The 144179-nt window shown below is 42.2% G+C and overlaps 1 protein-coding gene, 1 long non-coding RNA gene and 2 pseudogenes across 8 annotated transcripts; 1 reads left to right on the top strand and 3 right to left on the bottom strand.

Moving 5' to 3' along the window:
* Positions 1 to 25193: 25193 nt before the first annotated feature.
* On the bottom strand, positions 25194 to 28481 carry LOC125389322 (polycomb group RING finger protein 6 pseudogene; annotated as a pseudogene). The gene is made up of 3 exons (XR_015000320.2): positions 26629 to 28481; positions 25740 to 25825; positions 25194 to 25523 (listed from the first exon to the last, which is right to left on the bottom strand). The product of XR_015000320.2 is annotated as a polycomb group RING finger protein 6 pseudogene (transcript).
* Positions 28482 to 64908: 36427 nt separating this feature from the next.
* On the bottom strand, positions 64909 to 118031 carry LOC125389286 (uncharacterized). 6 transcript variants are annotated; one of them, XR_015737069.1, is made up of 12 exons: positions 117854 to 118031; positions 110915 to 111005; positions 104057 to 104158; positions 103158 to 103240; positions 101918 to 102085; positions 101052 to 101271; positions 95001 to 95081; positions 87319 to 87860; positions 86829 to 86888; positions 69246 to 69307; positions 66626 to 66844; positions 64909 to 66170 (listed from the first exon to the last, which is right to left on the bottom strand). It is a non-coding gene; the product is annotated as an uncharacterized LOC125389286 (long non-coding RNA). The 6 variants fall into 6 exon arrangements; XR_015737064.1 differs by having other exon boundaries at positions 66626 to 69307; XR_015737065.1 differs by having other exon boundaries at positions 66626 to 69307; positions 101190 to 101271.
* Positions 118032 to 124332: 6301 nt separating this feature from the next.
* Positions 124333 to 125436, top strand: Zcchc13 (zinc finger CCHC-type containing 13). Its single transcript, XM_048417998.3, has one exon. The coding sequence runs from the start codon at positions 124418 to 124420 to the stop codon at positions 124928 to 124930; it is 513 nt and encodes a 170-aa protein (XP_048273955.1). The 5' UTR covers positions 124333 to 124417; the 3' UTR covers positions 124931 to 125436.
* A 15623-nt stretch (positions 125437 to 141059) lies between these two features.
* LOC125389472 (ferritin light chain 1-like) lies at positions 141060 to 141584 on the bottom strand (annotated as a pseudogene).
* Positions 141585 to 144179: the final 2595 nt, after the last annotated feature.

Genomic DNA, 144179 nt, shown 5'->3' with positions numbered 1-144179 from the left:
TTCTTTCTTTTTTTTTTCTTTTTCTTTTTTTTTTTTTTTGACATATGAAGTTCGAGCATGGTCAGTCTTTTGCATGAAAGCTAACTGTCCCTTGTAACTTCAGTTCCAGGGGATCCAACCCATTCTTCTGACCTCCTTGGATACCAGGCACGTGGTACACAAACATATGTGTAAGAAAAATCATTCATACACATGCAATAAATCATTTAATTTTTTGGTTTCTTAAAAAGATTTATTTATTTTTATTTCATGTGCATTGGTGTTTTGCCTGCATGTATGTTTGTGTGAGGGTTTCAGATCCCCTGGAACTGGAGTTACAGAAAGTTGTGAGCTTCCATGTGGGTGCTGAGAATTGAACCCGGATCCTCAGAAGAACAGCCAATGCTTTTAACCACTGACTCATCTCTCCAGAACAAATAAATTTAAATTTTTTCAAGACAGGGTTTTTCTGTAGCTTTGGAACCTGTCCTGGAACCAGCTCTTGTAGACCAGGCTGGCCTCGAACTCACAGAGATTCGCCTGCCTTTGCCTTCCAAGTGCTAGGATTAAAGGCGTGAGCCATCACTGCCCAAATTTAAATTTTTTAATAAATAAAAACAACAAAAATTTTTAAAGTATTTTCATTTGCATAGGACATTACAGAGCCAGAATAATGAGTCCTTGTTAGTTATTAATCTTTATTAATTATGGAAACAGGGCAACTATTTCCACTGCATAGATGAAGGAGGGTTTGAACAGAGCTTTAATAAGTTAGAACATCAACTCCGAGTCACTTTAAATGGTTCTGCAGGCAAAGAAAACCACATTTGAGTCATGGGAATGCTGAATTCCTCGGGACACGGACGGCTTAAGCTGAAATTACACTTTTGAAGAATGAACACTATAGGGTCTGAGAATCAAATTTGGAATGTTATTTTCATTTGTGTAAAACACTTTCTTGTCAGTGGATCTTTCTGCAGAGCAGCAGGTTCAGGAATTTAGCTCAGTAGCTGGCAGTCAGTTAATCTTGAGTGAAGACTGTGGCCTCAAAGAGGCACATACGTGGTCCAACAGGAGAGCACCAGGGTACCACTGATGAATCTTATCCTCTCTGAGATGTTAACAACATAACAGGTTCTATGGAGACTTGAAGACAAGAAATCAGGCAGGTTATGCTCCAGTATTTGGTTCTGCATGTGGATCCCCAAAATGACCTTCTTTGTAAGGCTCAGGAGAAAAAGAAAACAAAAAACCTGCTGTTCCACTTTTCTGGCCACGCCGAGGGCTCTGAGTCTATGTTCATACCATTTATTTATTTATTTATTTTTAAAGACAGGGACTTGCTGTGTAGATTAAACTGGCCTGGAATTCCCAATCTTCCTGCCTCAGCCATTGTTGGTCAAACTTGCAGCTATTAATTGACTCTCAGCACTTGAACCAGCACTGAAAAACAAATATTTCACTTTAATAATTTCAGCATTCATTCCATATTTAAGACTGTTACTAACACATGCTGGTCTGTTTAAACTGTGTCTTTTGCCCTTATTATGCAGCTCTCCTTTCCTTTCTAGCGTTGTCATATAATACGCTGATCAAGAGCAACATAGGGGATGAAGGGGCTTGTTCGGCTCGCACTCCCTTAGCCTAAGTTCACCATTGAGGGAAGTCAGGGCAGGAACTCAAGCAGGGAATTGAAGGAACTACAGAGGAATGAATGTTGTTTGCTGGTCCATGCTTAGTAGCCTTCTTATACAGGCAAATGAGACTTTTCTCTCTCTCTCTCTCTCTCTCTCTCTCTCTCTCTCTCTCTCTCTCTTTCTCTCTTTCTCTTTGAGTCAGGGTTTCTCTGTGTGACAGCCCTGGCTGTCTTACAACTAGCACTTGTAGACTAGTCTGGCCTTGAACTCACAGAAACTCGCCTGCCTCTGCCTCACAAGTGCTGGGATTAAAGGTGTGCGTGGACACCACCACTGCCTGCTTAGAATGAGTTTTCAAGCTCTGAACATTCTGGACTGTAAACCAGAAAACATTTTTTTTGGCACAGCTAGTTAGTTTCCATAAAACTTCTGCTAGGAGTTTTGTATTACTTAGTATCTGTAGGTCTGTTTGGAGAGCATCACATTTCATTAATGCCCCCTTTTTTCTTTTAGTTTTCAGCATATAAACGATGCTGAATATACCTTGTTACACATTCATCATTTCAGTATTGTAGCAATGTAATAGTGATGTTTTCCCTATTGTTGGACAAATTAGACTTTACAAATTTTCAGTTTATTGTGGTTTGTTTTGAGCATATTAGTACACTGATTTTTTTTTTTTTGAGACAGGATCTTATGTAACTCAGGCTAGCCCCAAACTCACTATGTAGTTGAGTCTGTCCTTGAACCCCTGTTCATCTTGTCTTCATTTCTCAAATGCTGGGATTACAGGTGTTCGTCACTACACAGTTTTCACATTGATTTTCATTACTGGCTTTGTATAGTACCAGCTTGATGAAACACTCTACTGCCTATTTGTCATCCTTTTTGTACATCTTTGGGGTTTTCTTTTTCCTTTTTTTAGCCCCCTCTCTCCAGTATTAGGGTTGGAACTCAGGATGGGTCATGCTAGGCAACACTCTACCACTGAACTACATCTTCAGCCCTTGAAATTTTTATTTTCTTTTGAGGTAGGGAGTCTTCCTGCCTCAGCATCTAGAGTAGGTGGGATTGCAGAGATGTGCCACTGCACCTAAGTTGCCTAAGATACTCTAGAGAGTTGTGTCTGTGGCTTCAGTTTCCATCAGTCTTCTGTTTGTTTTCTCTCAGCCCTCCTTTTTATTTTCAAACCATATTGCATCGACCAGAACCACCACAGTAAAGAACTTCTGTGTTTTATTACAATCTTTTGCCTTTCTTCCTTTCTTTTTTAGCTCGTCTTTCCTTCCTTCATTCTTTTCTCTTTGTCTCTTTCTTTCCTTCCTTTCTTCCTCTTCTTTCTTTCTTTCTCTCTCTCTCTCTCTCTTTCTCTCTTTCTTTTTTCAAGACAGGGCTTCTCTGTATAGCACAGACTGTCCTGGGACCAGACTTTGAACTCAAAGATCTGCCTGCCTCTGCCTCCTGAGTGCTGGGAGTAAAGGTGTGTGCGTTACTACCTGACATTTTATTACAACCTTAAGAGAACTATTTCAGACTTTAAGTATTGCTGATTTATTTTTGCATACTCTATGTTGTGGCAGCATTTTCTTCTATTCCTATTTAGCTAAGAGGATGTGTGGAGGTGGGTGGGTGTGTGAGTGGGTGGGTGTAACTCCAAGATCTGGCACCCCTCACACAGACATACATGCAGGCAAAACACAAATGCACATAAAAGAAAGAAAATTACAAACCACTATGCATATAAGGCCAAATTAGAGTCTTTTATTAGCCAGCATTGGAGAATAGGCTCTTGCCCCAAAGAACTCTCAGCACTGAAGTTCAAAGGTAGCACCTTTGTAAAGGAACAAACCATAATGATGTCATTGTTGGATGTGAGTCAGGGGAACCTGTAACATTTGTTTTGATTATACAGTCAGCAGATATTTTGATTATTTATCTAGACCATGGTCAGAGTCATGGAAAGTTCTGAATATGCTGCCAAGGTGGGCATGGCTTTTCAAGGGGTTAGGGACTGAAAAGGTGTCTGAGCAAAGCGGAGTTAGAGGACAATCGGGACAAGATGGCGTTGCCGCAGTCACTCCAGCAGTACTTGGGATTATGCCTCTGTCCAAAGCAGTCTGCAAGCACTCTACCACTGACCTGTGTTCCCAGCCCAGTTTTCTTTCCGCAAATCAATTTTTTAAGATAAAGTCTCACTTTGTAGTCTAGGTTACCCTTGAAGTCCTAATCCTGACTCAGCTTCACAAGTGCTAGGATTGCAGGTATGTTCCACCATGCCTAGCTCATATGGATTGATTTTTATAAAAGTTTAATCTACCTGTGGTCTGACAATAAACTCCATTGGCCTGTTTTATGTTTTATGTATACATACATACATACATACGTTTTTGAGACAAAGTTTCTTTGTCCTGGGACTCACTTTGCAAAGCAGACTGGCTTCAAACTCAGAGATCCGCCTGCCTCTGCCTTCCGAGTGCCTTGATTACAGGTGCAGTGCCACCACCACCCACCTTGGTAATGTTATTTTCGTCCAAGCCCCATGATCCGAGTGTCTCTGCCTCCCATCACTGGATTAATAAACTCTGTTGTACTGCCTTAAGAAACAAAACAAGACATAGTTGCTGCGGATCTGAATTCAAATGTTCATGCATACACAGAAAGCATTTTACCCTGGGAACTATCTCTCAAGCACTCATTCCTTTTACACAGTATTTCATTTCATTTCATATTTTAGTACAGGTTTTGTACCAAGAGATACTGATCTGTATTTTTATTTTTTCTTTACTCACTTGCATTCTCATTGGTTTTGAAATCAGGGCATCTGGATCAATAGTTGAGAGGTGGCTTTTGCTTTTCATTTTTTTAGGTAAGCTGATGTTTTTGTTTGTTTGTTTGTTTGGTTGGTTGGTTTTGGTTTTTCATGACAGGGTTTCTCTGTAGCTTTAGAGTCTGTCCTGGAACTAGCTCTTGTAGACCAGGCTGGCCTCAAACTCACAGAGATTTGCCTGCCTATGCCTCCTGAGTGCTGGGATTAAAGGCGTGCGCCACCACCACCCGACTTGTTTTTGTTTTTAATGTTTGTTTGTTTCTGTTTTAAAGACAGAGTTTTATTTTGTAGCTCAAGGTATCCTTGAAGTCACTCTTAGGAGGGAACAAAATTGAACTTAAGCTTAATTTTTTGCTCTTGTTATCATATTTAACCATTAGTTTGTATTAATTACAAGTTAATCTATTGTTTTTATCCCAGGCACTCATGTATGTGTGCGCATGTGTGCAAGCATTGTAATTTGGAGTTCAGAGGTTACTTCAGGTGTCTTCCTCTATTACTCTCCACCTTGTTTTTTTTATTTTTTTATTTTTATTTTTATTTATTTTTTTCCAAATTTATTTGCACCTTGTTTGTTTTTTAACTTGTAAATTTATTTTTTTTATGTGTATGGATGTCTTGCCTGCCTGTATGTCTGCATACTACTGTGTGCTTGGTGCCCCGGTGGAGGCCAGAAGAGGGAACTGTCCCCTGGAACTGGAGTTACAGACAATCATAAACAGGAACTGGGAATGAACCTGGGTCCTCCAGAAGATCAGCCAGTGCTCTTTATTGCTGAGCCATCCCTCCAGCCCCCACTTTATGGTTTTGAGACAGGGTGTGGAGGTTTGAATGAGATGTCCCTCATGGTCTCGGGCATTTGAATACTTGGTCCCTAGTTGGTGGGTGGCATTGTTTGGAAAGGCTCAAGGGGTTCAATCTCGTTGGAGGAAGCATGCCACTGGAGGCAGGTTTTGAGCGTTTAAAGACTTGCACCATTCTGACTTCACCTTCTCCGCATCATGCTTTCTCCCAGCTGTTCTCCAGCTGCCAAGCCACTGCCTCCACTCCAGCCTCCTGGGACAGCCTTCTGGAACTGTAAGCTCAAAGAATCTCTTTCTTTTCTAAGTGGCCTTGGTCATGTTTTATCACAACACTAGAAAAGTAACTAATCCACAGGGTTTCTCCTGAAACCTGGAGCGGGTCGCTTCAGGTAGACTAGCCGACTAACAAGACAATGGAATTCCACGTATTTCTATCCACTAGTGCTACTGTGTGCCACCATTCCCGGCTTTTACAGATGCGCTTGGGGTCTGAACTCAGGTCTTCATGGTTGTAGAGCCAACACTTTACTCATGGAACTATCTCCAATGGCTCTTTGGTGAAATTGTCCCATAGTGTGACTCAAATTTATGTCCTTTTTCAACGGAATATTTGAAACCTATGAAGGAGCCCAAGAATAGCCACTCCCAAATATGATGCTCTGTTATGCTCATTATATCAGATGAGAGCCGAAGATACTAGAAAAGTATAACTCTGTCTACTTGCAAAGCTCAGAACTACTGAAGAATGTAATAATTAACTCTATATTCTTTCTTGAATTCTCTTTTTTTACTTTGAGATAGGGCTTCTCTGTGTAGACCAGGCTGGCCCTGAACTCAGAAGGCATGCACCACTACTCCTGGCTCTTCTTTACGTGTTCATTAAACTGATTTTGTCACAGGGAGAAAGACTGGAAACTATATACACCGAGATAACCCTTTGCCACACACCATTGCCTTGTTCTCAAGCTTCATTCAGTAGCCCAAAGAAAACCACCCACAAGCAGTTGTCTGTCTATAGCGATGGTTCTCAACCTTCCCAATGCTGCAGCCCTTCAGTGCAACCCTCATGCTGTGGTGACTCCCAAGCATAAAACTATTTTCATTAATACTTCATAATTGTAATCTTACTACTGTTGTGAAATGTGTCGCAAATATTTTTTGAAGATAGAGGTTTAACTGGGTCGCAACCCACAGGTTGAGAACCACTGATCTATAGGCTCAGTAGAAAGTCCTAGCCCCATTCCATGTTTCTCTAATTTCAGTGAAGTCCCATAAAAATCCCTTTACTACCCTCCCCTAAACTGTACACATACCACCCTTTCTTGCACCCCAATGGAAACTGGGGCATATGTAAGCTTCTGAATTATGCTTGATTACTTCCAAGCATATAACAAGTTTGCAAGCCTTTTCTCTTATTTGATTTGATCTGTCACTTCCTTCTACGGAGCTTTTTATAGAGACTGAGTGGTGAATCAAACTAGTTTTCTCTGCGAAACTAAACCATGGTTCTTTATTCTTTAGTTTATTGTTTTCAGCTAGTTAGAATTCCTGTTTGCTGCTCATCACCAATTCTGTTGTGATTGGGAGCATCCCTAGGCTGTTGCTTTCTCTCCCCCCTCTCACTGTCTTTCAAATCAGTTTTCTTGAGGGTGCCTTTCTGGGCTGTGTCTCCCTGCATGCTGAGCTCGGCATCTGCCCCACTGCTCTGTAGCTGAAGGCAGACCACATGGCTTGTTTTTCTCAGAGTGATACCCCAGCTTTACAGTGTGTTTGACAAGGAGCTATAACCTCTGATTTCCTAAATAATTATGTCACCCTCAGGTGGCTTTTGTGCTATGTCTCAGAGGTCTTCAAGATGTTCCATATAACTAACTGTCTTTATTCCTGTAGTATTCCTTGATTTTTAGTATTTTATGACATTCTGTAGTCTTGTGACTGGCAGAAAATATACCTCATCTGCTTGATTTATTATGTCTTAGACTTAGAAATTAGGTCCTTGCGTCTTATGGTGGTGCCCTATTTCATACCCTTATTCTCTGTCCCCTCCCTTAAATTTGGACCAAGTATTTATTTTCACCTTTTCCTTGGGATCCATTTTGTCCATTCACCAGGGTCAGATAGCTTTCACACTGGGCCAGAGGCTACAGTGTTTGTTGTCCTTCTCTTACTGAATAAGAATTTCTTTCATTTTGTTGAAGAGAGGAAGATCTGGGTAGTTTTTTGCAACTCTCCCCAAACTGTTTTTTGTTGAAAAATTGATTTAGAAGGTAACGTGTGAGTATTGAGTGTCCTTTAACTCGGGAGTTGTCACTGGTTCTGGACTAAGTAGTGAGCTAGAAAACGTGTAGATAGTAATTCTGGTGTCTATTTAATTGTCTCAGTATATAGGTATCTGTGTTATCAAAGTAGACACAAATACAGAAGCATCTCTAATTCTAGTCTGAAATGGAGGTAGTAGTTGGTTTTTTTAAAACTTTTCTCTGACAATAGGAAAACTGGTCCTGACATTTCTAATCACTCTTGTGTTTTACTCGGTGTGTAAAATGATTTCATGGCTGCAGGGGCTCAACCCAGATTTAGCAAACAGCATTAGGATTGTTCCTTCAAAGCCATTTCTGAACAATGTACAAGTTTTCCTTTATTTTTCCTTATTGATGTTGTATAATTTTTCTCTTGTGCTTTTAAATCTAGGATTCACTTCACAGAACATTTTTATAATGAGTAGGTATTGGGTTGATTTTTTTTTTTTAATGTGGTCAATTGTTTCAGCATCTTTTGCTAAAAAATCAGTCAGGGTAAGGGCCCAGGTCCCATGCCAGTTCCTAGCACCCGCAACTGCCTATAACTCTAAGTCCAAGAGGTCTAGGGGTTCCAACACACTCTTTTGGCATCTGCAGGCACTGGGCACTCATATGGCACATATACATATATACAGGCAAAACACTCATGCACATAAAATAAATATTTAAAGAGTCTAGTATCAGGTAGGGGTTGATTCCTTGACAGGGGTCACTCTCCAAAATAGAAGAGGCCTGAATTACTTGACTACAGAAAAGGGGACTTGGACTCTTTGGGGGAAAGCAGTAGAGTGTTTTTCTATAAGTCATTCTGGCTGGGTCAGATTACAGCAACAGAGTTGGCTGTATTTCAAAAACTGGAAGCGGTTATCAGAATTCTGACACTCATCCTGAGTGACTGTCTCATACCAGCTGTCACCACTTTTTTTTTTTTTTCTTTTCAAGACAGGGTTTCTCTATGTAACAGTCCTGGCTGTCCTGGAACTCACTCCGTACACCAGGCTGGTCTTGAACTCACAGAGATTCACCTGCCTCTGTCTCCTGAGTGCTGGAATTAAAGGCGTGCACCACCCAGCTGTACCACCACCAGCCAGCCAGCTGTCACCACTTTGACAACCATTTTGATTTTTACATTCATAGGTCCTTCTCTAGTCCACCATCCACATTTATCCAAACCACCATGCTAATACTATCCCCGATGTGTGAATTCAGACACCCGCCTCTGATTCAAAGACTGTCGCTTGATAATGATGTCTTACTTCAGCAGCAAGTGACCAGAATAATCTCAGTGCCACCTAGCCTCCGCCACCACCTCCTTTTCTGTAAAATTGTCCCTCTGTTCCTTTTACATAGACAAAAAGGCTGAAAATGTTATGTCATGTAAATGAGGAGTGTGGCCGGGTCGTGGTGGCGCACACATTTTATCCCAGCACTCGGGAGGCAGAGGCAAGCGGGTCTTTGTGAGTTTGAGGCCAGCTTGGTCTATAGGCTTCAAAGCTGAGAAACCCATCTCTAAAAACAAAACAAAACAAAAGTGAGGAGTATGTCCTCAGAAACGGGCCTTCCAGGTAACAAAGCTCCAAACGGAGAGAGCAGCAGGCAAGGGCATACTCGGCTTCCGTGGGCTTCCGCGGTGTCCAGGGCCTAGAAACTGCTGGGAAATGGCACACTGCGTAAGTCATGTACTCACTAGGCTCACTGTCCTGTGGAATTTTCCAGATGCTTTTTTTCTTTTTCTCTAGATAGGTTTCCTCTGTAACTTTGGAACCTGTCTTGGAATTTGCTCCTTAGACCAGGCTGGCCTGGAACTCACAGAGATCCACCTGTTTCTGCCTCCCGAGTGCTGGGATTAAAGGCGTGTGCCACCACCTCCAGATGCTTTTTTTTTTTATCTTAAGATGTGTTTGAGATGTACCTGGTCCAGCCCAAACCACAAAATTTATAGTGCCTTCTAACCCAGTTTGGTAATATCAACCAACTTGGGGCTTTAATTTTTATTTTATGTGTGTTGGCGTTTTGCCATGGATGTCAGGTCGCCTGGATTCTAAAGTTACAGACAGTTGTGAACTGCTGTGTGGGTGCTGGAAATTGAACTCGGGTCCTGTGGAAGAGCAGCCAATGCTTTTAACCCCTGAGTCATCTCTTCAGCCCAACTTGGGGCGTTTTTGTGGCACACTTCTCCCTCCCTACAGGATCTTAAAAGAATACCCTTTGCTTTCCCTGGGTGGCCTAAAGCACTACCTCAGACCATACTGTGCCACTGGCTTGAATAAACCTTTTGTCTGAAAGTCCCTCTGCCTCTGTACCTCCTTTGACCCACAGTGATGCATAGCTGAGCATTTGTTGACATGAAACAATATAGTCTGCCGCATCACTTGCCTCTTCCTCTCATGACAAAATGTCTCTGTAGCATGCTCTGTTTGAACTTCAATTCAGCTAGTGCTTTCATGCACACTTGTACTGTGTTATCAACTAAGCGAGTGTAATAGTTTCAATTCTTTGTGACACGAAGTGTTTGCAGTATCTTCGCCAGGCAGAAAAGAAACCTGGTCTTTTTCTTATAAGAAAGCAAAGCAAACTCCCCATCCATTAGTTTTGTTAATAAGATTGCAGGAATTCCTTAATATCTTTTTTTTTTTTTAGGATTTATTTTTCCTGAAGGGGGGGCACATGCATGCACATGCATGCGTGCATGTATGCGCATTAGCATATGCTCACAGAAGCTGGAAAAATATGTCAGCTGCCCCGAAATTGGAGTTACAGGCAGTTGTGAGCTGCCATGTGGGCTCTGGGAACCTAACCTGGTAGAGCAGCTGGTCCTGTCACCTGCTGAGCCATGTCACCAAGCCCAACAATTCAGTAACATCTTTACACTCCTTTCCTAATTCTACTTTTGATATTTTTACTACATCTGAGGTTTCTTCCTCTACTAAAATCTTGACCCATCCCCAAGATCACCATTAGGGTTGCAATCAACTTTTTTCCAAACTCCTGTTAATTTTGATATTTTTTTCTTATGTGAAGGTGGATGGAACACACAGCGCAAGTGCTCTAAAGCCCCAGTGTTGCTATTTCAATCAGCACCCCTATGGATCACGAAGTGTAATACATACTGCTATTGTTTGTAATTCAGTGGCAGAGTGCTTTACTAGCATGACTGAGGTCTTAGGTTCAGTCCCCAGTAGTGGCAAAAGAAGAAAAAAGAGAAGTTTGATCATAATCAAACTTGATAGTCAAAATTACTCCTTCACTGAAACATGGACTGAGAGATGGATACTGTGCTGTTAGGTGGCCTGAAAATATTAGTGTCCTTGCGCATCATCCTCATAGCTTTTAGGTGGGCAGACATATTATTGCGAAGCCAGATTTCTGCGGCAGACATCTTCACCCAATGAGTCATCTCCTTGGCTCCTGGATACCTTTTAACCTTGTCTTTCTGAACGCCTGTGTTTTTATGACTGGTCTTCATGATAATATTGTTTTGTCTAAAATATGCTTTATCTGCCAAAAGGGCCAGAATGGAAGAACAATTGAGGGTTAAATGATTATTAATAATTTTATTCAGACTATACAATGAGAAATAAAAGTTGCGGTAATTTTTTGTTTGCTTTGTTTTAAGAGACAGGGTTTCTTGGTTTAGCCCTGGCTGTCCTGGAACTCAGTCTGTAGACCAGACTGTCCTGGAATTCAGAGATCCACCAGCCTCTGCCTCTTGAGTGCTGGAATTTAAGGTTTTCATCACCATGTCTAGGTGCAGTCATTTTTTTAATACCAAAGTCCTTAAAGATACATTTAAATATGTAACTTTAAATAAGAACATTTATGATAAAATATACCACAAACAATTCAGAAGAAATCTAACTTGCTTTGCACATAAACAACGAAGCCCTAGTAATTATGGTTTTAAAGAGTTAAGAGGAAAAATAGGTAAATAGGCAAAAGATATGAAGAAAAAGGATCCCAAAGGGAAGGCAAGATACAGTAGTAGTCCTGCATCTTCTCATCTCATGAACTGGGATAAAATTCAGCAAACCATGGTGGACTTGCTAGGAAAAGGCACTTTTGTGGTGCTGGCGGACAGTGAATCATCACTTTCTTCTTGGCTAGATGTGTTGTCTTCCTGCAGGCAGCCCTTCCCCCCTCAAACTTCCCTTTGTGCTTGTTTGGCCACATTTTTTTGCCCTGGCTTCCCTGTAGCAGCTTTGATTTCTTTGTTTTTGGTGCCAGAGAAATTTCTTCACTACACTTTGATGCTTCTTACATATTATTAATGCGCTCTTGTTTGTACAGTATTTCTACTCTGAGTTGGTTTGCTTAAGCTCACCATAATGACTAATACTCTCCAGTTTATTGTTTCTTATAGCATACAACTTGTTTCCAAGAAGTAAGGAAATAAACAAAATTTATCACATGTAAAATAAAATCATTCATGAAGTCTTTTGGGAATTAAAATTATTTTTCAGATTAGCAAACAAAGCAATGGGTTTTATTGCAGCATCTGCATCCATCATTACAGTGACATCCCCGCTGCTATTCCTTTTCACATGGCCTTTGTTTGCAATCTGTAATAGATGAAAGCAGTGTTTCCATGACTGTGCTCATTACACAAGTCTATGCATGTGAAAACATGCAGTTTTAATGGGGCTTGGGTATTGTTCTTCATTTATGGGAGCTGTAATTTCCCGAGGAAATCTGTGTGATGTGTGCAAGTTGGCTATATTGTCTCTGTCTCATACTCATAATTTTCTAGCACGCCATGGAAAAAGTGGAATCATCAAGGTAAAAGAAAACAGTCTGAACATAAGAGCGTGAATATAGGAGAGTAACAGTTTGCAGATAATAGGGAGGAAAAAAAAATAGAAAACTTGTCCTGTTCTGGCAGAACAACAACTAAAAGATTAGTGAGGGCTGAGGATTTAGCGCAGCGGTAGTGCTTGCTAGCTAGACTGTGGATTGTGTCCTCAGCTCCAGGTTGGGGAATGTGGGGGAGACAAAATAGCAACAAGATTAGTAAAAGAAACTGACTACAAGATGAGACCCACTGCCTGGGGGGTGATTCCTAAATTCCACTTTTTGGATAAAAGAAAGACCTTATAAATGAAACAAGCACTGAAGTAAATGGCAAAAATTGTTCCAGCATTCTATGTGTTTTATGCGAGGAAAACAACCTTAGGTTCTCATTATTAACTAAATAATTTGCCAGGTAGAAAAATGAGGACACAGAATAAAAAAAAAATTAGAATGTATCGGTACACAGAAGTTAAGTACACATTCTGATTAAAAAGAGAATAAAATAGTATATTGAACAAGTTTTTACATGAATATTTCAAAACAAAAATGTTAAGATAACTACAGTGATTTATGAAGGTGCACATAGCAAAAATATTCAAATTGCTTGAATTATATCAAAAAGTTAATATCAGAAGAAGGAATGTGCTAATAAGTAGAAACGTTTCTATCAAAATTAAGTTTTTAGAGTCTTAAAATAGAGTAGCCGGGCAGTGGTGGTGGTGCACGCCTTTAACCCCAGCACTCAGGAGTCAGAGACAGACGGATCTCTGTGAGTTCGAGGCCAGCCTGGTCTACTACTAGTTCCAGGACAGCCAGGGCTGTTACACAGAGAAACCCTGTCTTGAAAAATCAAACAAACAAGCAAAAAAAAAAAATTAGAGTATTCCAACTTTAAGTTGTTTTTGGGATACTTTAAAAAAACCCACAAACAAAAACTAAAGTAAATAATAATAATAAAAAAACCCAATACCAAAAAGGAGACAAGCATGGTGGTAGGAAGAAAGAGAGAAGGAAGGTCGAAATGTTGACATCAATTTTCAGATTACTTCAACAAAAGAAAAGAAATGGCGAGGCATAATGGTGCCTTCCCACAATCCCAGCACTTGGGAGCTAGAGACAGAAGTACTGCAATCAAGGCCAGTCTGGTGGATATAGTGAGCTCCAGACCAGAGCTACATAGTGTTACCTTTTCTGAGGGTGTGGAAACAAACATCTATTTACCCCAGACAGGGCAGCAACTGCCCATCCTGGGGTGTGGGGGGGAAGAATTCCATTTATTGCGTTTACTAAGCTAATTTACAGGAGCGTTGATGAGGGGTTATTTACAGGAATGTAAATAACAGCCTCTCCATTACCAAAAGGTCTCACCCTTGCATAGATGATAGCCTACTGAAAGCTGCATGGATGGAGTTCCCCATTCAGTCCAACCTCCACTTCCTATTTCCTCTAGCATCCAGAGACCACAGGCAGCTGGCCCAATTGCAGACAATTTAGGGTGTGATGCTGGCTGGAGCAGAGGTTGAATGACTCTCCCCCTCCTTCACTGAAGGAATGTCTCCTCCCATTGATAATCATAGCTGACCTGATTCAGGAAGGCAATGGCCATGTCATGGTGGAGGACAGCGTGGTCCATCCACAACAGGCATCCAAACCAAAATGGCACAAAAGGAGAAACCTTCAAGCTAACATCCTTATTTTGAACACAACATGTACATACAACCCTCAGTGAAACACTAGTAACCATATCCAACAACATTAACAAGACTATTCAGCACAGTCAAGTAAGAGTGATCTCACGGATGCAGTGATGCTTCAACATAAAGTAATTTGTTACCATAATGAAAGACAAAATTTTCCAGTAGAGCAAGGATAAGCTTCCTTAACAAACCAGTATAGGATGTGCAGTGTAATTAAGGCAACATATAACAATCCTACAACTGAGCTGACACTAATAAATACTGAATGGAAGGAACTTTCTCAGATCTGGAACTAGACAAGCATTCCAACTTTCAGCACGTTTATTCAGCAGAAGTATTAACCAGATCAGTTAGGCAAGAAAAATTAATACCTGGCACCCAACTGGAAGACAGGATGTGTTGTTACTACTGCTTGCATGTAATGTTTGACATAGCATTACATGGCAAACCCCAAAGACTCCACCTAGAAACTACAATATTACAGCTCGATGTTTGGTTGAAAGCTTCAAATTCAGTAAAACTGCATGATACAGAATCTGCATTAAATGTCATTTGCTGTCTGTAGTGGGTTCCCCCGACCATGTTGGCTGTAGCCTGGCCTGCAGGTGCTGCAGGTGGATCCTGTCCTGGTCTTGCTCAACACTTTCACTATTCTCATCCTGCTGGTGGCTGACTACAGTCAGACATCTTGAGCGTCACCTTCAAATGTCCTTGATTTGGTAGAGATGCTTCAAAGAGGATGGCTCCTAGTCTGATGGCTGCCAGAGCCTTGGAGACGTTTTCTACAGATTCATCCTAACCTGGCCATCTGTTTCATTCTCTCTTTCTCTGTCCTCTGTGGCCCCCAAATGATTGTTTTCTTGAGAGAGTGACTGGAGGCCTCCTGGCCCCGGTTGCTGCTGTGTTCCGATCACTTCCCTGATAATCTACACTGTGAAGGACACACAGACCTTCAGCTTTTTCCCTATTTCAGTAAGAGATCATTAATGCCATTGATGGACAGGGCGGCATGGTGGGGCTCTTTGGAAAGATAAGGCCCACATGGCCGCGTGAGGGTCCCTTATTATCATTTTAGAGGAAAGAAGTCCCACACCATGTGACTGATGGATGTACTTGCTGTCTCATCCTGACTGGCAGTGGGGAAGAAGGGAGCCTATTAGCCTGGGGCCTATAAACTGAAGCAGCTATGAGGGTGGAGAGAGCAAGAATCTAGAAAAACAAGTTATTGGAAGAATGTTACAAAATAGCATGGCCCTGACTAACATTCCTGAGTTTGGTTTCTCTCAGACAGCTGCTAGAATACCATAGATGGTTCGTTTTCAAAGGTGCATCAAGCTTTAAGTCCAGCAGCAAAGGAGCAGAAAACACTAGTCCCTGCCAGCACCTTCTAATGCCTGATCGTCTGGCTATTCTCTACCCCCAAACTCTGCTAAACTACACCCGCCACCACCACCTAGAAGTGGAGAGAATTAAATTACTCAGAGCTAAGCTTGCCTGCAAGGTTATGCATCTGATAAGCTTTCAAATAAACAAAATGTAAAATGTAGAGATGAACCCACCCACGCACACCTTTTGGTTGGGGGAAAAATAAACAAATGCAAGGCAGGGAAAAATAATACCTAGATGAAATGTTAAGAGTGTGTCCTTCTGAGGGAAGGTCACGTGTTGAGGTGTAGAAATTTCATGCACTCAGTCAGCCCATCTGCCGGTCCAGACTGACGCAAAGTCATAAAGTAAAACACTTTGTTTTCACTTCTCTGAGTTTCCAACACTCTTTCCCCCCTTTTTTTTATTAGTTCAATTTCCTACAATGTATTTTGATCATATTCACCCCCTACTCTTCATTCCTTTTAGATTTATTCCCCCAATCCTACCCACCCAACTTTGTTCCTATAAAATCATTCGGTAATCTTTTCTTTTTCCCCTCAAGACAGGATTTTTCTGTGTAGCCTTGACTGTCCTGGAACTCACTCTGTAGAGCAAGCTGGCCTAGAACTCTGCTTCTGCCTTCTGAGTGCTGGGATTAAAGGCATGTGCCACCACTGCCAAGCCCAGTACTCTTATTATAATGTGAATACCATTATTTCTCACAACAGGTGAAGGGGTGGGCACAGCTGTCATTCTGGTAACTCTTTTCTCTGGACAAGAGTGGCATCCTTATCAATGGGACCTTGTGTGTGTGGTTGGGGGAGTGGGTGTTTTAAGACAGGGATGCACTGTGTTGCCCTGGTTGTCCTGGAACTCACTCTGTAGACCAGGCTGGCCTCAAACTCAGACATCTGCCTGCCTCTTCCTCCTGAGTGCTGGCATTAAAACTGTGCACCACTACTGCCTGGCCGGTCTCAGAAATTTTGAAGGAGAAAGATTCTGTGCAAGAGAGGTCCTTCCTCAGTTGTCTCCAAGCCTGCTAACATTTGTCTAGCTAAACAGTATTCTCCCCTCAAGAGTTGAGACCCTAAAATTATTTAGAATATGGACATCAAGTCAATCTAGCTGCTTCCAGCTGACATTGGGATTATAAAGGGGTTTAGGGTCTCTAGTCCTGCTGACTTCCAGGCAATGGAGGATGATCGAGGAACTCAGGTAGATGAAATTGAATTGCTGTAGGACCATATGAGTATGGATCAACTGTAAATGAGAGGAAATAAAATTTGAACAGAAGTTGAGCACATAAGGTCCAGAACTGAGTACATTGACTATTAAGACTGTAACAGATTTAACCCATTTCACTATGAAGACCCAGAGATACGATTATGAAGCAAGCAAAGGATGGTGCTGGTGAGCGCTTATATCTCTAACCGAGTCTATGGCGTTGGGTGAGCAGCCATGATCATCCTGATTGGATGTCATCTTTTCTGCTGCTGTCCCCTAACTACAAGGATAACCTCCAGGATAATGCCTGTACCTCTGCCTGCTATGGGAGGGAGACTGTTGAGAGAAATTCTGTTGCCAGATAGAAACGGAGGAAGCTCTTCTCTAAAATGCACAAAACCTATGATTTGGCAGTGTTTGAATGATCAAACATGGTGAGGTATAGGCTGGAGAGATGACTCAGTGGTTAAGAGAACTTGTGTTCTTTGTTCTGGTGGAAGCTTCACCCACCAAGCCTCCTCCCCCATCTCTGACCCCTCCCCCAGAGAGGATCAAGACCACTGGCACAGGATATTTAAACTGTGCCCCCAGAAAGCAGAGGTGTGGTTTTCCAGTCTCTCTTTCCTGTCTCTTCTCTGGGGTGCTGGAAAATCACCCAGGAGAGTTGTATCCATTAAACCTGGGTCTTTTCTAAATTTGGCTTGATGGGGTCTGGTTTGGATTGCTGCATGGGCGGAGAGGCTTATGGGGTGCAGAAACTTTTCATTCTTCTAGAGGACTCAAGTGCAGTTCAGAGCACCATGTCAGGTGACATATAACTCCAACTCCAGGGCATCCAACACCTTCCTCTACCTTCAGTGGCACCCACACACATGAATCATGTATTCACACACATACATATACGAATGAAGGAATGAAGTTAAAGTACAGAAATAAATTTTTAAAATGCTTCTTAAATAGTGTTATAATTTCATTTTCTCTGTTTTGTGTAATCAAAAAGATTTTGTTTGCTAGTTGTAATGTGCTATTATTTCCTTATATAAAATCTACATTTAGATTGCATTTGTAAAAGAATATGAACATGAGTCTTAATAATGTACCAAAAATATATTGCTGTTTGTTGAAGTTTTGAGTTATTTAAAGGAAGACTGGTTTCCTAACTATGTATCAATTCTGAAAATTTCTAGTTACTATTCTGAGCAATTGCTATTTTGCAAAGTTCATGTTGACTTGTTATGACTTGTAGGACTTGTATTCTAACATGGTCAAAGCATGTTACAGTAGAAGGCTTTAGTCACTAGTGAGATGCTAAAGTAAATTTTCCTTTCATCCTTCTATAGTGGTGAGGGTGTGGGAACATGATCTTTTTAACAAATCTGTGTATTTTGCATCTCTATGGATCAGGTAAGAATTCTGACTAATGATTGTGATGAGGCCATTCAGTGAGGTGTTAGGTTGGTCCTCATTGCAAATTCATCCATTGTGATCAGACTTCTTAAGCTCCTTAAACTCAGGAAGTAAACAGCTCAATTGTCCTTTTCACTGGGGGCTGGGAGCAGCTGAAACTACAGAATCCCTGCTGACATCAATCCATTTAGAGAACTCTGAAAATACAGGCATATTTAATTTTTTTTTTGATTTAACTTGTACTTTCCAAATAGCTTTTTTTTTTCTTAGTTGAACATCTGTCAGCCCTGTGCCCCAGGCAAGCCTTACCTGTTGGCACTATTTCTGTGGCATTTATGTTCACTTCTTTTCCTTGTACCGTGTTCTTAAATTCTCATGGTATTTAAAACTTTCTCCTAGCTGGTGCAAGGTCAGTTATTTTTAAAATTATATAACGATAGTTTTCCAGTACCGTGAACTCTGTATGACTAGGAACTTAATAAATGAACTAAATGTGGCTGCTTGCAGTGTTGATCAGCTCTTCCCACATCTGTCCATTTCTCAGGCTTTCTATTCCCTGATACACAGCAGTATTAAATTAGGGTAATCTGTAGTCTTCCAGTAGCTTTTGTGTTCAAGTGAAAGGAAGAGACACACACACATCTTTAAACTAAAAGCAAGAAGTGATTAGGATTAGTGGGAAAGGCATGTCAAAATCTGAGATAGGGTCTTTATGAATTCTAGGCCAGCCTGGTCTACAGAGTGAGTTCCAGGACAGCTAGGGCTACACTACGGAAACCCTGTCTCAAAAGAAAAAAAAAAAGATCTGAGATAGGGATGGAGGGATGGAGGGATGGAGGGATGGCTCAGTGCCTCTACAGCAGTCAGACTGCTCCTGGGCACTCCTTTTCTCACTTCTACCAAAGTCTCCTTCTCTTCCTCACTTTTTAGCTCTTCCCATGGCTTTTAAGTTCTTAGATCCCAAGAAGGGCCCTTTGGCACACACCTAACTTGTACTTTCCTTTCGGTGCTACAGCTATAAGAAACGGCAAAACTGGTGCACATCTTTAATCCCAGTACTCAGGAGACAGAGACAGGCACATCTCTGTGAGTTCGAGGCCAGCCTGGTCTACAGAGCAAGTTCCAGTACAGCCAGGGCTGTTACACAGAGAAACTTTGTCTCGAAAAACAAGACAAGACAAAACAAAAGAAAAAAATAAAAAGAAAGAAAGAAATGACAAACCAGCATCTCTATCTCCTTCTTTCTTTTATCAAACATACCTGCCAAATCAGAGGCTAACCAGGAGAATTTGTCTGCCTTTCCTGTAATTCCTCCTTTACACTAACAGGCTCCAGGCCCTGCCTCATTTGCTATGTAGAAGCATTTCTTCTACATAGCAGCAGCTAGACAACCTCCAGAGGTGTTTGCGACTTTTCTGTACTATTTCTAGGCTCAAAGTCTAAAATTTACTCTAAATCTTTCACTGTTCTCAGGGCATCTCCACAGTCACACATTAGATTCCACTCATCAGACAAGCATGCCACCCCAAACCACAGAGATGACAACTGCTTTCCTGGGCTTCCTCTCACACCCCAACTCCCGATGTCTCTCTCTGTCTTAGGTACTTATTTCACCACTCCTAGCAGGAGCCATGCAACCACTCCCATGGCAAAAAGGCACATTAGCAAGCACCCCATGAGTTGGGAGGTGGAGTAGGGTTTGGGGGTGAGGATTCTGCTGCATGAAATTCACTCCTCAGACGAGCTCCCCACCCCAGCTTGCTCAGCTTCCTTTGCATGTCTTGCTATCTATAAACAGGACCATGCAATAGCTCCTCCCCAACGTATCCTTGGTTCTGTCAAGTCCCTGTTGGGTCACCAAGTTTGTTGTGACAAACATTTCCTGGGGGTATGCACCAAAGTCCGACCTGGTGATCCAGTTATGAGCTTTGAATTGGGGTTTCTAACAGGAGTATGGGTGAGTGGTTAGTTAAGGGATTTACTCAAAAGTAGTGAATCCTTCAGGAAAGCTGCCTCTCTGGAGCTCTGCAAAACTTGCAAGAGCTCATCTAGCCGCCTCCTGGCAGCTAGTCAGTCTCCTCCAGCAGTTGTTTACTGCTTCTGTAAAGCTGGGGAGCAGACTTTCCGAGTCTTGCAAGTTTCTATTTGCAAATAACCCCTGTGAAGCTCTCTCCCTCCTGGAAGCAATGTTTCCGTTTTCAGGAAACTGCTACAAACCTTCAGGAGCAAGTGGCAGTATGATCTGATCGGGATCATGAGAGTGGGGCAGTTGATGGGAGCTAGTGGCTAATGTCCTTCAACTAGACAGTTCAGAGATAGATGCCATAAGGCCACTCAGAACACCCTTAAGGGTTCCTAATTTATTTGTAGCAGGGTCAAGTTAAGCACGTGTTCTTGTGTAGCTAGAATGCTGGCGTTGTAATGGCTGTCACCACAAAGGCCGCCGAGCAGAGGCAGAAATTGAATCTTCAAGATGCGCTTTACTCAAAGAGCCAGCAGTCCGAGAAGGTAGATCTTGAAGCAAAACAATCAAAACAAAAGAACCGTGGTCTCTCTGGGGCACACACTGACGAAGGAGGCAGGTAAAGGGCAAGAAAGGAGTCAGTCATTCTGCAGCTTAGTCTTGCCCCTCTGCTCAGGTGGCCAGGCACATTTCTGAGACTTGTCTTGATACCATCCCTGGCATTCTTTTCTCTCATTCTGTGGATTTCTGGGCTCAGACACATGAACAAACGCCAAATCTAGTTCGTTTTTGCTGATAACGTATGACAGGGCAAGACAGTGCAGTGCTTTCTCCACCTGGGGTTCTTGCTGAGGCCATTTCAGTTTTAACGTGAATTTCTCTCCTTGATGGAGAATCCTGTGGAAAATCAGCCAACTCTATTCTAAGATGCCCCAGCTAATTAGTCTTAGCTTCTGTTCAGCTACCTGCGGCTGCCGAGTGAGATACCAGGGTGCAGATTCTGTTTTTAGAAGCCTTTTGCTCTAAATGCTCAGGGCTACACTTTTGTCCTGAATACCTGAGTGTAGCCTAACTGGCTGGAAGAAAGAATTTCAGCTGGAAGCTGGGTGGTGGCGGCGCACGCCTTTAATTCCAGCAGAGGAATCCAGGCTGGCGGATCTCTGTGAGTTCGAGGTCAGCCTGGTCTACAAGAGCTAGTTCTAGGACAGGCTCCAAAGCTACAGAGAAACCCTGTCTCCAAAAAAAAAAATAATAATTTCAGCTGGCTATGAACTGGCTGAGTGGTCATCTCTGGGGTCATCCCTGTAAAAGTCAAGCTGTATTCCTCCAGGGGCATCTGTCCTAGGAGAGGGGAGTTAAGTAAACAAAGGGTTAACACCACTATATAAGTTAGTCCATTAACATACACATGCAAATTCCTTCCTATAATCTAAAGTACAATGTGCCCATACAATGCAGAATGTAAAGTGTCCCAATCCATCCCTCCTGTCCCCTATCATTTATGTTGACTTTGCTTCCTTTAACACTTCTCTATACTTCATTCTGTGCTCAAAATAAGTCCCAAACAAACTATCTCAAAGCATTTTTTTCTACTTTATGGTACTGTGTAATGGAAGCGATCCTTACTAATTAAAAAAATTAAAAGCAAGAATAAAACCCTCTCAAATGGCACATACCTGTAATTCCAGAAACTCAAGGCTAGCTTCAGCCACATAATGAGTTTGAGGCCAGTCCAGGCTATATGACACCCTCTCAGGAAAAAAACTAAAGTATAGGTTTTACCCGAAATGATGCATATCAGAGAGTTACTGACAGCCACACTAACTAAGCCAACTAAGAATATGAGTCCTGAGGCTGAAGAGATGGCTCAGAGTTTAAGAGCACTGACTGCTGTTTCAGAGGATCCGGGTTCAATTCCTAGCACCCACGTGGTGACTCACAACTGTCTGTGATTACAGTTACAGGGGACCCAACATCCTTACACAGGCATACACACAGGCAAAACACCAAGGCACATACAAGAAGAAAAGAAAGAGTGTGAGCCCTTTACTAATGGCCCCATCAAGAGTAGGCTAACACTTCCAAAATGTCTCTTGGTGCCAAAACTCAGGGGTACAGTGTTTCTAAAGAGAAAAAAAAAACCATAAAAATTACATCAGCGTTCAAGGAGGGTGGGGATTGGAGTAACCTTGCAGCATCTGTCTTTTTGCAGAACTTAGCAGCATTTTCCAGGCACAATGCAATTATTTTTGATTTAGGTTTTCTCTAGTTATTTTAGCTTTATGTTTTAGCTCACATAAGCATTAATTACTTTGGTTAACACATTTGGGCAATGGTCAGGGTCACAGAAAGTTCCAGAGTGTTGCCAGGGCAGCTGTGGCTATGGGGGTGTGTGGCAGGAGGATGCTATCTAAGCAGACACGAAATGGAGTCAGGACTAGACGTCATCACTTTAGTCACTTCATCATTCAGGCCTGGTAAAAACCTACAAATGACTGTCACTGAGAAAGCAGTTCAGGCTAGGCAATGGTGATGCACTCCTTTAATCTCAGCACTTGGGAGGCAGAGGCAGGTGGATCTGTGAGTTCAAGGGCCAGGGTGGTCCTCTTACAGAGCCAGTTACAGGACACGCAAGGTTATATGGAGAAACCCTGTCTCAGGGGGAAAAAAAAAAAAACAGAAAAAAACTGGCTTAGTGGTGGTCTTTAATATTAGCCCTAGGGAGGCAGATCTTTCTCCCTCATTTGTCCTGACCACCTTCAGTTAGCAAATTGTAATGAATCCAACATCCTTGGGGCAGGAGAGCAGCAGCAGCTCCTCCTTAAGGAGCCAGTCTGTTTTCCACATTGGCCCAACTATCCCTGACCTTGCTTCACCCAGTACCCACATTAAAAAACAAAACAACAACAGCAACAACAACAACAAAAAACCACCTGTATACTCCCAACAAGGGAGAAGTTGGAAGTTGGAGTTAAGCAGGTAGGCAGCCAAACAACCCAAGCGTGAGCCTTCAGAAAATGAGAGACCCTATCTCAAAAAACAAGGGAGAACATTAGCCTATAGTCAAGGCCTGGCACTGACTTGTTATTACGTTGTGATGCATCAGTTGCTGCTTCAGTTGGTGGAGCTTTGAGTTGTAGGACACTGGAGGTATGTGAGCCCCACCTTTGGCCAGATCTGAATTAAACTGTAGGTCGTTTGATTTGGCTCTTCAAATTTGAAACCAGTAAGTATCCAAACCAACTTTGAATCCAAGTATGTACCTTTATGAAAATTTACTTCTCTTTTATGGATGCATGAGCATAATCTATCCGGTACTAGATATTAAAACGCTGTATACTTATAATGGTTTCAGCTTCCCGTTTGTCTCCTCTAGTGTTTGCTTACAGAACGGTAAGTAATCTGGAGGAGCGCTGTGCTCCCCACATGTGGTGTTTACTTAGTAATTAAAGTTCAGAATTTATCTTTTTAAAAGATTTTTTTGAAATGGACATCTGTGTTTTGCCTACATGTGTGTCTGTGTGAGGAACTGGAGTTACAGACAGCTGTGGGCTGCTATGTGGGTGCTGGGAATTGAACCTGGGTCCTTTGGAAAAGGAGCTATTGCTTCAGCCCCCAGAATTCCGTTTTTCCCTTGGGCATGAGGCCACAATAGCAGCAAGGTTTTTTTTTTGTTTTGCTTTTTTTTTTTTTTTTTTTTTTGGCTATTATTTCCTTTAGGTTCATAGGTGATGTAAGCTGCTTGTGTGTTCCCCATCCCCCACTCCTGACTTTTACCCTCAGAGTTTCAGGTTTTCCTTGATCTTCCTGGTTTCTAAGAGGAAATGCAGGAGAGGAAGTTACCTGGTTCCTGCAGGCCGGAGTCTTCCTGTGACCCTTCCTCCCAAAGGACAGAATAAAAAACACGATTGCCTTCCCCCATCCTTTTAAGGCAGAATCTCTAGAGTAGCTTTGGTATCTAGGTGGCTTTAAAGAATATTTCCTCTATCTTGGGATGCTCACCCGACAACTTCCTAGAGTTTCCAGGGACTTCTCAAGTGGGTAGTGGTCTCCATTTGTGGGTCCCATAGTATCCAATGCTGGGCAGCCACTGCCTTCTCCAGGGGGACCCAGTGGATCTCCTCTGGTTTAGATCAAGTGTCCCCAAAGCAAGGAGGGCAGGATCCCTGTGCAAGGTCCTGAGCACCGTGCAGTGCACAGAGGCACTGGCCAGGCCTTTTCCATTCTGTACCCTCAGGCTCTCGGGGCAGGGGTGAGGACGAGATGGCCCCGCCGCCTTTAACAGGGAGCATTATGTCTTTTGTCATTTTCCCCTAGAAGCTGGCGGTGGATAGGTCAGGACGTGAGGAGACACGGGGCAAGGGAAGGCAGTGCCGCTCTGGCTGGTGAGGATTCTTATCTCTCTAGTCAATGGGACACTCTTATTTTGCCAGGCTGAAAATTCCAGCCTCATTTACTGCCTCACTAAGTTAGTAGGTGGACAGAATGTGAGCCCCTCTTTTGCAATCTGCTAGTCTTTGCGCCTGCCCAGTATCTACCTGATAGCTGTTTCCTGGAGCTTAACCCTTTCCCCTCTGCCTCACTGGAACAAGCCACTGGAGCTCAGACGGAACCTTGCGAGTAGACTCAATTTAGTTCTACTAGTAGTTCTTTTTCAAAATGACCAGTAGTACCATGTGGACACCTTCAATGGGATATGAACACTGGAAATTCTTGCGTTCTGGGAAGAATTCAGACCTTTTCATACCTATCCAGTTTAGCTGGGGAGTGGGTAAGATTTGACCAAGACAACACGACAAGCAGCAACAGTGGATAGCAACAGAGACACATCAGCAAGTCCCAGAGCCTTCCCACATGGTCTTAGTCAGGTAGGAGGGCCAGATAGCAAGCCAAATAAATCTGAACATGTCTTGTGATGCCTCTCAAGGCAGGGCATACACCTCCATGATAAGCTAAGTATTTATTTTCCTCTAACTTGAACTTGAGGTGTCTCCCTGGAGCCCTGTCTTGATAGAGCTCCAGAATCCATGGCTAGGAAAGATACCCTTATGACTCTTGACTGGCTCGGTTCCACTTTAGTTTTACCGGATAGCCACTACCTACAAAAGCCTTTACCCAGAAACTTTCTCTGCGGTGCGCCAGTCCAACATAACACAAGAGGGGCAGCACAAAACCAACACAGAGACACATGACACATGCATGAAGTAACAGAATCAGTTTATATGACTTTAAATTTAAGAGAAAAGACAACAACCTGAAGCCTGTATAATACACACTCACCTGCTCAACCAGTGGGCAGGGAAAAAGACAAGACAACCGAAACAAAACCCAAAAAGCAAAAACAACTAGGCAGGCATCGGTGCCAAAGCTCCATGGAGTCATGCTGTAAGCAAAAGGTCCTTCTTGCGGCCTGTCTGCACAGTGGATGCCAGCTATGGAGGTCTTCTAGTGAGCCAGGCACTTGTGAGCTGTCCCATTGAGAGGTAGACATCAGGGTGCTGTACCAATCTGAGTGCATCGCACTGAAAACCTGGAAGGAGACGGTAGTAGAAAATGTCGCCATCATTACTAATCCAATTTGTATTAAAATGCAAACTACAACATGCAACTATAATAATCCACTACAATTCACTAGCAGGTACCTCCATATCAACTGCAAATGCAAGACTATGGTGCTAGCTGTCTACTATTAGAACAAATAACTGATATAATCAGCCTAAAAAGAGAAAATGTTCATTTGGCTCACAGTTTCCATAGTTCCAGTCCATTGGTTCCTTGTTCCTGTTGATTTGGGACTGTGGTGAGGTAGCACAACATGAAGGGAGCATTCAACTCGTGGCCAAAAGAAGAGAACAGGGTGTCACAATGGACTTTCAAGCTTACACTCCTAATGCTCCCGTCCCCACTCCCAGCCTTCTCAAAGTTTTCAGCATCTCCCAATAGTGATGCCTGAAGGAGACTTTGAACTCCTGATCCTCCACTCTCCTTTCCCAAATTCGGAGATTACAGGCGTGTACCACCATACCCAGTGAGTTCACAAGTTCTTTACAATTACCACTCTTTGTCCAATGTTTAAAGTTTCCAATACGGACTTTAAAATTTTCCTTCTGTGAGACAGAGCCTGTAAGGTATCTTTTAGAAAGCATCAGGATATGAATTTGGGGGGGGGTATAAAAAAGACTGTTTAAAATTGAATTCTCTACATTAAAGTGAGCTTACAAACAACCTTATTTTTTAATTCCAGTGACAAAATAACAGGAAAACGGACAGCAAACATTAAATCAGTAAAACTGACTTGCTGAAGAAACAATAAGTAAGTACTCTATAAACATCTGAAGTTAAATTGAATTTTTCTATTTCACAAGTGGTACCATTACCATCACAAGGTATCAGCAATCATTCTACAGGGATCTTTGCCTGATGTCACACTACACCAGTAGCACAGATAGCAACAATGGTGTGTATGCAACATATATATTTAGTTTAATGTATATTTAATAACTTATATATGTATAAGTCAAGAAGAACACCTCTTATTTTAAGGCATGTTAAGAAGTCTTACTATACTGAAGGTTTTGGTTTCAGTTATACACCCTACTGGAGGCAGTTTCTTCCCCTAATATAGTAACTCCTACCTTTTAGAACTGAGTAACATCTCTTCAGGAGTGCTGTCAGTTACAAGAACAAGTAGCTTCAAAATATTACGGCAATATACAAAAGCAGCAAAAACAAATATAGTCTTTGTGAGTTTGCTCTGCAACTTAAGGAAGACAGGCCTTGAACCTCTTGTGTGCTGTTTTCCAAAAAGACGACCACTGGAAGTCAGCACAAACAGCAGAATTTCAACCAACTTGAAAGAGAGCAGGCTCAACCAAAGAGGAAACGGTCAACAACTTATCTCAACGTCACAGTTCTTGGAATCCCAAGGAATATAAAAAGTCATTGTTTTCTATCCCATAGTTCCAAGCTGTGCCTTAAATGTAGGATTCCGGATGCAGGAAACAGGCGTGTCAGAAACAGTACAAATTCTAGGGATTCCATGTTTCCTGGCACTCTTCAGTAAGATGCAGTTCTGCAGAGGCCTTCTTACTTTCTGTCCCTTCATACCGTCCCTCCTAGCAAGTCACGTTGGGAGGAGAAAGCACAATACCGTAATAAAGGACTAGCAGACCATCCTGCATCCCAGCATCCCCGACTGTACACTGGACTTCTTGCAGAGTTTGAAAGTCCTTCAGCAACTGCCCACCGCACATGATATCTACCCGATACACTGCAGCAAGGTCCATTTTTCTTTTGAGAAATTTTTTGATATGTCCAACGGTTGCTTTTCCTGAGACTCGCACAAATTTCATCTGGAGTGGTTTAAAATGTTCAATGTCTGCATTAGTACCCATAGACTCCAGGACTAAAGACGTATCAAGTTCATATGAATGAACACAGGATTCTACAACTCCCTTAGTGTTCCCTGCGCTTGAAGGGCCTGGCTGCGGACAATTTTCGTTGTAGAATTCATGCCTTTGCTTTTCTTCTTTTTCCTCTAGACCTGCCACTAATTTGTACACTATGCTTTGTAATTGTGGATCCAACCTCAGGTTATTATGAGGTTTGGCCTCATGCACTACAGTGTTACACTTTGGACATGTGTTGCTATGTTCAAAATGTTTTATGATGCAGCTTTTACAGAAGCTATGGAGACATTCTGTGATGGTTGCTGCATCTATTAAGTAGCCTTTGCAAATGTAACAGGAGATGTAGGGAGTCAGCTGCGAGAGAGGAATGAGGTGCTCCTCCTGGTTGGCTCCCTCCCACTCCAGGTTAGGAAGCCTGGATCCTGAGCGGCATTGAAGCCTTGTCTTGCTCCCTGTCAAACGGCCCTGCGTGGCAACTGAGTGCGCCCTGGCAGTTACAGGAGTTGAGGCCTGGAGTGGGGGTGGCAAGGCCTCTGTTCCCTCCACTCTGGCAGCATCCAGGCTGCCCTCTGGGTCCACTCGGTCACCTTCCATGGCTGATTGGGCAGAGCACAAACCTGTAGATTAGAGACAAACCAGGACGTGAAACCACACAGGAAGGTGAGACTGAGATGAGGCGAGGCGACCGAGATGCAAGGCTAGACCGTGGGTCCAGATGAGACCTCGAGGAGATGACCGACCGTGAGACTCAGAGACTCGGGAGGCTGAGCACGAAGCCAAGGAGAACAGAGCAGATTAAGGATGACAACATGTCCCGTGCTAAGGCCAAAAGGGCAGAGAGGAAGCAAGCAGAGCAGAGAAGCAAACGTTTGCTAACCCGCAAGCCACTAGGCAAAGGAAGGAGAAGAAGCCAAGCATGGAGTAGGCGAGGCAATGTGGGGAGCCAATGGAGAAATGTTGTCTAAGCCAATCACAAGTTGCGATGCTCAGGACGAGCGCCAGCCTTTCCAAAGGCTTCTTGCTTCACAGAGGGGAGGTGTATGTACGCGTGTACTTGGCCGGGGGATTGGGAGGGGCACTGGGAGGAGTGAAGGGAGTAGAAGCTGCGGCCTGGATGAATTGTATGAGAGAAAAATAAATTAAAAAAATAATTTTAAAAAAGTGCACTAAAATAGTATTCCTGCCTAAGATTCTGTTTGCCTTAATTTATGCGCTCAACACTGAGCTGGATCTCAAGTGATGTTGCATTAGGAATAATAATGATTTCCCGGGCTGGAGAGGTGGTTCAGTGGTTAAGAGCACTGGCTGCTGACCTGAGTTCAATTCCCAGCACCCGCAGGACAGTTTACAGCTGTAACTCTAATTCCAGAACTTTCCCACAGACATGGATGCAGGCAAAACACCAATGTTTATAAATCAATCAATCAATCAATCAATCTTGCCAGGTGGTGGTTGCGCTTGCCTTTAATCCCAGCATCCCAGCACTGGGAGACAGAGGCAGGTGGATCTCTGAGTTCAAGGTTAGTCTGGTCACAAGGCAAGTTCCAGGACAACCAGAGCTATTGCACAGAAAGATCCTGTCTTGAATCCCTCCCCCCCAAAAATAAATAGATGAATAAATAGATAAATAAAATAATAAATAGCTCTTTTAAGACACACACAATCAAAAAACATAATGATTTCTAACTGAGCACCAAATATATGCTCCTCTGGGGAATCACATTTATCCAAGATTATTTTTGATAGGGAATGTGATATTCCTGTTTTGAAACCTGTAAATTTATTTATTTTGAAGAATGATATATTGACACAGTATGAAAAGCTAATTGCTGTTTGAGGACTGCCTACATAAGTCTTTTCTTTTTCATTTTTGAGACACTGTTTTGCTCTGCAGCCCAGGCTGGCCTTGAACTTAAGGTTCACCTGCCTCACCCTCCAGTGCTCTAGGATTGACAGGTATGTGCCACCACACACGACCTTATTTCTTTAATCAGAGCTCTTTTCACTGATTTGTAGGCATTTTTTAAGATTTATTTATTATGTATACAACATTCTGCCTCCATGTATGCCCACAGGCCAAAAGATGGTACCAGATCTCATTACAGATGGTTGTGAGCCACCATGTGGTTGCTGGGAATTGAACTCAGGATCTCTGAAAGAACAGCCAGCACTTCTAACCACTGAGCCATCTCTCCAGCCCCGATTTGTAGGCATTTACTTTTGTTATTAATAATCATTAATATGTCTATCAAATACTTTGTCTCAATGTGTAGGTTTCATTTTTCGTTTTCTTAATTGTGTTCCTGTTTGGTTTTGAGACAGAGTCTGGAAATGTAGCCCTGAATGACCTAGAACTACTAGACAGTCTTCTATATCCAGGGTGGTGGGATTAAAGACATGCACCACTAAGCACAGCTGTTTTGTGTCCTTTGATGTACAGAAATTTGGTTTTGTTTTTAGGGACAGGGCTTAATGTAGTCAAAGATCAAATTAAAGATGACCTTAAATTGTTGGTCTCTGGCTTCTGTGAACTTTTAGTTTTGCTCTCTGACTTGATATTGTATCTAAGAAATCATCCCCAACTATAATGTTGAGAAGTTCCTCTAGTATTTACTTGTTAGCATTTATGGTTGTAACTGATCTATTTTAGTTTTTCATACATTTTTAGTTCCTTGTATTTGACACTGTGTGTATGATGTCTGTATGTGCTTCCCTGTTTGTGTGCACTAGAGATTGATATCAGATGTCTTCCTCAATCACATTGCACCTTATTTTTTGAGACAAGGTCCATAACTGAACCTGAAGCTTGCAGTTCCAGTGGCGCTGGTTGGCCATTGACTCTGGGATCCACTTATCTCTGCCTCCCCAGCAATGTTATTCCAGATGTGTGCCATCGTGTTCTCATGTGGATTCTAGAGATCTGGATCCAAGTACTTGTGCTTCTACAGCAAGCGCTTTACCTACCAAGCACTTTACCTACCAAGCCATTTCCCTGGCCCTTGAGTTTTTTGTTTTTTGTTTATTTTGTGTTGTTTGTTTTTTGTGAGACAGGGTTTCCCTGTAGCTTTGGATCCTGTCCTGGAACTAGCTCTTGTAGACCAGGCCGACCTTGAATTTACAGAGATTCACCTGCCTGTGCTTCCCAAGAGCTGGGATTAAAGGTGTGTGCCACCACCATATGGCTGAGTTCATTTTTTATATCATGGAAGATAAGGACCCTACCTCATTCTTTTGTATGTGCACAGGCTGCTTAGCCGAAAACCTTTGTTTTTGAAAGTATTCTTTTCCCATTAAGTTGTCTTGGCACTCTAGTTAAAAATTACTTGACCACACACATGAGGGTTAATTTCTGGGATGTTTATTTTAGTTATACTAACTACTTTCAGTGGGGAGATTATTTTTTTCTGTCCATTCAGTACTTTTTTCCCAATATAATATTTTTATTGATTATTTAGAAATTTCACATCTTGCATCCCAATCATCCTCACTTCTCAGTCTTCCCAGATCTGCCCCCGACCCTTGTGACCTTCTCCCCAAAAAAGAAGAGAAAAACAAAACTAAAGAAAGCAAAAACACAGCCGGGCGGTGGTTGTGCACGCCTTTAATCCCAGCACTCGGGAGGCAGAGGTAGGCAGATCTCTGTGAGTTTGAGACCAACCTGGTCTACAAAGTGAGTTCCAGGACAGGCTCCAAAGCTACAGCAAAACCCTGTCTCAAAAAATCAAAAATAAAAAAAAAAAAAGAAAAGAAAGCAAGCAAGAACACAAGTCCAGTTTGAGTTTGTATATACTGTATATATACTGCCTATACAGTGTATACACTGGAGCAAGGTTAAACTCCCTGTGTTCAGCCCCTTAAAGATAACTGAGTTCTTCCCCGCTCACACCCCTGTCAGAAACCCTCGTTGTGAACTACACTTCAGCATCCTTATTATACTTTTAAAGAATTCTCTTCCATGGTTTCCTCTCTAGGCTCTTACTTTTTGAGGGTGGAGGTGGGGAGGGAGTAGGGGTTGTCACAGAAGCTTTCCACAAGGTTTCCGGTGAGCAGCATGGATCACAGACATTTTCATGGCTTCTCGTAGTCAACACGTGCCAGAGACTTCAGCACGATCTGGTGGCAATTATCTCCGTTGTGCCTCTACTTTCGCACACCACTCCATTCCTCCATCTTTCTTACCTCTCCATTCATCGTAGTGGCATTGGAAACTGCAGTGTGTCACACAGTATAGATATTTTGCCCAAACAGCATTACGTCAAGTATTCATGAGAATCAGTGTTTGATCTGCTTCAAGGTTTCTGATATCTGAAGCCCTGGACCAAATACTGGACCGTTGCTGAGACTTGTCTGGACAGCCTGCTGTTGCCCAGAGTCAGGGTGATGTTACAGGGAGGCAGGCCGTCCAGGTGAAGGTTCCCTGCGAGCTCTTGGCTGCTGCACACTTCCCAGCCCTCAATGCCTGCCGCGACAGGCTTGCCACGCTCGAGTCTGTGCTTGGAACAGCTCCATTACCCTGAGCAGCATGGAATGCAGGCACAGCAGCTAAGTGCTAGGGTCTGGCTGGTGGGCTAGGGCAAGCCCTATTCAGTAATGACATGTTTCCAAGGGAGCTCCAGGCTGCTGCACACCACTCTGTCCTATGTGCCAGCAGCTGGGCATGCATGTTGTGCTTGTAGGCTTTGGGCTGCACAGTTGCCCCACGCTTTCTGTCTCCTAGCAGGGTAAGCAGTGCATGCTTCCTGGTGGGTCTAGGGCCTGCCCTAATCAGTATTGAGTTGTTTCTGCAAGCATGACTTTTGTGCTTGCAGTCTGCCAACTGAGACACCTTGGCGATGGGTGTAGATTTGTCATTCTCTGCTGTTCACGGCTCTCTCTTTCGCCATTTTTCTTTCCAGCTTTGTGAGTCTACTTTTTAAACACATCTTCCCATAAGACTTACTTTTTTTCCCCTTTTTAGGTTGTTCTGAAGCTTTTGTGTACTCAGTCGCGTCACTCTTCAGAGCTTCCATGGATCTCTCAGACTCACGGAGCGCTCCGAGTCAGCCACCTCTGTCTCTCTTTTTTCCTTCAGTGGGAGATTTCTTAAATTCCCAATGTATCAAGTTTAATGTATAATTGCTGATCATTGTAAGTTTAATTTTTCCCTCTTTGTCTTATAACACCTAGACCACATACAGAATAGGTACTGTGCATTGACTATAGCTGATGGGATGTTTTTCTTCTCATTCCTCAGAAACCAGAGCTTCATAGCTTCATCAAGTTCTCCCTCAAACCACACTACAAAATATTCTCTCTCAGCCGGGCAGTGGTGGCTCACACATTTAATCCCAGCACTTGAGAGGCAGAGCCAGGCAGATCTGTGAGTTTCAGGTCAGCCTGGTTTACAGAGCAAGTTACAGGACAGCTAAGACTACAAAGAGAAACACTGTCTTGGAAAACCAAAAACCCAAAAACAAAACCAAAAAACCCTCTCTCCTTTCTTTCTCTCTGAGCGTGCATGTGTGTGTGTTTTCGCAAAGCAGGTGGAGATGGACCTCTGGCATTGAACTACATCCCCAGTCCTCATTTCTTTACTAACTCTGTCTTCTAATTTCTTGATATATACTTATGCACAGTTTTCTGCCAAAAATTTCTGACTTTCCTTGTGAAAAGATCCTGCAGACATTTCTAAAGAGCCAACCTCAAAACCTCCATGTGGAACTTCCTTAAGGTTCAAGAATTGTCACCATCTGACCAGCATTCCTTGTTATTCACTTCTGTCTCCAACTCGTCCCTTGTGACCTCTTGCTGTCAAATCTGATGGGATTTGCTGAGGGCGACCCTTCATGCACCCAGAGTGTACAGCTTGACCTCAGGTAATAGCGATCCAAACTTGTAGACATTTTCCACATTGTCTTGTAGATGCACAGCGTCCAGGTCCACACATGTGAGTCAACCTCTGGGCATCAGGACAACTGTCTGGCCATCCTTCCGAGCTTTTTTCAGAGTCTGCAGGAAGTTGCTGAGGAGTGGGGTCCAACTCTGTCACAGCTTCAGGCTCAACAAACCTGGCATTCACCGGGTAGTCAAAGTTCCCGTCGCCCACAAGGGATGAACTTTGCCAGGTGCCTCTGCTGTGGTGCACAGAGGACAGGACTTCCCTTCTGTGCCATTTCCTAGGTGTGAGCTGTCTGGGGACAGCCCAGTCTAGGGAGGAGCATCTCTCAGTGTTCGACCTGTGTGCATTTCTGGGTCTCCTCAGAAGCAAGAGCCCTGCTGGTCTATAATGGAGTTTGCTTTGAGACAGGCTCCCACTCACCCTGTAGCTTAGGCTGAATTTGAACTGGAGATTCTCCTGCATCAGGACCCCCAGTACCAGGATTACAGGCATCCCACTAAGCTGAGCTCTAGCTCTGGGTATAGGGAACTGTGCTTTTTAGGAAGGTCTCAAGTGCCCTTTGTACTTTTTATCCATGGGCTTTGGAAAGCCCCAGATGTGCACCTTGGTATATTTGGGGCTGCCTGTGATGAGCTGGTGAAAGCTTTGATGTGCACTTCCTTGTGGAGGCGGCCCCTTTAAGGGAGGAGGGGAAGTTGCTGTGCTGAGTGCTGCAGTCAGCATGGTTGCCAAGCGGGCAGCTGCAGCTCCTGCTTTGACTCTGTTGGCGGCTGCTGTGTCTCCTAGGAGCCGATCGGGCCTGGCTTGCCGGCCTGAAATGTGCTCCTTCCAGCGCGCAGGCGGCAATGGTAGAAGTTTCAGTGCACAGGCCGATGGCCCGCCCCTCCCCCACCCCTACCCGACCTCTTTTTTTTTTTTTTTTTTTTTTTTTTTTTGCCTGGGCAGGGCTTTGGCAAAAGTCTTCATTATGCCCGGTACACCCACATACCACATACCCCACCCCCACCCCTGGCAGGGATTTAGCGAGAGGCTTCATTATCACTGCTACTGGGACTGAAGTTTTAAGCCCTGTCTAGATTTTTTTTTTTCGGGTACTGCCAGCACACCTAACTTTTTAAAAGCCCATCTTGCGGTTTCCCAAATCGCATCCACGTAGCATTGTACTCAAAATTATGGATTAGTGCAGCGTTATGAAGTCAGGAATCCCATGCTATGATATCTGGCCGGGTGGAAATGCTGCATTTCCGTCCGCGTGGTGGGGGAGGGACTGTAAACCAAGAAACCCAGAAGAGGAAGCTGGACAGTCAGGAGATGAAGGACTGGGCCTACCTAGGGAGCTGGAGGCCAGCCTGGGTTGCATTAGACAGTGTTGTCAGCAACAAGGAACTGCCACAAAGAAAATGCCGAGTTTTCTTGCCCTGCCTGGCTTATGCAAGGAGTTTTGGAAATGGCGTTTTAAAAGCAAAAGGGATGCTGTGTTGGCACACATTCCCCTTCATCTTTCTCTCAGAGGAGAAACTGAGACAGGCTTCTTCCTTTCTCAGTTGGCCGCCCTCCTGAAGCAGTGTTATTCCTATGCTGGGGGGTAGACCCTGAAATCTGAGACAGGCAGCTTTTGTATCCAGAGCCTCAGGCTGAGCCAGCTGCAAGAGTTTGGGTGACTGCCACACTCCTTTGACATCTGCCTTTGTAATTCCTGGCCTTCTGCAGCGAATGTGTGATCTAACTTCCTTCCCCACTGCAACTTTTTCCTATCTGGAGTTCAGTGGCTCCTTTTCTAATGTCACATACATAAAACACCTGTGATATCTGCACTTAAATATGAGTGCCACAGAGGCAATTACACAGTGTAAGCCTTCTGTGGGGGCTGTCGTTGGTACCCGGAGAGGAGATGACCTGTCCTTTTCAAGCAGAATGTTGTTTATCATGTGCGACAATTCGCTATATCACCACAACCATTTAGTGGGTATTTACATGCTTGTGTTCGTATTATGTGTGAACAAAACTTTCTGAAATGAAACTGCCTCTCGCTGTAAACAAAAAGCTAATTTTAGCCTTCTAGAACCGCCATTTCTTGCCCTGCTCTGTATCTGAACTAACATCTTGTGATAATAAATAAAAACCTTGAGAAACTATTAACTTAACAGGACATTAGCTTCTGCCAATCCAGGAGCTGAGAATGCCACCAGATGATATCTTGGGCCTATAAACAGCTTCCCCATCTCATTCTACCTGCCTCCCTGGTGTACTTACTCATCAATGTATTTTAAACTTGCCTTGATGCATGACCTTCTTTGTTCTGTATAACTATAAACCATCAAGAAACTAGTGTCACATTAGAAAATGGGATTTGGGTAACCTAAATCTGTTTTCCTGGGCCATGGTTACTCAAAATAGCCCCAGAATAAACTATCTCCTATTCCTTTTAAGATGAGAGCATCAGTGGATTAAATAATCCTGTTTCGTTCTATTTTAGTTAAGGTTATTATTATTATGACGAAACACCATGACCAAAACTACTTGGGGATGAAAGGGTTTATTTTGACTTACAATTGCACATCACTGTTCATCACTGAGTGAAGCCAAGGCAATAACTCAGACTAGGTGGGAACCTGGAGGCAGGAGCTGATGAAGAGGCCGTAATGGAATGCTGCTTACTGGCTTGTTCTATCTGGGTTGCTCAACCTGCTTTTTTTAATAGAACCGTAGACTACTAGTCCAAGACTACCCACCTCCATCAATCACTAATTAAGAAAATGTCCTGTATACAGAGTTTATCTACAGCCCAATCTTATGGAAGTATTTTCTCCTTTGAGACACCACCTCTCTGATGACTCTAGCTTGTGTCAAGTTGACATAAAACTAGCCAGCACAAATTCTGAGCCTCTAATGCAGGTGAATATCATCTCGTTTTGCAGGTGAGGAAAGAAAGGCATAGAGAACAACTTCCCCAGATCTTACAGCTAGCGACTGGACCACATAACCATCTTTTTCAAAGATTATTTTTTTTCTTGTATCAAATAGTTTTTTATTAATTTATTTATTTGTTTATAAAAGTTTCCACTTCCTCCCCTTCTCCCCATACCCTCCCATTTCCCCCACTCCCTCTCCTCCTCCCCCCCCATTATTTTTAAGCTTTTCCTTCCTCCACACATCAAACACTGGACCACACTTTCCCCAGGTATATAGACTAGATCTCGGAATGATGTAGACCAGGTTCCTGACCAGCTCTAGGTCCCTGCTAGAAGTAATTTATAAACAGAGTGTCTCATATACTTCTGGGATGGAAAGTAGACCGGGGGAAAATGTCCCATAATAAGGGCAACATACGTACCAGGGCACAGAATATATCACATCCCAACATATACAGCCAGGCATGGTAGCTTCTGTCTATAAATCCAGTCCTGGGGAAGATTAGGCCGGAGGACTACCATGAGTTTTGGGCCACCCTAGCCCACATACACTCAGAAATGCAAAACAGTGCTGGGGATATGGTTCTATGGTCTAGCACTTGCCTATATGTGCAAGGCCCTGCTATGAGGAGCTTTGTAAACATGTACAGACAATCAAACCCAAAACACTAAATGTAAAATCTACAATCTTCATTCTACTGGTTATTAAACCAAGGGTTTCACACATCATAGGCAAGCACTCTACCAATGAATTATTTCTCTTTTTGTTTGTTGTTTTTAAGAGACCCTGACAGTCCTGGAACTTTCTGTGTAAACCAGGCTCAGCTTGAACTCACAGAGATCCTCCTGCCTCTGTGTCTGAGTGCTGGGATTAAAGGTGTGTGTCAGCACGCCCAGCCTGAGTTACATCTTTAATTTTTTTTTTTTTTTTTTTGGACACAGGGTTTCTTTATGTAACAACAGTCCTGGATGTCCTAGAACTCACTTTGTAGACAGGCTGGCCTCTAACTCTCTAACTCAGAGATTCGCCTTCCTCTGCCTCCCGAATGCTGGGATTAAAGGCTTGCACCACCACTGCCTGACTTTAACTTAATTTTTTTTTTTTTTTAGTTTAAATGTTCAAAGCATCTTCCTACTGTTTCCCAGACTTCCTTCATTTGGGTCTGTAGCCCAGGGAGGCCTTGCAGTAGCCATCTATCCTCTTGCCTCAGGAATAGCTGGGGTTACAGGCTGGGCCACTAGTCCTACCTAAGACCCAAACTCTTAAAACTCTTAGGGAAGAACTTAATATGGGTCCTCGACAAGGATTAGGATTCAAGCATTGGAAGGGTGGGAGTTATCTTGCTTTTGCACAGTCAACAAAATCAAAATCAGATTCCAAATTGACAGAACATACTGCAAGAATATATGTGCTAAAGAGTTAATGTCTCGAATAGCTAAGGAAGTTGGACAACTAAATCCCAAACAGAACAAAACAAGCAACTTAATTAAAAAATTAGTAAAGGGACTGAGAATCTACTACTCAAGAAATAAGAGGTGTGTGGGAAGGGTCTCTGATCAATAGAGAATGGCAGACTAAATCCACACTTAGATGTCAGCATTCAAGAATCGGGTGTGGCGTCTCAAGAAAATGATCACACAATCCAGAGGATTTCAGCAAAGCCAAACATTTTCTTCCTACTGAAGGGTTCACAGTTCTACCAAGTCCAACAGGAAAGCACACCCAGTGTGGCTCCATCCTGGTCCTTTTTACTGGGGGGATGGGGAGTTCGGGGAATGTGAGTGATCACATTCTCATATTATTAGCTAATACAGAGACTCACCATTTCGAGGGAGAAATGCCTCGAGCACATTTTGTTTATTTGTTTTCTCAGGGTCTCACTGGGTAGCTTTGGCTGTCTTTGAACTCACTCTGCAGACCAGGTTGGCCTTGAACTCACAGAGATCTACCTGCTTCTGCCTCCTGAGTGCTGGGATTAAAGGTGTGCACCACCATATCTGGCTTTTGAGCATACATTTTTATTTCAAGAAATGTTGACCCTGAAGAAGGTGGTGGTTAGACCATGACCTTGTATTTGTAGCAAACAACAGACCCAGGAGGAGGTAGAGGGGCAGGGAGTGAAAGAATTCAGGGTCAATGAAATCTGAATTTTAATGGATCCATAGTCTAGAGACAATCCATTTGGCCTCATCATCTGTGGCTTTGGCTTTCTCAACCTGGGTGTAGTGGATCCATCGTGCAATGCCAGCTACCTTCATGGCTACACAGGAGTGGAGAGAATCACCATGTATGGTCATTTTAAAGCTGATTTCAGGGCCCCTTTAGTTATCCACTTGACCCAGACAGTATTACTGCGCTTGAACGAGGGAAACTGGTCAGGAACGCAGAGGTTGGTTGGGTCTGTCAGACAGTCTGACGCGAAACTTTATGGAGGACTGGAGGGCCTGTGGTGGCTAGTTTTATCTTAAATGAAACTGTTCCCATCTGTGGTGAGCACTGTATCGTCATCTTTCAGGGGTTTTCATCTGAAACAGTCAAGGATGAACACCTGCTGGTTGTTATTAGGCAAGAGTATTAATGGCAGTGTTGCACACCAGGCTAGGGAAGCCTATTACCTCCGAGCCCACACCTCAGAGTTTCATCTACACCCGAAGCTCGGGCAGCACCCTGAGACCTCAGTCAAGCAAGAAACTCACACCAGTCACAGCTCATACACCTCAGGTCTGACCAACACCGGCCTCAGGGCTCGTCCGGCTCCCGAACACCATCCCTTGTCCACCATGTGGGCATATGACTGTGGCCTAAAGAATCACAGAAGCTCCCCACTAATCACAAGACATAAAGGTTTGATATAATTTCTTAGGCCTGTTGACTGTTGATCTCCTGCTGTCCCCCTCTGAGGGGTGCTTACATGCAGGGTAGAGTGACCTGCCATCTGTGGGAGTGCCGCATTGACCTCAGCAGAGAGAAGTGAACTGCATGGAGGCATGGGAGACGAGGACCCGAAGGCCTGTGCTGGTCCGGCTTGAGGTGTGTGACCTGTGACTGGTGTGAGCTTCCTGCTTGATTGACTGAGGTCTCAGGGTGCTGCCCGAACCTCTGGTGAAGGTGAAACTCTGAGGTGTGGGCTCAGAGGAAAAAGGCTTCCCTAGCCTGGTGTGCAGCAGCAGTGGGTCTCTCAAACCAGACTCGAGAGTGGTCCAGGAATAGGGCCTCATATTAGATCACATTGGATCATATTAGATCACACAGAACCAGGGATCTGGTGCTCCTCAGAGAAGGGCCTCAGCTTCATGGAGGACTGTGAGTATCAGATTCTGATCCAGAATTTACCTGTTGGCTTTTTTCACGAACCTAGCAGTAGCCGCCACAGCTCTTAGACAGGTGGGCCATCCTGTGCCTACAGGGTCCAATCATTTGGACAGGTATGTCACAGGGTATTTCAATAGCTCCAAAGTTTCAGTTAAAACCCTTTTAGTACAATGCCCTTTTGTTTCATGAACAAACAGATGAAAAGGCTCTGAGACATCTGGAAGTGCTAGGGCTCTAGCCGAAGTTGGAACTGTTTTTAAAACCTCAAACACCTTCTGCTTAGTCTCAGTCCAGATTGGGGGCTTAGTGGCCCCCTCCCCAGCCTTTGCTTTTTCTGCAAACTCTGGTGTGCAGAGGCAGCAACACCCAGCAGCACCTAGGAACTCTGGAACCTGTGTCTTTCAAGTCTTTGATGTAAGGATCTGAAGGACGGCAGCGGCAGCAATCCTACTCTGAGACAGGCTCCTTTTGTCTCCCCTCAGCTGGTAGTCAAGATAGGTAGCCTCTGATGTACAAAGTTGGGCTTTCTTAGTCAATGACGCTCTGTTCTGTAGCCCGAGGTCTGTAACTCTTGCAGCAGTTCCTTGGTAGCCATTTTATAATCTATTTTTCCCAAAAAAAAAACCTCTGACAGAAGGGCAAAAAGTCTGGATTTAGTGTCTTTAAATCCTGGGGCAACCTGGTCCAGGAATGCTGCCTACCATAACCTCCTCTGGGTCTGCCCATTTAAAATCAAAGATGGGTTGACTCATCTATGCCAACAAGAGGATAAAGAATGCATCTTTCAGGTCCAAGACAGTGCACACCTGTTTCTCTGGAGGAATCAGACTCATGAGAGTGCATAGGTTTGGTACTATTGGGTGGATAGTATTGATCTCCTTACTTACTTCCCTCAGATCTTGGACAGGTCTATAATCCGAGGTCTCAGGATTCTTCACAGGCAGGAGAGGTGGACTCCAGGGTACCTGGCAGGGCACCAGGATGCCTGTCTCCCTAATTCAGGCAATATGAACTGCTATTTCCCCTTTTGCTTCCAGGATCATTGGATATTATTTAATCTGCACAGGGATAGCTGAACTGGTTAGTTGAACTTGGTGTTGGGACAGTCCTGGGGGTTGGTTTCTGCTCAGACCCACAGGAATCTTTGTTGTCAATCTGAGAGATAGTCCAACTGTATCTTTTGATTGGAGGCAAGATTTTCTGCTAGGAGACATTCTTCTGACAGAGGGCAAGGCATCAGATTTTGCTGGGTATCTAGAAGTCTGTGTCTCACCATCAGAGAAGGTGATGTGGCTTTCACTTTATGCAGAAGGTTCATTCCAATCAATTCTCTGTTGTTAAACACCCTTCACCCTTTGAGCTATCTCCAGCAACTGGGACCTGTTAGACCTTTAAATTGTTGAATTTTGTTGTTGTGGTGGTGGTGGGTTTTTTTTTGTTTTGTTTTGTTTTTTTTTTATGAGACAGGGCTTCTTTATGTAGACCCGGCAGTCTCGAAACTTGTTAAATGTGTAGCCCAGGCTGGCTTTGAACTCACAAGAGAGATCTGCCTGACCTCTGTCTCCTGAGTGCTAGGATTAAGGTCATGTGTCTTCACTACCTGGCTATAACTTGTTTTCTAATATCTGGGACTGGGTGACAAAAGCAATATTTTTAGCAACTGTCTTTAATCATTCTAAAAAGGGCCTAGTGAAAATTGCGTAAGTCTCCTTAGTGTTGGGCAGACGGGAAAATCCATTTTATCCAGGCTATATTGTCTGGCAGCAATTGTCCTGCCTGTCTTGGGAGCGGTTTTTTCAGAGAATGGTGGGTTTTGAGTTTTCCAGTTATACAGATCACTTATTGAAAAGCAGACACAAATTATGAAAGTATAAAGAGTGGAACCCCGCCTCCCACCCCACCCCACATGGCCCTGGGGAACTTTCCCCATCCTCTGGGGATATTTAGAGCAGGTGGGGGGGGGGGAGCAGAAGGAGTGAGAGGCTTGGGGAACTATTTCTCCCTCCCAGTATGCATCCCACTTAGATGGAAAAAGGACCCCTCCCAGCCTCCACACAGGGACTGGGACTGACTGAGAGGGAGTTCAGCAACCAAACAAGGGAGCACAAGGGAATAGACAGGTGGGGGTTTGGGTGTTTCTTTGGGCAATCTGATAGAGACAAAAAGATTCAGGTCCCCAGAAAGAGGACATAGGTCTTAAGTGGGGTGGGGGTGGGTGGTTCTACTACCAGAGAAAGTCACTAGTCAATATAGGGAAACAGAACTGACGGAAACACATAGACAGACTCACAAAGAGACACACAGTAAAGACAACCAGCGCAGCCACCCCCAGTCATACATCTGAACAGACCAGGAGAATCCAGTCATGGTTCACACAGATCCTAGACACTGGATCAGGGGCTGTAGCTGCTCTTTCCTTTGTGTCCTAAACAGACTTCCCTCAGGAGGTGACAAATCAGGTGACTCTTATTGAGGAAATTTAGACAGGGGTGTCAGAGGGGCCCGGACCACTGCAAGCACCAAGATCTTATCTCCCAGTGTCCTGGAACATTTCTTGCATCCTTTAGGAGAGAGTCTGTGCCCACTGTGGTCTATAGCCTGTGCCAAGACCTGGGGATTGGTCAAATTGGTGAGGGTCTCAAAAGGATCTCAGTGGGACCTCCAGATGTTGCTGGGTGGAGACCCAAAGACCACTCAGCGTGACCAAAGTCCGAATTGAAATTCTGTATCAAGCCAGCCAGCAATTGTCTAGAGAGAAACACTTTTATCACAGAGCAGCACCAGAATGCATTTTATGGGGTGCTTTTAAAGAAAAAGAACACAAGAAAACTATGTCCTGATTGGTAGTTGCAGGGAGAAGTAAAGAAACCAAGAAACTGAACAGAAGCCTAAGAACATGCAGTTAGTTGAGTCTTTTCAACCCTGAGTTCCTAGAATAGGATTGGGTGCTTTCCCATAAGACTTGTGATGGTAGGGGTAGAAGAAAAGCAGGATGTGTGTGTGTCAGTTACAGATCAAACCAAAGGCCAGGCGGTGGTAGCACATGCCTTTGATCCCAGAATTCGGGAGGCAGAAGCAGGCGAATCTCTATGAGTTCAGGACCAGCCTGGTCTACAAGAGCTAGTTCCAGGACAGGTTCCAAAGCTACAGAGAAACCCTGTTTCGAAAAACCAAACCAAAACAAAACAGATCAAACCAAAGATGGCTCCAACTGAGACAAAATGGAGGAACCTTTGCCTCTTCATAATTTTAGTTAACCTTCCTGAAGAGTCTTTGTATAGTGCTATTGGAAGCTTTCTTTTTAAGAATGAAGTACAACATTGACTACCCGTCACCACAGATTCCCCTTTGTGTGCCAGCATCATATTGAGGGTTAGTCTATTTTCCAATGCCATTTTCCGGGTGACCTTTAGGTGATCTGCTATACCCTTAATAGAGTACTTTGTGTAATTCAAAACTGTTGTTGAGTTTAGAATAAACCCTTTATCCATCCTACATTTTTATTATTGTTAGATTGCCAGCATAAGATTGATCCAAATACTATTGCTACTTGGCTTCTAGTATTAAACTCATTGGGGCTCCTCTTGCATTCCAGTGGAATTTTTAAAAACATGAGAGTCGGGACTGGAGAAATGGCTCAGCCGTTAAGAGCACTGACTGCTCTTTCAGAGGATCCGGGTTCAATTCCCAGCACCCACATGGCAGCTCACAACTGTCTGAAAATCCAGTTCCAGGGGATCTGACAACTTCACACCAATGTACATAAAATAAAGATAAATTAAAAAAAAATAAAGTGTGTTTAGTGTCTAGATCCCTTTGGAAAAAAAAAAACATGAGAGTCAATGACATACCATTATAGACTAAAAAAAAAACCAAACCACTGAAGTTGAAGTTGCCCTTGGTAGGTTGACGATATGTTGTAGTGAAAAGGATAGCCAATCGGACCAGGTTCTGGTTCAACTGGTTGGTAAGACTTTGAGTTATGATCTACTAAACCTCTACTCTGGCAATGCGCAGGTTAGTGTAGTGTCCTCAAAGGCATGGAGGTTCCTACATCCAGACACATTTCCCAAGAATTCCAGCTCATCTCTCCACCATAGGCGACAGGAGCTATAACTGTTTCCTATCAAGGAAGGTCAAAGAGTTGAGGGGATGGTCTTTGGCTCAGTTCCCCTGTGGTTGGAAACATAAGGGACTAGGATTTAGAAGACATGCTTCCCCAGGCCATCTCATCCTGGAAAATGAAGACCATGCATTCCATCCCTAAGGTGTCTGATGTCCATCTGACAAGAACGAGACCATTTGAGCTTCTGACCTCCCTGCCACATCACATAAGAGTAACAATAATACCTATTTAACTCCAGCCAATCCTTATTGTCTTTCTTAAATCTTTTCTTTCTTTCTTTCTTTTTTTCTTTCTTTTTTTTTTTTTTTTGAGACACGGTTCTCCGTGTATCCCTGGCTGCTGCCCTGGTACTCGTTCTATATACTAGGCTGGCCTCGAACTCAGAGATCCACTTTTCTCTGCCTCCTGAATTCTGGGATTAAAGGAGTGTACCATCACCATCTACCTTAAATCTTTTTTACTACCTGAACTTTTTTGAGTCATCTTTAGGAATCTCTGGCTTAGAACTGGGACTAGTTTGGGTAACTAACCTTACAGGGAAATGTCCCCATTGTCTCTATTTCCCCAATAAGACTCATACACGTAGGCCGTACATCCCAGTGATGAATGATGATGAATGAGACTTTGCTTTTGTTTTTTTCTTTAAAAAAAAAAAAAGGTTACACAGAAGGTTCTTGCAGTTTCCTGGATTGCCCTTCACTATTCAGATTCTGTCTTGGCATTTTCTAGGAGATGTGCCAAGATGCTTGGGATCCAACAGTGGGACCCTCCCTTTACAGTATAGTGTCCTAGAATATATCATCACAATCATGATGTGGCAGATACCCATTGTAGGAAAATTCAGGACACATACATTTGTTCACCCAAGAAAGTGCTCTAAGTTTCCACAGGGTAAGAAAGCTTCCTCTCTACTTAGACTTTAACTGTTTGTTTATTTTATTTTTTATGTCTGAGATCTAGGGGGAAAAATTCCACTCCAGCACAAGAGTCAATGAACTTGAAGTGACAGAATAATTCCTGAACACAAGAAAAAGTAGAAAAGAAAACACATCCCTATGTTACCCTGTAATTACAGTTGGAGATGATGGAGACTTACTTCCCTTGGCTAGGGTAGAGAGGACTGTGCAACCCCCAAAGGTAGCCAGAAAGGTCATTTCTTTTCCCAATAAGGTTCTTGCTATGTATGGTCAACTGTTTTTGTTGTTATTTTATGTGCAATACAGCTTATGCATATGGGTGCTTTGTGTGCATATATGTCTGCACTGCACTGAGGTCAGAAGAGGTTGTCGGATCCTCTGGAACTGGAATCAGAGACAGTTGTGAGTTGCCACGCGGGTGCTGGAAATTAAGCCTGGTTAGCTATTAGTTCTAAGTGTAGTTTAGTATCCTTTGTCTTTCCCAAGAAACCACTTCAGTTCCTATTATCAGGCCTATGTCTATTATTAGTAGTATTTCTATGATTATCCTAGTTTCCTCATTAGAGAGACATCAACTTAGCCAGGTATAGAGTTGGGGCCCCAAAACGGATCCGATTGATCTGCCATCCCATACCACTGAGCCCTCCATCAAAGGCATCAGTTCCTTTTAGTGCAAGGATTATCTTCCTATTACTGGAACATGTGTACCAGAGGCCTGTCTGGAAGATTTGTTCTTATTGGTCTCAGGTCTTTTATCTCTCCTCTTGCTGGAAGCGGAAGCCCATTTTCCTATCCCTATTTTGTGTTTGTGTTGTCTCAATCAGAGGCTCAACCTCCTTTCTTCCTTTTTCTATCCTGAAAACTCTCTTGGCTACTGGTGGGTCACAGCAAATTCCTGACTAGATAGCTCCGGGACAGAGTCCATGTAGACCACATTACGCCAGATGAGGGTGTGCTCCAGATCAGCACCTCTGTAGGTCCACATGGAGGTTTCTTGTACTCTGTCCAAACTGCTTTCTCCATCTCTGGCCAAGTCCTACCTGAGAAATTTAGCTTGAGAGTTCACAGGCACTTTAATCTTGAGCACATTTCTGAATAGTCATGAAACCTTTAAGATGTCCTGACCACCAAAGCAGCTCTAAGATTTTAATTAATTAATTAATTAATTTTTTGCTTCATGGATCATGGGGGACTGTTACAGGGAGCATTTCCAAATCTTAGTCCTTCCTGGAGTTACTCAACAACACCCACCTTCAACACCACACTGGGGGTTTAGTCACGAAGCTCATTTTTTGCGGCTTTATTTTTGATTTGGAATTTCTGTTGATTTTGGAGCCAGAGAGTGTCTCCACATCCAGAGCCCCTACAAGGCTGGGGTGTGCGCCTCCTAGGATGGGAATCTGTCCCCAAGATCCTTGGTCTCAGAGACAGCTGTACATTTGGCACCAAGTTGTAAGAAATGGGCCTATGGTCTCAAGAAAATGACTGGCCACATTATCCAAGTTAGACAAAAAGGTTTTCCTTCTGCAGAAGGGGGCATAGCTGTGCCAAATCAGTTAGGCAAGCACACCCAGTGGGGGCCCTACTAGGATTTTATTTCTAAGAGAAAGGAGGTCCCGTGCCTCACATTCTTATACAGTTTGCAGATTCTAGGGAGAAATGAAACCTGAGAACATATTTTGATTTCAAGAAGTGCTGACTCTGAGTGAATTTGAGTTTCTGCCAAGCAGCTTCTTTATTAAACACACACACACACACACACACACACACACAACAGCACAGGAGTTTTGTCTTATTTAACTCTTTCGTAGAAAATCCAGTACATTTCTTTTAATTTCCCACAGCCTCACACCTGCACAAAAAGAAAAATAACATACATTTAAAAGGCCAAGAAGACAAGAGGATCCTGGTACACTGAATGGAAATGCAACTCGGTCTATAACAGTATAGAAAGTACTGGAAAAAATTACAGAAGAACTCACAAATGAAACCAGAACCCTGAGGAGAGACCAGCAGTTCATGGTCAGAATAACTTTCCTTATAATATGGAATCACACAGATGAATGGATAAAGAAGACATGTATTAGCGGGCATGGTGGCTTACACCTGTAATTCCAGCACTCGGAAGTTAAGGCACATCAGGCACATGCCTTTTGTCCCAGCACTCTGGGCAGAGACTTGTGGATGTAAGCTTGAGGCCAGTCTGGTCTGCAGAGTGAGAGTGAGTTCTAGGACAGTTGGAGCTGCTGCTACACAGTAAAACCCTGTCATTAAAAAAAAAAAAAAAGAGTCAGAAAAATCACTATGAGTTCAAGGCCAGCCTGGCTATGCAGGGAATTTGTGGTCAGCCTGAGCTATACTGTGAGAACCTGTCTCAAAAATCAATATTGGCTCAGGGTTATAGCTCAGTTGGTAGAGTACCTAGCACGGAGGAAGCCCTAGGTTCAATGTCCATACCTTATAAAGCCAGATATAATTAAGTACCATCAATATGGCTAAAACTGTGTTCATAGACATGCTAAACATAAATATAAATTTATTTACAAACACAAGATTGAGGGTGAGGCCAATTTATATATATATATATATACATATATATATGTATATATATATATGGTCTTTTGTGTATGTATCAAAGGTAAACCTGAATTAAGTAAATCAAAATAAGCTTGAAAAAAAACCTTAAAGTTTGCTAGTATAAAATAATATTTAAGCCAGGCACTGGTGTCACATGCTTTAATCCCAGCACTTGGGAGGAAGAGGCAGGCAGATATATGTGAGTTCGAGGTCAGCCTGGTCTACAGAGTGAGTTCCAGGACAGCCAGGGTTACACGGTAAAACATTGTCTTGAAATTCAAAAACGAAAACCAACCAAAGGAACAACAACAAAAAGAATTACCATATGATCCAACACTTACATGCTTATTTTTACTTCTAGTTACATAATAAAATAATTAAAACTATATGTTCAGTTCACATGAGTGCCTGGGGTCTTGGTTGCAACCTGTGGCCTCTTTGGTGTCCAAGGGTCATGCCACTGCCAGAGCCATGCTGGTATGAGTGATCTGTGCTGCCACCTGGGACCATGGTGTCGTCTGGGCCCTGACTGCTGCTTAGGGACGTGTCTGGGTCCACGAACCTACAGGGTATGAGTCGAGTCTGTGGCTCCTGTTGCAACCAAGGGCCGTGTTGTTGCTTAGGGTCTGATCAGCACCTGGGACCATGTTGATGCCCAAGGGCCATGCTGCAGCAGGGGTCATACAGATCTGAGTGGCACATACTCATACTGTGTCATGGTGACATACGGGCTAGGGCTGCAACTGGGGGTGGTGTCTGGGTCTGTGGCCCTACTGCAGCCAGGGTCTGTGTTGATGTCCGTGGTTCCTGTTGCTATCGAGGGCCATTCAGATTTTTGGTTTCTGGGCTGCCACCTGGGGCCATGTTGGTGTCCGAGAGCCATGCTGCCACTGGGGCCATGCCAATCTGGGTGGCTTGTGCTTCCACGTGCAGTCAGGATGCCATCTGGGCCGAGCTTCTGCCCGGGGGGTCATGTCAGGGTCCATGGTTCTGCAGTAGCTGAGGTCTGTGTTGATGTCTGTGACCTGTGTCACCTCAGGGGACCATAGGAACTATTCATGATGAAATAGGAGGGCGATCCTGAGCAGGCCTCGACCCTCACTGGAGAGCTGGCCCCTGCACTAGAGAGAGATGGTCCCAGCCCTCACCACAGGCTAGGAAGATCCTGAGGGCATGGGCACTGGAGATCTGGCTCCACCCTTTACCCGAGACTAGCTGTCCCAGTGGCCCAGACTGACAAGTTCAGTCTCCACTCAGGCCCACAGCCGGGCCTTGGGTTGGTCCACCCTAGCATTTGCCTACCCCTTCTAGGATGTGCGGGAGCTGATGAAGGGACTGGTCCTGTCGAATGATACCAGCAGGATCTCCATGACTTGGGACAGCTGGGGATAACTGAGAGGAGTCTCGGTGAGAATCCACTGAAGATAGTGTACCAGAAACCAAAGGCCTTGAACCAGACCAGTGACTCATTGCAATGAACATTTGCGAGTAAAGCTGATTGGACAAAAGGGTGTACTAAGTGATACATCGAGGGTCCCCATGCCACCAGGACGAATGAAGAGGTGTTGGAGAGGTGGGAAAGACGGAGAAGTGAAGAGGTTTTTGTTTGGTTGGCTTTGATTTTTTTAAGAATTTTATTTTGGTGGGGGTGCTTCAGGGGTGAGAGCTGGGGTAAGTGGAATTAGGATATAACCTGTGAAATTTCAAAAAAAAAACAATAAAGAAATTATATTAAGCCAAGCAGTGGTGGCACACACCTTTAATCCCAGTATTTGGGAGGCAGAGGCTAGCGGGTCTCAGTGAATTTGAAGCCAGCCTGGTCTACAAAGTGAGTTCCAGGACAGCCAGGCCCATTACACAGAGAAACCCTGTCAAGAAATGATGTCAAATTAATACATGTGTATGTATTAATTTATTTGTGCACAAGTAATGATTATGGTCTCAGTGTGGAACTCATAAATATTCTCTCTACACAGCTTCTGACCACACTGACTGATAGGAATTACTTGCCAGAACAGCCAACTCCAGGAGTGGACTTTTCAGATTCCCAGACTCCTTTCTATTCTAAACAACTCGAGGACCTGTGCCACACCGACACAATAGCGGAAAAAGGACTGCCTGGCTCAGACTGCAGAAAGGGAATGTCCCAAAAGGACACACACGGAGGTGGCTGTGTGCCAACAGGGACAAAATCAGCTAAAGAGCCACCTCATCTGCTCTGCCAACAGCACCAGCATCACGGAGAAACTTCAACCTCTAGATTGACCTCTGTCGTCCAAGATTCTCAGTAATAAGGGTACTTTTATCTGAATCTTGATCCACAGGAAGAAAAGCCCCCAGGACACCTCAGGAAGAATGACCTTCAGAGTTTGCTCTACCTCTTGTGAGGTTCACCACAGGTTTCGCTCCAGAAGTAGCTCATTTCTTTTTAAAGAAATGTGTATCCATTTAGCACCTGACGGGTATTTATATGAATTCCACAAACAACCTCTAGTGGCTGCAAACATAAAGAGAAACACAATTTTAAAAACAAAAGACAAAAACAAAAAATCTAAACAAACTAAAGAATAAAACAACTACAAAAACCAAAACAAAACCTGATGCTTATGGTGGCTGTATGTCCAAAGGACAAAAAGAGAAAGTCTGAACTTTAATTACTAAGTAAACACCACATCTGGGGGGCATAGCGCTCCTCCAGATTACTTACCATTCTGTAAGCAAACACTAGAGGAGACAAACGGGAAGCTGAAATCAAATTACCGACATGTATTATTTTAAAGCTAACATATGATAAACTGTGCTCATGGATCCATCATATCGATGCAGGTTTCTGAGATCAATGAGATCTTTTTACAGCCCACTGGTACGTGATATGAGTACCTGAGATGGCGGACACTCACATTCGTCAAAAGTTGTCCTGCCAGTGGCTCCGAGCTCACTGTTGAACCAACACAATTACTAACACGGACTTTTGTGAGAGTGTGTAATGTGGCAAGTAGGATTTAGTTATTTATTTTTATTTGTTTGGGTTCTTTTTTATTTGTTTGTTTGTTTGTTTGTTTGGATTCAGGGTTCTCTGTGTAGCCATGTCTGTCCTGGAACTCGCTTTGTAGATCAGACCAACCTTGAATTCTCAGAGATTGCCTGCCTCTGCCTCCTTAGTGCTGGGATTAAAGGTGAGTGCCACCGCAGTTGGTGCAAGTAGGATTTACTAAGGATTCTAGAAAAGTGATAAATTGAGAGAAAGTGATTGGAACTTTCTAGAATTGTGAGGGATTTCCGAAGGGGGAAAAAGTCACTGAAATCCTTTGTCCAGCCATTTTACAGGCCAGTGACAGAAACTGGACAGACTGAGGGAATCTCTATTAAGATTGATTAACTCTCTGGACTGTCATGAGCTGAGTCAACAGAGAAGCCACATCCCCCAGGTTCAATCAGAGAGATGATTGGTTGACATTGTCTGTCCTGCTCACCCGGTTAAGGGTGTAGAAGGCCCCCAGCCCTCTCGAACTCTGGCTTAGTTGTTAGTTTCTTGGCCAGCATGACTACCTTGTGACTTTGCAGGTGTCTTGTTAATTATACTAAGCTCTCTGACTGTGCTAATTGTTCTTGACTGCCTGTTATTTTTTTTTTTTTTTTACTGGCTGGTTTTGCTACCTTTGACCTTGCAGGTGTCCCGAGTGCTGTTAATATTAAACTTTCTTTGTTCTCACAGTTGCCAAAAAGCAGCTGCAATGTTCTTGGTTATCTTTTTGCCTACAGTGTGGTTTGGGGTCACTTTCTTGAAATGGTAGTGGTGGGTCATCCTCACTTATGACTTAGTCTATTATAATCAGCTACACTAGAGCTGATGTATTAAAAGCAGTAATATAATATGCCGACAGTACCTAGCATGTGCTTCGCAAAGGGGAAAAGTCTCAGAAAAGCTTTTGTCACTGGCCTTGCTTTTTAGAGCCCCTTTGTGTCGTCTCAGTCTTACTAGGCTATCTCATACCCAGCCGTCAATGTCTTTGCCTATTCTTGGTGTTTCTGGATTCACTGCTTCAATTCTTCCATTGCCTTCTAGTTTTACTCTCCATTCCCACTGTAACATACACCTGCAGCCCTCACCATAGGCCCTTTGCCTTACTACTCACTGAGATGACTCCTGCCTCAACATGTGACTTAATTTTTAAAAAATATTTATTTATTTATTATGTATGCAATATTCTGTCTGTGTGCATGCCTGCATGCCAGAAGAGGAGACGCCATTAAAGATGGTTGTGAACCACCATGTGGTTGTTGGGAATTGAAATCAGGACCTTTGGAAGAGCAGGCAATGCTCTTAACCTCTGAGCCATCTCTCCAGCCCGTGACTTAATTTTTAGAAAATTACATAATTGCATGCAACTGGAAATTCATATTTTGTATGCTAAATTATATAGTAAAGAATTTGTGCTATTTCAAGATTAAAAAAGGGAACAACTAAGTTTTCTCAATATATATGACCTTAATTTTAGTAATTGCTCAACTATACCTGGGCAGGCATTCATCAGGCTACCCATACTGAGGTTCCCGTTATGGTTATATATTGCTTTCTACACATTTGATCTTTGTGTTGTCTTGAATCTTAAAGAATAGGCTTCCTAACTGGCTCTGTTCCGTGCCTTTTATATAGCTTTCCAGTAGCAGTTTGCTACGAGTCTGAAGGGAAAAAGCACACTTTCTGCAGACTATCTATGAGGTATGGTCAACAGCTTTAAATGGTCTCTTTCCGTAGATACATACACTAAAAATAAATAAATAAAATAAAATAAAAAAATCAGGATCTTTCTATGGAGCCTCCACTGACCAGAAAATCACTATGTAGCCGAATAGGGCTTTGAATTCGCCATAATCCTTCTGTCTTGTCACCTTAACAGGATCACAAGCTTGAGCTACCATGACTACCTCCAGATGGTGTTTACCTTTCTCTAGACTCACAGGTATGACGTTATGATAACAGCATGCTATTTCAAAGAGATCCCCCTCACCAACTGCTGGAGAGGTTGGCCAGCTGCGGAAATGGAAAATGCCTCTCCAGTGCCCCTGGGCTCTACGGAGTGCTCAGAAGAACTTACAATGCTGCCCTCCTTGCTCTGGTGGGTCTGCTTCAAGCAGGAGTGCAAGCCTTAGGGCACTTCATAGAGGGGGATGGCTGGCTGAAATCAAAGAGAGAGGCTGCCACTCATAAAAGGGGCACGCTGGAATCCCGGGAGTGTGGTAGCTAAACTTCCAAAGAGAGAGGAGAAAAAAAATTAATTCACAAAGAAATACAAGTCAAAAAAGGATGCAGTGGGGCCTCCTTCTGCTTTTGGGGACCACCTCTGAAGGCTCTGTCCCTACTTAAAAACTCAGCCAGGAAAGTAAACTTCAGACCTTAAACAAGTAAAGAATCAAAGAAACAACTGCAGTTTAAAGCAAAAGAACTTTGAACCTTAAGGACTGAGTAAACACTAGGTCTAGCAAACAAACACCAGCCCCAGGTTACTTATTAATTTATTAACAACCCACTAAATAAAAAACAGAAAGCACATATTTTTCTTTCTTTTCTTTCTTCCTCCTCTCTCTCTCTCTTTTTTTTCTTTTCTTTTGGTTTATCGAGAAAGGATTTCTCCGTGGCTTTGGAACCTATCCTGGAACTTGCTCTGTAGACTAGGCTGGACTCGAACTCACAGAGATCCACCTGCCTCTACCTCCGCCTGAAAGACGGGTGCTGGGATTAAAGGCATATGTCACCTCCACCTAAAAGATGGGGTTTCTCTGTGTGTAGTCCTGGCTGTCCTGGAACTGAACAGGCTGGCCTCGAACTCACAGAGATCCACCTGCTCCTGCCTCCTGAGTGTTGGGATTACAGGTGTGCGCCACCGCTGTTTGTTTTCCTTTTATGCCATGTTGGGAGCTGTGAATGCTAGGAAAGTTCTCTCCCACCTGGCTTCATTCCCAGGCCCGATTGCTTTTTGTGTCTTTACAATGTACATTATAACTGAAATAACAATTGTGAAACTGTTCCAATTGACAAAAGTCACAGGATTAATCATATCGTACCTCAAATTATTGTAGTCCCTGGATACTTCTCAAATATGTAACTATTTTGATCCCTCTCATCTCTAAGTATATATAAAGGATGTGCTTGAAATGCTGACCTTTAGCTCTTTGCTTGACTAAATTTTTCACAGTTATAACATTAATGCAGTAAAAAGTCTATAGGGTACATAAATGTTCCCACGTGAATAATAAAAGTTGGCACAAGTCGTTGGCACTTACAAAGTGGCTCAATAAAATGATGATCCAGGTCAGGCATCTGGCTTACACCTTTAATTTGGGAAGTACGAAGCAGATTTCTATGAGTTTGGGGTCTGCCGGGTCTATACAGCAAGGCAATGTCTAAAAAAAGATAGGCATAATGCAGTTAAGGTAGGGTTTGTAAGGATTAAAGTTATTACATAAAACAAATGATAAAGGGGTCTCACTGCTTCCATTTTTGAAAGACCAATGTATCTATTTTTCAGTCTAAAGTTCACCAATACATTTCCCTGTGGATGTAAAAATAAAGGACACTTCTACTACAACCTTAAGGCTGTGTATTGGCCGTGGGGAAGGCTGCCCTTGCTAGATGGGACCACAGCCTTAAGAATGTAATAACAGCCAATACTTTTAAATTTCCAGTTCCTGGTTGGAGAGTTGGCTCAATGGTTAAGTGCACTTGTTCATGGAAAAGACCTGGGTTGGATTCCCAGCATTCACACAGGGGCTCCCCACTTCCTTAGGTACCAGGCATGCATGTGGTGCATTATTATACATGCAGGCAAAACACTCATACTCACAAAATAATAAAATAAAAATATAGTTAAAGATTACCAATTCCATTCAGATATAATCAATAATTCTCTCGTGAATGTGCCCAGTCAGTTTTATTCAGTGCTCACTTCAACAAACTTTTAGGTTGCTTCTGTGTCCAAAGCTACATAACACACCTTTTCTACATACCCATTTCATAAGTACAAACAGCTTTGCACATATATGATTTGCGTGTGTGTATTGGGTGACACTGTTCCTGGGGCTACATAAACAAATGTTTACTCACCCCTAGATAGTTATCCAAGACAAAATAAAGATACCAAAGTCTTACTTGCTGAAGCACAGGGTTTTATTGGGGTTATTTAAAGGTATGGGTGAGGATTTACTTATGGGAGCAGCAGTGACTCTAAGGCAGCCACATTACCAAAGCCTACCCCAGCACAGACGACGATAGCTCATGAAAGCTGGGATGCTAGGCTCACTGTAACACACACAAGCCGCTAATCAATGATTACAGAAGACTCGCTGCTCTCTGCTTCTCCTAAGCAGCTTCGCTGTTCCAAGAATGTTCCACAGCAGTCTTTTTTGCTTATATAAAGAAGATTGGGGAAAGAGAGACTCCCTTTAGAAATCCTTGCATCTTAATGTAAGACTTTAAGACAATTCTGAAGCCATTTCTGACAATTCCAAACCCTCTCAGCCTCTGTGCCTTAGTGCTTCCCTTCCTCCCCTGGGAACCAAGGACCTAACAGCTACACATGCACGTACTCAGTTCCTGAACAATTACCCACATACGTATGTTTTGACTCAGTCCCCTGGGAAACGGGGTCAAAATGACCTCTTACCTCATCTAATCTGACAATAGCTCTCCAGCCAATTATTGGTATTAGCCCTTTTCGAACAAGCCAATCATAATGGTCAAGGAACAACCCCTCTTGTTTCTTCAATGGGGCCTTCTCCTTTAAAAGTAGACTGTACCAGCTAGTTGGGGTCTCTCGGCTTCCCGAATGCTGGGGGACCCTGTCATGACAGAATTAATAAAATCTTCATGCTTTTGCATCGGCTGTGGTATATGAGGTGGTCTCTGGGGGCGACTCCTTCTTGGTTTGGACACTAGAGTCCAACATTAATTATGGAATATATTAATTTGCAGAATTTGCTAAGCACCACGGTGTGTGTGCATGTATGATCACATACAGTATGTTTACATTTTGATGAATGCAAAGCCAAAATAAGCACAGTCAAGACACAAAAGAATGGATACATATTCATTACCTCCATGCAGTAGGCAAAGAGAACATGGGAGTCATTTCCAAAATGATGCTCTCCACGGACAAGAGAAGCATGCAGATTCAACATAGGGGGCTATACACAGTCGTAGAAAGGTGAGCAATTCCTGAGCGTGCTCAGTTTAGGAGTACATTCTAGACCTTGCCCAGTTTAAGATTACCACTTTCAAAGGAAAAGCTAGTAGATACATTTTTGTTGTTTAGCTCAATGTCTCAGAGTATGTATCAAAGATTCCAGGGATAAACTGGGTGGTGGTGGCTCTCGCCTTTAATCCCAGCACTTGGAAAGCAGAGGCAGCCAGATCTCTGTGAGTTCGAGGCCAGCCTGGTCTGCAAAAGATAGTTCCAGGACAGGCTCCAAAGTTACAGAGAAACCCTGTCTCGAAAAACAAAACAAAACAAAACAACCCAACCCCCAAACAACCCCAAAAGATTACAGGGATGAACAGAAATGCCTGTGGGCATGCTCAGCTTGCACCATAAGGTTTTAGCTGAAAATAACAGGACATTTTTGAAGGTGCATTAAAATGGGAGCCTGCCCCTCATGGTGCCCACTTTGCTTGGTCACTAGCTTATGTACACACTTGCGTGGGTGTCTTCCTCAATTAGCCTCCTCCTCATTTTTTTGAGTCAGGGTCTCTCACTGAACCTTGAGTGACTGATTCCGGTAGGCTGACTGATGAGCTCCAGGAATGTTGCTGTCTCACCTTCACATCCTAGTGCTCGAACTAGAGCCTCCCTTATGTGAGTGATGGATTCCAATTCAGACTTTCACACTGCGAGGTGGACACTTTGCTGAAGCCATCTTCCTAGGACTTGCATATAAGATTTTGATGGCATCCATTTTTCTTCTGAAACCCTGGTAGGTATGACACTGGATTAAGGATGTGTTCAGTGGGATTTGACACAGGGAATACTCAAGTTGTCTTCCACTAAATTGAAACATTCTTTCTAGAGGGAAGGGGGTGGTTCATGGGACACAGGCAGCTAAGAGATGAGAAGACTCATCCCCTAAAGTAGAAGAGCAGAAACAACAGCAGCTCTCTTCACTTGAGAGTCTCAGATCTATGGCTACATTGCCTGCAACTTGTGCAGGGAGTCCAGAGATGCAGCATCAGTGAGGTGTCACCCGTGTTCCTGCAAACAACCCCTCCTGCCCGCTCCTAAGTAACCCCGGTAAACTCATTGGAACACCAAACTAGACTTGGATGTGCCGTTTCTTTGGTCTGTTGTCGGTGCCCGATCTGGGATGCACATATGTGTGTTCATACCTCCTTAGGAAAAAGCCCAACACATTCTAAGTCCAGTATAGATGAGAATTTTGAGTTCCAGTGGAGAGTGATCACACACAGACACACAACCATGTGCATGTGTTCTAAATGAATTGAACATTTTCTTCAACCTGAGCTGTTGCGTTATTAGGAAGTCAGGATAAATGGCTGCCACTTTCCCTTCCGTTTTGCAAACATGGCAAATCTCTACCATCTCCCTAGGGGCATGTGTTAGTTGGCTAGGGCTACAATAACAAATCAGCACAGAATAAGGGCTTTTACTTTTTATTTATATTGTGCATGTGTGTGACTTTTTGAAGATACCGTTTCTCTGTGTAGCACCTCTGGCTGTGCTGGAATTTGCTTTGTGGATCAGGCTGGCCTCGAACTCACAGAGATCCGCCTGCCTCTGCCTCTGGAGTGTCACGACAGGCTAGGCTTTGATCTTCTATTGCTGTTGCTTATTTTGTGCAAATACTTTCTCTCTCACTCCCTTGTCTTCAAAGGCAGGATCTCCATACCCCAGGCTGTCCTTGAACTGCCTAAGTAAGCTGTCAAGAATGTGTAAGAAGTTCTGAACCTCCTGCTTCCTCCTTTTCTGTGCTGGAATTAGCGGCACACACCACCACACTCAGTTTAGGCATAGCTAGGGAAGGAACCCAGGGCTTTCTGCATGCTAGCACTCTACCAACTGAGCTATGTGCCCAGTCCTAAGCTGTACTATTTCTATTTAGTTCCAGGTGTGGAGGTGACAGAAACCCTGCCCAGGCTGGACAAAGGCTCAGGCAGAAGTCCTGATGCTGAAGTACAGGAGAGGTACCTAGAGAGTATGGGGCTTCATGGTGGTAAAATCTTAAGCCTCCTCTGGCAAAGAGCAGGCAGCACACTGTGTTGACAGCCTCGATGGCCAGAGCCAGCAAGATTGCTGCTCAGCAAAGATCAGAGCTTCTAGTTGGCAGCCAGAGATCAAACAATTCACCCTTCCCCCACAACTAGTTTGTGCAATCTGAACCTTCCTTCTCTCCTTCCACCTCCCCTTCCCTGCTTCCTACTGTTAGAAGACAGGAGAGAGAGAGAGAGAGAGAGAGAGAGAGAGAGAGAGAGAGAGAGAGAGAGAGAGAGAGAGAGAAAGGAGGAGAGGGGACATACACTAACTAGCCTACATTGAAACCTCCTCCCCACTGCTTTTTTCACTTCTTGGGCGGACAGCCATTCTTCTGCCCTGACCTTATTCTCCCCTTCTTTTGAATACACACAGTCAATAAGCCAGCCTGAGCTTACACAAGCAGCTTTGCCATCAGCCCAGCTGCAATCTGCCTCAAAGTGTAGCTCTCAGTCAACTGGCTTTTGCCAGTGCTAAACTCCTAGATGCCCAACTGAAAACTTTAGGCTCAGACGCATCCAGCAGCTGGGAGCTCCTAAGATCTGCTGGAGACATGCCTTGGGTTTCCACAGCTCCTGTTCTAAAAGACTCAGCTTCTGCCTCAAGCAGGGGACTCCTCTCTGCCTTGAGGTCCACTGTTAGAATAAACCTTGAACAAGCTTTTCCAGTCCCTGAGGAAAGGCCATCTGCTCCCCTAGACTGGAGTTGCAAATGCTTGTTAGCGGCTCTGGCTGTGCTGAGACTTGAACCTAGGTCCTCTGGAAGAACAGCCAGTGCTCTCAACTATTCACCTCTCTCTCCAAGCCTGACAGCCATTTTCTTGATAAGTTTTCCCTCACCTAAGAAGCAACTATCCAGGAGGCCATAAAGAGGGACGTCTGTGTGAGACAGAACTCTGGGCTCCACCATTCAGAAAAGCTCTGACCTAGCTCTTCTTAAAGGGTTTCGTGCATGGCACCCAGTATCACTGCACCCATCTTAATTCATCTTCACCACACTGTGGACGAGGGCATTGCCACTGCAGGGATTCACATCTGCAAAAGACACTCATTGCCTTCATGTTCCTTTTTAGCAGAAAGAAGAAGTGTCTCCTTCTGCTTCAAAGCAATGCTGTTGAAGCCTAGAGAAATGTCAGCATTGGGTGCCCACAGCTGCCAGGAGGCTAGGGACAGCCTCCACTTTGGTGGAAAAACGGCAATGAGGGTGGAACTCATGGCTCGCTAGCAAAGGACTGCCCCCACACACTCGAAACTGATGGTGGCTGGTGCAGAGCACAGGTGACCATGAAGATGGGTCAGGACGCTTCTAATGCAAACTATTGTGGAGGAAAGAGAAGAGCTCCCTGTCTGTTTTGGAGACAGGGTTTCTCAAGGGCAACAATCCTGACTGTCCTGGAATTCCTCTGTAGACCAGGCTGGCCCCGAACTCAGAGATCCACCTGCCCCTGCCTTCCAAGTGCTGGGATTAAAGGTGTATGCCACCCCCACCCAGCCGCTCCTTATTTTTTAAACTCAACACTATGGAAGCTAGAGACAAATCTGCAAGACCATCACACAGACTTCCAGATAACATTTCTTTCCTCACAGTTCTGCAGGAACTGAGAGAAAGCATCAGAGTTTGGTTCCTTCTGTGCTGATTGTCTTCTCCCTGTCTTCCCTTTGTGCTTCAAAATGCTTACATTCTCTCCCCATTACTCCTTTCTCGACCCTCCCTTATGTTTGTGCAGTTTCTTTTTTTCAAAGTTTATTAAATTATAAAAGTTTCCATTTTTCGCCCCTCCTCCCAACACCCTCCCACTCCCCCCATGTTTGTGCAGTTTTGAAGTAGCACCTCACACGCACACGCACACACACACACACACACACTGTAGCTGTGTAGCTGGCAGGTCTTGCATTGGATAGTCTCCCTGTATTGTTCAATGCAGTAACAGAACGTATATTACAAACGCTAGTACATGACTTGAGAGGAAAAAGACTCCCTTTCCTCCACAATCGATCCGGCTGAGGAGTGAAGCCCAAGCACTAGAAGACACTGGTATCCTGACAGGAAAAAGTTGTAGTGGGGAAGGAAGTTAGGTCATTCAATTGCACATGCATATAGCTGCAGTAGGCCAGGAATTACAAAGGCAGATGTCAAAGGAGTGTGGCAGTCACCCAAACTCTTGCAGCTGGCTCAGCCTGAGGCTCTGGATACAAAAGCTGCCTGTCTCAGATTTCAGGGTCTACCCCCCAGCATAGGAATAACACTGCTTCAGGAGGGCGGCCAACTGAGAAAGGAAGAAGCCTGTCTCAGTTTCTCCTCTGAGAGAAAGATGAAGGGGAATGTGTGCCAACACAGCATCCCTTTTGCTTTTAAAACGCCATTTCCAAAACTCCTTGCATAAGCCAGGCAGGGCAAGAAAACTCGGCATTTTCTTTGTGGCAGTTCCTTGTTGCTGACAACACTGTCTAATGCAACCCAGGCTGGCCTCCAGCTCCCTAGGTAGGCCCAGTCCTTCATCTCCTGACTGTCCAGCTTCCTCTTCTGGGTTTCTTGGTTTACAGTCCCTCCCCCACCACGCGGACGGAAATGCAGCATTTCCACCCGGCCAGATATCATAGCATGGGATTCCTGACTTCATAACGCTGCACTAATCCATAATTTTGAGTACAATGCTACGTGGATGCGATTTGGGAAACCGCAAGATGGGCTTTTAAAAAGTTAGGTGTGCTGGCAGTACCCGAAAAAAAAAAATCTAGACAGGGCTTAAAACTTCAGTCCCAGTAGCAGTGATAATGAAGCCTCTCGCTAAATCCCTGCCAGGGGTGGGGGTGGGGTATGTGGTATGTGGGTGTACCGGGCATAATGAAGACTTTTGCCAAAGCCCTGCCCAGGCAAAAAAAAAAAAAAAAAAAAAAAAAAAGAGGTCGGGTAGGGGTGGGGGAGGGGCGGGCCATCGGCCTGTGCACTGAAACTTCTACCATTGCCGCCTGCGCGCTGGAAGGAGCACATTTCAGGCCGGCAAGCCAGGCCCGATCGGCTCCTAGGAGACACAGCAGCCGCCAACAGAGTCAAAGCAGGAGCTGCAGCTGCCCGCTTGGCAACCATGCTGACTGCAGCACTCAGCACAGCAACTTCCCCTCCTCCCTTAAAGGGGCCGCCTCCACAAGGAAGTGCACATCAAAGCTTTCACCAGCTCATCACAGGCAGCCCCAAATATACCAAGGTGCACATCTGGGGCTTTCCAAAGCCCATGGATAAAGAGTACAAAGGGCACTTGAGACCTTCCTAAAAAGCACAGTTCCCTATACCCAGAGCTAGAGCTCAGCTTAGTGGGATGCCTGTAATCCTGGTACTGGGGGTCCTGATGCAGGAGGGTCTCTATTATCCGACGTCAAGCTATACACTCTGGGTGCATGAGACAGAAGGGAGTAACTTGGTCTGGACTGGGAAGTTCTCTATTCATTGCTATGAATACTGCAGTCCTTTCTATTTAGACTAATAAGTCACAGGAACACCAGCTGACTGAGCTTCAGCCTTCACACCCTTCACTGCAGAGAGCCTCTTTATAGTTTCTGGGAAATGTGAATGAACAACATTTTCACTTCAGTCCTTCATGGAAGAAATAGATAAAGCAAAAAAATTTAGGATAAAAGTCCAAAAATACTTTAAAAAATTATTTAATGTTTATTTTGTGAGCATTGGTGTTGGATTCCAGGGAATTACAGTTACAGATAGTTGTTAGTTGCCATGTGGGTGCTGGGAATTGAACCCGGGTCCTTTAGAAGAGCCAGTGCTCTTAACCATCTCTAAGACCTGAAAGCACTTTTAAGTCAGATACAGAAGTACACATCTAGGAAACCAACCCTCATTTGGAAGGGGCTAGGACTACAGGGTCAAGGCTATGTCATACTGTGTACAGAGACACAGTCTCAAAATTTAAAATTAAATTTAACTAAGCAAAAAGCTCTCAATTATGACACCAATATTAGAGAAAATGGCTGGCAGTCCGAGTTGAATGGAACAGCCACCATGTTTCAAGCTTTGGAAAGAAATTCATTGCTTTGCATGTATCTTAAGGGTTCTATATCCAGGAACTCCCAGGAGAGTTGACAAACAGGTGACAAGACTAGTGAGAACCAACCAGGGCCCCATGCAGAGAGGCTCAATGCAGCCACCACAGCTTTGCTAGGCATAGGAAGGAAATTTCCAGAGCAAAAGCAGCCCTATGGGTGACAACATACCCTTTAAGGAACAGCTCTGAGAATCTGAAAGACAGTTGGAATTCAGCCAGAACTAACAAAGACCCTAAAGCTGGGCTGGTGGCATACAGCTTAAATCCCAGCACATGGGAGGCAGAGGCAGGAGTATCTCTGTCAGGTGCCAGCCTGGACTACATAACCCTGGCTGTCCTGGAACTCACTGTGTAGACCAGGCTGTCCTCAAACTCAGAGATTCACCCGCTTCCGCCTCTAGAGTGCTGGGATTTAAATTATATGCCACCATTGCCCTGGCTGGCAAAGAAACCTGCTCTCAAAAAGCCAAAAAGAGGAAGACACTAGCAATGATGCACAGAACCTCCATACTAATCCAAGAGGATTAGGAAGGTGAAGATTAAAGAAGAGAAACTGACCCATGGGGTCATTTAATCAATCATTAGCCTGACCTATCAAACTACATCTGTGTCTCATCTGGCTCACAAAGAGCTGTGCCATTTTTTTTGTTTATTTTGTTATTAGAGACAAGGTTTCTCTGTGTAACAGTCCTGTTTGTCCTAGAACTAACTTTGTAGACCAGGCTGGTATTGAACTCACAGAGATCCACCTGCATCTGCCTCCTGAGTTAGGGGATTAAGAGCTGTGCTCTTATTAACCAACACATTAAGCATGGTCTGAAGAGATTTAAAATTTTTAAAATGACCTATTGCAGGGGAAAAAGATCCTTTATTCTGATCCCAGACGAGACTAGAACAGTACACAACATCACAGACAGCTGTCATTGTCATGCTGCTATCAACATTTACCGCGAATGATGTCAGGTCCCAATCCCAAAGGATGGCAATGTGTACTCAGCTCAGGCTGGACCCTGAGCTAGCAAACACTTAGCATTCCTCAGACAACTAAAGTGAGTCTCTGAGGAATGTTAGCCAGGAAAAGCCCTAACTTCTGGAGAGGGAATCTAGCTCTGTTACCTCAATGAAACCTCTAACAGTTCAGAGCACCACTCTGGTTCCGGCTATCCTGCCCTCCTCCTGCTGCAACAAAACCCCTCTCACGGCTGCTATCTTCTCTACTCTTACAGATATGGCAACTGCTAGTTAGCCCATCTTCGCATCTTTACTCGGTTCCTCTCTTAATTTCTGAGAGACAGCCATGGCCGACACCCACACCCGACGCCCTCTACACGGAGTGGCCTTGTGGGTTTCTTTACTGAAAACAGACAATAGTTCTCTTCAATGTTGCTTTCAAGGCCCCTGCTTCCAGCAAATGCTGTTACACACACACACACACACACACACACACACACACACACACACACAGAGTCTCTTTTTCTCTCTCTCTGCATGCAGTATGCAGATCAGGATGCAAGCTCTCCGCTACTGCTCCAGTGCCATGCCTGTAATGGTTTTTGGCACGATTATCATGAAATAATAACTCTGAAAACAAGACCTTGGACACGGTGTCTGTTCACAGCCATAGAATAGTAACCAAAATACCCTGTGAACAGACATATCCACCTTATATGAAATATTCAATAAGGAAAACCACCTTTTGAATCATAAATGAAACCACTATAAAAACATAGTTAAAAGGTTGTTCTCTGGCAATATCTAACTCAATTTAAAATCAATAGCAGAAGCCAGGCGCATTGTTGGTGCACGCTTTTAAATCACAGCAGAGGGCAGGTGGTTCTCTGTCCTTGAAGCAGCCTGGTCTACAGAGTGAGTTCCAGGACAGCCATGGCTACACAGAGAAGCTCAAAACCCAAGGGGGTGAATATAAACAGCATAATACACTACAAAGCATCCTATGGGAGAAATTAAAAAAATATTTGACTGAATAAAATGAAAATTTAAGACATAAGAATGCATAGAATAGCCGTGGCAGTGCTTAGAAAAATTTTAACTACAACTAGTTATAATAGAAAATGAAAGTTTTCCAAAGCATTGTAGATATTTAAAAAAAGTGCCAATGCTGTCTCAGGGGGCAGACACTTGCTCTCTTAGACTGACAATCTGTGCTGGATCTCTAGAACTCACTGAGGAGACTAAGGCAGAAGGCCTACCGTAAATTACAGAACAGCACGGATTACACAGGGAGACCGTGCCTGAAAAATAAACAGAACCTTGCATGACTTTATTTTCCAGTACTTGGGAGATAGAAGGCAGATATCTAAGTAGTTAGACACCAAATTAGTCTACATAGCAAGTTCTAGGCCACCCAAAGCTATGAGGAGACCCTATGTGAGAAAATTAAATACAACAAAGACAAAAGACAAATGTAAAGTAAGAAATGAAACTCCAAACAAGCAGACAAAACGACATTAAAAACTATAGCATGAGGTGCCAGAGATACAGCTCAGTTGGTAGAGTGCTGCCTTAGGCACAGTGGAGCTCTCGGCCTGCTCTCCAGCACTGAATAAACCCGTTCTGGTGAGACAGGGGTATTCCCAGCACTAGGAAGGTGGAGGCAGAAGGACCAGTTCAAGACTTGCCTGGGATACTTGAATAGACGTAAGTTAATGGCTGCACAGATGCAACCTGCAGCAAATTCCAACACTTCAGCGGAAGACAACAGCTACGGCCTAGTTAGAGTAACGTGGAATAAATGCTTACATATACACTGTGGAGGCTGTCTGTCAAAGAAAGAGCTGATTAACAGATTTTTTTTTTCTTTTTTGCTTTGTGTTTTGGTTCCTGAGATAGGGGCTTTACTGAAAACCAGCTCTGGCTGAGCTGGAACTGCTGACCCTGAACTCACAGTCAAATTCTTGCTGAGGCGGTCTAATTAGCTCCAATAGCCTTTGTCACACCAAATGGAATCTACTTGAGGGAGTCAGATCATATAGATTACAACTGGCTCCAGAGAGCGGGAATAACTGCTTTGAGGTAATTCATACACTGGCACGCTATGGCCAGGTGGGAGGTGAACAGATGTGAATTGATCTACTGAACTGGAAAGAAAAAGAAAACAGGAAAAGTAGAAGAAATCTTACATGCTGGCAGAGTGCCAGGAAAGGCTGCAAAGTTAGAGAGAAACCCTGTCTTAAAAAACAAAACAAAATAAAATCTTACACAATAAGGACTGTAGGGCCATCAGCCGTTATTTATTGATTTTGACTTTAAAGCTAAAGGTTAACTCAATGTAATCTTAATTTTTTTCGTGAGACAAGGTTTCTCTGCTTAACAGTTCCAGCTGTTTTCTCAGGGTATCCCAAAGACTACCACAGCCCACAAATCGCAGGAAGAACTATACCGACATTCCCAAAATACAGATTAGAATCGGGGATTTCGTTCTAAAAAGAAAAGAGAGGGCACAAAAATGATAGAATAGAGTCTACTTTAATCCAAAAAAGTACTTTAAATTGGTACAGCTAGAACAACCAGGTCTTGAAAAAACAAAACAAACAAATATAATCTAAGATACACTCCCTGGGTGAAACTATTTATAAAGGTTCTTATACAGTGTACCAAACAATGCTGTATGATTCCAAAAATTTAGTAACTAAACATCAGCTTTAAACGACAGGTAAAAATATAAAATACAAGAAATAGCGGGGAGAACATATTACTCAACAATATAATTTACAAAAGTTTTTTTTGCCAAGTTTGAATGAAAAATCTGAAAGTTCAACAGATGAGGGAACATCCAATAAAAGGGGCAGCAAAGCACACTTAAGCAGAGAGGTACTCAGACAAAAAAAATAAACTCTCAAGTACCGAATGCCCTGAAGGAATTGAGACCAAACCCTAATTGCTAAAATTTTCAGAGAGCTATTAAAATTACCTTACATGAAAACTGAAAAAAAAAAATTGAACTCGCTCCCATGGTTAGCTTATCACACAAAACTTGTACCCAAGGTGCCAGAGGGATCACCTAGTGATTAGAAGGGCATAGTGTTCTTACACTGGACATAATTTGCATTCCCAGCATCCATGTCAGGAAGTTTATAACTGCTTGCAATTCCAGCTGCATAGAAAACCTCCAGCCTCCATAGGAAAATTCACTCATTTGCGTAGACTCCGATTGCTGGGTATGGTGGCGTCCACCTGTAATTCTACTGTACAATTGAAGGCCAGTCAGGGTAACACAGTTCCTCTCCATAAACCAACAATCCCCAGTGACTAAGAGCAGATACTAAAGTGACAGGAGCATCTGAAGAAAGACACATTACTTGTGTAGTTACTAGACTAGAACCTTATAAACAGGTTATATTCTGATGGTTTAAAGAAATATTCACATTTATTCACTACTGGGAGGATTATGATTTGTGTAACTGTAATGTGAATAATTCAAAAGCACCTTTATGAAGTCTTCAAATAAAAGAATTCCTTGGTAGAAGTTAATTCTCAAGAAAATGATTAAAATGTTACATACTATAAAAAAATTAACCAGGCTCCAAAAGTAGAGTAATATGGCAGTGTCTAAATAAATCCAGTAAAGTCCATATCCGATGTAGACTATATAGTATTTATCAAAGAACATGACATTTTTCAATAGTTTTCACCCAATATGCCACATTGTTGTCCACTGGGTATTGTTTCTCTTGTTCCTTCAGGTCCTGGACCCACTGATGAGCGACACCTGCAAGTGATAAAATGGCATCATGAGACCAAATTCAAGTGGCCCAGTGAGTTGATAGTGGGAAGAATCCACAAACCCACAGAGTAATGTGAAACTGGGAGTTCCTGTCCCCTAAACCTCTTCTATAATCCATCTCCAAAGCAGAAGTTCTTTACAGCACGACTCTCCCATCACATCATGCATTAGATCCCAGTCTGACATCTATGGCTATTGCAGCTCTGAGGACAGGGTCCCCACATTCTACTTTTTCACTCAGTTAATTAGCACTTCTTGTGCTATCTCCTGTCCTTGATACTTATGTATATCTGTATCTGATTCAACTGAAACCATGTTGTTTGCCAACTGAGTAAGCAGAAATCTCCAAGAAGCAGTGACATTTCAAATAACACAAGACAAAGATATGAAGCCGCATTATGTGCTCCACGGAAGAAAGAGATCTCATTCATTCCCTTTACCTTCATCGCTTTCTCCCTAGGGGAACCAAACAGTCTCCTTTCATTGATAAGAGCTTAGTGGTCCAATATCTGCCAAAATGTCAAGCATTTGTTCTTTGGACAGCCTTCCTCTATATCCTCTTTGTGCGCCACTCCTGCCATTACATGCTGAGAGCATCATGGATTCCACTCCCGAAATTCAAACTCTTTATTCACAATGCCGGTTTCACTGATCCATGTCTGAACAGGGAAAGGAAGAGAGATTGCTGAAACATATTGGGGTGGGGTAACAGAAAGGAAGGTGTAAAGAACAAAAATTCCGTTAAGACACGTAAGAAAGAGGTGGAAAGATTCATGATAAGACATAAACCTTGACTAAAAATTACCTTGTGAATTTATTGGGAAAACATTTGAAAGTCAGATGTTTTCCATACCTATGACCTATCCCAACCATCCCCAAGATAGAAGAATTAAGCAAGACTCCTAAAGTACAATATTGACTCCCGCAATCTTTGTCCCCAAACAAATTCCAGGTAGTATCTGATGACCAAGCCAAAAGGGAGAGATCGGAGACTGTCGTTTACTGTTGGGTAACGCTTCTCTGGTTGTCAAAGACATCAGCTGGGTGGTGTCACAGTAACGAACATAAGCTTTCAGCAGTGAGCAGTGATTATGGTAATATTCAGCTTTCATTACCGAACTGAAAAAGAATTATAAACAGAATCTGCAGCTACCTTCAAATGCACTGGCCAATCTTTTTCTGCAAAGTTTATTTTGTTGCTGAAAAAAAAACCCCACGTCTTTAACATACTTTCTTCTGATTCTAGAACCTGGGGATTTTTAACTGTTAGTGGTGTATGTAAGTAGTCAACCACACTATAAGCATTTACTATGTTATGTGTGTAAAGACAGGAGCAATATGGAAAGGAATGGTTCACACACACAAAACCAGGAAACAAGGTTAGTATGTATCTGAAAAGAGCCACTTCTTTTCTGGTGGGGCTGGTTGTTTTCCTTTCACCTAGTCGTCTACCTTAAAACAAGGGTAAATATAAAGCAGCTTTGCTTCTCTGAGGGACTAGTCATGAGAAAAGTGATTGTTAAATCTGTTAAAATACTGATAACATCGAAGAATAGCTATGGATCCTATCCTCAGCAAATTATATTCAAAAGAAAAATGAGATAGTCATGAGAAAAGTGATTGTTAAATCTGTTAAAATACTGATAACATCTAAGAATAGCTATGGATCCTATACTTAGCAAATTATATTCAAAAGAAAAATGAGATAGGTGGGACAGTATGCTCCCGTTACAGGATAGCCAAGGACAAAGAGCGAAACCCTGTGTCCAAAAAAGACTTACATGTTGCTAACTTTCACTCAGCTCGTTCTGATAAGTGAACACATGTACTTGTAAAATATTATACTCACCCCTTCTCATATTGTCAGTTGAACCTTACCTGCTAGGCAAATGCTCTACCACTGAACTAAGCCACGAATTTGTGCCATGTTTAGTAGCCCATGTCCTTAATCATAGCAACAGGGAGGTAGAAGCAGGATTGCTCCAAGTTAGGGCTCCAAGTTAGGAGCATTTGCAGATATTCAAGGAATACATGGCTAGATCTTGTTTGAAACCAAATGAAATCAAAGTAAAAACATAAATACTGTTTATACTAAGGCTTCACAGACAGAGTCTACTCCTGGCCTCAGATTGGTCCAGGACCACTTAAGCCATGTGCTATTCTTGTTAACTGCCCACTCTGCAACTAAGGAAACCAAATGGTATTCTGCAACAAGGCTCAAAAGCACTGCATTTACTTCCAGTTTGTTGATTCATGCCCTACATTCTCCTATAAACTGCACCCTCTAGCATTTGCGCCTTAAGAGTCCTTTCTAAAACTGCTGTCTGTAATCCAGACTTTGTAGTTCCCCTTACAGCAGCTTCACCTCCATAACTGTGTCAGCGGACCATTCACAATCCATCTCTGAAATTTCAAGTTTTCACAATTGCCAAGTGGTCTTTTTTTCTTAATAGCTCTGCATGCATCAGTGAAGAGGGAGGTCCTTTCAAATAAAATTACCATGTTCTAACAAGATGCAGGTTTTACTCTTTGTTGTGGCTTGAAAAAGCACTGTCCTCATAGGCTCATGGATTTGAACTCAGGTGGCGGTACCAGTTGAGAATGTTACGGGACACCTTTTGGGATGGAACCTCCATAGAGGCATACCATTAGGGCCTTACTTCGGGTACTCGTTCTGCTTCCCCAAGCTGGACCACACGACTCCCTGCCTGCCATGGAATATATATATATATTCCATGGAATATATATATATATATGCTCCAAAAGCATATATATATGCTTTTGGAGCTGAGAGCAAAAAAATAAACCCTTTTCTTCTCGAATTTGCATTTGGACATGACATTTTGTTCACAGTTCTAGAAAAGTAACTAATAAAGGGTGCTGAAGAGGTTGATTAAGGTGTATTCTCTTTGTCATACATTAACAGATTTTGCATGGGATAATAGAGATCAAGTATATAAGAAGGAAAAGGAAATATGAGCTTGGGAGTGTGTAGACAGGAAATGTGGAAGCATACCTATTAATGTAGACAAGGATGAAAATGAAAAAGTCAATACCAACCATAATAGCAGACACCAGAATGGAAGGATGAAGCTCTTACTCAGTGATCACTGTGGTCCAACCTAGGGAGTAATTGGTAGCAATTATAGTAACAACATCAGCAATTCAACATCTATAAGCAGCCAATTCAAAAACACAGGCATATAAACAAAATGTTTCATAGGAAACATATTATCAAATATGACATTTAAGGCACTTGGGCTTCTAGTCTCCCTTTTATACCCTCAGCACAGATAAGAAATGGCTATAGAATGCTTTCATAAAGCACAGTAATGAAAACGCAAAGTACATTCACTATAACAGTCCTCATCCCAAGACAGGATTAGGCTTCAGAAGTAAGTATGTTGAATAGACCTTGCGCGCTGTAGGCACTGTAGGCAACTGGCGGGAAGAAGCTGAGCCAATGGAGATCACAAAGCAGGCGCCCAATTAATGTCTGTTGATGATTCATTTTTTCATTCAACAAACATTTAATGAGGCCTACAATGTGCACCGGATTAGGCACCGTGATACAAAGACGAATACGACACCGTCCTTTCCCTGATAGATGAGAGCCATAGACACGGACAATGATAATACAACCTGGTAAGTGCTAGAACACTTAGCAGGTTGTATTATATCCATCCGAGTAGGATTTCTTCAGAGGAGCACCACTCCAGGTCGCTGCTGGATCCTTGAAGTCCTCCTGAGCACCAACGTGTGCTGCTGTTCATTCCTCTCATGCGTTGAGTGTCCCCAAACTAACATTTAAAGCTTTTATTTAGAATGCCTATGATATAACTTACATATATTTTCATGGAAACACTAAAAATTAAACACAGTATGATGGAACGTAGGTTTGGCGTGTTGGACAATGGGCATTAAATAACATATGTACTAAGTGGTTGGAGTTAGGTTTCAAAAATGCTGCGACTATTTCCAAAGCATCCTTTTCTGTGGTTATACAACAGCCTTTATACAAGCATAATGAAATCCAACGGGTTTTATCTTAAAATAAACAGTAAAAGCAATATATTACTAATCAGAATACGTATGAAAAATTCATCTAGCTTCCTATATGTACTAGAAGAAAAAAATGTGATTTCATACCAGTATATCACTGAACAGTTTTTCTCCTAACATCCTGACAATTCAGAACATATAGTGGTATTATCTCTTTTCACAGTCAACATAGTAACTGTAACTGACAAAGCTTTTAGCATATTTCTGAACTGTTTAATACCTCTCACATTCTAAGCAGTCCTAACTACTGGGAAAAAACAGGAAGCAATCTAAGAAAAACAGGCTAGCTAATTCCAAGGCCTAAACTCCAGAGGCATTGTTTTCCTGAACAGCTCAGAGATTCCACTCTGAAATCTGCCCCTGAAGCACTCCAAATTCATGATTAATATAGGCCTTCATAAAAAGGCCATCTACTATTTCCACAACTCACAAAGATCATTAGTATACATCTTTAGTAGAAAACATGTTTGAGGGTATTATGTATGTTTGAGAAGCGCTCATGTTATGAAATCCAGAATGGCCTCAAAATCAGTATAATTTTCCTCTGTAAGCATCTCCAGTGCTGGGATTATATGCATATGACAACATGCCAGGCCAGTCAACACTGGCTATTTTCAATTATTTTACATATTTGTGGTTTGACGGAAAAGCAATAAACATTTTTAAGTCTCTGAGTGAAGCAATGGAGCCAATAAAAAAGACTAATTTATTCTTTCCAAATCCTCCATATGTTACTTAAAACAAAAATGAAAACCTGGAGAAAAAGCTCCAGGGAAAGCAGAGCGGGCAGGACTGGAATGATGAGGACATAACATTTCACTGTCTCCCTGGGAATCAACACTGCTCATATGGCTCTTTCCAAGAACTCAACGCGTTCTGTTGAAAACAAACCGAAAGTTCATCTATTGAACAAGAGAGAGAGATTTCCATAAGAGTAGGGGTTTGAGGAAGGGGGTGTACATTTTTCAGTTTACTTTTCTTGCTTGTCTCCTCTAATTTTCTAGTAAGAACTTTCTAGCTAACCCTTTTCTCAACTACCACAACTTTTGACCTTAACTATTTGTAACTACCACCAAAATCATCACAAGCATTCCTTTATGGAAAGGCTCATAATAGAAAATCAAATTCTACAACAATCAATCCAAAGCGCTGCTCTTAACAACAGTTATAGCCTAACATTGCAAAGTCCATGTCCATGCTTTTGAAAGAAAATCTTTCTCCATTTTATGCCTGAGTCACATTTTTGTACATCTTTTCCCATTTAGAGTATATATACAAAATTTTATTATTCTTGAATGCTAATAAATGAGTAAACTATAGAAAAACATATTTAGCTCAACATGGCTAAGAGAGAGAGGGGTCAGAAGGAGTGGGGTGGAAGAGAGAGACGGAGTGAGGAAACCAGAGAATTTTGGTTGAGGGTTCAGATTACCAACTTGAAATAGAAGTTCTCTATCCTTAAAGTTTGACGCTGACAATATGTCATGAATAAAACAGACATCTCTCTGAGCTGAATAGTAGCTCCCACAGTCGTAGACAATGTCTAAAGCCTGATTCTCATTCATACCGTGAAGAAAACACACGTGCCTTTTAAAAACAGCTAGTATTGAATCCTGTAAGACTGTCTTCAGGGGAAAAGAAAAGGTTCACCATGGACAAAAACCTGACTGGCAACATAACTGAGAGTCTAAAACTTCTCCAATGTTTGAATACCTGGTTTGATAATGTTTTATCTAAGCTATTAGATTAATGTTTTACTTGAAACTCCCATTTAAGAGGACATATTGCTCTACCAAGCACTCTCTCAATTGGGAACTCCAGCTGGCTTGACATTGGATTCTTATTTACTTGTTTTTGTTTTATTCAAGAGAGGATTTCTCTGCAGCTCTGTCTATCCTGGAACTCCCTCTGTAGACCAGGGTGGAGATCTGCCTGTCTCTGCTTCTAGAGTTCTATAGTAAAGGTATGCACCGCCACTGTGGAGCTTCTGTTGTACATTTCTGCGTAGAATGTTTGGTATTATGCTTCTGTCTCACTCAATAAATCCACTGAAAACAAAATTACAGACACCGTTTCCCTAAACTGCACAAAATACTGGACTACATAGTGAGACAACAACACAAGTAAAAAAGAAAACCCTACAAGAAGACTATGGCATGTCCGTTTCTGATAAAAGGTATTATAAACAAATAGAAAAAACACTTAGCAGTACATTGACACTGTTTAATATACACAGCTTCCTGGACTAAGTAGACAATCTATTGTTTAGCATTACATCAAAAAAAATCTTAAAATATACGGAAATGAGAAACAAAATATTCATTTGAGTCATATATATACACGTGTGTGCACAGGTTCATGCACATTTGTGAGGAACACAAAATACTTGGGATAATGCTCTGTTCGCAAGTAGGAAATAGCCAGACAGGAAGTGATACCCTATTCTTTTATATATAAATATGTGGAATAAAATACTCCCTCCCCAGACAAAGCCAAGGCCCTAACACTAAACTCAAAATTCTAATGAGCCAGACATTTGTGGATTTCCCTAACCCCCGACCCTAGGTAGTTACAAAATGCGGGGGCTGGAAACATGGCTCAGTGGTTAAGAGCCCTGTCTGTTCATGAGAGGACCAAGATTTGATTCCCAGAACCCACATGGCAGCTTACACCTGTCCGTAACTCCTTTTCCAGGGGATCTGATATGATACCTTCACACCAATGAATGTAAAATAAAGTTAAATAAATTATATAAAAAAAGGAAAACACATTCTGTTCAGAAAAATATACCCGTTACCATTCATTAAAGCCAGTTTGAAGCATGTAAACAGCATTCCCTTGAACTTCAGTCACTGAATGCCTAATCTTTTGTGCCAATTATGGAGTTGTTAGAAATCCAGATGCCAGGTGCCCGGCATTAAATAAAGCCTTCCTTCTGTATGAAGCTTGCCCATCTCACATTTCATTCCCATACAATTAATTCTTTACCAAGTCATAAGCTCTAAATAATAAAATTGGTTCAAAGACCAGAAACACACACACTCACACACTTAAGAAGCATACAGAGCACAGTAGTAGGAACAGTACACTGATATCCTGTGCTTTTTGTATAAGATTACTTTTCCTATACTGCTTTGTAAATTCATTACTGCACCAAATACGAGACTAAAGATATAGCCTTACATATTCAAGATTCGCATTGTTCCTAAGGAAATTTCTAAGACATAAACCACTAATTCTCAGTTCATCTGCCTCAAGTCAACCAAAGCCAAAAACAGTGGCACATCTGAGTTATCCTACATCATCTCTATGTAAAGAAATCCTAGATATCCAGGACCAGAGCATGTATATTTACCATGAACAACAAAGGAAGTCCTACAATGACCAGAACACCCCTTAAAGCAGTAACATTACTCCAATACCATTAATGAAAAACTACCAACATTGGAAGCCAGTCTATTTACCTCTCGTAGAAAGTTTGATAGCATGCCTCAATATAACCTTAAACAGTAAATAAATGGGCAAAATATAACCCAGTTTATGAGCATAATGTTCAAACCACAGCAGAAAATCCGTAAGTTATTAAAAGAAAGGATGCTGGTTTTTCTGATACTACTAACGTCTACAGGAGGATTTGAAAATAACAAAAAGGCCTTGAGGATTATCATTTGACCAGTGGGTAAAATGATGTTACCCAAAGGGCAGAGATCCTGCATATCATACAGAATTGTATCTCAACTTGCGGAGATAACACATACTTAGAAGATAGGCAGAGATTGTTAGGAATGCCAAAACCTCAAGGAGCGTGTGGTATTTGTGATAAAGTATCTATTCTCGCTGGCTACTTGACCTTAGTCAAATTCCACTTGTTACTGGAAAATTCTGATAGATTAATAGGTGCAATCACAGGCAGTTCACTGGAAAACATATTAGGGGTAGGATTTACGTGATAGGCGTAGAAGAGAAAACATCAAAAACTTTCCAAGGAAAGAAAAAATGATAGAAAAATACCTTTAAATTCAAATAGAAAAACATCCTCTAGCACTCATGGGGCACTTCAACCTTACTGAGGCAGACAAGTAGAGGGACAAATAGAGAAATCCTATCCGCAGACTAAAAGACTGGGAATAGATATTTATTCTCTTGTACCTTGTAGAAGGCAAGCCCATCCTCTGTTCAAGCCCCCCCTCTTACAGGGGCTGACACACACCACACAGGGACATATTCTCTTAGCAATTTTCCTAGTGCCAGCTCATCTGGAAGTACCACATCCTGTTTTCAAATCCGTTTTCCATCTGTTGAATGGAAGTGAGATAACCTAGGCATAGATTCTTGCTGCCAACATCTTCAAAAACAAAAAGAAACTCCATCCCATGGTCTATTCCCCTGACACTGTTGTGTCTATGTCTGGTGTTGAGACATAAACGCGCCTCAAAATGCTGGGGGGCGGGGAGTAGATCATCATGCTAATGCCCCGATGTCTACCTCTGGATGGTACTAATTGTACCAGTTACCCTTGGTGTCTTGTATACACTTGCCCTTTCCAAAATCCAACTTTTTTAGGTCACCTATGCATTAAACCCAATGCTTTTAATGCCACATAGAATGTTCTAGAAATGAAATATGAAATTCAAGAAGGCATAAGCACTTGAAAGCAGAGGTAACAAGCATTTAGCAGTAAGCCCAATTGGGTTATATCTTTAAAAGTATTACACTTAATCTGTGTATATGAACTGTAACTGCAACAGCCCGAGAGGTGGCTCAGAGGCTAAGAGCGCCTAAGGCTTCTCCAGAGGACCCGAGTTCGAGTCTTGTCTGGCTAGCAGATGATGTAAGCAATCAATAAATCGCTATCAAAAATCGGGGAAAAAAAAGGGAAGTGTAACTGCAGGTACACATGTACCAAAAGGATGGTGAGGAAAAAACTACATGGAAGAATCAATTCTCTTCTACCATAACACTGGTACTTCAAGCTTAAAGTCCAAGAAATCATTCTTTCTCTTAAATGCTTTTTAATGCTTCTTAAAAATGGACACTTGAAATCTCACCAGCACACATAGGTAACTAATGGATTCCCTTCCATAGTATTCTACTCTCTGAAAAACAAATAAGGAGTTAGGTTTATAAAAATAATCTTTTGGAAGTATTTGAATCTTTTCAGAAGAAAACCAGCTTCCCCTAACAAAAAAAATATGGATTGGATCAGTGGACTAATATCCTTAATTGCTAGCCCATAAGTGATGGCAACAACTATAATCCCAATACTTGAAAGGCCACTCTGTTCTACTCAAGGCTAGGCTTGCCTTGAGTAAAAAAACAACCCCTTTGAAGCTGGTGGCTTCTAAATCCAATTACTCACGAGGTCGAGTCTGATCTACATAATTCAAGGCCAGGATTATACCCATTAAGACCCTGTTTCAAACAAACAGACAAACAAATAAGACATAAGTCAACCTGAAGTCCATTAATGCACTACAGGATAGGGAAAGGATATAGAAAATGCACAGTAATGCTGCCTGGCACCATATGTTGGGAAACCTTGGGACATAAAAACATTTTCCCAAGTCCCCTGAACACAACAGCCATATGCCATTGAAACCAAAATTGGAGTAAGATAGATGTTAGGCTGATGGGCAAAGGGCTATGTGCTATCAGTAATGTATTAGCTGCTGAGAGTACATTCTCCCTATTATTAGTTCATGTTCCCCGTACCTAATTCTCTTGTATTCATAAACTTTGGAACACAATTTTGAATATTAATTACTATTCCACTCCTGGGACTTCCATTTTGATCTATGATAGATGATAAGTCAAGCTATTAACAAAGCTAGTATTAAATGTTTGCTTTAGTTTTGAGCAAGACCAGAGAAAGAGGCCTGATTGTGCTCACACATTAATAAGAAAATTAACGAGGTCTAATCAGTGAATCTTCTATTGAGGGTTCTTTTCTCGAAACCACTTATAGGCAAAAAAGAACAATAGTAGGCTGTCCCCTGTCGGTATCTAACAGTGCAAGGACTTTGTGTGGGTTAACTAGAGGTATCTCCCAGATTCGAATCAAGATATTAAAGACAAAAATGGTACAGTAAAAATGTAACAAGCCTCATTATTTGGAATGGCTCAGTGGACAGGATGAATCTTAGGAAGTTTTAGGGCATACTACTTCCATAAGCCAGTGGTTCTCAACCTTCGTAATGCTGTGGCCACAAGTTAAGAACGAATGCCCTAGGAAAAGAGAAAAAGAATAATGTGTAGGATACAGCTAAAAAGTTAAATGGAGGTTAAATACGTTAGAGGACTGGGTCCAGAAAAATCATGTAGAGCCTGAGCCTGATTGATGGTGCTTGCCTCCATGAATTTTTTTCTTGGTAGTTTTATAATGATCAAAAGGCAATCCTGAAAAATTGGGAGGTGATCTGTCTAGCCAAAAGGAAGAAGCCAGGTTTCTTGTTCATGACAGTTGCTGTACAAGGGTGGGGAGAACTGAGGAACTCATAAGTAGGGGGATAGTTATACTTTTTATTAAGTAAACTGGTATGGTAAGATGGGTCCCTGGGTAATTATGGGTGGTGCCAAGCTTGATGTCCAGGAACCATATGGTAAAAAGAAGTGTTCTCCAGAAACGCTTGGCTCCCTTTAAAATTGAGTTCTCTGTTTGGATGGCACTATTATACTACCGTGGAAAATATCTCATGCTAACGAGTACCATTTGTTAGTTAGTTCTATTATGAATTAACAATGATTGATCATAGGAAGAAATTCGAAAACATCAAGACTATGAAACCCATAGACATTATTATAAAAGAAGTCAAACTGCCAGCAGCCGTCTTTTGCCACATTAGGCTTAGGTTTAGAAACGGCATCTACTGTTGCCAGAACATAAACATACTCTTTGAGAAAATTCTGGACTTCACTAGTTTGATGAGTTTTCTCTAATAAAATATAATGAAAACAAGAGTAATATTTTGACTGTAACATTAAAGCCATATTAACGGAAGGCTATCATCTCTCAGGCAAAATAATGCCATTTCCCTCTAGGTGCATGCATGCCATTGTCCCCGACCATACTAAATCCCATTGGGCAGGGTCAAATACTTGGCCAAGTGACTTCCACTCAAGAACGGGGGGCGGGTGTTTGGTGTTTGGTCTCAACCTGTACTGTAGTTGCTACAGGTCTTCATGAGGCTGAGGTTCAGTTAGGTATGCTCACCTTTGTACGTCATATTCAGATTCTTTACTAGACAAGTTCAACACCAAATCTGAAGGGCATCTGTTATAAACTTTTCCATTCCATCTTTGTTAATATTCCCTAAAAGTCCCAATGGACCTTACTATTCTCCACATTTAGCAGACTGACACGGGATATTTGAGAGGAAAGCATGTCAGCATGATTATGATCAGTTGCCTAATGAGAAACAGACACGTTACAATTGCCTTTCTAAAGGCTAGGGGTGTAGGTGGTGTAATAGAACATGTGTATCATGCTCTGACCCTAGATTACTAAGATAACATCACAAAGTTATCCATTGTTATAAAAATACACTTTTAAAAAGACAGTATACTTGCTGAACAGTGGTGGAACATGCTTTAATCAGGAGGGAGAGGTAGGTAGATCTCTGAGTTTGAGGTCAATCTGGTGTATCAAGTTCTAGGACAACGAAGGTTGTTACACAGAGCAACGCATGCTGTATACCTATTGCTTAAGACCCCACACATATTGGTTATAAAACATTTGGACTGAACAGAAAGATTCATTCCTGTTGCCTAACTTTCATAGGATTGGTGAGTATGATTCAGTCTGTTAAGGGAAGTCCTTATTCAGTTATGAACATTATGAACTATTGTGACCAAGATGGCAAGATATACCCAGGGGTACAATAGTAGCACTATGTTATCTGATGGCTAACCATTTTTAGTGGATTTAAGCTTGCTCTGAAGGGGAAAATACCTGTCTGGTATAATGGGTCAGGCAAAGAAGCTATTGCTGGGGAGCTCTACAACCTACTATTTTTCTGCTAATCATCACTCGACCTCTAAATTCCTACCTCTAAGCATACACATTAGTACAGCACTCAGACATCATGAGAAATTGTGCTTGCATAGTACATGGGCTAGCTATATAGTAAGACCTAAACAAAACAGGCAACCAAACCAACAAAAATCAATTCGGGACTGGTATGATTTCATTTCAAACACAAAAAGATAAAAAGTATTGTGGTAGGTATGATGGGAAATGGACATAATCTAAGAAATCAGAAAGTAGAGAAAGGAGATGGCCATGTTTATACAGCAAGATCATACGACACACACACCACTGTCATCTACATTCTTTAAAGAAACACTTTTGGTATTCATAAATTATAAAATATATTAGGAAAATTATTTAAACTTTTGTTTGGTTTTCTGGACTTTTTGGAAGGTGCTGTTTGAGAAAGGAACTCAAGCGGCTCAAACTTTGTTATGTAGCTCAGCTCTGGATCTGCTACTTCAATCTCACAAGGGCTTGTGTTACAAGCCTGTATATTTACAAGCCTGTAAATATTCCTGACAATAAAATCATATATATATATATATATATATATATATATATATATATATTTGGTTTTTTTGAGACAGAGTTTCTCTCTGTAGCTTTGGACCCCTGACCTGGAACCAGTTCTTGTAGACCAAGCTGGCCTTGAACTCACATAGACACACCTGCCTCCGCCTCCTGAGTGCTGGAATGTGGTGGCCACCAGCCACCCACGCCCAGCAATATTTTCTAAGGTTGGTATAATCAACATGGAGATATAATCTCATCACTCAGGAAAGCTGAGAGGCAGGAAGATAACTGTCAAATCCAGGCTAGGGCAGGAGAGATGGCTCGGAGGTTAACAGCATTGACTGCTCTTACAGAGGTCGAGTTCAATTCCCAGCAACCATATGTGGCTCACAACCACCGGTAATAAGATGTGGTGCAAACTTCTGTCTGCAGGGACACAAGCAGGCAGACCATTGTATACATAATAAATAAATAAATCTTTAAAAAATATAAAATTCAGGCTAACTTGGTACATAGAGAGTTCCGCCACTCTTCCAGATGACCTTTATGAGATATGAAAATATTTACCAAAAACAATAAGGCATGTTCCAGAGTACAAATAGCACAAGAACAAAATGTAATACCTTAAAAACAAACAAAAACAATTTAAAAATAAAAAAATTAAAAATAAAAAGAAAGAGGGTGTGTGCTCAGGATACAGACAACTATCTCGGGCTGGAGAGATGGCAAAGCGGTTAAGAGCACTGCCTGCTCTTCCAGAGGTCCTGAGTTCAATTCCCAGCAACCACATAGTGGCTCACAGCCATCTGTAATGAGGTCTGGTGACCTCTTTAGGCCTGCAGCCAGACACACAGACAGAATATTGTATATAAATAAATATTAAAAAAAAAGACAACGGTCTCTGTGAGTTCCAGGCCAGCCTGCTCTACAGAGCGCATTACAGGACCTTGCATATTGTAGGCAAGTGTTGTACTTTTAACAATATCCCTAGATGTAGAAAATGTCTTAGGAAAGTAGCTAAGAAAAAAGCCTGCACTACAAATAAAAACAATTTTGGTGCAGAACACCCAGCATTCAGGAGGCTGGAGCAGGAGAATTGCTGTGAGTTTAAGACTTATTATTACCTACACAGTGACTTGAAGGTCAGTAAGGAATAGCCTAGGAAAACACTGACTTGAAACAATAAAAATACTTCTTAGACTGTCAATGAAATCTTTAAAAACCCTTCAAAGCCAAGTAGAGTTCAAGGTAATCTTTGGCTATATTTGCTATATTATTTGGTCAAGGTAAAAGAAGAGTACAGTAACATTAGACCCTGTCTCTCCTTAGAGCCTTGGCTGCCTTCCTGCAACATTAATAAATCTGTGACCAAAAAAGGGCAATTTGGGGCAGAGCAGTGGTGGTGCATGCTTTTAATTTCAGGACTCAGGAGGCAGAGGCAGGGAGATCTCTGTGAATTTGAGGTCAGCCTGGCCTACAGAGTGAGTTCCAGTAGATAGAGCCAGGGCTGCTACAAAGAGAAACCCTGTTTCAGACCCCTCCCCTACAAAAAAAAAAAAAAAAGGAAAAAAAAGAAAAGAAAAAAGAAAAAAGAAAGAAAGAAAAAGAAAAAAATAAGGCTGGAGGTAATTGGCATGTGTCCCTCTTGAACCTCAAACCTGAGCTCTTTCAAAGAGATACCTCAGCTGGTCAATTCTTGGCCTTTCAAGCATTAAGACCTGACTCTGTAGCCCCAGAATCCTGGGGGAAAAGGTAAGCCAAGAATTGTGCTTTGGGCGGTGGAAAAGGAAGGATCCCTGGTGCGAGTTGGTCTAACCAATAAAGGGGACTAAGCAAATTCTACTTAGAAATCCCTTCCCTAACAGATAAGACATGCAGAACTCCACTCACATGCAAATACACTCAGACATATGCAAATACACATACAAACTAAAGCAGAAATGAATTTCTTTAGATAAATGAGCTCCCGGAGCGCAGAGATTTACACTAAGGACAGAGGAAACACTTTAGGAGGAAAAAGATTCCCATACAGAAGAACTCAAGTCATATCACTTTAAAACAGGTTTCTGAGACTCTATTAAGTTTTGTTTCTGAAAATTTCTTTCATCTCTCAAAGTATCACGCACCGAAGACCTCACATTCCAACAAGTATAACAGTCAATAAAAATGAACAGGCTTGTGTTAGTGGTGCAATGCTTTTAAAAATTCAAGCTGAAACAGTGTGGTGATGTCACATGTCTTTAATCCAGCACTAGGGAGGCAGAGGTGGCACTCAGTTCTGGGAGTTCAAGGCCAGCTTGGTTGACAGAGCAAGTTCCCGGACAGCCAGAGCTGGCACACAGAGAAATCCAATATCGAAAGAACAAAAAATGTGGGGGGAGAATAGAGTGTATAGCAGATGGAAATGAACCTTAAAGGACCGAGTAGAAAAACCTAAGATAGAGGCAAAAATCTGAGGCAATGAGTATCTAGAGCTAAAAAATTGCAGAGGCTTTTCTCTAAAGCCAGCAAGTGATTTGGAACTTAAGAGGGCTAGGGCCTGACAGCCACAATTATTAGCTGGGAGTAAAGATACTTGGTCTCCTGTGCTCAATATAATAGAGTGATGACAGTCCCTATTGGCCTAAAACAAAGTCTCCAACCTGGCATTTAAAGCTACAAAAAACAATGCAGAGGCACACGGCAGCTCAGTCAATGAGCACTCTTATGCTTCGGCACGTCTCTGGGGTCTCAGGTACTCTGTACTCTCGTATATAGTAGCCTAAAAGGAATCACAGCATGTACAATGGATGAATAAATGTGGTTAGCTTCAAATTTATTTTTAACTCACACTGAAATGTGATTTGCCAATTCTCATGCGTTATAAAATATTTTGGTTCTTCTCACACAATAAAAGGCAAATATTACTTTATACGCAACGATTATAAAAAATAATAAACAAATGTGGTGAACCAGACTCAGAATTGGCAGAGTATTGGGGAGATGGCTCAGTGGTTAAGAGCGCCGGCTCTTTTTCTAGAGGACCCTGTTTCAATAATAGCACCCATGTGGCAGCTGAAATAGTCTAACTCCAAGATTTGACAATCTCATAGAAGCAGACTGAAAATATGCGCTATTTTTTCAAAACAATTTTATTTTTTATTTATGTGTCTGCTTTTCTCTATGTTCACCAATGCATGTACTAATATATTGATTCTATTTAATGAAATATCATACATTGTTCTTTGATAACAAGTACGTAGAATTTGTTTTGCTAAAAGGAGAGGCTCCTCTCCTCACCTTAATTCAGAAGGTCACAAAACAAGGACAGAAGCTTGAAATCTCTCCTTTAGTTTCTATTTCCTTCTTTATGGGTTGGGTGGCTGATGTTAATCATGCAAATCTATCTAAAAACTGGAGCCACCTAACCTATCTTATCTTCAGGACTAAAAGCACAAAGAAAGATAGGACTACGGAATCTCATTGTCAACTGTGCCAGACCCTGAAAGGAGCCTGAAAGTCTGTCTCAGGTCTTTGTTCCCGTGACAACATCACCTTAAGCAGTGACTCAAAGAATGAATCAACAGTCCTTTCTAAATTGAAGGTTAAGCAATAAGGACTTGATAAGAAATTCAGTGCAACCCAATAGAATCAGAACTGAGATCAGCATCATTAGGACCAGTGTTCCAAAGGCCCTGGAGATATCTAAACTATGATTTAGACTATCACCATCCCTGAAGAATTGAAATTTCCTGAGGAATCTCATGCTGAGCCAGAGAGTAAGGTTGAAGGCCTTGTGCTAGACAATTAAAAACAGCCACCAGGAAGAGATCTCACAGTTCGGATAAAATTTCAACCAATGTATGCACATCTTAGTGATTTTTGTTGCTACCCTTTCTTCTTTTTTTATTGGTGAGGGGCTCTTTTTGAAACAAGGTCTTAAGGATTAATTGTAGGCCTCCCTATGTAACCTAGGCTGGACTTAAACGCCACCTGACTGAATGCTGGTGATATTACAAAGCAATGCTGGGGAGAGTGGGCCCCGGACACCCGTTTTTATGATTTGTTCCATAGAAATGTATCAACACCATAGAAAAGGTGGAGAGAATGTAGGTGTGTTGATCTCCCTCGTTTGGCAAATCTGTAAATAAGTTCATTTCCCCACATTGATTTCTTTCTAATTTCTTTAAAAGAAAAAAAATGTATGTGGGAAAATGGTGCAATAAATTCCAATACTTTATATGTTAACTAGAAAAATCGAAGTGCTCTCCAAAAATAGTTCATTTATGGATGACCTAACCTGTTATTTTCATGTTAGTACCTAAATACAGAATAAATTTCAATCCTAAATTCAATTTTTATTTCATTGAATGGCAACTTATATTAAAACCCATCCATCCCTTTTATTCTATTTTTTTGGGGGGGGGGGTGAGAGTGGAGCAGAGGCATTTGACAAGGTAGGACCTTAGTAGTGAAGCCAAGCCTAATACTATTTACATCTTAACTCTCTTAACCATTTTATGAAAGCAGTTCAATGGTATTAATACACCCATGTATTATGCGTGTATTATAAATTTTGTAAACCTGACACTGATTATCCTATCACAACCAGTATTCTACTGATTATGAACTTAGGTCATGTATCATTCTTTTAAACTAACCAATATGTCAAAAATTTTGGAATGCAAAGTGTTACACGGTTTTATGCATTTAGAGTCAGGTGACTATGCGAGACAGCCTATACGTAAAATCAGTACTGGCCTATGTTGGTTTAGGTTACTTAAGCACTAGCGCCCCCCCCCCCCGCCCTTTTCTTTTTGGGACAGGGTCTCTCTACAGCAGCCCAGGCTGGTCTCAAACTCACAAATATCCACAGGTCTCTACCTCTTAAGGGCTGGAATTAAAGGTCTTTGCATCTATGCCTGGCTAAAAAAACAAAAACAAAGACAAAAACTCACTTTTTTTTACATTTTTAAAGGAAAATCAGAATTGCACAAAATTCCTACTCAGCATAAAGTCCATGAAGGCATTTCAGCAGCAAATCAAAAGAAAACAGAGCGCGCATATCATATAACCCAAAGCGAAAAGATCAAGCCAGAAATAGATGAGGTAAATGGAGGTATTTTCCCCCTCATTACTGGAAAATGTGAAGCAGAAAGCAAAGAATCAGGAAAATGCTGACAAAAGCAAAGTAGAAAAGTTTTCTTAAAATAAAGGGTATGAGGGATTTATATTCAAACTTTTAGAAGCAGAATCTAGGCAAACCATTAGTATAAAAGGCCATAAAGATAAACTGAAATACTGTTTCTGGCAATGATCTAAAGATTATCATCTGGAACTATAAAACCTTTAGGTAATATTGTAAAATATTTATGGGTGAGACAGGACAAAAAGAGAAAAAAATTAAGGGGTATAAGAAAGGAAAGAAGGCGGGGGTGGAGGTGGGGGCACATAGCTTTAATAGGGGCATTCAGGAGGCAGATGCAGGCGGGGTTCCAGGACAGCCAGCGTTGTTACACAGATAAACCCTGTATTGGGGAGCAGGGCAAGGGGGTGAGAAAGGGACTGACTAATAGTCAAAGACTTCAACACAGCCAATAAAGTCCAACTTCATCTCAAAAATGATCTGACAAAGAATGAACAAACTATGCTTGCCGAATGTTTGCAACTTTCAGTTTTATCTAATAAAACCCTTTTATAATTTTACTCACAAAAGAAAATCCTCAAAGGTATAAAACAAGTACAGCAACTCAACTACTTTTACTAAACTTTTAAACATGAAAATTTAAGCTTTGATCAATCTTTAATTTTTATTGAAATCCTTTGGGACATGTAATTTAAAAGCCGCAGGACCATATACAAAGAAACTGTAAATACATCTAAGTTCAACTCAAGAAGATTTGAGATTATGTATACCGTCCTTGTCCTCCCCACGTAATAAGCGTGCTAAGCCTCACCATGCTCACACCGAAAAAAAAAAATCAATCATCCAAGTTATCTGCATAACATTCTCTAAGTGTAAAGAGACCTCCGCAGGTTGCAGGGTTATGTCTCCCTCCTGTCAGACACTGGGCCATTCTTAACTGCCACATTGAGGTGTCAACTATTAACATTTGGAGGGAATGCAACTTAAAAAGAGGGCTTAAGGACATGTCTCACGGAACACTTACCTAGCCTTCTTAAGCTCTAATGGACTTGGATGCAAATAGCTCAGTCACTAGTAGATCGTTTGCCTAGTATGCTTGGTGAATGGTCCTAGGTTCAATTCTTAGTCTCACAAGAAAACAAAAAACCCTTGGTTCAAAAGGTAAAGAGATCTGCCACAAAACATGACAAGCTGAGTTCAATCCCTAAGATGAACAAGGTGGAGAAAATTGCCTCTGCCTGTTCTCTGATCCCCAGACCCTGCTATGGCCCTTCCATATATAAACACAAAAACCAAATAGCTATGCTCCCATGTGCATGTTCTTCGCCCTCACTGTTTCCCCTCCCTCCCTTCTAGTAAATAAATATAGGGTTAACGACTAAGTCAGTGGGCAAAGCACTTTCTGGTAAAATTTTAGAGCCCAGGTTGGGATCCCTAGCACAAGCTGAATGCTCCACAGTGTTAGTGTCGGCTTGACACCTCACTTCCAATCCCAGTGCTTGGGAGGCAGAAACAGGGATTGCCCAGAGCAAGCTGTCTGACTAGACTCAATTGAGGCTTTTGGGTTCATGGAGAGATTTTGATAGTAAGGTAGTGAGTATATGAGGACGACAACTGATAGACATACCACACACATGGAAACACAAACACATGCACGCCACACATACATATATACCACCAAAAAAAAAAAAAAGTAAAATCCTATAGCTGGGTAACATGAGAAAGGAAAAGTGCAGCACAGAAAATGGCTTGCCTCAGCGGAAACAGTCCATATAAGGCATGTTTTCTTGCTTCACCCCCACCCCAGGTCCCATCACCACAGTGTACTGGCTCAAACTCAGGGCTTCAGATAGTGGGTAATTCCTACTTTCTGATTTTGCCTGGCATGATGGCAAAAGTTTATAATCCCAGCACTTGGGAGACACAGGAAGAAGGATCTTGATGACAGAGTAAACTCAAGACCAAAGTGTGCTACATGAAAATGCCTCTCAACTTAGGTTCAGACAAAAGTCTTAATTCTTATATTAAAATGATGCATATGTGGGTAGATGGACATGTGTACGTGACTGCAGGGAGCTATGGATGCTGGTCATTCGAACCGGCTAGAACTGGAGCTCCGCAGGCAGTTATGAGCCGCCTGATTGGGTGCTATGAAATTACTCCAGTTACCACAGTCTGTGTTGTGTTCTTAACCATAAAACCTCTATAGCCCTAGAACTTCACTTGATTTTGACTAAATATTGTATTGCTAAAGAGACATGAATACAGGGAATGGTAGCTTGTTCATGGCACATCACTCAATATCTAGTAAAGTCATTTAAATCACAGAAAACAATTACATAAAACCAAAGATACAAACATATAGTTAGGACAAACAAAAAATTTACAACAATATTTATTTTTAGTTACCAGATAAGGCTCCTGTTTTGTTGTTTTTATGTAGGTATAATGGTCTATTAATTCCTAGATTATCTCACTCTAATTTATACAAATGTACCCAAAATTGTGGTCCAAAGAAACCTGCCCCAAGCTGGATTGAACAGGAATTGCTCTACATACCCTTATTTTGTAACATAATACAGTGACATGACAATAACACAATTCCAAAGAAGCAGCGCCGGCTCTAAGATTATTAAAGCATTTATAAACATACTCTGCTGTCCTGAAGCTACTCAAGTTTCCTTGTAGAGAGGCCCGAATTTCTGGCAATGTTGGATTGACCTTTCCAGACAATTAGCAGTAACCAAGTATTAGTCTATCCTTTCCCTTTAAATGCATTTTGCACATTGGGTTGGCATGTTCTGAAACACTCCCCGATCCTCTCTAAATCACTTGTCCCTATGATTAGTTAAAGGACAGCAAAAGAAAACCAACACAAAAACCAGCTTTTCAAGAAAAAAGAAGAGAGTGATACCAGGAACCATGTCACATATGTACCACATCTGGATCCTGCAGGCATTTGCAACTGAAACCCCTGAAACAGAGGATGGGAGAAGTCAGTTCTTAACTATACATTAGAAACCATAGGTAACAAGCAGAGGCATCATCATATAAACCAAGCTAAACTGGAACAGGACAGGTCTAGCAATTTGGGTTCTCAGTTATTGGAACAGGGGTATTTATAGGAATCAATAAACGGAGGTAAGAGAGAAAGATGCATTGCAAGCCAACATGCAACACAAAGATGAGGCCATGAGAGCCTAAACTAATGTGAAAGCATAAAGAAGCAAAACAAGAGAAAGAAGCAAAAGGAAAGCTATCCAAATACGTGAACTAGAGAAAAACAGAAGTGGATGGGAAAGCCGTTGCCTAATAGGAGGCATAAAACACGAACACTAAGCAGAGTGACTAGACAGCTCAGCCAGCTACATGAACGGCACAGGTCAGCATGAACACGTACGTACTTCTGATGTTCATTGCAGTAGAAATTTAGACTCATATTCTGATAGTCTTTTATTAAAAAAAATTATATTTTGCCATGGAAGGAAGGAGGAAGAGAAAGGAAAATTGAGTAAGCAAACTGTGAGCCTGAGTTACCAGGGGCCCACCAGAGAAGACAATTCAAGACAATTTATACCCAACTGAAAGTCTTTATTCCAGCTGGCTAGAACTAAACCCAAGTATTTGGACACCTAGTAACAACAGACTGAGTGTCCAGAGCACAAGGTTTTTGAAATCAAAATCTAAATCCTGGCATTTCAGTTGGCAGTTACAGGGGAGCTTCACAGAAGCAGAGAGTTTAAAAGTGACTATTAAGTGGTTACCAGGAAGGGGGCCTGCACAGCAGAAGGCAGTTTAAAAGTCACTAAGATAAGTACTTACCTGGAGGGGGGGGGGCTGCACAGGCAAGGAGCTTAGTCACTAAGATAAGCAGTTACCTGGAGGGGGTCCTGCACAGGCAGGGAGCTTATCAATGCACTAAGATAAGCAGTTACCAGGTGGGGTCCTGCACAAAAAAAAAATACAGTTGAATACTCACTAAGATAAGCAGTTACCAGGAGGGGGTCCTGCACACACACACACACACACACACACACACACACACACACACACACAATACAATTGAATACTCACTAAGATAAGCAGTTACCAGGAGGAGGTCCTGCGCAAAAAATAGGCAGTTGAATACTAACTAAGATAAGCAGTTACCTGGAGGGGGTCCTGCAGAGGCAGGGAGATTAACAGTCATTAAAATAAGCAGTTATCTGGAGGGGGTTCCGGCAGAGGCAGGCAATTAACTGTCATTAAGATAAGCAGTGACCTGGAGGGGGGTCCTGCACAAAGAGGCAGCTTGAAAGTCAAACCAAGATAAGCAGTGACCTGGAGGGGGTCCTACCCAAAGAGCAGGTTTTAGGGAAGGAAAGATAAGTTAGCTAGGACGTACTGACCTTAGGTTTCTAGAACAGAGTTGGGTAGTTTTCCAGGAGACTCTCCAACAAGGAAATCAGATTCTGCTTAAACCTGAAAGGCCTCAGCAGGAATACAAGATGGAGGAACTTTTGTACTGGTTTTCCCTGTCACACACGGTGGTGTATGCCTATAATGCCAGCATCCCAGCACTCAGAAGACTAAGGCCAGCAATGGATATACATGATTAAAGCTAGTGTGGTCAAAACCACATAGAAAACTAAGCAAAATAAAATAAGATTTTATGCCCACTAGAAAATGGGTTTGAGAGAGACTTGGAAATTACTGAATTAAGATCATGTAATCAATCAGATTTAAATCAATTCAGAATTCAATAAATAATATCAGTCCTACACATGCTCAAATTATTTCTTAAGGAAACTTGAAAAGACAATCAAATAAACATAGCTAAGAAAGCATTCCTGATACTACGTATACTCCAAACCCACAACTGATAAGCCATCCCCAAGCTTGATCCCCAAAAAGGATCAGAATCAAGGACATCCCTCGATAAACTGGCCAAAATTGTCATAACACAAAAGTTTTCCTCAGGGGTTGGAGAGATGGCTCAGAGGGTAAGAGCACTGACTGCTCTTCCAGAGGTCCCGAGTTCAATTCCCAGCAACCACATGGTGGCTCACAACCTCCTTGCCAGCAGTTCATTGTATGCTTAATAATAAATCTTAAAAATAAAAAAAGTTTTCCTCAAAATGGTAAGGTGACAAAATTCTATATAATTCAAAATTTTGAAAAACAAGACCTTGGAGTATCGTTCAGTGGTAGAACACTTGTCCAGCATGTGTGAGACCCTAGGTTCAATCCTTAACACTACTGAATAAATACATATCAGTTAGGTATGGTGGAGTATACTTGTATTTCCTCTTCTGCAAGGAGAGACATGAGAATCAGGATGACAGTCTAGACTCAGCTACCATGGCAACTTTGATGTCAGCTTGTGTCTCAAAAATACCTACGTCTCAAAAATAAAATAGATAAAAATAAAGAAACTAAAAGTCAGCTAAAGGAGTAAATGAATTTATGGAAGAAAATACTACCGTCCATGGAAGAATCAGAAAAGACTTAAGATCCAGTGATGAACCAATTTGCAAAGGAATGCCTCAAAAGTTAATAAACAGAAGCTATTTATCTGCAGTAGGGCAAACAGGATGAGGAAGTTAGTTAGCAGAAGGGAAAAAGCAAGAAAATGCTAGGAGAACTGGGTTGTAGAGCTACCTGTGAGACTAACAGAGTTTACCGGAGAGGCTGCCAAGGTCCAAAGACAGTCAAATATGATATCACTTTGATGCTAGTTTGCCTTTCAATAATACTGGTTATACTTACATTAGCTGGATTGATTTAGGATGGCGAAATTTTGATTTATACATAGGGTGAAAAGACATTCACATATAACTAACAATATTAGAAAATGGCCTAGACCTGATACATACAAAGAAAGATGCAGGTAGAAAGGCCATGCCCACAGATCAAAAAAGCTCAAGTTAAGAGTGATTTAAGTCTTAAAGAGAGAGGAGATTAAGGAGACAGTCTATGGATTCCTGTGTGCAACAAAAGCAAGGTGACAAGCACAAAGAACCAGAGAGAAGCTGCAGCAACAATCATGACACTCCACTAGAGACAAGTTTTAGAAACTTAAGCCTGTTCATACAATGAAATATGGATTGAGAAGAATACTCTTCCAGATGGTGATAACTACTTTTGATTTTTAAAACACACCTGGGAAAGCCAGAACCTGAATTGAGGAACTGTCGTCATTAGATTGGCCTAGGGCCATATCTGGGGTAATTTTCTCGATTGCTGTGGGTTGCAGAGGGGCCCAGCCCATTAGTCATGCTACTGCTAGGCAGGTGAGCCCAGGCTGTATGCAAGAGATAGCTGAGCAATGCAGAGAATTAAGCCAGCTAGCATTTCTCCATGGTCTCTTCAGTTCCTACCTTAAGGTCCCTGCCTTGGCCTAGCACAATGACATGTTTTCCTTTTCCAAATTTTTGCCGGTCAGTGTTTAACCACTGTAAGAGTAAGCAAATTACGGCCAAATAAAATAAATCAATTTTACAGCATAAGACACAATACTGATGACAGATGAAATACAGAGGTTAGCTAATCTGTGTTCTTTGAAATAAAAAAAAACACCTGTGGTATGCAAACAGATCGTCAGCAGCAAAGAACTGGATGTTTAAAAATCCCAGTTGAGCGCAGTGACACCTCTAACTCTGGTTGATTACTGACCATCGCTGCAGGTTAGGAGTCAATCAGAGCTACACAGGGAGATTTACAGGACTGGGCTAAAGAGCCAGACCCACAGAAAAGAAAACAATTAAAACAAAACAAAACAAAAACTTCCAAGATTTTACACAGGAGGGACTGGAGAGATGGCTCAGCACCGAGAGCATACTCTGTTCTTACAAGTGATCCAGGTTCTGCACCTTCAGTTGTAGGGGTCTGTCACCCCATTTCTGACCTCTGTGGGCATTACACACATGTGACAAACTTACATGGATGTAAAACAGTAACAGAAGACAAAAGAATCTTAAAAGGATATACCGGAGGATTAGAGTCATAAACATTAGAAGCTATAAGAGGTTATAAGAATAAAACGTAATAAAGCAGGTATGGGCAAAATGCAGCTTCCACACAAACACAGCTCACTTACTTTTTATGAAATTGTTTTCTTGGAACACAAATGCACTCGTGTTTATATATTGTCTATATTTGTTTTCATTCAACAACAGCAAAACCCATACAGCCCATAAAAATGAAACTACTATCGTACTTAATATGAAAACATTGCAAATTGGCCTGAGAGTATAAGCCAGTGTTGGCAAAGCTGAGTGGACACTCACAGGAGCTGAGAGAATAGTATATTATGTTAGAAGCAGAATACTGGAAAGGGGATTTTGAAAATCAGTACTACCAAAATCCTGACAGATACCCACAGTATACCTCCCAGCCCTGAATGTGCTAGATAGTAAGAATAATTATAGGTGGGTTGAGATGTAGCTGAGCACTGCCAACTCTCCCAGCACCCACACAGAGGCTCACAGCCATCTACAGCTCCAGTTCCAAGGAATCCAACATCTTCTGTCCTCCACAAGGACAGACACACATGAGATGTGCACACATGTATATGTAGGCTAACCACTCATACATATAACTTTTTCAAAAAAGAAAATCCAACTGACCAGTGGTGGCATATATCTTTAATCCCAGCAATTGGGACACAGAGAGAGGAAGATTGTGAGTTTAAGCCAGTCTGCTCTATGAGTTAGTTTCAAGACAGCCAAAAGCACAGAGAAATCTGTCTTGGAAAACCAAAACAACAAAAACAAAGACAAACAAAACCCCCCCAAAACAAACAATAGTAAAATAAATAAGAATATTATATGATGTATGCCAGAAATAAGGCACAAATCATGGCACGAATGTATAATTCCAGGCATGGAGAATGGGGTTGAGGCTAAATTAGAAGGATCACAAGTTAAAAAAATGTATAGTAGAGTAAGTTTAATAATGGTCCAGCCAATGTTAAAAGAGATGTTAAATATAATAGAGCTCAATGGCTCTTCACTAGTATGTACAAGCTAGTACTTCACTTTTCAGTACCAGAAAAGATCTGGACAAATGAAGCCCTGTGTTAGATCACCAGAACTGTTGAAAAAAAAAATAGTGCCCGGGGGCTCTAATCACAGAATGCAGAAGTACAAAAGAGAAAAATCACACTCATCCTAAGTTACACACTGATTTTTAAGGCCAGCATGAGCTTTGTAAGATCTTGTTCACTGGGGTAGAAGGGTTTAAAATGTTACACGAAATCCTCAAATATCATTTTAAAAGAACCTATTTCAAGCCAGGAGGGGTGGCACACACCTTTAATCCTAGCAGTCAGAAGGCAGAGGCAGGCGGATCTCTGTGAGTTTGATGCCTGCCTGGTATACAGAATGAATTCCAGGATAGGATCCAAAGCTACAGAGAAACACGGTCTTGAAAAAACAAAACAAACAAAAATAATCCACAGCAACATAAAAATGGTAAAAACAGGGGCTGAAGAGATGGCTCCATAGATAAGAGCACTGTCTGTTTTCCCTAAAATATCTGGGTTCACAACTGTTTGTAACCCCTTAATTCCAAGGGATCTGACACCCACATACAAACATGAAGGGAAAACCCCAACATACATTAGAAAACAAATCTTTAAAAAATTGTAAAAATGAATGGATTATAAACGATAGGAAATTATCATCATGCTCATCTTATGAAAAGTAACTGGAAACTAGGGGTATTGTTCGTGTCACATGCCTGTAATCCTAGCACCGGGAAAGCTGAGGCAAGAGGATTGTGAATTTGAGGTTGGACTGGACTCAAATGAAAAAAAAAAAAAGCAAGCGAAAAGGAAACTTTCAGTTGGGCTGTGCTGTTGCACGCCTTTAATCCCAGCACTTGGGAGGCAGCGGCAGGCGTATCTCTGTGAATCGAGGCCAGTTTGGTCTACAGAGCTAGTTCCAGGACAGACTCCAAAGCTAAAGAGAAACTGTCTGAAAGAAAGAAAGAAAGAAAGAAAGAAAGAAAGAAAGAAAGAAAGAAAGAAAGAAAGAAAGAAAGGGATACTTGAACTTGATACATTTTTAGGTTAGGCCAGACAAAAATATCTGAAACATGAGATAATAAATTTCAATATGTGATCAAGCCTGGTTGCTCAAGCCTTAATTCCAGCCCTTAGGAAACTAAGTTAAGAGTTTGTGTCCAGCCTGAATACATAGTGAGATCCAAGATTCCCTAGGTTATATATAATACCTTGCCTCAAAAACCAACTAAATCAAACCGATTGTCTAAAGCTGATATGTTCCATCACATGTCTTGAACCACAATAAAAGTCAAATTCCCAACAAACAAACAAACAGACTTCGAAGTTGCAACTCAGTGTAAGAAACTCACACGTAGTCAGGTATGTGGTTGCTCAGGCCTTCACCCTTGCACTCAGGAGGAAGAGGTTGGGGTTTGAAGCCAATCTGCTCTATAATGCAAGTTCCAGGACAGCATGGGGTACAGAGAAACCCTGTCTTGCGAAATCAAACCACCAGCGCACCAACAAAAAAACTCAAATTGTCTAACGTATTTGAGACTGTGGGCTCTATTCCCAGCACTGCAAATGTGAAGGAGGGTCAGGGAGATGGCTCAGTGGAGAAAGACGGATTTGGCAGGACCCATCTGAAAGCCAGCACTCCTACAGTGAGAAGGAAAGTATAATGAAATTCCCCCGAAAGCTGAGGCAAACTAGCAAGGAGTGCAAGGCAGTACGAATGATGCCAAGCACACAGCAGAAACAAGAGAACCTGGCTCAGTGAGAGAAGGCAAGCCTTGAAAGCTGTCCTTTCTCCACACTGCAACACAAATGGGCACCTCAACTCACTAACTCACTCACAAATACAAACAGTAAAGAAAAGAATTAAACAAAAATCAAATGGAAGCTGGGCGTGATGTCACATGCCTTAATTCCCAACACTTGGGAGGCAGAAGCAGGACTGATATATAGAGCTACTTCTAGGACAGCCAAGGAGAAATTGTCTCACAAAACTGCAAAAACAACAACAACAGGAAATACAACTCAAAGAGCCAAGAAATATCTTGTCTTATATTATTAGGAATAAAAAAATACACAAAATAAAATATTAAAGAATATGTTTTGCTTTCACAAACATTAAAATTGTTTTTCTTTCCTTTTTTGGTGATATTTGAGAACAGAATTACATAACATACAGTACATGCTGGCCTCCATCTTGCAGTGATGTTCCAGCCTCAGCCTTCCAACTGCTGAGGTTACAGGCATGAGCCACTATATTCATCTTGCAATTGGTGAATTTTTTTAAAAAAAAATACTTAATATAGTTTATAAGTATCAATGTGTTATGTGTGACAATGTCTAGTCTGATAGTCACTACAAGAACTATCCACTTTATCCAATCTTAGGAAATCAGCATGATATTTAACAACTGACCTATAACTACAAGCATGCTAACTTTAACTTTCTCTATGTAAATCTAGAGCAGTTTGGGCTGGAGGGTAGCTCCATGGAAGTGTGCTTGCCTAGCCTGTAACACTCCTGGGTTCTAGCCTCCAGCACAGCAGAAAAAAGGAGGAAGAGAGAAGAGTAACTGCCAGAGTCTAAATAGCGAATGTATGTCAATTGCCTTTATTCAAACATTGGGATACTGCGTGCTAGTTTTAAAATGATGCCATTAAAGCATATTTAATTGCATGGCATATGCTTGATATCTCCTTAGTTGGAAAAAGCAGGCGAAAAACCAATCATTAGTGAGTCCATCAACAAATGACAAAGACTGTCAATATCCCCCACTCAAAATTTGAACCCAGAAATAAAACACTAACGAATTAAAGCAAAGAATAAAATTATAAATAGCAAATTTAACAAACTGAATTAAAAGTCCTTGGGAGTATAAAGTTTTTCCAGAAATGTAAGGCTAGCTCAGTCTTAGAAAAGCTATTGAATGCAACAAACAACACAAAATGGCCAAAGGGGAAAAAGAGTTGTTTTCTTTTTGTTGTTGTTGCTGTTGAGATGAGTCTTATTATGCAGCCCTAACTGAGCCCTAGCTCAGTTTCCAAAGTGCTGGCCTCCAGAAATAAGCCTTCAACAATTGCTTACCTAATAGAGTTAGATACCTGTTCCTTTCTTTGTTCATCTGTCCTTCTGAGATATTCATGGAAGCATTAATTACTCAGAATCCTGAAAGACAAATAGAAGAATTGACATTGTAAATCAGGAAAACCAGTTTTTAACTTGGCTATTAGGACAGTGTTATAACCAAAGGATAAAATATACATAAGATAAAATGTCCTGCGCGGGCTCATGTGTTTGAACACTTCAGCCCCAGTCACGGGTGATTTGGTGCCTTGGTATTCATTGAATCTTTGATAAGGGCAACCTAGTTGGCAGAAGTGGGTTTGTGCAAAAAGAGATTTGAGGAAAATAGCCATCCGGCCTTACTAGTACTCCAATCTCTTTTTCAAAGTGTTAGAATAGCCAAAAGTTGCCACAACAATGGTGGAAGCATCACCCATCCACACTATGATGGACTGTATTTTCTGAAACTGTAAGCCAAACAACAAAGCCATGGGCTTGCAAGATGCCTCAGTGCTTTTAAGGCTGACCACCTGAGTCCCATCCTTGGGACTCAGTTAGTGAAAGAAAAGAACCAACTTCTTCTTTATTGTAAAATAAGGCAATGTGTATCAAAGTTTTACCTCGATATTGTAAAAATTCCTTTGTTCAGACCTAATGCTTGGTGCCCCTACCATAAAAAGGTGGGTTCAGAAACCAGCCTTTTGCCACAGCCGAACAAAAAAAACCATCTCTGGCTGTGGTCTCAGGTATCTGATAAGCTTTTTGTGTACCATGGAGATTTTTTATTTTTATTTTTTTCCTGGATTCTGGTTTCTGGAATAAAGTTTGTTTCTGGTTTATTGAACTTTGGTGGCTGTCCGCATCTTTGCATGACCCCCCCTCCCCCCACTCGACTCAACAAAGGGGAGAAAAGGAGGAAATGATAAAATAATATTATATACTAAAGAAAAAGAAAGCAGAAAATGAGGGTGTGGTGTTTCACACCTAGCCCTTACTCCTAGCACTGAGGAGACACAGAAATATTTTAAATTTACAAACATCCTTGGCTACATAAGAAGATTCTGCCACAAAAAACAAATGAAAACAAAACAAAAACAGCCAACCAACCAACCAACCAAACAAACAAACAAATAATAAAACATGGGATATTGGAGATGGCTCAGTTGTTAAGAGCTCTGACTATTCTTCCAAAGGATCAGGGTCTAATTCACAGCATCCACAACCATTTGTAACTGCAATTCCTAAGAATCAGATATACGCTTCTACCCTTCATGAACACCAAACATGCACATGGTACACACGTGTGAAAAACTCATTCACATTGAAAAAAAATCTTAAAAAAAATAACAAAAAAGCTGTTTTTATGGACCATGCCTATAACTCTCACACTGGGGAGATAAAGGCCTGCCTGAGGCTGATGAGTCAAGGCCAGCCTAAGACACACAGTGAGAAAGTTTTTAATTTTTTAAATTAAATTTAAAAATAAAAATAGAATCAGAATGACCCATGGCTTCAATCCCAGCACTTGGGAGGCAGAGGCAGGCAGATCTCTGTGAGTTTGAGGCCAGTCTGCTCTACAGAGTGAGCTCCAGGACTGTCAGGGCTGTTACACAGAGAAACCCTGTTTTGAGAACCTAAAATAAATAAATGAAAGGATAAAAGATAAAAAAAAAGAGGTTTTCAATGTCAATTTGGCTACATTACATAGCCAGACCATGTCCCAAGAAAACCAAAGAGGGGAGGATCTCTAAGAATGCAAGGACTTGTTTTACTATATTACCGTAGAGGCAGGGTCTGCAGTTCTAGTTAAACTAGACTATCCCTGACTGCAAGGCCCTGTCTGACTGTACTTTTGGTGGAAAAGCTAACTAACTGATGAGTGTTATTCCTGGTGTGATGGGGAGCACAATCAAGAAAGCTGTGTAACATTAGCATGATGGTCCAAACCGATGATCCCGGTACTTAGAGACAGAAGGATTACAATCAGTTTAAAGCCACACTTACTTTACAGAACAAAACTGCCTTAAGACAGGTGGTAGTTGAGATCACCTTTAATTCCATCATTTGGGAGACAGAGGCAGATGGCTCTCTGTGAGTTTAAAGCCAGCCTGGTTTATAGAGCACTTTACCTGAAAGTCAAGACTACAACCCTTTCTATACACACACACACACACACACACACACACACACACACTAAATAGACAGCATCAAAAATTCTAAATGGGGAAGCAACATAGGTCCAAACTAGTCACTCTGAATGTGGGTGACAGCTGGATGGCTGTGGCAGACTGAGTTTCCCTACTGCTTGTAGGTGGTTTTGGGAACCTATTCTTTTTGGATGGATACCTTGCTCAGCCTAGATATAGCCTTGGACTTCCACAAAGCAATGTGCATTCTCTGAGGAGTGGATGGGAGTGGGGTGGAGTGGGGTTATATGGAGGAAATGGGAGGGAAACGGGAGTAGGAACTGGGATTGGTGTGTAAAATGAAAATATAGTTTGTTTCCTGTTTTTAAAAACATAAAAAATAATTAATTACCTATTATAACAAAAAAAAAATTCAAAGTGGGGCTAGGGATATGGGGGTAAAAGCACTTGTGCGTCAAGCCTGAGGACCTAAGTCTGAATCCCCACGACCAAGGTTAAAGCTGGGTGTGTACTGTGAGCATCTGTAAACCCAGTGCTCCTGAAAATGAAAGCTGAAGGTGTTCCTGGTGTACGCAGGTAAATAACAAAGAGATCCTGTTTCAAACCAGGTAGAAGGCAAAGATGCCACTCTAGATTTACCGCTGACCTGCATGTGTACCCACAGAAACACACACACACACACACACACACACACACTAACAGTGAGAAAAAACTTAGTTCTAGAGACAGGGTAAAAAGATTAAAAAAAAATCTGTCTGGTGGCTGAGACAGCAAATGAGATGAGTTTAAGGCCAGGCTGGTAACCAGTGAAACCCTGTTTCTAAACAAACAACAAAAAGACACACAAAATGGAAGCTGCACAGGCGGTGGCCGCTCGCACCTTTGATACCAGCCATTGTTAGGCAGAGACAGGCGGATCTCAGTGAGTTTGAGGCCAGCCTGGTCTACAGAGTGAGCAAGGATAGCCAGGGCTACACAGATAAACTGTGTCTCGAAAAAACTAAACCAATCTCCAACCCCCAAATAAAAAATAATACAAAATAAAAAAATGCCATGCTGTCTTGGAAATTCTTCCAGGTCCATAAATTTCGCTGTCTTAAACCACGAAGCATTCTGCTTTTACGAGGTCTTTTTATGATTCATATTTTTGACATTTTAAAATTATGCCACTTATTCGTGAGCGTGTGTTTATGAAATGTGCCGCAGTGATGGTGGAACGCACAAGAAAACATGTGGGCACCGAGTCTCTCCTACAGTTGTATAGGTTTCGGGGACTGGACTCAGCTTGTGAGGTTTGGTGGGTGACAAGCATCAACACTGACCCACGTTATAGAGGAAAATTGTATTATTTAAGATCTTGCTACAGAAAATAGTCATTTATGTAAGATTCCAAAATCGATTTAATTGAGCATAAATACCTATTTCTATATAAAGCTGTCACCTCTCTTGAAAAGATAAAGACAGGGATCTCTAGAGTTGGCTCAGTAGTTCAAGGCACTGACTACTCTTCTGGAGGACCCAGGTTCAAGTCCCAGCACCAACATGGCAGCTTACAACTCTCCGCATTCCAGTTCCAGGGGATTTGAATCTATCCTTTATGGAAATGATGCACATGCACAGTACACACACCTGCGTGTGTGAAAATGTTTACACCATAAAGATGAGTAAAGAAATTTCTTTGAAAAGAGAGCAAAGATAAGGAGAGGAAGAAGTGTTGGAAAGTGTATACATAGCTGCGCTCAATAGAAGGAAGTATGGAAGAGAAACAGCTCTGAAAGATGCTAGTCTGAAGAACACGACCACTTCACGCCTCACTATTGGCCAGGGGAGGACAAAGACACCTAAAGGCCAAATTATAATGTATATATTTTGTGTGTGTTTATGTAGGAAGTTAAGGCCTACCAGGCCAAACGGAATCAATCTGGAATCTGCTTGGCATGGTCAGAGGTCCTGGTCATACCTCGCCAATGAGGGACCACGTAATGTTGCCTGAAGAGCTAGAAAAGGCGCTAGAAAAAAAGCTAGAGGTCCTGATCATGCCTAGCCAAGGAGAACTGATCATGCTATATGTCAACCGTCAAAGGACCTAAAGGCCTGGGTGGTGGGGGGTAGGTTATAAGCTTTTTCTGTTGGCAAACCAATGAGTCTGCTTTCTCCCTTTCACCAGACTCTCAGCATCTACAGTTGTTGATGCCTCGCCTTCTTATCTCCTCACCCAAGGAAGACATTAGGGCCCAGCTATATGTGTGTATGTGGTCTACCTTTGTCTACTTTATTCTTTTGGCATGGGATCTTTTATTGAACCTGGAACAGACTTGGAGGCATCAAGCCCCACTGGTCCTCATGTTTCTGTCACTCACCTACAGCACTTATGTTACATGCGCTCATGGTCATGTCAGGCTTTTCAAGGAAGAGTTTATGTGTTTGTGTACATATACTTGGGTGTGTGCATCCATGACAGTGAGAAAAAGGTAATAGATCCCCTGGAGCTGGAGTTATAGGATGCCTAACACAGATACCAGGACCGAACTAGCATCCTTTGAAAGAGCAGCAAACCTTTTTTAACATGCTGAAGTCATCTCTAAAGCTCCCACACCCAGCTTTTTATGTTGGTGTTGAGAAGTGAAACTGTACAGCAACTGTTCTTATCCACTGAGCCATTTCCCCAACCATCATATTCTAATACTTTAAAACGTAAAAACAGGGCTGCGCCCATTGGTAGAGTGCTCACATAGCATGTGTAAGGTCCTAGGTCCCAACCACAGCACTGTCAACAACAAGAAAATTAAAAATGTTAACTAGTCAAGCCTGTTGGCCAAGGTCCACCGCCTGTAATTCTAACTACTTGGAAGGCTGGGGCAGGAAACCACACGTTTATGTTTGCAGGGGCTACAGAGTAAATTTTAATAGCAGCCTGGACAATTATGTGACATCCCTATCTCAAAATGAAAATAGATAAATGGACTACTAGTACAGTACTTGCTTACCATGCATAAGGCCTCAGGGTCAATGTGTACTCTCTCTCTCTCTCTCTCTCTCTCTCTCACACACACACACACACACACACACACACACACACACGTGCACATGCGTGCACACAAACACATACCAGCAATCAAATAAACAAACCAAAAAAACCATAAATAGAAAATGTGGAGCCGGGCAGTGGTGGCGGCGCATGCCTTTAATCCTAGCATTTGGAAATTTCAAGGCCAACCTGGTCTACAAGAGCCAGTTCCATGACAGGCTCCAAAGCTACAGAGAAACCCTGTCTCAAGAAACTAAAAAGAAAAAGAAAAAAAAAAAAGAAGAAGAAGAAGAAGAAGAAGAAGAAGAAGAAAAAAAGAAAGAAAGGAAATGGGGCAGGGGTTGGGGTGCTAAAAATGGCTCATTTGTTAAGTTGTTCTTCCTGAGGTTTTGGTTCCTAACACCCTGTGGTTGCTTAGAACTATCTTAACTCCATACTCTGGCCCCTTTCCTGGACTCTACATGTAGGTGGTATGCAAAATACCCATACACACACATAAAATAATAAAAAAACTAAAAAAAGAGAGGGTTGTATGTGTGGCTCAGTGATGAAGCATGCACGTAGCCATACACGTGACGTTTAGCACTCTGGCTGTGGTGGAAGGGGTCCAGGATATAGTTCAGTGGATGTGGGAAGACATAGGTTCAATTTGCAGATCCACAGAGGGAAAATTGGCTGTGAGTATAAGGTCGTGTTAAGCATGCTGCTTAACATGAGACCCTCTGTTAAGCAAACAGCATTGTGGGAGGTAGGAGGGCAATGCAATGTGAACTGTGCTTTTAAGTCCTAATTTTATCACTAGTTAGAAACCTGGCTTTGTTTATTAGCCTCACTGTCTCTATGACAAAATACCAGAGACAAACAACTTAAGAGGAGGAAAAGCTTATTTTGACTCACAGCTTCAAATGTTTCAGTCCATGGCCCACTGGCCCTGTTCCCTCAGCCTGTGCCTTTGATAGCCTGTTCATGCTGAAGCCACACCCTGGATGCTGAGACTACAGAAGCACAGTAACACACCCTGGTGGGTCAACGTACGCTCTTGTCCTTCATTTTCCTGGGCAGAAATTCAGATGCAAACTGATATCAACTTGTAGGATCAGCTGTAAAAGCAAGCATCCTAGAAATAAAATGGAAAGAGGACATAACTTACAGTGGGAAGGGCCAGACCTCCTGAAGATGCCTAATGGTACCTAATATTTCAGGCTTTAAAGACCGCACAGCTTAAATACCACTCAACTACGCTGTAGCACAAACATCCAGAGATAACAATGAGTGAAGATGACTATTTTTCAGCAAAACCTTTCATCAAGTAGGAGCTGGTAGTACAACTCAGTGGCAGAGTACACAGGAGCATTAGGTCCATCCCTGACACAAAACCAAAACCAATCAAAAGCTTCTGCCACCTAGCTCACTTGCCTTAGTAGGCATTTCAGCTCTTCTGGCCCTCAACAGCGCTGACCAGACTGCGATGCATATGGCCTACTCAAACCATTGCAGAAGGATACATCGTTGTGCTAGATAAGCCATGCTTAGAAATGGCATTTCTGTCAGGTGGTGGTGCCTTTTAATCCCAGCTGGGGGGAAGCAAAGACAGGCGGATCTTTGTGTGTAATCCAGGGCAGCCTCGTCTACACAACACTTCCAGGAGACCCACAGTTACAGAGAAACCCTGTTTCAATCCCCACCTCAAAAGAAAAATGACATTTCAGTGAGTCTCTCTAGCCAGAAGTGAGAACCAAACCAGTCTTTATTTCTCTACTTACCTCATGTACTGGACACCATTATCACTAGAAGAGCCCCCTCCTCTTCTCTCTGAGGTCATAGAATCCAGCAAACAGTACAACATTTTGTAAAAGTTGTCTTCCTCAGAGCCAGAGATATAGTTCAGTGGTAGAGTAACTGTTAGTACGTCTAAGATCCTTGGTTTGAGTCTGAGAGAGAGAGAGAGAGAGAGAGAGAGAGAGAGAGAGAGAGAGAGAGAGAGAGAGTTATAATCTAGCCAAAAGAAGAGCAACAAAAGACTCCGCCACTGTCTACGACCTCCAAAAATCAGCTGGATCAGCCACCATTTCGTAAAGAGGCAATGGCAGGTGTAAACAGTGGCAGAGACCTGTAATCCCAGCACTCAGGTAGTCAGGGATTGTCAACTTGCACATTATGCTGGACCAAAGCTCCAGGTTAACCTGGGCTACAGGGACCCTGTCAAATCTTTAAAAACAAACAGAAAAAAGAGTGGGGAGAAGAGAGGAAAACAGAAGACACTGCCTGGTTTAATTCAATCAGCTTTTCTTATTGTTATTGTAGTCTATGATGGCCTCAAACTAGTAATCTTTCTACCTGAATCCTACTGAGGTAACAACCCTCTACTTGGCTAACTTCGTTCAATGTAACTTTTCCTATCATAAAAAAAAATCCTGCTGGGCGGTGGTGGTGCACGCCTTTAATCCCAGCAGTCAGGAGGCAGAGGCAGGAGGATCTCTGTGACTTTAAGGCTACCCTCGTCTAAAGAATGAGTTCCAGAGAAGAAAACTTGTCTTGACAAACCAACATAAACAAAGAAATAAAATAAAATAAAATAAAGTGGAAAATCCAATAACATTTATGACACATTATACTTTTAGTATTTAGCCATCTAATCTACCTTTGAAAAATGAAAAGTCCGGGGCTGGAGAGATGGCTCAGAGGTTAAGAGCACTGGCTGCTCTTCCAGAGGTCCTGAGTTCAATTCCCAGCAACCACATGGTGGCTCACAACCATCTATGATGAAATCTGGTGCCCTCTTCTGGTGTGCAGGCACACATGTAGGCAGAATGCTGTATACATAATAAATAAATCTTTAAAAAAAAAAAAGTCCGTTAAGAGCAGGGCCTTGCTAACACCTAGAATATCTCTCAGGTACTTAGTAAGTCCTTACTACCTATTGAAGAAGCCAGAAATGCCACATGGTGAACACTTTCCTTTGTTACCAAATAAGAAACCTCACCAAAAGATTTAACAACTTACCAAGGCTTTCCAGCTGCCTCCCAAAGGCATCCGTGGAAACACTGATTCATCCTGGTGGGCTTGTGAATCTTGAACAGGACAGCCTGAGGGGCAGATCTTAGAAGTTTATCTTGACCAATGACAAAATTCTAGCTTCCCAGCAATCTGCATGTTCAATAGGCATCCCAGGTGATATATGTGTGTGTGATTGTACACATATATACATATACGTACATACACACACACACACACACACACACACACACACACACACACTTTTTTGTTTGTTTTTGAGACAGTTTTTCTGTGTAACAGCCCTGGCTCTCCTGGAATTAGCACTATATACCAGGCTGAACTTGAACTCAGAGATCCACCTGCCTCTGCCCCCAAGTAAGAACTGGAATTAAAAGCGTGTGCCACCACTGCCCGGTCTGCAATCATATTTCGTATCATGTTAATTACCATCATCAGATAAGCATGATCTGACACTGTAATAGCCTTGAGGCTCATGCTTTCGCCAGTGATATGGAGGTTGAGACAAAAGGATTGTCATATCTTAGACCAGGCTGAGCTACATACTGAATTCCTGATCACCCATCCAAATAACCCAAAGTAACTAATCATCTTTAAAATGATAAAAAAAGTCTTTTAGTGGGCATCAAAATTTATTTTTATGTAGATAGATTTGAATTCAAATCTACTTCCATAACTAGTCTTGGGATATTTCCAATTTCACCATCTATAAAAATCGGAAAAATGACAAAAGGTTAGGCTCTTCATTCTTTAGTATAGCTTGAATAATTTAATCTATTTTCACATAATGGGTAAATGTGAAGTAATTGTCTGATGCCTTGCAAGACCACCTTCCCTGTCTCTTTTCATTAACTTGGCAAGCCCAGTATAGATAATGAATCACTTACCAAGATTTTATCATGATTTTAAAACTATATTCTTAATAATCTCATTGGTACAAAAGGGCTCAGATTATCTCTTCACAGGGAGTACATTTCTGACAGCATCATCTGGAAATAGGAAAAAATAAATTAAGAAAGAACAGTCAAGTTTTGAAATCCAACTTTACTTCCTTTCTATTTTTCCTCCTTTGCCATCCATGTAGCCATAACATAAGACTTCTCATTTTTCCCTCCCTCTATTCTATGTCTCCATGGTAGTTTTACACATTAGCTTACTCCCTGGCACAACAAATAAATGAATAATACATTTATTTTTATCACTAAAATCAGTATTTTACTCTTGCCATACCCATATTTGCTTTATAGAAAATGATTTATTTTATTTTGTATTTTATTTTGTATTTTATGTGCATTGGTTGTTTTTTTTTTTCTGCATGTATGTCTGTGTGAGGGTTTGATTGCCCTGAAGCTGGCATGTTGTTGTTGTGAGCTGCCATGTGGGCGCTGGGAATTGAATCAGGATCCTTAGCAAAAGCAGTCACGGCTATTGCGTCTTTCTTTCTTTGACAGTGTAGCACCGGCTGTGATGGACTTAGCCTTGTAGACTAGGCTGGCCTCGAACTCATAGTTCTCTGCCTCCTGAGTGCTAGGATTAAAGATGTCCTGACACTGCCTAGCACAGCCAGTGCTCTTAACCACTGAGCCATCTATCCAGTCCATTTTTGCTTGAAAAAAAAAATCTAATCCCTTGACACTTTCATGCACGTATACAATATATTTTGATCACATTATCCCATTCCCTTCTCTTCTTCTGTGCTCACTGTATTCCTTTTTTTCTGAAAAGCGCTTCATCCTTATAAAGTTAACTTTGGATAAGCAGGGTAGCATAGGCCTGTAATCTCAGCATTCTGGAGACTGAGGCATAAGGATTACATAAAAGGCCAGCATGAGCTATAAAGCAAGAATGTCTCAACAAAAACAAACAAAAAACCTCTAAAGGCTAGAGGATTGAGAGCGGGGGGGGGGGGGGGGGGGGGAGACAGACATCTTGCCAAGCATACACAACCTGAATGATTCCCAGCCCTCTAAAAAAATAAAATAAGTTAGTTTGGGTAGAGGTACCATTACCCTTATCTTTGAATGTGGGACTTGACCAGCTTTTTATGTCTGGTAGTCCACGAAGCTACATTCCGTATTTCTGACCAGAATAGCCCAAAACAGCAAGTGATGGGATATGTATGCTGTCTCCAGCGCACAAAGGCTGAGGCAAAATGACTGAAACCTCAGTTCAACCTTAGCAAACCCATCTCATAGGAACAGAGACCATCAAAGGTAACCAATCCTTCGTTTAGTCATCAGGAGATAGCATGTGACTCACAAAACTCTTGGTTCTTAGATAAATAAGTAAATAAATAAATCACTGCCAGTTATTCAGTAGCAAATAAAATACAGGTGCTGCTCTTGTTATCAATAGTGGCCAGTCTCACTCTCTAAGACTCTTCAGTGGTGGAATAACTTGGAGGTAAGATGTCAAAGGAAAAGTCAAAGGCCCCAAGTACTCCTTGGTTCTAAGCATCTTATTGCTTGTGTGCTTACAGTTCCTAGGTGCTTACCATAAAAAGTAACCCAAAAATCTAGCAATTCAGCAATGAATCAAAACCCAGGTTTAAAACCTCCCATTAGATGTTACTAGTACCAGCCCAAACTGCTAAGGCTTCCTGTGTCTTCGTGACTCATAAGCAATCATCAACCTAAACCTCAGGAAGACTAAGGAGCAGATTCCTAGGGCTTAAGTTGCATAGCTTCAATCACCACCAACCCCAGCCCAAGACCATCAGTTCTCTGGTCTATTAGTGGCCAGAAAAGCTCTCTCACCATAGGTGGGGAAAGTCTGGTGCCTAGTTGACTTGGGGAAAGAGCAGACACCTTAAAGGAGTTTGAGTTCTCCCTTTATTGGGGGGAAACTAAAGGTGGAATTTACTAGATCAAGATCTGCGTAGCCATGAGCAGCTGCCGCCGCACCCTATTTTATAATGTGTTTAACCCATAGAGCCAAAAGTGGGAGAAGGAATGTGGACATGACCCAACAGGGAAATAAATGGTAAGTATAAACCGTGGTCTGTAAAATGCCTGCACTTGCCTGGTTGGCAGTTCCTTTCTCTGGGTGGAAAAAAAAAAAGAAGCTTATTTCCACAGCTCCCTGCTGTCATGATGCAGGCCCGCTCTTTTCTAAATAAATATCTTAGCTTCCAAGTCCGGCTCTATTTACTCTACCTCTGTTAAGATTACTGCATTGAAGAGGAAAAGAACTTTATCAGATGCAAAAACCCTAAAACCCCTCAGGGAACAGATCTTTGTACCCACATCCACTCAAGTCCAAGGCCCTGAGTCAAGATGCCTAGTATCGCCAACCATTAATAAACCCTTAACTCAGTGGGAGTAGACGGACGATCTGCAGCGGTGTTAAGAGTGCCCTGCTGAATGGGCCTTGCTCAACTCCTTGCAAAGTAAGAAAAAAATCCCCACAATTTTATTAAGGACAAAAACAAAGCTATCCAGAATTTCAAAAAGGTTAAAAGTGAGGCATATTTCCCCTAACTTTCATGTGTAAGGATAAACAGGAGTTCTGAATTTATCAAAGTTATCGCAACCATTTTCTTAAATTTCTATAATGTAATCTAAGTCAAATATTCACCCATGAGACATTTATTTTGTTTTGAGCCAGGGTCTCAGGTAACTCAGGCGAGCCTTAAACTCTGTATAGCGAAGATGACTCTACACTGATTATGCTGCCTCCGCTTCCAGGTGCAAGAATTACAGGACTAGGTCACCATACTCACCTTACTGCTGTCTTTTTATTTTGCCATATCCCTTTTCCCAGTGAGAAATCACCCCACACACTTAAGAGATTAATAAAGGAAAAAACTCTTTAATAGTGCTCATCCAGTTCTGCCTAATGCTCAGAGAGGAGCCTGTCCTGAATAGATTTAACAGCCTTACATACGCCTTAGGCTGATGTATTCCACATATGCTGTCATCCTTAAATCTCTATTGGCTCGAGGTTACACTTTGAACAATATAAGCAGACACTGGAGATTCAGCCTGGCCACTTGGACAATGGGAGATTTAAATAGCAAAGAGAGTGCCAGGATTATTATTATTATTTTTTTTTTGGGTGGTGGTGTCTTGAGGTTCAGGCTGGCCTTGAATTCAGAGAATTGCTTGCCTCTCTCACCTTAATGCTGGGACAAGGGGTGTGTGCCACCACTGTCCACTTAGCCAGAATTCCTTTTTTTTTCTTTTCAGAATTTTTATTAAATACAGGAATGTTTTCTTTTCAAATAGTTGTTACCCAGGATGATATTCCATTTGGCAGAATTAAGCTTTTCCTGAAAAAGAACCTGGGGCTTTATGGAAAGGCAGGATTTAACCCTGGCTGTGAATCTACACTGCCCCCTTGCGCTGCCAGTTAGAAGCATATTCTCTGGGAATGTCCTAATGTCTGGTTAAATCAGGATTGTCTCCTTTGTTATGGGAATGGGCCTTAAAGAATGGTCAATCATGATGAATAAACATTTTACACCCTAGTACCCTAAATTTCCTTTAATCTCTAATAGGCCTGCCTGGTTGTCTATCTTTTACAGGTAGAAATCCCCTAGCCAATTCTACTAAGCAAATCTATTACTAAATCTTATTTTTCTCTCTCTCCAGAGGGGTTTCTCTGTAGCTTTGGAGCCTGTCCCAGAACTAGCTCTTGTAGACCAGGCTGGCCTTGAACCCAGAGATCCGCCTGCCTCTGCCTCCTGAGTGCTGGGATTAAAGGCATACACAACTACCGTCCAGGTAAATGTTTTATAACATTAATTTTATAACTTTGAAGTCGGGTGATGGTGGGGCACACCTTTAATCCCAGCACTTTGGAGACAGAGGCAGGCGGATCTCAATGAGTCTGAGGCTTGCCTGGTCTAAAAAGCAAGTTCCAGGACAGCCAGGGCTACACAGAAAAGTCCTGTATTGAAAAACAAAATAAAGAAATAAAAAAATAGATTGCTGCTTTGAGAGTTTCTTCTACATTGATTTGCTTTTGAGACAGACTGAACGACCACGCCCAGCTTGCTGTTCTATTGTGCACAAATATAAAAGTTTTATTTAACAGAATTCCTACTCATGAATAGGTTTCCCATTATTTACTGCTATCAAAACTGTGAACATGCCCACCCTTAAACCTTTTTTATATATCCCTAAGTACATATTTGGGGATACATACACGTAGCAATGAACATAAACCTTTATTTCAAGAGAAATAAAGAGCCGGGCGGTAGTGGCGCATGTCTTGAGGCCAGTCTGGTCTGCAGGAGCTAGTTCCAGGACAGGCCTCAAAGCTACAGGAAACCCTGTCTCAAAAAACCCTGAGAAATATAAAGAGGACTATGACATGGTTTCTACCCTTCCATTTAAATTGTTAACAGAGGTACCCTAGAGTCCATTCTGGACTGTGCTCCCCCACCCCATCCCGTTGTTTGAGACAAGATTTCTATGTAGCTTTGGAGCCTGTTCTTAAACTTGCCCTGTAGACCAGACTGGCCTAAAACTCAGAGATCCGTGAGTCTCACCCTCCTGCAGGCTGGGATTAAAGCAGTGTGCCACTTCTGTCCGGTTTCTTTTTGTCTGTCTTGTTTTGTTTTTAGAGACGTGGGGTCCCTATTTAGGGATTAAAGCAGTGTGCCACCCCTGTCCGGTTCCTTTTTGTCTTGTTTTGTTTTTAGCCCCCTGTTGTGTGACCTTTTGTCCTGAACACAGAGATCCACCTGTCTCTGCCACCTTGAGAGAAGGCCGGGCAGCTACCTCACCACCCGCTGGATAAATACAACTCGTGGCAGGGTAAATTTAAAATCCTATGACTAGAATTTCAAATGCTAACTACACTGTCATTGTCATTTTATTTTAGACTTTTATCCAGTAGGGAATACTTAAGAAACCATTTGCTCCCGAGGAAGACAAAGGTATTTGGTATGGATGGTTTAACGCCTTTCCTTCCACCTCCAGTTTTAAGCAAACAATGAGCAAAAGTCTTTTTCAAAAGCAAAATGGGCTTGGTGGTGTTAGCGCAGCCTTTAATTCCCAGCACTCTGGAGGCAGAGACAGGAGGATCTCAGTGATTTGAGGCCACCCTGGTCAACAAAGTGAGTTCCAGCCAGGCTCCAAACCTACAGAGAAACCTGGTTACTGTCTCAAAAAACCAAAAGAAAACAAAACAGAAAAAAAAGCTGCTCCTCTGCACCCTGATGAATCAGATACAAGAGACTAAAACAGAATGTTTTTGTTTTGTTGAGATAGGGTTTCCAAATAACAGTCCTGGTTGTCTTGGAACTAGCTCTGTAGACCAGGTTGGCTGTGAACTCAGAAAACCCACTGCTTCTGCCTCCCAAATGCTGGGGATTAAAGACATTTGCATCCCCTGCCTGGCACAACAGAAAAAAAAAATTTAAAACCCAACAATTGGGAATGAATAAGATGAAGCAAATACAGTAAAAATTTTCATGACAAAATCTAGGAATTAGGCATTCTATGTAGGTACTTGAAAACATTTATAATCTAGTGGTGTAAGAACGTAGCAAGCTACCCCCAGAAAGAACACATCATGATATAAGCCTCAACAATGTTCCTCCATGTTAGTTTTCTTTTGGTGCATGTTAGTTTTCTTTTGGTGCAAGGGATGATTGAGTAAGCCCTTGCACGCGCAACAGTGGCCCAGGGTTTTCTTGTTTTAATGTTTGCTTTGGTGTTGGTGATAGTCAAACTCAGGGCCTTGAACTCCCATAAATTTAAACCCTGAAGTAGAGTTTACACTTCCTGCCTTTCTTACATCTATCTGACTTATATCCCTTTAACTTTTCAGTGTAGCAAAATGAATCACAACAGACTCTTAGGGAGATCACCAAAACAGTGAGCTTTTGTCTTGGGTCAGGGGGAGGCTCTAAACTCTTATCAATACCCCAGTTGGCTAGCAGAATACATCTGAGTAAATGAATTACTTCATACTCCTGGCTTCTCTGATGAAAAATTAGAAGCTTAGATCAGACCGCCTCCTAGCACACTGGCTGCTGCCTCCACTCCTGAACTGTTCCTGTGCTACAGATGAATCCAGTTTTTGCACCAGCTCCTCCAAGAAGAGATGCTCCTTGAAGTGCAGCCAGAAGCGCTTCTACAAAGAGGCTTCGTGCAAGTGCAGGTCTTGCCCCTGAAGCAGAGCCATCTCTGCACCAGATGTATAGCTCTGCGGTTTTAGTTTTTTGATTTTTTTTCAACCATGACCCATTCTCAACACCTCTTTCTATAAAGCATATAACTGATCAAATGGCCTGACTTAATTTAAAAACTAGTGCATTAAAAAATTAGGGACTAGAGAGATGGCTCTGGCAGTTAAGAGCATCGGCTGCTCTTCCCAGTACCCAAACTGGTGGTTCTCAACCCAGTGTAACTCCAGTTCCAGGCGACCCAGTATGTTCTTCTAGTATCATTGGGCACTGCATGAACACGGCACACACATACCTGCAGGCAAAACATGCATATTCACAAAAATAAAGGCTAAAAAACAAAAGTAACACTATTAATTGCCAGGTCAAGTAGCACATACTCACAGTCCTAGCACTTTGGAGACTGAGACAAAAGATGAGACGTTTGAGGACAGACTGGTCTACATGAGACACTATCTCAAAAAAGTAAGTGAGTTCTTTTTCAAATGTTGGTGGTGGTGTTGGTGGTGGTGATAATGAGTTGGTAAACTATTCATTTAACACGCAGGAAGCACTAGGTTGCATTACTAGCCTTGAATAAAAACAAAACAGGAAAGGTGACACAAACCTGTAATCCCAGTACTCGCGCAGAGGCCTCGTATTAATTCAGTCATCCTCAGTTACATATGCTAGACAGCTAGGGTTCTAAGAAATCAGACCTAAACAAAGCAAAGCACAAGTTTTAGTGCCCACCCCAAACAGGAGATACAGTTGTAACTCACTGTGACAGCACTTAGCTAGCATATCTAGCATGTACAGCCTTCTAGCATGTTCCAGCTCCTGGCATCGCCAAAAACAAACAAAACGAAGCATTGGGACCAAAGTCTAAATATTTGCCTCAGCCTACTTTTCTGCCTCAATCTAAAGTTCTGCATTCTCACTGTATATATTCATGGTGTGGGCAGGGAAGTAAATGGCAAGGCATCTAGGTTTGCCATGCCCACATCCTTCAAGTCATTATTACAGGTATTTTTTTAAAGGGGAAGCAGGCCATCCTCTTGCAGTGCACTCAATAAACTATTCTTCCTGGAAGAACACTAAAAGAAAAATGACTGTCTAGAGTTAATGCTCAAACATAGATCCTGAAAGACAATTAGTAACTATAAGACCCTAAAAACTTAAAAGCTTCTAGCATATCTGATAAAACAAGTGAGTTGCCAAAAGCAATACCAACCTTTTTTTGGGGGAGTGGAGGAAGGCGAGGGGCGCTATATGTATCTCAGGTTAGCTTCAAACTCATGGCGATCCTCCTGCCTCAACTTTCAAATGCTGTGCCCAGCATAGGCTGCTGAATGAGTTTCATAAAATGCTAAACGGATCCTAGGTGAATGAAGTGGGGATAATGTAAAGGTTTTGCCAGAGTTTCTGGAGGCAAAAGTGTTCCGAAATGAGCATGGCTCATTTCCAACAGAAATGTATTTACAAAACTGGGGATCCTGGGGCTACATGACTTTATACTACTTAAGGGGTGACTCCAGAAGTGGTAACAGTGTGTTGTGTGTGAGTGAGGGGTCAGTGAAAGGCCATTAGGATGAGGCTCAGATCTAACAACTAGAACCCAGGCCCCACCAAGGAAGTAAATGTCAGCAGTACAACAGCAGAAACGTGTAAATACCAAGGCCGGAAATCCAAACGCAAAAATCCCTGAGAAAATAAATGACTAGAAAAAGGGCTTCATCATTTTGAAGAAATGACAGTCAAGAACCTGTAGAGATCACTTTAGCAGGCACACAAAGGTTTGTCGATGACTAATTCATTTATTCACCCAGTAAATATTACTGAGGCCTACTAATATGCCAGAATGAGCTTTGGAAATGAAATTTGCCCTGGCCTCGTGGATCTTACAGTTTAGAACATAGGAAAACAGGCATGTAAACCATCTGAACACAATCTGGATAGGTACTGGAAGACTTATCAGGTTGTACTATGACTGATGTAAAATTTCTTCCCAGGGTGGGCTTCTCCAGGCTGCTGGGGGTTAACAGCTGCAGGAGAAAAACCAGTTGCACAAATTAAGGGTTAAATACTTTTAAAAACTGTTATGAACTATGAACTATGTTCATAACTATAGTTATGAACTATATATGAACTATGGCTAGTTCATATAATTCTTCATTTTCCTTAATTCCCGATCCTAGTTAGATTGGAGAAGCAGATGCTGGCATGGGGTGGAAAGACACAGTGCTAAAAAAAGGATGTTTTCAACCATAGTCCTTCCAACTCACCACATCCAAGCCTTATTTAATACTATCTACAGCTAAAAAAAATGCTGAAAAATAAGATGTTACAACTAACTAGGGTAAAGTCAGAGTAACTAAGTAGTTGAAAGCAATTAAGCTCACTTGGCTCCTTTAAACCCCCAAATCCACAATCTATTCTGATTAAAAAAAAAGTTCTGTTTGTCAGGGTTATAATCATGGTACTTGGGAGTCTGGGGAAGGACGATCTCCACAAACTGGCAGCCAGCATACATCATACAGGGAGAGCACACTAGCCTGAGCCACAGAGATTGCTTCAAAAATAAGGAAAAAATATAAATAATAACTAAAACCAAGACTTAGCAATGCCACCCACAATCCCAGCACTGGGGTACGGGAGGCAGGAGGATCTTAAACTACATGAGACTATCTCCCCTCATACACACACAAAGATAAAAAATAGACTATTAAATGCAAAATAGATGAGACATAAATATGGGATCGAAATGTTAGACTGTCAGGCGGTGGTAGCACATGTCTTTAATCCCAGCACTTGGGAGTCAGAGACTCTGTGAGAGTTCAAGGCCAGCCTGGTCTACAGAGTGAGTTCCAGGATAGGTAGGGCTGTCTCGAGGGAGAGGGAGGGGGAGAGAGAGAGAGAGAGAGAGAGAGAGAGAGAGAGAGAGAGAGAGAGAGAGAGAGAGAGAAATGTTAAGACCACTGTATTTGTATTATCTAATAAGCCTTAAACAAGAGCTATTTGCGGGACAGGCACCAAAGCTAGAGAAACCTTGTCTCAAAAAAAAAAAAAAAAAGCGTAGCCTTATGTACCAGGAGTAACCGGTTTCAGGTATCAAAGAATACCCTTCCGAAAGTCTGAGAACTTCTGATTCACTTGCACATTAAAAAACATAATGAAACATTTTCACTCTCTTTTTCAAAACCGTGCAACAGTGGGAGTCTCTTTGAGGAGAGATTACCACTGTAAAAATTTATCCGGAAATCCCACCATCTGGCAAAGGCACAGCAGGAAGCGCTGCAGGGAGTGCGGCAGGCGCCTGTGCTCCAGTTACCCCCCTCCCCGCAGTCCCCCGCTCACCGCGGCACGTAACTTCCGTTTCTGCCACCCGCGCTCCGCGCGCGACGCGCGGGAAAAGATGCTTCCTTAGGACGGGGGTGGGGGGGGGTGGGGGGAGTGAAGTAGGCTCAGGCTGTGCACGATCTGAGACTACATTTCCCAAGGGGCTGTGGTGGCAGCAGTGGTAGACACGATGTCACCCGGAAATGGATGCTGAGTCTTCCACGCGTACAAGCGAAGAGCCAACAAGATACTTGAGCACTCCACTAGGGATCTTTGGGGAAAGCCAGAGGTTGCTGGCTGAACAACTTTCCGGCTTTAAACCATAATCATATGAGAAAAAATATTTAGGAGGTGATGTGAGTTTATCTAGCTTTCACATCCTTCTCGCCTACGTAAGGAAATGGAAGTCAGCCAAGGCTCCAGCAGCCCCAGCGGCATAACCTTACGCGGCGGACCGGGGGGGTGGGGGTGGGGGTGGGGACCGCACTATGGGGACGGACAATGCTCGAGAACAAAGAAAAGAGTTACTTTCACGTGGTCACTGCTGACCACCAGAATTCCCTTTTTGGGGAAGGGGGTTTAAACCTGAAATACCCAGAATTGGCAGCATCTTAAGTGAATTTCATGACCAAGTTGTATATTAATTTAGACAAGTTGGGAAAATGTTTGCATTTTGAAAGACACGCGGTGACCAGTATTGTACACCCACAGTTCTGCAAGGATTTTTAAAATATGCTCCTAATCCAGAGGATCCATCAGCAAAAGATGCAGCATCATTTAGGCTTTTGCACAACTTTTACAGCGGTGGCTCTGTTTTTCATTAGTTCCCCTATCGTGGTTTAAGAATAAATAATAAAGCTAACTGTCAGAGTGAACCTCAGAGATGATGTGTTTTCTGCCCTTCTTTACGGTGCTCTACTTGCATGTTTTAAAAACATATAGCCAGTTCTTTAAAATATTCTCTTCTAGTAACTTCTAAGTGTTTAGACGCTGTCGATAAACTAAAAAGACTGATCCCAAACCAGAAGATAAACCCCACAGCCCTTACCATGAAATGTTGATTACTCCGTTCAAAAAACATACAAACAAAAATTTGGTGATAATTTTGTATGCCTTGTCTGGTACAGCAAATCTTATGTTGTAATAAAATTGTTATTCTGAAACATACCAAAAAAAAGTTCCTTGGTTCAGATGGTTTTACCAAGACAAGATGAAATTTTTCTGTGTCCCTTAATGGATTTTTGTTATTGTTTTATGAGACAAGGTTTTGCTATGTAGCACTTATAGCAGTCCTCCTGCCTCGTTCTCCTAAATGCTGAGGTTATAAAAAATCGGAGTAACAGAACACTAATGGACAAAGCACAATAAAGTTAAAATTTCAACAGATATTAAGATATAAAATATCACAATTAAAAGTAAAACTGAGAAACATACAAAGAAAAAAATTAACCTAAGAAAAAGGAAACAAGATGCTGGTTTTTAAACAATTTATCTAAATTCTCAACACAGTACTTCTGAGTAAAAAAAAAAAAAAAGCACAACCTTTTGGGGAAGAATTTGGCAATTTTTATTTGACCAATTGTTAAAATGATCATACTATTTGATATAATTCCATATACGTGGGCCTATTCTAACAATTTTAACTTGTACTTTTTTATATTACCAGCAAAAGTTAATCTCCACTATTAGACATTTGAGCCAACATAACAAATTAGCAATAAAATGTCTTAAAAAAATCTGCAGCAAAGTCTGGTCGCCTTAAATCCTCGGAACAGATAATAAATCAAGCAAAAACAAGGGTGTGTCCAGCTTGCTGCAGTCGGCCATTTTATGGCCTCTGCAGAATGAAAAATACAAATGACAACTGTACATAGAGAGCCACGCCCAGAGGTGCCAAATCAAAAATTTACTTTTGTCTTCCATTCTTTTAAGCAAATACTTACTATGCACTGAGGTAAACAGTAAACAGTCTCCTCTCTTAATGATTTGTTTAAGGTTTATGATTTCAGACAAAAATTGAAATAATTCCCTTAAACGTGTCCTTCTTTATAAGGGATAAAGAATGCTTAAGAGCACAGGATTATGCAACAATAAATCGTGGCGAAGTATTCAGACTCGACCATTCAACTAGCTATAAAACCTTAGACAAATTAATCTGTGTTTCTCAAAGTTCTCAACTGTAATAAAATGAGTAATGTTATAGCTATCCCAGAGCATTATATAAAACCTTTAGACTGGTATCTTGTGCTACTAAGTACTATAGACCTGTACATATTAGATATAGGCCCAGAGAATGAAATAGGAACAGCAAAAGATTGACAGGGTTAACAGAAATCTCATTCTAAAACTCTGTACCCTTTCCTATATCTGAAAGCTAAAAGATTAGTTTTAGAAATTAACTGTATATTTTCACTAGCAAGGCTCAGTGGCACAACAGGCCAGCAGACAAACAAAATGAAACAACCAACCTCCAATTTCCCAACTTTATCTCAGATCAAACCATGCAGAAAGTTCTACATTAGGAATATAGACAGATAGGTAGACAGACAGACAGATTGGGAGAGAAAAGGGATTCTTTCACATTTCCACTGCTTTTACTTTGTGTCCGCATGTCAGTAAGTTTCAGAAGATCGTTTGCCCAGATCTTATGTTTTAATGTAATTGCGTTTAGAAATAGCAAAATCCTCTCGCGTATACTCTGTAGGGGCGAAAGCCCCACGCGCTTTGGGCAGACACAGTAGTCACCTCGTTCGGCTACTCAGGTCGGATAAATTCGAGGACCAAGATCGGCCAGGATGATTCAGGAGTCTAGAATAAGCTTTGTCTGGACGTGGGTGGATAGTTAAGCGCAACATGCTGCGGCAGCAACATTTTACAGCCTCACTCCTCTGTATTTTAAAATTCCCATTATCAGACTGATCAGGGAGAGACTTAAGATTCTTGAATGATTTTCACTGGGTTTGGCCGTAGCCTCCAACTCCGACTGATCCCTTCAACAAATAGAAAAGTACATTTGCCTCTCCTAGCCTAAAATGGCGATTTGGACGAAGGACAACTTACCGAACCCCTTGCTATTTCGCAATCATAATTACCAGAACGTTGCGCTCCTCCCGCCCTCCCAGCCAAGCCTTTGGCAACACGCAAGCGCACTTCTCCATCCCTAGCGATGAACTCAAAACGGTCAGCGTGCTATTTTACGCACGCGCACTTTGATTCCCGCGTAGACTCCTTTGCTTGCAATGAGCATGCGTTGTTACACCTTCTCGCCTCTCTACCCCACCCTTACCAAACGCTACACGATCGCCCGTGCCAGAGCGGCTCCTCCCTTTATGTCAGATTTTTCTCAAGAGTACTTGAGCGCCACCACTTGGTGCTACGATTTCTCACTTGGGATCTTAAAGTCAACGCCAAGCGTGCCTGTCTTTGCTAGTCTATTACCCCTCCCTGTGTCTGTGAATGACTATATTTTTATGACCGGTGCATCTGCACGTGTTTCTCGCCAATGTTGTGCCCCGGTGTCTAAAGAGTATCATTAACAACATAACCTAGCAGGGTTAACTGTGATAAACCAGCTAAATTGCATATGGGGAAAAAAGGCGTCGCAGGTGATAAAGTGTATCCCAAATCTAGATGCAATCCGCCAGCATCGTAAGGGATAGGCTATGGGGTCCGCGGATTCCCTTTATATAAAAAAAACCCTCCAACCTAAACAAAAGCAAGGAAACATCGTGTGCTAAACCACTGAATCATCCGGGCGTGGCGATTTACGCCTTTAGTCCCAGTTTTAGAATGATGGCTGCGAGTTCGAACCCCGCATCCCTCAGCCTCAATACGCGCGCGAGACACACACACACACACACACACACACACACACACACGGGCGGGGGGGGGGTTACAACGACCAAAAACCAATCAATTAAACAAACAGATAAAGCCTCATCCTTTTGATACACTCGCAACAAATAAAGAACTCGAAAGTTTTGTTTTCAATAGGATGTCAAGGGAAGCAGTGATGCTCAGGTGCCTCAAACGTGCTTAGAAGAGAGTCTAAAAAATCTTTCTCATAATATTAAGTAAATGGTCAACATCCTTTTGGAGGGCTGGGACTCTATTGGCCTCCATTTTTCCCTCCCGTCAAAGGGAAGAGTGCACAAATTAAGGATCATCCTGACCCACGTCCCCTCTGCCGCCCTCCATGTTATATTTTTGCCCTTCGTCGTTCCTTTACCTCTTGCTGAAGCGAGTGTCGTGGTAGCAAAAATCCTTATTTCTGACAGTGTGGAGAGCGTGGAGGAAGCGGCGGGTCAGAGAGACGTGCCTAGGTGACAGCAGCCTTGAATTAACGGCGGTGAACACCAGGTACGAAACCTGCTATACTCGCAGCTTCTGCGGTGATGCCACAAATCCACAGCCTCTACGGGAGCGCAGCAGCGCGCTCCGACGCATGCGCCCCGCTCCCTGTACCCCCCCGCCCCCGCGCCTCAGAGCGCCCCTCTAAAACCTACTGCAGCCCACCGAGCCTTCATTGCTTGCTCCGTACCCAGGGCCTTAGCCCACCCTGCTTTTCCCATCTCTCTGCTCACACCGGCGTCCACCACCCACCCCTTCCTCAGCTCGTTCTCCTGTCAATACTTTCCTCATTCTTCTAAAAATGTACCATTCCATTATCAAGTCTCTCGACGTGTTCCCTTCTTGACCTACCCCTCAAGCCTTCTCTGCCTCTCTGGAGTTCTGCTAACTAAGCCCCCGAGTGTTTCCTGTTGTGCTTAATATTCCTGTTGTTTAGAAAAGAAAAGAAAAAGGCTGATCATGATGATGAGTGCCTGCTATTCCAGCATTTAAGAGGAGTAGAAAGACGAGAGTTCAACCTCACCTACACAGCAAATTCTGGGCCAGAAAGGATCCTGGAGAGAAAACAAAACAAAAATAAAAGTCCTCACTCCTCAAAAAAGAAAAATATGTATGTAGATTTAGTTGTGGGCCCAAGTTACAGAAACTGGGAGATAAATCTTTTCCTGATCCCTGCAACCAGGGCACTTGTGGCAGAGTCTTCTCACGCTCAGCATGCTGTTTCTTTTGGGAATCTTAGTTTTTAAGGGTCTCCTTAATATTACGCCCCCCTTTCTTATTAATTTCTGAATTAAATTCTGAATTAATTCCTAATCATGAGAGATTAGAAAAAACTAATCTGACTGGCGCCTGTCTATCTACCACTTCATTAGCATGTGGATTTTCACGGAGAATACCACAAACATACAAGTAAAAAGAGGAGAAAAGAGATTTGGGGGGGGGGGGACGGACAGCAGCAGGCTGTTACCTGAAATAAATACCATGACCAGAACAGAGTAGAAGGTCGAAAATAAGATATATTGCGGCACCTAGTGGACAGATAGGTAACATGCAAAAGAATTGGTATGATGGTTTAAGCTCTAGTTGCTGCTTTTCAATAAGACATTTCTACTTTGACAATTTCCTCCCTCATTTCTGAAAGAGCTTCTTCTCTGAGGGGGAGAGGAGTGTGATGGAAAAGCCCCTTTTAGTCAAATTTGAACAACAGAAGAGGCCTTTAAGCTAAATTTACCTGGAGTCCACAGTGAAAGTGTTACTATCTCAGAACAAAAGTTGTGCCCATTAAGCTGTACAGAATTAAGACAGACTGCAGTTACAAAGCTCAGACTAATATTTTTCTGTAAAACTAGCTTGGTTCTGTCTGAATATTACATTTAAGAGCATTTCTCTAGGTTACCATTAGGGAAAACAACTTTTTAAAAATAATTTATTTAATGTTCATTGATGTTTTTTCTGCATGTGTATCTGTGTGAGGGTGTCAGAAGCCCTAGAATTGGAGTTACAGACAACTGTTAGCTGCCATGTGGATGCCTGGAATTGAACCCAGGACCTGTGGAAGAGCAGTCAGTGCTCTTAACTGCTGAGCCATCTCTCCAGCCCTAAAACAACACACTTTTACATCTGACAAATTATAAACATAATGAGAAATGTTAGAAATCATCTCTAAAGTGCCAAAATATTTTTCTGTAATTTAATTTCTCTGAGATTTCTAATCATAAGGGATGTCAAGAATTGTGTTTTAGGACTGAGAATGTAGCTTATTTGGTAGAGTGTTTGCTTAGCCTGGGCAAAGCCCTGGCTTCAGATCCCCAGCATTATTTAAACCTGTATTGTTGCACACACCTGTAATGCTGGAACCCAGAAAGTAGAGGCAAAATGATCAGAATTTCAAGGTCATCTTCAGCTGCATAGAAAGTTCAAGGCCAGCCTGGGATATGTAAGACCCTGAGATAAATAAATAAGTAAATACATAATACATACATACATACCACAAATACACAAAAGACAGTTTTAAGGCTGGGGATATAACTCTGTAGCTCAGTAGTAGAGTGCCAGTGGCATGTTTGAGACCCTATAATCCCAGCACTTGGGAAATGAGACCAAAGGATCATTGATTTTAAGTCAGTGTAGGCTACATAACAAATTTTATGCCAGGCTGAGCTACAGAATGAAGCCCTGTTTTTTTCTTCTTTTCTTTTCTTTTCTTTTCTTTTCTTTTCTTTTCTTTTCTTTTCTTTCTTTCTTTCTTTCTTTCTTTCTTTCTTCTTTTTGTTTTTCGAGACAAGGTTTCACTGTAGTTTTAGAAGCTGTTGAACTCATAGAGATCTGCCTGCCTCTGCTTCCTGAGTACTGGGATTAAAAGCATGTGCCACCTCTGCCTGGCAAAACTCTGTTTCAAAAAGAAAAAAGAAGCCATGCCTGATTGTGCACGCCTTTAATCCCAGCACTCAGGAGTAGAGGCAGGTACAGCTCTGTGGGTTACACATTAGCCTGGACTACACTGAGGCCAGTTGAGGCTACATAATAAGATCCTGTCCCCACCCCACCCCCTCAAAAAAAGAAAATAAAAAGAAAAGGAAAAGAAAAAAGTTTGTTTTCACATATGACATCTGTAGATTTTCAACATTTTTGAGCAATTAATACCATACTAATATCTGTACTTCAGAAAAATTGTCCTATGTACAGATAGAAGCACATTCATTAAAATTGAAGCATATCTTGGATGAGAAAATATGAAGTTTTTGTTTCAAGATTTTATAAGTTTTTCAGCAAATACTTTTAACATTACCCCTTCCTTTTTCTGTGGTTGAGATCAAACACAGGGCCTTATGTACGCTAAACCAGTGTTCTATCACTGACCTATATCCTCAGCATCTACAAATGTATTTAAAATATAATTTGTGTGTATATATGTGTGTACAGGTGTGCATGTGGGGCAGGACATGCATGTATGTGTGCACAGGTTTGTGTGTGGGGGTAGGCCAGACTTTGATTTTAAGTATTTTCCTCAACATTCTCCCCTATTTTTTCAGATAGGGTCACTCAGTAACCTAAAACTCAATGATTCCCTTAGGATGCCTATCTAGTGAGTCCCCAGGAATCTTCTCATTTTAGCTCCCACCCTTTGCCAGTGTTGGATTACAGGCATTCTTTTCTGAGTCCCCTTGGCTTGCCTTCATTCCTTCCTTTCTGTCTGTCTGCCTGTTTTTTATAGCTAATAGTTTAATGATAAATTAAGTGTTTCAAGTGCCATAATAAGTTCATTGAAAAGGAGACAATAACCAAGTTAAAAGGATAAATGTTTGTTAATCATCAGAAAATCTGTAGCCATTTGAGCATGCTGATTGAGCGCAGAGAACAATTTTTATAACCATAATGCAGCAAGCCCCTTCCTCTTTTTCTCTCTTTTTGGTTTTCAAGACAGAGTTTCTCTGTTTATCTCTGGCTGTCCTGGAACAACTGTAGACCAGGCCCTCCTCAAATTCACAGAAATCCCTCTGCCTCTGCCTCCTAAGTGCTGGGATTAAAGGCTGGACCACCACTGCCCATCACTTACATTTGTCTTTTTCTCAACAAAAAACATGAATAGGTTCATCTCTGATTTACAGTCGAGTTATTTTAAACTTATCAGTTGTATGATTTTGCAGGCAAGCTTGACTGTTAGCAATTTCCATTTTAAACTTTTAGCTGGGGAGGGAGTGCTAGACTAGCAGAAATTGGGGGAGGGTAGCTAATTTAGCAGGCTCTAACTCCTAGTGTTTTCTGTTCCTCCCTAGTTCTACCTAAACTGACTGACTTAGCATGTTACTTTGAAATTGACCCATCAGATATTCTTTCTTTCCTTTTTAAATATTTATTTATTTATTTATTTATTATGTACACAATATTCTGTCTGTAGGCCAGAAGAGGGCACCAGACCTCGTTACAGATGGTTGTGAGCCACCATGTGGTTGCTGGAAATTGAACTCAGGACCTTTGGAAGAGCAGGCAATGCTCTTAACCGCTGAGCCATCTCTCCAGCCTCCCAGATATTATTTCTTACACATATATGCATGCATGCATTTATACATCTATACATAAAATTAAGAAGGTCAAGAGGGCAGAGTGCATGTGCTTGTAGCTATTGGAGAGGCTGGGGCAGAAAGATCATTTGAAACTAGCTCTAGCCACACAATCTAGTAAAACACCATTAAAACAAAGAAGAGAGGGCTGGAGAGATGGCTCAGCAGTTAAGAGCATTGCCTGTTCTTCCAAAGATCCTGAGTTCAATTCCCAGTAACCACATGGTGGCTCACAACCATCTGTAATGAGGCCTGGTGCCCTCTTCTGGAATGAAGAAAGAATACTGTATACATACTAAACAAATAAATAAAATATTAAAAAAAAAAGCAAAGAAGAGAGAGACCATAGGGCTGGATATAGCCCAGTGGTAGAGTGCTTTCCTAATGTATAAGAGCCCAAGTTAGATCTCCTGCATCTCTCTCTCTCTCTCTCTCTCTCTCTCTCTCTCTCACACACACACACACACACACACACACTCAGTAAAAGTAAAAGTGAATGTGGTATCACATGCCTATAATCCCAGCACTGGGAGGCACCAACAGGAGGATAAAGTTGAAGGCCACCTTCAGCTACATGAGACCTTTCAAAAACACAAACAATAAAAGAGAAAAATAAGACAGCTACATCCTCCGGGCAGTGGTGGCGCATGCCTTTAATCCCAGCACTTGTGAGGCAGAGGCAGGCAGTTCTCTGTGAGTTCGAGGCCAGCCTGGTCTACAAGAGCTAGTGCCAGGACAGACTCCAAAGCCACAAAGAAACCCCGCCTCAAAAAACAAAATAAATAAATAAAAAAGAAAAAAGAGAAAAAATGCAGCTACATCCTTAGCCCTAATACTTCCGTATTTGTTGACACGTACAATGTATAAACAACTTGGAAAACACCTATGTGAAAATAAATCCAATATTTGAATGTATTTATAAACATTTTGTCCTGGTTGGGATCAGACTCATGGCCTAAGCAAGTGATGTACAGGTCAGTTGTATACTCAACTCCTCTTAACTGCATTTATTTTACAAATAATAGCATTATTTTTTATATTGAATGCTTCAATTTTGTTCTTTAATAATATAAATAGTGCTTTTATGGTAAAAGTTAAAATTAAGTCAGCAATGGCAGCCCACTTGTATAGTCCTAGTACTTTGTAGGTATAGGCGGGTGGATCAGAAGTTTATCCTGAGTTAGCTCAAGGCAAGCTGGGCTACTTGAAACTGCCCCCCATTCCCACCAAATGGAAAGTTAAGTTTGTACCATCAAAATAATAAAATATGCTAAATTGTGATCAAATCTCACTGTAGGTTTTTAATCCCAGCACTCGGGAGCCTGAGGCAGGAGGATCTCTGGGTGTCTGAGGCCAACCTGGTCTACAGAGTTAGTTTCAGGATGGCCAGGGCTACACAGAGAAACCCTGTCTTGAAAAATAAAACCAAATAAACAAGTGAAAAAATACTTATCCCTCTGATTTGTTGTTTTCAGCACTGGAGATGGAATATAAGATCTGTATATGCAGGGCAAGTGGACCTATTATTTTTATAAACATAACTTATTTAAAAACACACACTAGTGATCGAAGCTGGATATGGCATCCATGAGTAAACCCAGTACTCAGGAGGCCAAGGCAGGAGGGTTTCACCAATTTTGAGGCCTGTTTGTGGTAAATAGTGAGTTCCAGGTAATCCAGAGCTATACAGCAAGACACTGTCTCGAAATAATTAAATAATTAAAATAACACAGGAAGTAAGGAAATGGCTTTCTCTGTTATCCAGTAAGTAATCAAGTTTTCTTATGTACCCAAGGCTGGTGTAGAACTCACAATGTTGTGCAGGACTCCTGAGCCTGGAATTACAGGCCTGTACCATCACATATAGAGAGAATAACTAAATTATGAAACATTCTACAGATCAGAATTTCTGAACAGAAAGGGATTCAAACTCAAATTTATCAACACAAGTGTTAAAAACCATCACCACCGACAAAAAAGGTTAATTAAGGCCATGTAGTCAGTGGTACTTATATATAGTCCCAGGGCTCCTGAGGCCAAGGCAAAAGGATCTTGAGTTTAAGACCAAGCTGGAGTAGGTGATGAGATGATGTCAGGATGTTCGGGAAAACTAAACCAAACTAAACTAAATTAACATAAAAGTTAACACACACACACACACACACACACACACACACACACACACACACGCACATGCACGCATGCGCAGACACCAAAATGCCTCTGACGCCAGGCCATTGAAGTCGTGTGCAAAGCTCAGGCAACGTCATAAAAGCCAACTAGGAAAAACCGCCATTTCCATCTAAGCCATCTAGGGGGGTAGCCTGGGGCTTCGTGGCGGCGGTGTGTGGGCCTGCTCACCAGAAGATCTCACCGTAGCCATGAGCAGTAAAAGCTGCTTCAAGTGTGGACGCCCTGGCCACTGGGCCCGGGTGTGTCCTAAAGGTGGAACTCGAGGGCGAACACCAAGAAGTCGTGGCAAAGGTCCTCAATGCAGCTCCGCCAGCCAGTCTGACATCTGCTATCGCTGTGGCGAAACTGGTCATTTCGCCAAGGACTGCGATCTAATCCAGGACACCTGCTACAACTGCGGGAAAAGAGGTCACATCGCTAAAGACTGTACCCAGCCGAAACGAGAGAGGGAGCAGTGCTGTTACATCTGCAGCCGACCTGGTCATCTGGCTCGTGAGTGCGACCGGCAGGAAGAGCAAAAATGCTACAACTGCGGCGAACTTGGGCACATTCAGAAAGACTGCACCCAAATCAAGTGCTACAGATGTGGTGAGCATGGCCACATGGCGGTGAACTGCAGCAAGGCAAGCGAAGTCAACTGCTACCGCTGTGGCGAGCCTGGACATCTAGCCCGGGAATGCCCCATTGAGGCTACTGTTTAGTATTCTCCCTTAGGCCCCTCTTCTTTACTACTTAGTTATGTTGTTTCTAAAAGTTCCTTACTAACCAAAAGGGTGATAGATGGAAGCTACTCCTAAGCCACCATAACTACCATCTTAAAGCAGGAAAAGACATAGGGGGGAGGGAACCCCTTAAAAATACTATCATCTATGTGCTGTTTGGTTGTCACGAGGAAGTTCAGATAGGGCACAGTCATTTTGAATGGGAGACAACTGGTGGACTCTTTGAGTATGTTTCGTTTTGACACACTTAATTAGGAATTGATAGTGGAAAAAAAACAGAACAAGTTTGAAACATCGCCTTGGAAGTTACGAACAAAGAATATGTCTGTGTGTCAGATGAAGGTTAACTGCCATGAAGCAAGAAAAAAAATCAACTAAAAGGAGGAGAAGAGAAACTGTTCTCATTTGGAGGTGGAGGGCAAGAACAGCGTGAGGACTAGCATTCCCTCAGAGCTCTTTAGTGCAAATAAAACTTCTTGAAATTATCTATGACTTCGACAAGTTTTTAAATTTAATTTTATTATATTGGTAGCTTTGAACAATTGCTCTTTGTCAGCTTTTTGGTCGTTTGGTTTTATTCTAAAAGTTTTTTTTTTTTTTTTTTTGGTGTTTTTACTCAAGATCTTAAGTAACCCAGGTTTGGCCCCCAAACAAACAGCACTTGTTCTTCCTTAGCTTTGCAAGTGCTGAGATTACTGATGTGAGCCACCCAGCTTTGATCTTGTTAGCTTTTAAATAATATTCGAAGATACCTTGGGCCAGTGAACTGGCTCAGCAGGTAAAGGTGCTTGCCACTTGATGGTGCAAGCTTGAGCACCTGATACATACATAAAGAAGAAAGTAGAGAGCCAGTTCCTCAAAGCTGTCTTCTTAGACACACAAGGCACACAGGCATACACAGACAGACAGACAGACAGACAGACAGACAATGCTAATAATAAGAACTAAACATTTTAGTTTTTCCTTTTAATTTTTTTGAGACAGAGTCTTTTTATGTAGCCCTGCCTATCTTGGAACTTGCTATGTAGACCAGGCTGGCCTTGAACTTAGTAATCCTCCTGCCTCTGCCTCCTAAGTGCTAGGTTTGAAGGTATATGCCACCAAGCCCAGGAGGAACTAGATATTGTAAAAAGACACCCCTTGCCAGGTAGTGGTGGCACAGGCCTTTAATCCCAGAACTTGGGAGGAAGAGGCAGATGAGTCTCAGTGAGTTTGAGGCCAGCCTGTTCTACAAAGTGAGTTCTAGGACAGCCAGAGTTGTTGCTCAGTGAAGAAACCCTGTCTCAAAAAAAAAAAAAAAAGATACCTCTTACCTTTCATGCAGTGTATAGCAGTGCATATACAGATATAACCCAGAAAATATGTATAATATGTATGAGACATGTTGAAAAAGATAAAAGCAAAAGAAGCATTTCATTTATTTATTTTAATATAGTTTAAATGCATTTATTTATTCTGTATGTATAGGGTGTTTTACCTGTGTGTATAGTTGCACCACATGCATAAAGTATCCATGGAAGCCAGAAAAGGACATCTGATCCCCTAGGATTAGAGTTTCAGACTGTGAGCTGCCATTGATGTGGGTGCTGAGAATTGAACCTGAGTCCTCTAGAAAAGCAGCCAGTATTCCTAACCACCGATCCATCGCTCCAGCTCTTGGTTTTTTTTTTTTTTTTGATGTTTCTTAAAATTTGAATTATGCAGATGAATGTGGCCCACACGAGTGCCGGTGCCTTCAGAGCCCCTAAGCTGCCAATACAGGTGGCTTTGAAGTGCCCAACAAGGGTGATAGGGACTCCTACAAAAGTAGCCAACGGTCTTAACTGACAAGTCATATGTCCAGTTCCTCAACAAAAACCTGTAACAGCATATTACGGACTTGCAGAAATTGATAACGCAGTTTGAATTTACATATCTTTGCATATAAATGAAAATATAATCATTAAGGGGAAGTATAGTTTGAAGCTTCTGTAATATCAAAACTATTCTTCTGAAGGCAGTCTAATGAATCACAGCCAGGTAGGGTCACGAACCTACCCACTTTAAGTGTAACTTTTCCTTTACTTCTATCTCTTTTTTAACACATGCTTTTCTTTTCTTTTTTTTATAAAAAATATGATTTATATATCTTTATTTTATGTGCATTGGTGTGAAGGTGTCAGATCCCCTGGAACTGGATTTTCAGACAGTTGTGAGCTGCCATGTGGGTGCTGGGAATTGAACCCGGGTCCTCTGGAAGAGCAGTCAGTGCTCTTAGCCACTGAGCCATTTCTCCAGCCCCAATGCATGCATTTCTTAATACCATCTTGCCGTGTCTTCATGTCCCATCCTCCATATTGTGGCTGTTTATCCAGTTTTTGTCTGATCGATCTCCATAGACAGCTTTGGCAGCACGGTTCCCCAACTCACCCCTTTTCTCTCCTCCGTTCACCAGGTGCCCACTGAGGTTTCACAGCGTGCCTGCCCTGAGATTTTTGGTTGGCTTTTGTGGTTTGTTTGTTTCCCCTCTAATAAAATTGTCTCTGTGCTTCCAAAAATATACTTCAGAAATCAAATACTACTTAAAATTAGGAGTTCCTGAAAAATATCCTTTCACAGACCTGAAAATGTAGAATTTGGGACTGGGAGTGTAGCTCAGTGGTAGAGTTCTTGCCTAGCCTGTCTGTGCAAGGTACTGGATTCCATCCCCAGTGCCACAAAACAAACAACAGCAACAACAACATGACCGAGAATGGAGAGTTAACTGTGACAAGACAAAGTGGAAGTTGCAATGGGAACTGATCAGAAACCAATAAAGGCAATATTTTATGTCAAACCTTGGCTATGACTGAGTTTGTAATCGAAAGGTTAGTGAACTTTTATAGCTTTTTCGTTCATAAACCCAAGTTCTCAGGAAAATGCAGCTCATTTTTACAGTGGAAACCACAATCTTTTCTTTTGTGAACCTTACAGAGACAAACATATGATCACTCTCATCTGAAGGACCCTTTCGTCTCAACTGAGTATCATACCACTTCTGTGGCTCTCCTGGCTTCTAGACTTGGTTTTTGTCACTCTACGTTGTCTCAATAAGATAAATTCAGGCACAGTGACACAGTCCTGCCTCTAAATAAGACAATCTCAGTCTATTCTGCCAAAACACATGAAACTGCCACATCACACTGATGCAAACTCCTTTAGATGTCTCACTTGGAATGACTGTATCTAAAAAGATGGAAACACTATTCTGCTTCCCTCATCTTTCTTCCAAGTATGGAAATCAAACCCAGGGCCTAGACATATAGGATATTATCACTGAACTTTCTGCCCAGCCCTGAATTCTGCATTTGCATCTCTCCAAATCATCTGGAATTTCTTCTCTCTCTGTCTGCCTGTCTCTGTCTGTCTCTCTCTAAACAAACAAACAAACAAACAAACACTCATCAATGGCTGTGGCATACATAAACTCAAGGCAACTGTGATTGCCTGCACAAGACCAAGTCAATCAAAATTCCGTCATGGGAAGAGTGGCTGTTGAGAACCCATCCGTAGGGAAGTAGCTGTTGACAGTTGATTAGTTGATTAACTGTTGAGGGATGGAGAGTCTCAGAGTTGAACAGGAAAAACAGATCTCGCTTTTTATTAAGGCATATTCAATATTTGAGCCTTTATTTCTTCACTTAAGTAATTCCTTCTACTCAGAGGAAGCACACCTTATTTTGGTTCATTAGTATTCCTGTGCCAGAAAACAGAGAAGCAGCTTCACAAACAAGGTTTTTCACTTCCACATTGTTTTGCAGTGTTTGTAAATTAGATGCCAACATTTACAAAGTGGAGAGCCTAGGATGTAGCTCTGTGGAGGGTAGAGAGCTTGCTTAGCATTCTTGAGGCCCTGGGTTTAATCCTGAGTACTGGGGGAAGGAGGGCATTGTGGTGCAGGCCTGTAATCTCAAGGCTTTGGAGGTAGAATCAAGACAAGGAATTTAAAGCCAAACTGGGCTACATAGTGAGTTGTGGGTCAGTCTGGGCTACATGAGACCCTACCATAAACAAACAAACAAAAAAAATAGGCCATTTCTCATAAAATACTTATTTTTAGTCTCTCCAGGAAGAAGGTAAAGATGCGGAACTACAAACACACATTTCTTTGGAGAAGCATGAAGCTGCAAATGTGGAGTGCTGCACTCTTACAGACAAATTCACAGGATCCTTTAGCAATCCCTATCCCTACGACTCCCAAGAGTCTCAGGCAAAATTTAAGACAGTTTTCCACCTATTAAGCAATGCTTTATTGCTTTAATTCTTCATACATGGATACAATGTATTCTGATCATGTTCATCCCCCAGGACCCTCTAACCAGTCTCCCTCCAAATTTATGTTTTCTTTATATTTTTATTATTAAAAACCACTTGTATTCAGTAAATGCCAACCATACATGAATGGATGTAAGACCATTCACTAGGGTTCGGGCAACCTACCAAGAGCCACAAGCCCAAAGAAAAATGACTCTCCATCCTCAACAGTTAATCAACTAATCAACTATCAACAGTTATTTCCCTACGGATGGGTTCTCAACAGCCACTCTTTCCATGATGAAATTTTGATTGGCTTGGTTTTGTGCAGGCAACCACAGTTGCCTTGAGTTTATGTATGCCACAGCCATTGATGAGTATTATATATTTATTGTTTATTGAGAGAGAGAGAGAGAGAGAGAGAGAGAGAGAGAGAGAGAGAGAGAAAATGCCGCAACTCTCCTGTGAAAGGCAGAAAAATCTTGTAGGTGTTGGATCTTCTACCTACCGTGCCTGTCTGTCCTGGGGATCAAACTCAGGTCATCAATCTTGATGGCAAGCGTCTTTACCTGCAGAACCATCTGGTCATACTCTCCCCATCTTCTTTACACATTTCCATAAAGCAGCTTGGACACTATTGTATATTATCATCATAGTAATAGATGAAAACACGGGCTGGGGGTTTGTCTTCATAGACATACATGCTATTCTATTTGTGGTTAATTCGAAGGCCTTGTTTTTTGATGGTGTTGGGTATGAAACCCAGGGCCTTAGACAAGTTAGAACGTACTGTTGAACTTTCCATGCGGAATTTTAAGGACCCTCTATTTTCACAGTAGAAATCATTGTGCTAAACAGCTGCAGATTTAAAAGGTTAAACACAAAATGACTAACAATTTTAAAAAACGAAACCATTCTCGAATCCATCCAACACTTCTCGAATCCATCCAAAACTGGGGGTGGCCTGGGGCAGGGGGAGGCTGTAACAATGAGACTAGAAAAAGGCTAAAACAAGACATCAGCATTAATTTCTAAAGCAAAAGTGAATTAACTGCCTGGGTGACATCAACTCCTGTAATCATTAGCACTTGAGGCAGGAGGATGGTTTAGTCATCCCATCCGGTTCTGGGCTATGTGACAGACATCACCCCCAACTCCTGCTCAACCAATAAACAAAACAGTGAATTAGCTTGAACCCAGTGCAGGGAAGAAACAGGATATGCAGTTGCAGCTCTGAGCTTAGGCAGTTTGCAGATGTGAACCCCAGTAGGGAAGCAGAGCCTCTATAACGCAGGTGATGGAGGGACCGCGCCAAGAAGGCTGGAGAGCTTGCTTTGAAGTCTGGGGATTGTTTCTTAAGTAACAGGGCACTTGCCTGGGTAACTCTCCCTAAGCCTTTATCCACGGACCTCCTGCTGTAGAGCCCAGGCAACCCCCTTGGGGACAAGGGGCCCCTCTTCATTCTTGTCGTTCAGTTGCTCCCTCTCCCTGGAATTCTTGTGTCCATTCTAAACTTCTAAACTGAATTTGTGTGCTTTGGAAGCTCGGGAAAGCAGCCACTGGAGAAACAGAGCACACACACACACACACACACACACACACACACACACACACACACACTGGCCAGGCACAGGGCCAAGTGTTGGCTCTGACATGTGAATTCTGGGTATGCAGATGAGACAGTCTCCTAAGGGGCCCTTTATTTTTATTGCTGCCATTCTCCCAGTGTGTGTGCAGCAGGCAAGGGTCTCCTGTCCCACTCTAGAGACGTCTTCCTGTGACAAGTATGTACCTGTACACAGAAACATCTGGTGGTTTGGGGAAAGAAAGCAGTGGTGTGGAGATAAGCAGGCCCCACTGTCTGTCCGTGTCCAGGAGGATGCAAAGCCGGTGGACCATGAACTGCAGGCTGCACAGGGAATTTCCAGCCCCTACTCTGGTCTGTAAAAACCTGGAGGTGGGCTTCTTTGACTCCCCATTCTTGTCTTGGGCACTGGAACCCCATTGGACAATACGAGTGACTTAGACCAAGCCTGAGGCTGGGACGAAGCCACAGAACAGAGTAGCAGATAGGTAAGGTGGAACTACACTCATGGCTCCTTTGGTGTTTCCTTCACCTCTTTTCCCCACCCAAATTTGAACATTAATTTGTCCATCTCTGAGAGATTTTGGGAGAAGACCTGCTAGTCTTAGTTGTTCATGGAAGGGCTCTCTCTCCCTTCCATACTGACATGGGCACAGGCCCGTTCCCTAAGCCAGGAAAAGGGAGAGACAGCGAATAATCAACCAGTCTTGGAATGTGGATGGGCCCTGGTCCGCACAAGAGCTGTCTGAGCTCCAAAGGCTCGGGGTACAGAAGGTGGCTGCACAGAGATCTCCTAAGACCCCCTCCTTAGGCTACCGTAAGGTCCAAAGTGCTCGGTTCCTTAGATTGTTTATAATTGTTGCTACGGAAGGCAATGGCTCCAGTTAAAACTGTAATAGCAATAATTACATGCAGTTGGGAGTGTCCCCGCTCCCCTTCAGGGCCTGGTCTAGCATTCTGAATGAACATGGAAGCTTTGCACATTTGTCAATGAAGATTATACCTGGAGTTGGGTGGAGGTCATTCCTTTCTGGAGCCCCAAAGTTTCACTTTGCAGCAGAGGCCAGGCCTTGGTTTTGGAAGGCCTTATCAAGTGCCATATTTTGATAATATTTGATAAGAAATGTCAATGAAGAAAACCAAGCCCTTCCCCTCCTTTGTTTTCTGGTCCCTAATTCAAAACTCTGGGGCTGGTTCATACTTTCAATATGATTCTAGGTCATCTAGCCTTAGGAGAAAACCACTCAGCATGCATACGTTTTCTAAACGTTTATTCATAAGCTTTAGTTCTAGTAGAATAAATAACTAAAAACACTTTGTGCGGAAAAAGCACTACATTCCTCACCTGGATATCTCTGCCTCCCTGCCCCTGCCCCGCTCCCCACCCCACCCCCGCCTCCCAATCTGTCTGCTTTCTTTTGGGTCAGACTCTTGCTTAAGGAAGCACAGGGCAGTCAGTCATTCAAAGCCTGTTTAAAAAGTGGTAAATACCTAACCTACTCATTTCCTTTCAAGGCACAAAGGTAATAGCTGAGATACCGTACTATCAGGTTCTCCGAAAGGCATGCCCCAAAAGTGTCCAGTCATTGTCCTAAACCTGCAATTGCCTTGGATTCCAGGAAAAGCACAGATCATCCTATGATAAAATCATCCCCCAAGCAGAAGCAATCATTCCATGGAAATTATATTGCCCCTTAAGTGTTAAGGAGACAAGGACTTCTTTCTCCATGGCTACCTGGCAGAACCGGAACTAATGTAGTGATCAGCCAGACCACAATGTAACCAAACCACAAAGGACTCAATGTTTATTTTCTGTCTTGCCAAAATGGCTATTTTAATTAAAATCCTGCCCTGCCTTTTCACAATTATTTTAGCTTGTTTTCTTTGCACAAGTGATTGGACCTGACTTGTTAGAAACCCTGAAGCCAGCCTTTGTCCTAGGACAGTGCCACCAGCGCAACCAGGGGAAGCAATTTCAATATTCAGTCCCTCTCATGTTCTTTTGTTCATTTCTTTACAAGATTTTCCGAACAATCTAGGTAGCAGAGGTGGATTTTTTTTTTTTTGGCTTAAAACCCATGGCATATCAAGACCTATGTTAAATGGAACATGAGTCCTTGTTTTGTAAACATGAAATGGTTTCCAATTCCTAACCATCAGGAGTAGCTGGATCCACTGAATTCAAATTATTATAAAGATTTATATTCAAAGAGATGTACTCAAAAGAGACTAGAAAATTTAAAATTCTTGCCAAAGATTTCTTATGTCCTTTTAAAATGTGAAATGAGATCACTCGATATTTATTTTATTTATTTATTATTTATCTATTTGCTTTCTTGTTTATTTCTTTTTGTCACAGGGTCTTACTTTGTGCCACATATTCATCTGGAGAACCCATGTAGCCTAGGCTGGCCGGCAACTCAGAAGCAACCCTTCTTCCTCTGTCTCACCTTTATGTTTGGTTCTGTGGATGATTAAACCCAGGGCCTCACACAGGCTAGGTACGTTTGCCTTCTGTTTTCTTTCTGCTGTTTCCATCATATTCATTTGCAGTTCAATCGGACCATTCCTGGGGAGTTCGAAGAAGAAATCTGTCTGCATTTTGTATGTATTTGTTTTGTGCTTTGTTTCGTTCTTTTTGCTGAGGGTCTCATGTACTCCAAGATGGCCTGGAACTGGAAACGTAGCTGAGCCTGGCCTTAAATTCCTGATTCTCCTGCTTCCGTCTTCTAATCGCTGAACTCACAGGTATGTGCTACTGTGCTCAGCTTCCTTCCATATATTTAAATCATTTATTGGTTATTTCTAATAACTTGTACAATATAAATTATGTGTAAATGATGGTTCCATTATATTATTAAAGGACAGTTATTAATTTTTTAAAAAGTGTCTGTGATCAATCCAAACGCAATTTTTTTTCAAGTATTTTCAACTTAGTTGAGTCTCTAGATGTAGAAACTAAGAATGCAGAAGACCGATTGTATGCGTTTATGAGATGATGTGAATTTCCCTCTGGTTATCTCCCCCACCCAGCCTAAAACCCTAGTCTAATCCTGAGAAAAGCACCTATTCTAACAGACATCCTAGAGCACTGGTTCTCTGTCTGTGTGCTGCAACTCCTTTGACAAACCTCTATCTCCAAAAATATTTACATTATTATTCATAACAATAGCAAAATTATAGTTATAAAGTGGCAATGAAATAATTTTATGGTTAGGGGGTCACCACAACATGAGGAACTGTTAAAGGCTACAGCATGAGGAAGGTTGAGAACCACTGCCTTAGCAGTTACCTGACCAGAACACTTCCAAACTGTCAAGGCCATCCAAAACAAGAGAAGCCTCCAAACTGTCACAGCCTAAAGAGACATGGCAAATAAATGTACTGTAATAGTTGGGTATGATGGTTCATGTCCATCAACTCAGCACTTGCGAGGCTGATACAGGAGTATTGCTGGGAATTGGAGGCCAGACTGGGTTTTCCAGGCCCTCCCTGGGTCAAAGAGTGAGAACCTAGGTCCAAAACCAAGCTATATAAACAAACAAGCAAATAAATGAAACCATATATTGCCTAGGTTCCTAGGGCAGAAAAGGTCCAGACTGGTGGCACATGACTTTGATCTCAGCAGTTTGGAGGCAGAGGTAGATGGATCTCTCTTAGTTTGAGGAGGCCAGCCCACAGAGTGAGTTCCAGGATCCAGGACAGCCAGGGCTACACAGAGAGACCCTGTCTCAAAAAAAGAAAGAAAGAAAGAAAGAAAGAAAGAAAGAAAGAAAGAAAGAAAGAAAGAAAGAAAGAAAGAGCACAATAGATAAAATCCAAGAAAATGTAAATGAGCTGGGAACTTTAATACATAAATATTGGCTCATTAGTTGAGACATGTGTACCACAGCAGTAGAACTAGGTAATAATAATAGAAAGAGTGAAAAAGTGGATGGTAAATCTTCCTAGTACATCTCTCAACTGTTTTGTAAATCTAAAATGTATTGCTGGGCCTAGTGGAGCACACCTTTAACTCCAGTATTTGTGCTTCAGGGTCAGAGGTTAGACTGAGCTATACAGCAGGACCTGGTTTCAAAGAGGCAAACAAACAGTGAAATGTAGTTGCAAAATAGAACTGAGGGTGTAGCTCGGTGGGAGAGCATGTTGAGAATCAGGACCTAGCTTCAGTTTCAAGGACAATAAGGAAATTGATTTAAATAAATAAATTAGTGTTGATTCAACTGGGGAGTGCTGAGGTTTGTATCCAGTCCATGGCTCCTACATGCTAAATAAGTGATTTATCACTGAGCTACGCTCACAGGTCTCCTTTATTTTTTTATTTTTTATTTTTTAGATGATGTCTCCCTAAAATGCCCAGGCTGGTCGCAAATTTGAGGTTCTACCTTGGTCTTCAAAATAGCATGGCTTCACCCTGTTTGCCTGACTCAACACGAGGATTGCTTAACCGACAAAGGATATCTCAAACTGGTCACTAACTTTTTTATCTAACCTAGGTTTATAACCAGTCTCAACAAAGCTTTGGAACTATCAGCCATTAGAGAACAAGGAATTCTTCCATTGTTTGACCAATGTAAGACTGATAAACTGAGGTAAGCAGAGATAAGACCTGCATAGGGTCCCACAGTATTCACTTCTTAATTCCAGCTGTCTCTTGGTTCTTTATTCTGGTTTTACCTGATTAAATACACTTATTTTATTTTAAAATTTTATTTTATTAATTAATATTCTTGGATAAGTGGAGGTTCTGTCCCTTGCCATTAAGTTGTCCCAACTTATGTAACAATTCATTAGAGGATAAGGGGACAGATTGAATTAAGGGGGGACTGTGGTGTCATCCTTAGCAGCCTAGGTTTTAAAAAAAAATGAGAAAATGAAAAGAAAGAAAGGAAACTACATAACGTTGAAAAGATATTCATTAGCTGGGGATGGTGGTTCATGCCTACAATCTCAGCAGTTTTGTGTGTGTGTGTGTTTGAGTGCACCGCACATGGGTGTGTGCGAAGGTGGTTGGGAACTGAGGCAGGAGGGTAAGTTAGATGTCAGCCTGGGCCATATCATGAGTTCAAGTTAGCCAAGAATGCACAGTGAGAACTTGTCTCAGAAGAAGCACCCTGACACCACACTGCATCAAAAAATGTCCTTTCTTCTTTGAAGGACAGCCTTTATTGGGCTCACAGCAGCAGTATTTCTGGCTTCTTCACTTTCTTTTCTGCCCGTTTCTGTAGTCTTGCCGGCTGCTGCTCCGGCTGCTGCTTCTAGTGGTAGACCTTGGCCTGCTTTCTCTTCTCTTCCAGGGTGGCCTTCACCACCTGTTTTGTCCAGGTGACCTTGTGAAGTGACAGACAGTCCAGGTAAACAGACTTTCCAGTAGGTTTCAGCATACAACCTTGAGGTATTGTGGAGAATCCACCAGAGGAGGCTGCTCTGATGTGAATTTAAGCCAACAGAAACACTTCATTAGTCGGCCAAAGACTACACTGATTTCGGGATCCCAGTTTAGCTCTGAGCTTTTCTCAGGGTGAGTTTTGTTTTATCTTTTTCTTTTCTTTCTTTCTTTCTTTCTTTTTTCTTTCTTTCTTTCTTTTTTTTTTTTTGACAGGGATTCTCTGTGTAGCCCTGGCTGTCTGTCCTGGAACTCACTCTGTAGACCATGCTTGCCTAGAACTCACAGAGATCTGCCTCTCTCTGCCTCCCAAGTACTGGGATAAAAGGTGTACACCATCACCACCCAGTCTCAGGGTGAACTTTTAAGTCCAAAAATCATATCCTGGGTTGACATACTTCAGTTAACAAGAACAGTCAGCCAGAAGAAGAACTACAAAAGCCAAAAGGCAGGGTTAGTACATTTCGAGATGTTCTCAGAATTGTGGTCTTTGGTGGATTAGGTCTTTGTTTTTGTTTTGGCAGATGGTCCTGTCTATGTGCTGAATTTTAAGGCCTGAATGGCACTTCCATCATGGAATCAGTTGTACTAAAGTCTGAGGACTTGCCACAAAGGGTGGCAGGGATCATAGTCAGCTTTTTCTTGTCATAGTGAGAAAGGGTTCCATCAGACACTTTGAGACAGTTCAGGGCAGCCTGGCTTGGCTTGGTGTTGCGCACACCTGGCACAGCGCACTAAAAGACATGGCTGAGAGTTGGTGTTTGTTCACCTGCTTTGGAAGAAAGGCCAGGTACTACAGGTACTTTAACTTGTTTCTGTAAAGGTTTCCAGAGATGTTGATGTGCTACAAGTGTGCAACAACCATCTTCCTGCCCAGTAATTAGTCTGAGATATTGTTGGGTCACTGTAACTTTTTGCCGACTCAGGAGATGGCTTAAGGAACTAGAGATACCACAATCTGCCACCTACTAGCTTGGAAAATATACACACACCCTTTTTGTTACTAGGGATTAAATCTAGGACTTTGAACATACAAAGCAAGTGCTCTTCCGCTGAGTTATATCCATAGCCCTAAGTTACTGTTTTTTTAGGTATCAAACTGTCAACGATAAAAAAGAATGATACATTTAATGTTCTCTAGGGAAAAGATAAATGTGAACACCCATAGATTGCCATTACAAGAAGACACACATATGACATTTCTAGAAGGCAAATTGGCATTATAGATGAAAGGTATTTAAAAGGTGCTTGTCTTTTGAAATAGTTATGTGTTGGAAATTTATGCTATGGAAATATTTATGTACAAGTACTCAAAACATAATTAAAATCGTGTTCATTCCTGTATTACTCATTACAGTGATAAATGAGAAGTGTTTATTGTCAGTCAGTAGGAAATTATTTAAATTATGACACATCTCTAAGTTAGATGTGCTAGGCATGGTGGTGCTTACTGGTAATTCTAGTACTGAGGAGGAAGAGCTGAGGCAGGGGAACTGCCACAAAATTGAGGCCAGCTTGGTCTTCAGAGTGAAACCCTGGCCCAAAGACAAACAAAACAGACACGAAAACAAAAAGTAAGATAGAACACTGTGGTGCTGGCCAGCCTAGTGGACAAAATGAGTTCCAGGAGAAGGACTAAACAGAGAAACCCAGTCTTGACCAACAGCAAAAAAGACCCAAAACAACAACAATACTTTGTTGCCAGTAGAAATTAGTCACCCCAGCTTCTCAGATTGCTTTTTGTCATACAGATCTGACCAGATCACCCAGGTGGCCACCAACACCTGGTACTTCCACTGGTTCTTGGAGACTCCTTCATATCTCCCAAGAAGACAGCCAATGCTGTCAATGAAACTTCCTTTTGTTCCCCCTGTCCCCTGCCCCTCCCACCTTTTCTTTTTTTGAGACAGGGTTTCTCTACATAGCTCTGGCTCCTAAAACTCACTATATGGATCAGGATGGCTTCAAGTTCAGAGATCCTCATATCTCTGCCTTCTAAGTGCTGGGACTCAAGGTGTGCATCACTATACCTGGCTTGAAACTTCCTTTTGAATCCAGTAACCATGGGCCATTTTAGTAGCTTGGTTCCAGGAAACGCCTGGGACTTTTGGCTTCCTGTTGGAGGCTGGAGTTCACGGCCCTTGCCTCTTTGGGGGTGCTTATTGTTATTAAGCCCATGTTTTCTTCCTTTTCTGAATTCAGACTCACCCTCACTGTTAGATCTTAATAGCCAACAACAACAGAAACCCCAAGAAATGGATCAGATCAAGGCTTAGGGAAAATGTAACTCAAGGGTAGAACACTTGCCTACTATGTGAGAAGTTCTGGATTTTTGTTAAAACCTGAATATTTGAGGCGAAAGATCAAATTCATGACTGTCTGATTAAAGCAAGTTTTATTTTAGAGATGCACCTAAGTCTCACAAACTGGCCTTCTCACCCTAAATCGGGATTTGAGAGAGCAAACCCCTTACCAGCTTTTATGGGGAAAAGCTAAGGTTAATAAAAAATAGTTGTGAGTGTGTTTACAGGGTAGTCATACACAATGGCATCACAAGTTCAGTGTAAGCTGAAAAACATGCTTTTCAGGGTGCATTAGGTTTAAGAATCAGAAAGAGTCCCCTATTTTTGGTTTTTGGAGACAGGATTTCTCTGTGTAGCTCTGGCTATCCTGGAATTTTCTCTGTAGACCAGGCTAGCCTTGAACTCACAGAGCTCTTCCTGCCTATACCTGCCTCTCAAGTGCTGGGATTAAAGGCATGTACCACCACCGGCTAGAAGGTTTATTTTTAACCAGAAATTGAGACGTTTTCTTGTAAGGTATGGAGACGTAACAACAATATGGCTCCTTAACAACATGCTCCTGTTGTGGTTTCACATTTTATCCCTTGAAACACCGAAGAAAAGGGGTTGAGAGGAAGCTTGATGGTGTCACACTGCTTTAATTTCAGCACTCAGAGGCAGAGGCAGGGGATTCTATGACTTTGAGACCAGCCTGGTCTACAGAGTGAGTTCCTGGACCTCCTAGACAGAGAAATCCTGTCACAAACAAACAAGCAAGCAAGCAAACAAACAAACAAAGAAGAAAGAAGGAAGGAAGGAAGGAAGGAAGGAAGGAAGGAAGGAAGGAAGGAAGGAAGGAAAGACATGTTGCTAAATGAAGGGCTGGTGAGATGGCTCAGTGGTTAATGACACCTGCTGCCTAAGCCTAACTGTGCTCGATTTTGAGAATCCAAGTGGTAGAAGAAATAACTCTCTTGAAAGTTGTCCTCCAAATGTCATGGCATGTATCCCCAACTCCTCTATATACAAATGCACACAAAATGGATAAAAATTATAAAATCTAAAAAAATACCAAATTAAGCACAATTTGTTCTCTTTTTTAGAATATATTATACTTTCTAAAATAAGAATATTAGTTTCCCAAGCACGGTGGTAATACACACCTTTAATCCCAACACTCAGGAGGCAAAGGCAAATATTTTTTTGAGTTTGAGGCTAGCCTGGTCTATAGAGTAAGTTCCAGGACAGCCAGGACTACCCAGAGAAGCTCTGTCTTGGAAAACCAAAGATGGATGCTGAAGAGATGGCTCAGAGGTTAATAGCACTGGCTGCTCTTTCAGAGGACCCTGATTCAATTCCTAGCACCCACATAGCAGCTCACAATTGTCTGTAACTCCAGTTCCAGGGGATCTGCCAACCTCATACAGACATATATGCAGGCAAGACACAATGCACATTAAAAATAAAAAGGAATTATAAAAGAACCAAAGATGAATAAACAAATAAGCCAAGAATATTAGTCAAGGTAAATGACTTCTCCTCCCTTCCCCCAGTATTGGGAAATTGAACCCAGAGCCTCATGCAAACACTGCACAGTACAGCAATACTTGGAAGAATTCTTTTCTTGACAGTTTTATGTGTGGAACTCAGGGCCCTGTATATACAAGGCATGTGCTCTAACAGTGAGGTACATCGCGAACTAATAATTACTAATATTACTATTATTTTTGGTTTTATTCTTTTGGTGGTATGAGGTAAGGTCCAGACTGGCCCCTCCATTCATCACAACTCACCTGCTTCATCTTCCACCCTCCCTAGTGTTAGAATTACATGGAAAAGCCGCTATACCTGGTTTCTAAAGATTTTTTTTTTCTTTTGAGAGTCCTCGTCTGGCCTTGAAATTAATATGTGGCTGAGGATGACTTTGAACTTCTGGTCTTCCTGCCCCTAGTTCCTATGTGTTGGGATTAGAGGTGGGTGCCACCATGCCCTGCTTTATGCAGTACTGGGTACTGAACCCAAGGTCTCCTGCATGCCAGATGAGCGCTCTACCGACTGAACTACATCTCTAGAGATAATTAAACTTTAAAAATTGTTAAATTCTGCTTTATTACTGTGTGATTGCGTATGTGTGTGATATACATGTTTGAGTATTGGTAGGAGTTATCAGAGGACAATTTATTCTTGCACGGGGGCTGGAGAGGGGTGTTAATTCTCTTGTCCCTCCGTGGCTTCTAGGGATCAACTTCAGGTTGTTAGGCTAGTTCTTTTCTTTCTCTCTCTCCTTCTTCCTTCCTTCCTCCCTCCCTCCCTCCCTCGCTCCCTCGCTCCCTCGCTCCCTCGCTCCCTCCCTCCCTCCCTTCCTTCTTTCCTTCCTTTCTTCCTTCCTTTGTTTTTTGTTTTTGTTTTTTTTCTTTTTTCTTTTTTGCTATTTCAAAGGCTTTATTTTTACTTGGTCCAAGACTTGAGAGGGACTCCAGGGCATTACAAAGTTGCCCAGTGGCTTCTTGAGAGGTTCGGGTGAAGGTCCTGGGGCTGGCTGGTGCAGAGCAGGGGTGGGAGCTCCTTGGAAGGAGAAGCCTCCTAGTCATGCTTGAAAGTGAGCCGCTCAAAGAGGGACTCGCCCAGAGACTCCTGGAGCCCAGCCAACCTGCAGCGGTTGGTCAGGTGGCTATCCATCTTGATGACCTTTACCTCTTCATCCAGGAAGCGGTATTCAAGGAATTCATAGAGATGAGAATCTGTGAGAGCAGAGCCCAGGGAATGAAGACCCAAAAGGGCCTGGTTCAAGTTCTTCTACAAGGTCAAGGCAGCTTCCATGGCCTCCTGGGTTTTACCCCACTCATCTTGAGATGGCTTTTGCACATCCTGAAAGAGTGCATGGCCGCCGTGATCGTTCTGCAACTTGAGGAGACGCTCAGCGCCCTCGCGCTTTTCCTTGGCCAGTTCGCGGAAGAAGTGCCCTACACCCTCTAGAGCCATGTCATCTGGATCAAAATGGTAGCCCAAAGAGAGGTAGGTGTAGGAGGTCCGCAGGTGCAAGTTGATCAGGCAGTTCAAGGCAGCCTCCACTTCGGTGGAATAATTCTGACGAACCTGGGAGGTCATGGCTGAGACGTACTCTGGGGCTACCTGCAAAGAGATGACGGTGCTGACTGGTCCTTGGAGCTGAAGGAGGCAAGGAGATGCTCCCAGAGGCTGAGACTGGAGAAGATGAGGAGCAGTGGAAGCTAACGAAGGGAGGCCCGGGTCTGGGTCTGTTCTGTCCAAACAGTGTTGAAGCAAGACACACAGCCACTGGATCTCCGAAGGGCTACGCTAGTTCTTTTCACTGAGCCATCCAACTCACAGGCTCATGAATAAAAACAGAAAAATCTACTAATGAATTTCAAATTTATAAATCAATTTGGGCTAATGGTGTATCTTTGTTAGGGTTACTATTGCTGTGATGAAACACCAGGACCTAAAGCAAATTGGGCAGGCGGTGGTGGCGCACGCCTTTAATCCTAGCACTCAGGAGGCAGAGGCAGGAGATCTCTGTGAGTTCGAGGCCAGCCTGGTCTACAGAGTAAGTTCTAGGGTGGTTATACAGAGAAACCCTGTCTTGGAAAAACAACAACACTCCCCCCCCCCCCGAAATAAAAAGGAAATTGGGGAGGAAAGGGATTATTTGACTATATATATATATATATATATATATATATATATATATATATATATATATATTTCCACTTTATAGGACTATAAAGTTGGAAGGAAGTCAGGATAGGAAGTCAAACAGGGCAGGAACCTGGAGGCAGAGGCTATGGAGGAATGCTGTGTACACTGACCTGCTTTGCCTGCTTTCTTTTAAAACCTAGGACCATTAGCCCAGGGATGGAACTACCCAAAATGGACTGGTTCTTCCCTCTTTCATCCCTGATTAAGAAAACGCCTACGTGCCCACAGCCTGATCTTATAGAGGCTCCGTCCTCTCTGCTGACTCTAGCTTGTGTCAAGATAATTAAAACTAGCCAGCATAGAGTGCGAGTCACAGACATGCGTAGCAGGGCCCTGAGTTTGATTTCCTACAGAGAAAATTAAAAAGCACAGGCCTTTGTGAACAATTTCCTTGGGTATTTTTTTATTTGTGTGCAATTGATCTTAGCCATAAACTGCTTGGCATCCATGGGTCCAACTTCTCACTTGAAATATTTGCTCTTTCTCTGTCTTTTTGGGGGGTTAGAAAGGCAGGGGGAATCTGGGGATCAGAGTCTGTGCCAACTGGCAAGCATCTATCATTAAACCACATCTCCAGCTGAAACATTCTGGGGAGATAGCTCAGTGGTTAAGCGCACTTGCTGCTGCTTTTACAGAGGACCCATGTTCAAGTCTCAGCACATCCATGGTAGCTCACAACTGTATGTAACTCCAGTCCCAACGGATCTGATACCCCTTCAGGTTTCAGATACCAGTCTCATATGTGGTGCACACATATGCTTGTAGGCAAAACACTCATACACTTACAATAGAAATATTTATTTTATTTTATTTTGGTTTTTCGAGATAGGGTTTCTTTGTTGCTTTGGAGCCTGTCCTGGAACTAGCTCTTGTAGACCAGGCTGGCCTCAAACTCACAGAGATCCTCATGCCTCTGCCTCCCGAGCGCTGGAATTAATGGTGTGCGCTACCACTACCCACAATAGACATTTTTCAAAAAACATCATAGCACCAGTGAGAAAAGGAGAAAAATAAGTAGTCCTTCCTACATGTCTCTATTAAGGAGATTCTTTGTACTTTTCTTCCTTCCTTCCTTCCTTCCTTCGTTCCTTCCTTCCTTCGTTCCTTCCTTCCTTCCTTTTCCTCTCTCTTTCTTTATTTGTTTCTTTCTTATATATTTATTTGTTCATTAGTTTTGTTTGTTTGTTTTTAGTTCTTTTTTATTGAGCTATATATTTTTCCACTCCCCTCCCGTCTGTCCCTTCCCCTTCTACCTCTCCCATGACCTTCACGCTCCCAATTTACTCAGGAGATTTTGCCTTTTTCCCCTTCTTTTGTAGACCCATGTATGTCTCTCTTAGGATCCTCTTTGAGGTCTAGGTTGTCTGAGGTTGTAGACTATAGGTTAATTTTTTTCCTTTGCTTTATGTCTAGAAGCCACTTAAGAGTGAGTATATTATATTTGTCTTTCTGCGTCTGTGTTACCTCACTCAATATGACTTTTTCTAGACCCATCCATTTGCCTGAAAATTTCAAGATATCATTATTTTTGACCCCTGTGTAGTACTCCATTGCGTACATATACCCCATTTTCTTTATCCATTCTTCGGTTGAGGGGCATGCAGGTTGTTTTCAGGTTTTGGCTATTACAAATAATGCTGCTATGAACATAGTTGAGCACATGACCTTTTGGTATGATTGAGCATCCTTTGGGTATATACCCAACAGTGGCCTTGCTGGGTCTTGAGGTAGATTGTAATTTTCCGATAAATCACCATATTGATTTCAAAGTGGGTGTACAATTTGCACTCCGACCAGCAATGGAGGAGTATTTCCCTTACCCCACTTCCTTTCCAGCATAAGGTGTCATCAGTGTTTTTGATCTTGGTCATTCTGACAGGTATAAGATGGAATGTCAGAGTTATTTTGATTTGCTTTTCTCTGATAACTAAGGATGTTAAACAGTTCCTTAAGTGTCTTCTAGCCATTTGAAATTCATCTGTT

This window comes from Myodes glareolus, chromosome X (genome assembly GCF_982192425.1).
Source record: "Myodes glareolus chromosome X, mMyoGla1.1, whole genome shotgun sequence".
Classification (NCBI taxonomy): domain Eukaryota; kingdom Metazoa; phylum Chordata; class Mammalia; order Rodentia; family Cricetidae; genus Myodes; species Myodes glareolus.
Note: the sequence above shows the minus strand (reverse complement) of the source record. Positions and strands in the feature narration are given on the sequence as shown.

Bases quoted from the DNA above. Each gene is read 5' to 3' on its own strand.
- Zcchc13 (XM_048417998.3), top strand. From the start codon at position 124,418: ATGAGCAGTAAAAGCTGCTTCAAGTGTGGACGCCCTGGCCACTGGGCC.